The 139,372-nt window shown below is 33.3% G+C and overlaps 6 protein-coding genes across 56 annotated transcripts; 2 read left to right on the top strand and 4 right to left on the bottom strand.

The window, feature by feature from the left end:
• Positions 1–23,790: 23,790 nt before the first annotated feature.
• Positions 23,791–71,630, top strand: LOC147078887 (aminopeptidase N-like). Of its 50 annotated transcripts, none has more exons than XM_085950971.1 (19): positions 23,791–23,818; positions 25,714–25,944; positions 50,256–50,450; positions 53,334–53,530; positions 54,945–55,338; positions 57,073–57,589; positions 58,776–58,931; positions 59,272–59,589; positions 60,278–60,461; positions 62,079–62,232; positions 62,730–62,811; positions 63,786–63,969; positions 64,138–64,339; positions 65,373–65,650; positions 66,539–66,738; positions 67,934–68,101; positions 68,529–68,745; positions 69,106–69,265; positions 71,085–71,630. In XM_085950971.1, exons 3-19 carry the CDS (start codon positions 50,291–50,293, stop codon positions 71,165–71,167), a joined length of 3,654 nt encoding a protein of 1,217 aa, XP_085807097.1. In that variant the 5' UTR covers positions 23,791–23,818; positions 25,714–25,944; positions 50,256–50,290; the 3' UTR covers positions 71,168–71,630. The 50 variants fall into 50 exon arrangements, with proteins under 50 accessions (XP_085807097.1, XP_085806947.1, XP_085807081.1 ...); XM_085950821.1 differs by having other exon boundaries at positions 69,106–69,292; XM_085950955.1 differs by having other exon boundaries at positions 25,693–25,944.
• Positions 71,631–73,749: 2,119 nt separating this feature from the next.
• LOC147078886 (tetratricopeptide repeat protein 21B-like) lies at positions 73,750–89,584 on the bottom strand. The gene is made up of 13 exons (XM_085950723.1): positions 87,538–89,584; positions 85,886–86,029; positions 84,636–84,777; positions 83,955–84,148; positions 82,007–82,244; positions 80,684–80,853; positions 79,781–79,885; positions 79,386–79,554; positions 78,520–78,733; positions 77,109–77,339; positions 76,142–76,368; positions 74,930–75,059; positions 73,750–73,968 (listed from the first exon to the last, which is right to left on the bottom strand). The coding sequence occupies exons 1-13, from the start codon at positions 89,470–89,472 to the stop codon at positions 73,860–73,862; spliced, it is 4,008 nt and encodes a 1,335-aa protein (XP_085806849.1). The 5' UTR covers positions 89,473–89,584; the 3' UTR covers positions 73,750–73,859.
• A 1,873-nt stretch (positions 89,585–91,457) lies between these two features.
• Positions 91,458–97,132, top strand: LOC147078885 (juvenile hormone esterase-like). Its single transcript, XM_085950705.1, has 3 exons — positions 91,458–91,847; positions 92,744–94,038; positions 95,167–97,132. The coding sequence occupies exons 1-3, from the start codon at positions 91,713–91,715 to the stop codon at positions 95,390–95,392; spliced, it is 1,656 nt and encodes a 551-aa protein (XP_085806831.1). The 5' UTR covers positions 91,458–91,712; the 3' UTR covers positions 95,393–97,132.
• Positions 97,133–106,447: 9,315 nt separating this feature from the next.
• On the bottom strand, positions 106,448–109,633 carry LOC147078884 (uncharacterized). Its single transcript, XM_085948546.1, has 3 exons — positions 109,447–109,633; positions 109,199–109,327; positions 106,448–109,055 (listed from the first exon to the last, which is right to left on the bottom strand). Exons 1-3 carry the CDS (start codon positions 109,514–109,516, stop codon positions 107,116–107,118), a joined length of 2,139 nt encoding a protein of 712 aa, XP_085804672.1. The 5' UTR covers positions 109,517–109,633; the 3' UTR covers positions 106,448–107,115.
• A 4,115-nt stretch (positions 109,634–113,748) lies between these two features.
• Positions 113,749–123,130, bottom strand: LOC147078883 (protein FAM76A). 2 transcript variants are annotated; one of them, XM_085950686.1, is made up of 8 exons: positions 122,916–123,130; positions 122,733–122,797; positions 122,380–122,483; positions 119,549–119,658; positions 118,799–118,923; positions 116,620–116,741; positions 115,847–115,962; positions 113,749–114,887 (listed from the first exon to the last, which is right to left on the bottom strand). In XM_085950686.1, exons 1-8 carry the CDS (start codon positions 123,027–123,029, stop codon positions 114,663–114,665), a joined length of 981 nt encoding a protein of 326 aa, XP_085806812.1. In that variant the 5' UTR covers positions 123,030–123,130; the 3' UTR covers positions 113,749–114,662. The 2 variants fall into 2 exon arrangements, with proteins under 2 accessions (XP_085806812.1, XP_085806821.1); XM_085950695.1 differs by lacking the exon at positions 122,380–122,483.
• Positions 123,131–124,798: 1,668 nt separating this feature from the next.
• LOC147078882 (CRISP/Allergen/PR-1-like) lies at positions 124,799–135,587 on the bottom strand. The gene is made up of 6 exons (XM_085948537.1): positions 135,346–135,587; positions 130,913–131,031; positions 130,120–130,201; positions 128,003–128,160; positions 125,986–126,086; positions 124,799–125,016 (listed from the first exon to the last, which is right to left on the bottom strand). The coding sequence occupies exons 1-6, from the start codon at positions 135,419–135,421 to the stop codon at positions 124,917–124,919; spliced, it is 636 nt and encodes a 211-aa protein (XP_085804663.1). The 5' UTR covers positions 135,422–135,587; the 3' UTR covers positions 124,799–124,916.
• Between the last annotated feature and the right edge of the window lie 3,785 nt (positions 135,588–139,372).

The following is a 139,372-nucleotide window of genomic DNA, read 5'->3' as shown; positions in this document are numbered from 1 at the left end:
ATCAACAAGAGAATCATGTCTGCGAATAAATGCTACTTGGCCTGTTAAGACATTTTAAGTCCCGCATACTATCTCGCCGAACTAAAAGCACTCTTTACAAGACACTTGTAAAGCCAATGCTCACCTTTGCATCGGAAATTAACCTGATGGTATTTACCGATTATGTGTCATCGGCACTGGATAGAGGCCACCAGGTTGACTGTTCATGACATCCTGATGGAAAAACTCCAACATATTGGATTGTCGGATCGATTTTTGAAGCTATTCGGAAGTTATTTTAGGAACCGTCAACAATTGATACGTATCGTACGGCCTTTATCAGTCACAGACCTTTTACACATTTTCTGGTGTCCCCCAGCTCTCAAACTTAGGGCCGTTGCTGTTCACGATTTTTATAAATGACATAGCATTGGTAATAAAAAATGCTATGTTTTTGTTGTTCGCTGATTACTTGAAACTCTTTTTGGAAGTTGTCACCTTGGACGATTGTCGTCGGCTCCAACTTGATATAGATAATATATTAAATTGGGGTAGGCGTAACAAACTAGAATTCAATATTGATAAATGCAATATTTTATCGTTTACCAGAGCCTCAAAAGTGTTGTTTTTTCAATACTCGATGCATGGCAGAGTTCTGTCACGAATATCATCTGTAAGGGATCTTGGCATTACGTTTGAGAGTAAACTGACATTTATTAGCCATATAGTTACCATTTGTAACAAAGCGGTTAAAATGTTGGGCTTCGTCATGCGTACTTCCCGGGTCTTTTCAGATGTTACGGTATTAAAACTTTTATTTAATTCTTTAGTTCGAAGCAGACTTGAGAGTGGGGTCTACTGTTTGGGCACCGCATCAGTTGAAGTATGGCTTTATGGTGGAGAGGGTACAGAAGAAATTCTTGAGACTCATTTACTTGAGGTTGTATGGATACTATCCGTGGCTTTATCCAACTGACTTTCTCTTAGGCACGCTTACATACTGCAGTCTGCAATTGAAGATCTTGGCATAAAAACAGCAAATGTCACAAAACACTTTTTTTTCAGGAGAGGGTAAAAACATAATATCTTGGTTGTCAAAAAAAAATTTATTAATCTGACAATGAGAAATTATAGAGAAACCGTATATGCACTATATGAATGTAAAAAAAATATTAAATTTATTTCGGTTAAATAGATATTTAAAAAAGAATGAGTGTGACATTTGCTGTTTTTACACAATTTTTGGACATTTGTTGTTTTTATTGCAAAATTGAAATGATCGAAATGTAAATAGTATGACTAAAACTATAATTTTATTAAATAAAATAAAAAATATATATTTCTGTTAATTTTTAATCATAATACAACTTTTAATAAGGTTTGGACATATTATTTACCAATTAACAAACGACTTCAATGTTTCTAAAAAATCAAGAATTAAATATTTGAAAAAATGTTTTAATCATGTGCGGGTTTATACTGATTAGCTTCATATTATTATTGTTGATTTAATTTAATAAAACACATTTTTTAGTATCTACTTATTCCACTTTTATTAAATAAATCTGGACCGGTTTCGTCCGCCTCTGTTTTTCTGCCAACTGTTTTCAACAGTTGAAAATGTCCCTCTAAGGCGGACGAAACCTATTCAGATTTATTTATTAAAAGTAGAATAAGTACTAAAATAATGTGTTTTTTTAAATTAAATCATTAACACAATGGATTTCCACCATAAATTGATAGTTAACACGAAAAAAGAAAACCGATTAGCCTCGTCTGACACCATCACTATCAGCAAGTTAAACGATACATTTATTGGGTTTTGTAAATATTTAACTACGAGTAATTTAAAAATATTTTTTTATTTAGCTCCTTTCAATGGAACTAATCCACTATATGTTGTTTTAAATGCAATCGTGACTTGCATTTGATTTTTATTCACTACATTGAATCTATCCCACAGCCTAGAGAGAAACTGAAATGTTCGCAAAGCACTTCTCCCTTACTAGCCTGGTCTAGTTTGTACATTATAACTAGCCTACAAATTTTTACCGAAAAATGCCAAAGTTTTAACCTATATTTCATATTAAAAAAATCTTTTTCTCCGGTCTCTAGATTTTATAATGAAGGGCCCAGAATTTTCCTTATTGCATCCAACTGAACAATAATGAAAGTCACCGTTATTTGGTAAAAACGTTGCATGGTTTTGTTATTTTTTCTCTTTCGAGACCTTTCAGATATCTATGCTAGTAATATCTATGATAAAATATAAAAACAATCATTAGAAAACGTTATAAAAAGCAATGATTAAACGAATCAAGGATTATTTGACAGCTCAGACACTAAATTGTATGGAATGTATACTAACATTACTAACGCCGCCTGGTGATAAAAGTGTAGAACTACTGGACCTTTGCTGTTTTTACACAAAAATGCCTGGACTATTGCGGTTTTTAGAAAAGTGGCATATTTTTGAGAGCAGATTTGAGGGACTTATGATTTTTTTTTTAAATATATCTTTGCACAGTTGTATGTAATCATACACAGGGAATATAGAAATGCAATAAAATGAAAATGGAAAAAAGTGGACATTTGATGTTTTTATGCCAAGATCTTCAATTTAGAAGAAATCTTTATTTAGCTACGTATTTTTTTCGACTTATACGAGGTATAAATGAGAACTCTACCATTCTGGGTAGTGTTGACCTGTGTGTCCCTGATAACTATCATAGAAATAGAGACCATCAGTTGTTTATTCTCCCAAGGTGCAGAACCAACCTGCCACTGGTAATGCCAATTGGGAGGGCGATAACTATGTTCAACGAAATTGCTTCGGGTGTTGATATATTCCACCTACGTGAGAATGAGTTTAGGTGGACGTTGTTTTATAAATTCTTAAAATAGGGTCTGCTTAACTCATCCGGTGTACTTCCTTGTACATATCTAATTTAATTACTCATCTATCTCTTATTTTATGTAATACTGTTATATTTATATATCTTTGTTTCTAAATGTCATGTTGTGAACGTCTTAAACTTATAATTTGTAATGTACACAATATGTTAAAAAAAAAATTGTAAAAAAATTAAATAAATTGAATTGAATTAACTCTGCATAATGAACGAGCCCTGAACATCTTTGAAAAAAAAATTCTCCGTCGTATATGGACCAATCAAGGACGGCTCTAATTGGAAGAGAAGATATATTGCTGAGCTCTACGGGCTGTACGAAGATTTCAGCGCAGTTCAATCAATTAAGATTGGGAGACTGCGATGGCTAGGTCATGTGCACCGTGTAAATGACAATGAACCGGCAAAGAGAGTGATGTCCAGCAATCCAATAGGGCGTAGAAGAGGCAGACCAAAGATTCACTGGTTGGATGGAGCTGCCAGTGACTGCCGTATTCTAGGGGTACCGAATTGGAAAGCGGCCACACTGGATAGGGACAGGTGGAGGGAGCTGTTGGTGAAGGCCAGGACCCACACCGGGTTGTGGCGCCCCTGATGATGATGATGACTGAGAAGCATCACGATGGTATAACGTTTCATAGTTAAGTTGATAATAATAAAATCGTTGTTCTATTATGCGTTATACGCTAGAAAAACGGCTTCATTTGCCGAAAAATAGGCCCTCTCTATATATCACATGTCTCTGAGACTGGTTCACATTTTTTATGCTAAGATGCCTGACTAAAACGATCTTCGTTCAGATGACAAGAAGCGATATGACATCGGGTGAGATTTAAAAAAAGTGGAACGTTAATTTTGAATTGCCACAGTATAAGTTACAATGTGTGTTGTTAATTTTTGTTCTCAGATTGAGAACGGTCAGGAGATGAGAGGGTCGATCACAAGAATTCAGTAGGACGAGCTCACTTAGATACGTGACGACAGTAGCGTTATTTCACAATGCATTATAATAATCTAATACTCAGTATGACACTGTAGCAAACAAAAACAACATCCAACGTTTAAGAAATTTACTACAAATAATGAAGCCGGATCGGGTCCATAATAAATTACTTAATTTAAGGACAGTGGCATCTCCTGGATGTGGGCAGGCCATCCGTTACTTAGGGGCGGCAAATTATAAATGGTGACAATAATGAAGGAATTGATATGAATATTACGACGTTTGAGAGCAATGGCGGTTTTTCATTAATCTACTTCATTAAAAAGTGCTGACATCTTAGTTTTAAAAAATAACAAATGAAAGCATTAAAATCCTGCAAAGCTATTCTATACACATGGTGGCTATCGACGGTAATTTATGATATTTATGAATTGAGGTGGTTAATTGTTACAATAAGTAAACCGTCCAAGCTGTCAAAAAGTGCTATGTTTTAACAGCCCCTCTCTTGGTTGTGTTAACTTTTAGAGCGAGATAGACAGTTTATACGGCTAACTTATTGTAACAATTATAATACCTCCATACATAAATATTATAAACTACAATCGATAGCCCCCAATAGCCGTTGTGTATAGAATAGACGCACTGGTCACCTATTCTAGTTTTTAATTTTGTATTTCAATACCCAACGGTGGCTTATCGTACAGGGGAAAAAACACAATAGGGCATCAGACCTTCGCGTACCTACTTAAAGCATCACTGTTGGAAGATATGTTTGGTGGAAATGCTCTAATCTTCAGTAGGTAAACGATGGCTAATAAAATAGGTGGGTGGGTAGGTACCCAGCAAAATTGCTTACAATAATTTGAGACTGAAAATAAAAAGGATATCGCATTTCAAGTCTGCCTTTAAAGTTTGCGACATTTTAAGGACGTCATTGTTTAAGGACTGACAGAATCTTTCCTTCCAATCAAAATCAACCACAGATTATCTTATGCTGTCAATCTGGCGCCCACACAATGAGGTCGTTGCCATGTATAAAAGACTGGACATCGGGACGCAAATGACACAACCAGACACTAACGGTCCTAACAATTAAAATAGTTTAGCTAAAGATTCAAATTCGGCGAAACAAACAGTCGATAAACATATTTTTTACACTATATATATATGCAGTACACCTATCAATCGCTGTCGTATGTATTTGTCGCTAATTTTGAAAGGCTAGCTTTAAGCCAAGCACGCATGATAATCAGTTGTAGGTACATTAGGTTGGAGCGATGTATAAGTGAGCAATATACTGATGGTTATAGCTGCAGACCAGGTTTTCATCACTAGCATTGAAGTACGGAATATCTGGGTAAAGGTATTTACCTTGGAAAGTGCGAGGATCCGCGGTAGAAATGAGAGGTAGATGACAGAATAATAGCGTAAGTCAGTGACACTAGGTAGCTGTGGATATTATATTACGCTTTTTTTCAACTTGAAACTTCACAATCAGTGGGAAATTTTTATCGTTATCGTTATCTTCTGGAAAATTATGGAATAAAAACTGTAAAAGAAAAGGGAGATAAGTCTAAAGTTACTACTTTTCTGGGGAGGCAAAAAATGAGCTTTCGCCGCCCACTTTGCACGGAAAATTTACTAGTTCAGTAGAGTCGATTCCACTGGGCCACTTTTACGCATATTATAGGCAACAATGCGAATTTTCTATTGTTAACTTAATATTATTATATATTTCAGGGTATCTCCTTTTTTGTCTACGAAATGTGAAATTTTGAACAAACAATCGTACTTAAATTAGTAATATTATGTACACATACATATGCAGAGCATGAATATGCTTAAAGGCAAATCCTGGATCGATAAGAATAATTATCAATTTGAATAAAATTCGAATGCATTTTTCATCAAGTACCTACCTACCGTCAGTTAACACATGGAAATATATTATATCACAAAACTGATTTTAATTTTTTTCGTCATTTTTCCCATGTGCTCTTTATTTGTAAGAAAAGATTAACAATAATTAATAGTCGTTAATTCAATTTCCACAGATTTTTCCTAATTTTCCATTCAGCTCAATCTAGCGAGAGTTTTTTAAAGTACACAACTTTTCCGTATATCATGTAGAGTGCATTTATTTCCTACACCAGTCTGATTATAAACAACCACAAAAGATAGCGCTGTAGTACAAGAGAATATTATTTTCTCTGAAATATAGTAAAAGTGACCTGTTTTGTTTAAATATTAAAGTGTGATATATTTATCATTTAATTTGTTTAATGATATTATGAATCTAGAACTAACTATTCATAAGTTAATTAAATAATTTATATCCTGTGGTAATAAATTTCATTTACCATAACCTGCCAATGATTGAATTTTCAAAGCGATTTTAAAATATGTTGATTTCTTCATTTTAATAACCATCAAGAAATCATTAAAAATATATACAGTAATATCAATATTTTTAGTGATTTCATGACGGTTATTAGAACGCAGAAATCAAAATAATATTATTTACTATGAAGATTACAAGGCAAGGATTCGCAGAATTTAATATTGACAGTCAAAAATATTCACAAATTTTAAAAGAATTTTAAAGACCTCAATTAATAACTCAGCTATTAATATTTATTCGCATGAGTAGATCGGTAGCTTAATGGACAAGAACACTTATCCGTATAGTGAAAGATGTGAGGGTTGAAAAAGTTTTTTTCTAATAGGTGTGTTCCTAATATTTTTCAAAACTGTTTATTATATAAGAATCCAATATTGTTAAATGTTGTGCATATGTAGTATGAATAAATAAATGTAATCAAACGATCCTACGTAGGCAGTGACGTCCCTAGATAAAATGCCGCCCCTAGACTACGCCAAAATGCCGCCTCATTTTTTATCATCCTTGCATGAGTCCAATATCTAAGAAAACCGTTAAAAAAATCGGTTAGGTACATGTACAAACACGCGCGTTAACATCATTTTACTACCTACTTCAATTATGATTTGTCAATTTATGGCTACGGCTGTATGTTGTAGCTTAACCACTGGGGATTGCCAAAAGAAATGGCGTATTTCAAAAAAACACTATCTTATTCTTAGGTCAATAATTATTATAAAGCAATCATTATTCGTAGAATGTTTATCACAATTAAATAGTCAAAGACATAGCTTATAATAGTATCTTTATAATTATCTTCAAATGTGTTAATCTTGCCCATTTTTTGAATAATAAAATGCCTAATTCTTGTCAAATTTGGGATCACAAAGATTATCAATATATTTTTTTCTAGTAAATATTTCACTAAGTATAATAATGTCGATATAAATTATACTGATGGTTTTATAAATGCGTTTAAAAATTAATAAATGTAAAAAATCTTAACACCACTGCACATTTATGTACTGAAATATGACTATATTCTAAAACATTAGAGCGAGAGGTTTAAAAGAATACTATTTTATGTAACAAAAATACTTTGTGCAGTCATCAAATGTTTAAAATAAATATAAAGGATAATAAGGCTTCAAAATTATATAAATAGATTATCTACAACGTTTAAGGTATGTCCAGGAGCATGCTTTGAAAATAGAAAAAAAGCTCAATTTTGACCCACGCTGAGCACATCCGCCCTTAATGGAAAGATATTTTCGTTATTGCTAAGTTTAGGTAGCTATTTCTATATATTCTAAATGATTTTCTTCGATTTGCCGCCTTTCGAGTAACTGCCGCCCCCGAGCGACGGTCAATCTGCCTACCCCCACGGGACGTCACTGTACGTAGGTGAATTTTAGTTGAGATTAGTTCAAAAAACATTTGTCCGCATACCAACATAAATTTTGTAAAAAGTAGTAAACAATATTACAGGTAGGTATGTCCAACTTCAAGTAGGTTGTGATCTACTAGCCAGTATCAAAACTGGCAGTGATATACTACACTCTTTATTATCATTCTTCAACTGGAACAAACGCATTATATCAGGGTTGGCGAACCTTTTAACATACGCGTGCCAAAATTTGCCAAATATTTTTTTTTGACTGTGTGACGTGCCGAGCAGTTTTTCATAGGGGAAAATATTTATAAGTATTCTATTAAAAAGTTTAAAAATTAATAATTAAGTTCCAGAATATTTAAGTATTACTTAATTTGGTTCTTTGCTCCGGTCAGATGAGGCATTATCTCGCTACAATGGTATCAAACATTGTAAAATGACTGTAAATCGATCAAAATCAGCGGTTCGCGGCGCGGCTTCTCCCGCCACCTGATAAGGTCAGTGCGATGATATTATGTGACACATAAAACCTAAGGACCGACCTATATAATTTAAATTAAACATAATGCTTATTTATACGTACCCACTGCGTTTTCCAAATTGAGCTACAATTGACAAAAAATCTTGGAGTGACCTGTGACGTCTGTTAGTAGTTAAAGTAATACCTACTTTGATTTAAAAGACAAAGTAGCTCAATTTGGAAAACGCTTCAATGAGTATTAAAAGCCTTTTAATACTCCTCTAACTAATTAAAGATTACTTTAGTATAGTAGCCTAAGTGCGGTGGCGCGATACCCGAGAGATACATGTTCGATTCCTGGGGGGTATCTTACTTTTTTCAAAATGGGTTTTTCTATTGATTATAATATATTTTCTCAAAAGTGTTTTCAAAATTATGTAGATATGTTCAATAATTAGAATGTTACATTCTTAAATCTTGTGAATTATTCGTTGAATAAAAAACAATCCAACCATTTCCGATCCTAATAGGATCATATGGGCCTCCACAGGGTAGAGGTTTGTATTAACAGATTTTGTTTTTTACGAGAAATGGATGTCAGCCACTTGCTCAACCTATTAGGTCCACACCTTGACTCACACACAAATTGAAAAACATTATCTGTACTTGCCAGACCCAGGATTCGAACCTGGGACCCACGGCGTGATAGTCCAACGCTTAAGACGATACATCAGTGAAACGGCAAATAATTTTCAACTATAAGCGCGACGAAATTTTGGACTTGACGTCGAGCTGGGAACACGTAAATTTGTTTTGTGATGGCGACGGAGGTATTAATTCTTAAATCGTGTAAAGATGACTAAAAACGTTACCCATTCACTTGAAAAAGAAAACATGTCAATGAATATATTATTATTGTTACTAATAGAACAATAAACAGAACATTAAATGGACGCGTGTTGGATTTATATGACAAATAATATTTCGTTTTGCATGCGTCATTTGCACCCGCGACCCGAAATCCGCGCATCGCCTAGCCACGATCTTTTTAGACCATGCCTCAATTGAGGTATAGCCTTAAGCCGCGCGGCCACCGTGGGTGGTTAAAAAAATAGTTCATTAATAATTTTAGTCTAGATTTATCAAGTAAAGCTTAAATTTCATTTTCCCAACAATTACCAAATCAGAGTTATCTAGTTGTAGTATTGAGGTGACGTTATGTATTCGCTGAAAATAATATACAAAAACATTATTTAAAAATACGTTCATATTATGTATCTATGTATAAAAAATATTAACACTGCTGTGAAATGTTTACCAATAAAGTAAATTATTTCAATCTTCATACATAGAATAGGGTGTACTGTATAGATTGTACTCGTGTTAAAAAGTGAAAATTTAAAAACATAATAGCGTAAATTTGGTGTTGAATACGTAGTTTATTAGTGTCGCAAATTAATTTCGGGTATCCAAAATGAAAATAATGAAAGCCTGCGTAGGTACGGCGCGCTAAGAAATTTGTAAAATAAACATGTTTTTTTGATACTAAGTAATATAAAAAAATTGGGTCTTATTCTTTATTTTCATCTTCAAGGTCAATATTTCAAGTATATCGACCCATAAAAAGCGAAACACATTGTTTGAAATATTGTTTATGACGCACATATTGTATCAATCTGCCAATCACCCAGGTATAGACAGCATTATAATATGTCAATGTGCTGCATAATAATAAATCTTTGTAATGGCAAAATTACTACTTAATGTCATTATACTGTATGAAATGGAAAAAAAACACAAAGAGATTGTATTGACAGTAATTTCAGATAAAAAACTGCAATTCATTTGAAACATATAATGGTTAATGTGATCTGAAAACAAATATTTGAAGGGATCGGAAATAAACAGTGTTCTCATAATCTCAATAATAAACAATCTTATATCGAAAATCAAAAGAAAAATATGATTAAAAATATGTGGCCTGCATGACGAGATTGCTCTCACAAAACAAGCAAGAACCAAACTGGCATGGAGTGCATTTTGAACGCATGAATAGTATCATCAAAAGTGACTCGCCAATAAGTGTAAAGTTTTCAATAGGGATTGCAATACCGAATGAATATATCAATATCGGTATTTCTTATTGAATACCGGTATTAATACCGGTGTTCGTCAAAATATATTATAGAAAAAATAAGGACCTATCAATAATATTATAGCTATTAAAATCTTTTTCAAACACTATTTTATAGCAGCCTAACCTAACCTAAATACCTACCTACATTTATAATGCTGATCATTTTATTATGTATAGATCACAATATTTTAGAACTACTAATTTTTACAAATACTGTAAACCAGATGATACCGGATACAGTAAAATCTCTCTCAAATTAAACATTTGTTAAATGTACATACTATCTACATAACTATCAATATATTTGCGTTTTGGCAGCATTAATCTTATGCACTAAATTGAATATACAATATATTAGTAGTAATGAAAAAATAACATTAAATTCATTTTCGAAAAACATAAATGTGTATGCTTTCTTAATACCAAAAATACCGGTATTTTGGATTTTTTTAAACCGTTTTTTTTGTATTGATAAATAATTGAATACCGGTTTTAAAATACCGGTATTACAAACCCTAGTTTTCAATGTATATGTGTGCTGCCAATGCTCACGTAGCCGTATGAAACATTGCTTCTTAATGTAAGAGACATCCAAAAATTACGAGTAGCGCAATGTGGCATGGAAACGTGCATGTTGGTGCATAACGCGGAAAGATCGGAAAAGAAACCAATGGATAAGGAAGCAGGCAAGAGTAAACGATGTGATATAGGTCGATAAGCAGGTGAAATGGCAATGGGTTGGACATGTCGCCAAATGCCGTCATACAGTGGTGCACAATGGGCACTAAACGCCCACATGAACACCCTAAGCCCGCTAAATAGACAAATTTATAAACTTCTCCTTTTTAGCCTACCGTATTGAATACATTTTGATAGACGGAACTAAGGTTACGTGACCTGATGGTCATACAAAATGTATCTGAATTCCTAACGAAATAATTGTATAAATAAAATAGTTGAAAACAGATGGCGCTGTCGCTATTTTTTACGTAAATTAAATTCTGACGACACGTAGTTCTGTTTATTTTTTTACTTTATAATATTGTCTTTAGTCTATTTTTCTTAGAAGGTAGGCTTTAGATAATTGCCTAGTATGGAGTTTTTGCCTTTGCCTTTAATATAATATATGCCTAAAAATATTATATTGTTTTTTTTTTATATTACAGTCGAACTTGGTTATTACGAGGAAGATGGGACCGACTGAATTTGCTTGGTATAAGCATTACTCGTTATTTCGTTATATAACATTTTTCGCGCCACAAATAAAAAATCTGTAAACCATCGTAAAAATCCCCGAAACAAGCATGGCATTCATAAACCACAAAAGAAGTTGTTTATTGTAATGAAGTGCTGAGCCGCCGGCGCTGGTAGGTACCTACTGACTTGACAAAGTTTGGATTTTTACATGAAATTTCAACCATATGCGTGGATATTTTATCAATGTTGTTGGCCAAAACGCCAAAAAACCAACACGTAATCCGATCCCGGCGGCATCGGTCTAGTTAACTGCCCGGTTGGACTTTATTGCTTAGGGTCGAAAATGCTGTTTTTAAACGATGGACACATTAAGGCTATAGATACTTCACCTGAGGCATGGTCTAAAACTATCGTGACTACACGACGCGCAGATTGTGCAAACGGCGCGTGACGAACAAAACATAATTTGTCATAAAAATTCAACATGCGTCCATTTAATGTTATTATTGTTATTTAAGTAATAATAATAATACATTCATTGACGTAACGTTTTTTAGTCATCTTTACACGATTTAAGAATTATTTCCTCCGACGCCATCACAAAATAAATTGACGTGCTCACAGGTCGACTATCGCTCTCCGAATGGCAACGCGTGCAAAATTATGCCCCACCTATTGCTGAAAATTATTTGCCTTTTCACTGAAGAACGCTCTTAACAGTTTTGCTCGGTATACCCGAGAAGTAGCTCGTTATAAAAGTGAATAAATGTATGGAAAAAATCATAAACTAAAATGTCAACTAATGTTTCCTCATTACATCCGAGATCTAGCTATTTCCGTGATCGTAATAACCAAGTTCGGCTGTATATTACAATCGTTTATTTCTAATACACAGTATTCGTCATCGCTATGGCCATCTACCTGGAAACAATACTTACGTGTAAAGAAAATCAAATGAAAAATCATAAAAAAATATCTGTAGGCATTTACTTCACAATGTCTGTAAAATGTAAGTAGCCTTGCAAAATACCTACACGAGCGACCTGGAAAAGTCGTTAATTGAAAAGTTATCTGCCTACATAAATACAAACGCAAAGAATTGAAAATAAAATAGTCAATGATGCTGCAAAATGTTTACCTAGAAGTCAGTCTTCAAGATTTTGTTTTTCTTCCGGACTAGACGGAGAGACTGCCTGGCATTTTCCCGATATTTTTTTTACACTAAAAAAACTTTTCCCAACTTCTTGTTTACCCTGTCTCGCAGATAAAACTTTACTATATTAACAAAAAACAGACTACAAAAGATATTCTCTGTTGAATAACTTATCTGAAATGGCGATCTAGTCAATAGTATTTCCGACAGTGATCATCAAATTTAAGGTCAACATATTTTATTGTTTGGTACATAATATTATTATTGACATCTAACTTGTTTTTTTGTTTTTCAAACATTTCGTTGGTATAACATTTTAGAAATAATAAAAACCGTACAGTTCAACGACGTAGTTACCTCATGAGATACTGGACAACTGGACACCAGGATAATTGGACGCCGCACTGTCGTAGACACATATACAGAACGTAGACGAGTAATTTTAATCAGTTTCTATCTACTACTTAGTAGTTTTAATTCATTTTACTCTTAACATGTTTTTTTATTGCGAATTGAGAATTACCATGCCTAATAAGGCTTTATATAATATAAAAAACTCTTTTATCGTTGGAACTTAAACATATGCACGATTAAATCATTATTTACGAGTGCATATTTAAACTCTCACCAACTATTAAATCATAATATAATAATTTAAAATATAAATAATAATATTAGGTATATTTTTTAAAGTACCTATAAGTACCTAACGTCTATTTATTTTCGAATTGCGTGGCGTCCATTTGTTCCGGCGCCAAATCGTCCTAGACCCAATATTTTTATTTTTTTTTATTACTAATGAGCTATTGTTTTTGATATTGGTTTTGACGATTTATGCTTATCGAGTGTATTATGTATGTGTAAAAAAAACATTTTTTCGTTGGAACTTAAATATATGCACGATTATATCATTATTTACGTGTGCATATTTAAATTCTCACCATCTATTAAATCATAATAATATAATAATTTAAATATAAATAATAATATTAAATATATTTTTTAAAAGTACCTATAATTACCTAACGTCTATTTAATTTCGAATTGCGTGGCGTCCAGTTGTCCGGCCCCACATCGTCCTAAACCCCTCTCCGACCCTATTTAGCTGCCGTAGCGGACCGAAAGCAGTCTTGTGTATAGAATAGACTGCTAGTAATATTTGCTAGTTATGAAATAGTTGTAATATCGTGGGTAACGTGGTATGGAGATGTGCATGCTGGGTATAACGCGAAAGGACAAAAAGAGGAATGAGTGAATAAAGAGACAGACTAAGGCTTGCGATGTAATAGAGTTCGCAAAAAACCTCAAATGGAAATAGGCTGCACATATAGCTCGACGAAGGGACAATCGTTGGTTTTTTTAGTCATCCAGTGGTATCCAAGAAGTACAAAACGTCCGCAAGGTAGACCTAGTGGCCGCTGAATCGATGAAATGATAAAGTACGTGGCACTGCAACGCACAGGACCGAAAGAAGTGGAATCAGCTTGGAGAGGCCTTCATCCGGCAGTGGATAGATCCAGGCTGATGATGATGATGACAGCGAAAAATCATGTTAAGGAGTAATTGTAATATGAAAGTTTGACATTCCCTCTAAAATCAGGCATAATGCTACTTTATTTGTGCTTTACGTGCATGTTATATATCTCGGATGACCTTGAATTTTCTTTCTAGCATACATACTTCTATTATATAGACACATAATCCATTGTGAACTCTAAATACCTATATTATCGACTTGCCAACTTTTGGCAGCAACCCCACGAATTATTTACCTACCAACATAATACAACATTTTATTAATATCTATACAGATTTTTGAACTCTGAATACTTTATAATATAATAATATGAAATAATTACAAGATAAAAAGATTTTTTTATATACCCACAAAGTTCTTAAATTTTCTGTTGAATTATTATGCTCAATATGCTCAAACTTGTACCTGATATGAACTAAATAAAAAACAAACAAACAAACAAATTTAGGATACTGAAATGTCATTTTGACATTTCATTTTGATTTCCATAGTAACGCACGTATATATCAATTATTAATAATTTAGTTGCTAGGTCCACCCCCTTAGCAACCAATAATAGTCTTTTACTTTTAACAGATTTTTTCTGAAATAACTTTCCACACAAAACAGAATTAACTGAAAATTAATTCAATTCTGCTTAAAGATGGCTAAAAGTATTAAAAGAATGCATTGGCATCGTGTTCTGATATATTCTAAAAGTTTCAAATGTCTAGCTAGTCGGGAAGTTAGTTATAAATCTATTGCTGATGATTTGTACTGGACAAACAACCACCGGACAAATAAGAAAATGAGCTAATAAAACGTTGTAAAATACTATTAACAGTGTCTATCTAGAGTCATTTCCTAATTGAAACAGTGTGACCACGTACACACTTAGTTAACCTGATCCACCTTGCACATATTCGAGATAATATCAGATTTCTGCAATAACTTTACATGAGTGGACACTAATGCATACTAGCCCCCACAAATCATTTAATGAAACAATGACCTTGACAGTAGGATTGCTGAGTTCTTGAAAATCATCTGAAGATTCTTAAGTATCGTTGATTCGACGAAATATTGCGTACAACATAAACATGTTTAGTAAAAAATAAAAAAAAACTGCAATAACTGTTATTCATAATACTTCACAAGTGCGAAGAGTCAGTACTAAACTAATATTTAACGTTTATCTTTGACTTGTAAAAAAAATATTTATTTTCAAGTATTTTGTTATATTTCGTCAGAAAGGTGTATGTCAATGGTATACAGCCTGTTAACTCAAGGGTTCTCAGCATGGCTATAACAAGGGGCGGGGCTGACAGATCCCTAGCCTGGGGGCCTGGTCTAAGGGAGATCTGGCATGGCGGGTCCACCAGATAAGTGAGATAAACATACATCACAAATTTGTTCTAATAGATAATATTTTCGAGACCTACCAACCTTTGGCAGTAACCCCATGATTATTTATTTAAAACCAAAACACTGTAGAAATTTCAGAACATTCACAAGATGACGTTTCAATTTTAAAATGACCGGTTCTAATCAAACGAGTTAAATAAAAATACATATCTAATAGATAGTAATTAAATTACACTCAGAAGAGAGAAGATTTTATTATAAATATAGTCAATAAAATAAAATTTCAAAATTAAAATACACAGCACATCACTGAAAAATTATATGTATCTGGGGAGCGCATTGATTAGTATCGCACCCCTCGCCTGATATGCCTGACACGAAACTTTACGTTCTACCTACCTCATAACAAGGTTTTCTTTTACACCTTTGGTATCTTCACTTAATAATAAAAGCTAAGTATATAATTTGAAACTAGAAAAAATACGACACCCGACGGGATTTAAGCCGCTGGATTCGTGCCATAACATAATTCGAATTAATACAATAAAGTAGGTAAAATTTGTATCGTCTACATATTATTTAGTCAATAAAAAATATGTAACAAACAAATTATGAATAGTTAAAACCCCCCTACCTTATCAATAATAATACACTCGATAAGCATAAATCGTAAAAACCAATATCAAAAACAATAGCTCATTAGTAACTATAAAAAATTAAAATATTGGGTCTAGGACGATTTGGCGCCGGAACAAATGGACGCCACGCAATTCGAAAATAAATAGACGTTAGGTACTGTCACCAGATGGAAAAAACCCCCGGTCCGCAGTTTCAAATCACATATCCACAACCTAATCATACGCCCTCGAATTAGGGTTCACCACCCCTGATTTACGAAATAACATCGCCACGGGACATTTCAACAGCGGCAAAAAGGGCGAATACCTAAGCCCAGCTACTAGGAAATGGTAACTTGCCGAGAGACAAACAAAAATTTACCGTAATTTTTGTTTCATCCCTTTGCCCCTCCCTCTTGCCTCATCACCCATAGATCCGTCGTAGATAATAATTGCGGGCAGTACAAATTCTCCCGGGAGAGTGGTAGGTGTCCAGGACCACGTGCTCGGCGTGGCCTGGCCACGCTTGTCTCAATATGATAAGTTAGTGAATCTCTTTCCCCGTTATTGTGTTATCAATAATCTCTATAACCACCTCAAAACCACGCGTCGCGTCCCCGACAAAACGTTTTCGCGCTCGTTTGGCCAATGTGTTCAAACACGTGCTCCCACATAGTGACTGTGCCATAGCTAAATCTAAGACTCCTTTAAGTGTAATTAATAATGTAACCCAACCAATGTCTGGAAAGTTAATGTAATTAAACGTCCCTGCGCAGGGAAATTGTCAAATCAAAGACGTGTTTTATCTTGAATTATATGTCCTGATGTCCACACAACCCTCAATCAAGGTGATACTCGTGAAGAACGCTGCCAGCATACATGTGAGCTCGCTCCAACCCATTCTTCTCGGTATCAGTACTTATAGGTACTTTAAAAAAATATACCTAATATTATTATTTATATTTAAATTATTATATTATTATGATTTAATAGTTGGTGAGAATTTAAATATGCACACGTAAATAATGATTTAATCGTGCATATATTTAAGTTCCAACGAAAAAATGGTTTTTTTTTTATTTTTATATAAAGCAATAAAAAACATTATGTTAAGAGTAAAATGAATTTTAACTACTAAGTAGTAGATATAAACTGATTAAAATTACTCGTCTACGTTCTATATATGTGTCTACGACAGTGCGGCGTCCAATTGTCCTGGCGTTCAGTTGTCCCATTCCCAAAATATTACACTCAAAAGGTGTAAAATCGTCCATTTTGGGAACAATGGTAACGTATTGGGAATTATTGGATAAAGATAGTGTGTATATGCATGAGATGTTTTCAAATTATAAAAGCTTTAACTTATATAATTGTTATATGCATGTGTAATTTTTCTTAGATCACAGATAAGACGTTACTTTATAAACTCTCAATGCCGAAGGATACCCGATAGTAACGTAATGATCACATTTACGTGAACGACTCAAATTCGGCGTACGTAGGAACTTTTCTAGCCGGCTCATACGTTTGTACGAAGGTTAGATTAATTATTTTACTTTGCGAGATCTTCCCGCGTCGAAATACTTGTGCAGTCTGCTTAAATGTTTACAAACATCTTCACATCAATCTAGCAGAACACTACAATTTCGAATGTTTTGTTTTAAACTAGTTCTGACAATAGTTTTAACAGAAACTTTAAACCAGTGATAATAAATGTTTCAAATAAATTTCGTTGTAGTTAAGTAGTTTATGTAGTTAATTACTGAGTAAGATTTGGCATAAAGTCTACAACAGTGAGTGATTTATATTTGTGGAAAATGTATACTTAGATATTAATAATAATTAATATTGCACATAATTCATAGATAATATACTTAATATCATAGAACTTATTGTTAAACAATATTAAGGCACGGTCAAAAACGATCGTAGCTGCGCGACGCGAAGAATGTGCAAACGATGCGTGCAGAACAAAACATAATTTGTCATAAAAATTCAACATAAGTTCATTTAGTGTTATATTTATTGTTCTATTTGTAATAATAATAATATATTCATTGACATGTTTTCTTTTTCAAGTAAATGGGTAACGTTTTTTAGTCATCTTTACACGATTTAAGAATTAATTCCCCCGACGCCATCACAAAACAAATTAACGTGTTCACAACTCGATTTTCGCTCTCCGATTGGCAGTAAGTCCGAAATTTCGTCGCACCTATAGTTGAAAATTATTTGCCGTTTCACTGAAGTATGCTCTTAAAAATAGAAGTGGTTTGATTTAATAGAATAAAAGGATAGTGTATCCACCATAATAGGCAGTTGGGAAGACAACATATTGAATGTCGTGTCCTGAAACTTGTACGTATGCAGTTCACCGTATCACACTCCACCGTGAAATGTTGTATCGAAAATATATGGCCGTATATTAAAGATAGGACTGACATAAAATCCATGTCAAAGTAAAACACGGTTCTTGTCGGTTTACACTTTACATGAAACCAGCGGCAAAAAAAAATTGAAAATAGCCGACATACTGGATTCTTTGTTAGGTTAGGTTAGATTAGGTTTTCATTCTTGAATTCATGAATTTCGCCAAAATCAGCTATGAAAATTGATTTAATGTTCATATTGAATCTAATAAAATTGGAGACCGTTTGGTATAAGGTCATCTCTTTCCGTTAAGAAAGCTCAAGGCGAACTGTGCCACAGTGAAATGTTTTACGTACAATTTACATGTAACCATTGAATGTAGGTAAACAATAATTCATAACCGAAAAAACAGAGTACGAAATGCTTTTAAAATAATAATATTATCACTAACTGTCCGGTACTACTTTATACGTGAGCAAAATGTGTTGTGGTTGACGACTTGTTATTTAAAGAATCTAAATAAGTATGCAAAATGTATTTTTACTGCGTTAACGCGAATTTCATTGTATTGTAATAATATTATATAGATTATAGTAAATAATATGTCACTACTCGCGCTTTGAATCGTTTAAATACATACAAATAAATCGACCTGTATTAGTAAATTTGTAGCAGTAATTTTATACTGTGGTCAATAGATTATCAACGTAAATAATTATTCGTAATTACATAGCAATGAAAGTGTACATAATATTTATTTTTTTTGTAAATGTACAGTAAATCTATATGTAAGTATAAAAATATCGTCACTGTACAGGCCAAGTAGCGTAACCCTCACTTTTCACCAAAGTCATATTGTGATGGTAATGGACTTATTGCATACTCTGACACGAACTGGCCAAGTATCATAAATCCCAAATAAATATTTCAAATCAAAATAATTCAAAACTATTTTTAAGTCATTTGTAACTTGACAAAAAATATTCCAGCCAAATGCTGTAACCCTCTCTAAACGTAAGCTACAAGGTACGTACAGAATAAGCCACTCAATTTGTAATATAATAATATATATAAAATAATAAATAAATATTATATAAAATAATAACTAAATCCAATACCCCCAGTTTTTTCACTTCCTAAACAATTTAAGGGTTACGCTACTTGGCCTGTACAGTGACGTTATAGTGGTAAAAACGCAAGTATCTATATTTTTTTTTTTTTATCTGATAGCTCAATTATTCTTTTTTTACAATTTGACACACTTGTAAAAGAGAGTTCACCATCCTTACACTGGATCAAACACACGTTTGAACAATACTTATGAGATTTTTGACAGACACGAAATTCTTGCCGTATTCAGAGACTGGATAAAGAAATTATCGAAATTTGAAATAATGAGAAAATTTGATTCTCATTTCTCGAGCAATCAATGATAATTTCGATAATTTAAAAAATTCTTACCAGAAATATATTTAAAAAAGAGATATTCGGAATAAAAGGTAGGTACTTATCTAAAGTTTTACTAGAATAGTGGAAAATTTTCAGCGAAAACACTTTAAAAGGTCTCTCAATTCTCTAGGGATTTTATTTAATTCGTGTGTGATTTTTTTTACCGGAAGACCCAAAAAAGTTCTCGATACAAGAAACTAGAATAAAATATTTCTCGAAAAATCAAAAGCTCCAGAGAAATCCATGTTGGACATTTTGTAAGATAGCTAATTAAAATATTGAAAAAAAACATACTGTTAACTTTATACTTAACATATATAATTTAAGTAAAAGAATATTAATAACTATTGAATGAAGTGAATAATTAAATTATATATCTAATCTGTTTTTGGTCCAATTCTCGTATGGTATGGCTATTTAGTTTTTCTTTTCAGTATTTTGTGTCGCCAAAATGTATCAATCGTGGCTTATCCAATGGAGATTTGAACACAAAAGAAAACACATCCATTGAATAATATTATTATTATGTTTTGTGTGCCCGATTTTAGTTTTACATACACCGTGTCCAACATCTTTTATTGTCATGTAGTGGATAAATTACTCGCCGAATGTAGTGACATTTTAACACAAACATTCAATTTGGCACAAAAAAAATAAATGCGGGTTTTCGACGGTTTTAATTCTCGTATGTATTTGTATTTAAAATAATCTACCTATAAATGCATAAATATATATAAAACCATCATGAAATACATAATATATTGTGGGGTTGCTGCCAAAATTTGGTAAGTCGATAATTTATGTATTTAGAGTAAACAACGGATTATGTGTCTATATTTATAAATATGTATGCTAGAAAAAAAATTCAAGGTTACCCGAAATATTATAAAAGATCCACATAAAGCACAAAAAAATTAGCATAATGCCTGATCTTATGTCAAATTTAAAATTTTAATTATGTACTCCATAATATAATTTTGAGACTTACCAACTTTTGGCTATAACTCCACAAAATAATATAATGTATCAAATACGGATCTCAAAATGTTGCACTTTCTGAAAAATTGTGAATCAATTGCAAACTCCTTTAGAGTTTTACGAAATCTATTTTACCATATAAACTCATTCACTGCTGTCTAGATAATGACTTTTTAATGACCACCTTTAAAATGCACGTTAATTACATCGATCGGCCGCCTGGTCATTACTCGCCAGGTGCGTCTTCAGCGTCCAAAGTATTAATGGCATTAGTAATATATTTTATATGATAATGAAATTCTAACTGCCACAATGAGAAAAGATACAGCATTATAATGTCACATATTTCATAATCTACGAATTGTTTATGATTAACTTCCAAATACTCAATTCAACAGAAGTTATAAACTATTATGATAGTAAAGTAATGTAATCTTAAGTGTTTTCACCATACACAGAAAAATAAAAATTCGCGAATTCTCCAGAATTTCTGATAATCAAAAAGAGTGACACATTTCTCACACACTATGGCTGAATGGTAATCTGCCCATTTATAAAGTCGTGGGGTCTCGATTTCGAATCCAGGATCTGGAAAATTCACATGTTACTTTTTAACGTGCCTTGTCGATATGGCGCGATTTGACTCACGCGTAAAAACTCGCGCGCACTCCAGGTACATGTGACCTCATTGAGCCGCCCATATGTACTCGCGCCATGTCATTGGTCGCACGACAAGCGCAAGCACTCACTAGATTCTTGAGTACGCCCATATTACGGGTGAGTTGAGGTACTATAGGCGACAATAATTACCGATAGTTGCAACAATTATTTAATTATTGTTGCGTCTAATGTTGAATATTATCTATTATAGTAAACTAACCCTTATGAAACGCGTTATATGGACGCAGTACACATTTGGTTCTCGCGCGTAAAGCGCGGTGAGTCACGCGCCACATGGACAAGGCGTAAAGACATAATATGTTAAGGGGGGACATGCTCGTCGAAGGTTAAAATTGAGTTTTTATTGTATTTTCAAACCATGATCCTGGACACTCCTTAAACGTTGTAGATAATCTATTTATATAATTTTGAAGCCTTATTATCCTTTATAGTTATTTTAAACATTTGATGACTGCATAAAGTATTTTTGTTACATAAAATAGTATTCTTTTAAACCTCTCGCTCTAATGTTTTAGAATATAGTCATATTTCGGTACATAACTGTGCAGTGGTGTTAAGATTTTTTACGTTTATTAATTTTTAAACGCATTTATGAAACCATTAGTATAATTTATTACGAGATAATTTTTGTAAAATATTCACGATAAAAAATTATATTGATAATCTCTGTGATCGCAAATTTAACAAGAATTAGGCATTTTATTATTCAAAAAATCGGCAAGATTAACACATTTGAAGATAATTCTAAAGATATTTATTATAAGCTATGTCTTTGACCATTCAAGTGTGATAAACATCTTATGAATAATGATTGCTTTATAATAATTATTGACCTAAGTATAAGGTAGTGTTTTTTTGAAATACGCCATTTCTTTTGTCATTCCCCAGTGGTTAAGCTACAACATACGGCCGTAACCATAAAATGACAAACTATAATTGAAGTAGGGAGTAAAATTATATTGACGCGCGTGTTTGAACATGTACCGTTTAAAAAAAAATAAAAAAAAATTCGGTTAGGTACATGTTCAAACACGCGCGTTAGCATAATTTTACTCCCTATTTTAATTATAGTTTGTCAATTTATGGCTACGGCCGTATGTTGTAGCTTAACTACTAGGAAATGACAAAAGAAATGGCGTATTTCGAAAAAACACTACCTTATTCTTAGGTCAATAAGTATTATAAAGCAATCATTATTCATAAGATGTTTATCACACTTGAATGGTCAAAGACATAGCTTATAATAAGTATCTTTAAAATCATCTTCAAATGTGTTAATCTTGCCGATTTTTTGAATAATAAAATGCCTACTTCTTGTCAAATTTGGGATCACAGAGATTATCAATATAATTTTTTATCGTGAATATTTTACAAAAATTATCTCGTAATAAATTATACTAATGGTTTCATAAATGCGTTTAAAAATTAATAAACGTAAAAAATCTTAACACCACTGCACAGTTATGTACCGAAATATGACTATATTCTAAAACATTAGAGCGAGAGGTTTAAAAGAATACTATTTTATGTAACAAAAATACTTTATGCAGTCATCAAATGTTTAAAATAACTATAAAGGATAATAAGGCTTCAAAATTATATAAATAGATTATTTACAATGTTTAAGGAGTGTCCAGGATCATGGTTTGAAAATACAATAAAAACTCAATTTTGACCTTCGACGAGCATGTCCCCCCTTAAGTGGCTAACATCTCGTAAAAAATCGTTAAGAAACATCTTTGTGAGACGTCCAGGATTTACTTCGGATTGTAGAACTAAAGAAAAAAAATCGCATTGTACACGTAGGTTTATGGAGAAAAAAAAGATCAAATAAAAACAGTATTAATTAAGCATAATATGTTTATTTTTTATTTGTGCCTACCTTAAATTGATAATAATGGTCGAATTGTTGTGTAAAATTAAAATTGCAGAGCTGTACACTATTTTCTCATCTAGTAGCATTCTACTGCCAAATTCAATTACTTGTATCAAATATTATTATATCAATGCTTTCACTCGAATGATTTACCTGAACAAATACGTCTTTCGCTCTTAACTTGCCTGGCACATTGCCCAGAAGTTGGTATAAGTCTTCCAGGCTCTCAAATAAATCACATATATGCAACAAAGCTTCACATGATTTCTAAAACAAAGTTATAAAGTTATATATAACAGATACTGGATAGAGCCACCACGTGCCGGACACGGTGTATAGATTTCGTTTCAACGGACGTCGAATTGTAAATCGAACCAATAAAAATGTATTGCAGTCGAGATTCGCAGGTGCGCCGGTCGGTTGTTTCACTGTAATTATTCATAAGTTCGAAAATATAAATTTTACCGGTAAACTTAAACATTTGACAATCGCAAATAGACTTTTTTTAAACAGTTATATTATTATTTAACCATCAATTAATAAAAAACAAAATACTTACCAATAACTTAACTGTAATTTGCGATTACGTTAAAATAATTAACTTGCAACAAACTCAATATCTACCTATCCAACTAATTAATTTGTGTGTGATATTTTGGTAATCGATATAATATTAAAGTATCGTCATGAAAATATTTAATATTTATTATAAACTGCATTATTATACGTATATTTTAATAATACGTTATTTTAATGTTAAAATATTTATATTAAAAATAATGTTAGACAGCCACGAGGTAATTTTGTCATAGTATGGTCTACACGTCTACATCTTGTAGGAAGCCACAAATATTATTAATTATATGATTATAATTGGTCAAAGCATAAAAAGTGCATTCTATTGTTATATTATAATATAGTATACCTAATATATTTTTAATATAACTTTACAGTGTTCAAATTAGGATTTTGTTATTATATATTATTATGTTTTTAACGTAAAATAATATAAATAATCAATCTTTAATTAACTTAATCTACAGTTGTTTATTGTATTTTCTACAATACGTATTATAACTGTTATGACATATAATTTATACTGTTTTTATAATATAATATGTATGTACTCAGCTTTCTTAAAAACAGTAATTTTAACATCATATTTTTTGGTTACGATATAAATGACTCTAAAGTTTTTGACATACAAATTATCAGATAACTGCAAATATACTAAGAAAATGGTGTAATAAGATATAAATAAATATGTGTAGGTATATTAAAATAATATAATACACAATTTAGTAATGATCAGGCTCGGTTTCGTCCGCTTATAAGAAAATCGCCAACAGTTATAGTAAGTCGTGAATACGTTTTAATTAATTTTCCAACCGTAACTTAATTTTAACAAAATTTAGAGTTGTTTAAGCTTAAGTGAAACGGCAAATAATTTTCAACTATAGGTGCGACGACATTTTGGACTCGCTGGCAATCGGAGAGCGAAAGTCGAGCTGTGAACACGTAAATTTTTTTCAATGTCAATTTTTGATGGCGACGAGGGTATTAATTCTTAAATCGTGTAAAGATGACTAAAAAACGTTACCCATTTACTTGAAAAAGAAAACATGTCAATGAATATGTTATTATTGTCACTAATAGAACAATAAACAGAACATTAAATGAACGCATGTTGAATTTTTATGACAAATTATATTTCGGCACAATCCGCGCATCGCCTAGTTACGATCTTTTTAGACCATGCCTCAACTGAGGTATAGCCTTAATAATTAAAATTATCTTGCTTACCCACTACTGTAGGCTTTGAGGGAAAGATAAATACTTATTTTTTCTAAACATTTAGTTTTTAATTTTATATTGATTTTTTTTGAAAAAAATACTTAAAACTCAATATAGGTAATTAATTATTCTTCAGAATATTACTTATGCTTTTCCTTCGCCATTTATTTGCGAATCTACCACGGAATAATGACATTTTTATCGATGAATTTATCGAATATTAAGTAGTAAAACATTACCTACAATGGAAAGTAACACAAAATGTCATACACATTATTAGTTATGCTCATTCATATTGGAGTTCTTGGTTTTGTGCGATAATTTTACCATGACTGTATTTAATACAGATAAGGTTTACAAACACAATAACACAGCGTTTAAAATACAAAATTGTTTTTTATCTCGTTAAACTGTTTTTAATTTAGTTGTGTGCGCCAACTGTCTAATTAAAATATAATAAAATAACTACCATTCGCATTGTTAATATTTCATTAGTATCTATGTTTTGCAACATAGAAGGCTATGCTGATTGAGTTGCACAAATTAAAAGACGGTGCGATTAAAACAAAGCAGGTTTTGTGTGTGCTCGTTCTTTGAATATAATTACGTAAAACAAGATAACTGTGTAAAATCATCGGATTACTTATAATATATAAATATTTAAACAAACTAAAAGTGAGGTGTTTGTAAATAATTGAAGATAATTTCAGTGCAGTGACGCCAACGATTACTCAAACAAAATTACAGGTAACATTTTAATTGTTATAATAAAATTTATATTAATACCTTGTGAGTATTGCTGCTTAATATTAATATATGGGTAAATTGGATTCTTCTCTATGTTAAATAAAGAATTTATAATAAAATTTTTAACTACGTTACTAGAGTAAGTGTGTCTCAATTCCAATTTTTCTGACAATTAATGAAGTAGCTACAGATTTTGTATTAAAATTTGGTAGTAGATGAGTTGCGTGATATATCGGCTTAAAAATCAGAAGGTTACGTGTTCAGATCACGTCGGGGTCACCACTTTGGTGGTAGATTAAGTGGAGGAGATAAATTCGTTGTTGCTTGCATGTTGTGAGGAGGGCGTTTAATGCAAAAATATGAAGATGACAGCTTGAGATTATAATCGCGGGTAATGATGTCCTGGTGAGATTGGTGTGATCAAGAAATTGATTATATTAATAAATGAGAGACTTGATTCGAGTGGAATGACAGTTGATGTCGAGTGAAGGACTCGTGACATTCGTAGTGCATCTCGTGACGGACTCGATGAGTGAGTGAGGATTCATGCATTATCCTTCCAATTTATATAAATGCAGTACATATATTACAAGAGATATTATCGCAATTAACAAATCCTAAGAGTATAATGTTTGAGGCTTTCACGGTTGTTTTTTACACGGTTGTGTCGGTAGAGAGAGCATGCCGACTTAAACATTACACGATGTCGGCAATTGCCGAGCACTCGATGGATACAGGGCACAAATTTGACTTTGAGACCAAGATATTGGGTCGGAATAAAGGATATTTTGCACGATTGGTAAAGGAGGCCATTGAAATCCACAGAAACCCTGAAAATATTAATAGGGATGATGGATTACGGTTAAAAACGTCATGGCTTCCGGCACTATCAGCAAAATCTAACATTCGAGCCGGTATCCCCGGTCGTAATGATTGACAGATTACTCTGAGCAACGTTTGCTCTTAGATAATCGGATTCCTTTTGACATTCTTAGAGCAACGTTTACATTCACACACCTACACTACATTTCATCATAAAACATATCTCTTGATAATGGCCTCTGCAACGAGCCCGAAACGTCGAGTAAAGAAGGAAGAAGGAGACACGGTGAAAACCCAAATATATACTACGATAAATCCTAAGAGACCCTAACTGATCTAGTTATGATTGGGAAAATGCTGACAATCATTATCGCTTTATTGTTTTGTTGTGACAAAAAAAGACTGTCACTAATTTAATTAGTGGTAAGATTGCTATAAAAATTATTATCTTTCGTAGCCAATTCACCATTTTGGGTTTCAGCATAACGGAATTTCGTCATTCTTAAAACTATGCCATAAGTACATTAAGGACATAAAACACTTAACTTTCGTTTTCTGTATTATTTCTGTACTTATGACATAATATAATATGCTCTTAGGTATATCGATATAGTCTTACAATATGAAAGTTAGTTAAAACTTTCATAACAGGAAAACTCAGTTTTTTTCTAAAGTTTAATATTTTTTATACACAACCGGACGTGTTACCTTTTTTGGTGCCGACTTCAGTTGTCAAAAGTTAGATGAAGACCAAACCACAGTACATTTCCTTTTCCCTTTTACAAGGAACAAACACCTTGAATATTGATCCACTTATGGAGGTTGGGTAGTCAAGAGAATATCATCCTGCCGACGTCGACCTTACCCTTCATTATGAGGTGAAGTAAATTAATCGTACTTATAGTTGCTAAAATTTTGGCCCAAAACAGCCTTTCTTCGTTTGATAATAGATAAAAGTTCTCATGGCTAATTGTTTCATCTACATACCTCTTCAATGGTAATGTAAACTAATCAGTCAAGAAAAATCTCACAGTACTGCGCTTATACCAGTAGCGAAGGGTGGAGGTAGGCTGTTAAGATCCCCTCATAAATAGTGCACATTATACATTGTTAGTCATACGTATTTGTTTTGGTAAATGTGCCGCAGAGGCGGACATGAGATTTTACAACTTTCTTTTAAGATCAAACCAAACCTAACCTAACCTAATCTAACCTACTTCAACCTAATATTACCTCATATAATCTTAGTTTGTGATAATGGTGTATCAAAATGTATGAAAATTTCAAATTTTCAATTAACGATTATTGGATCGAAAAGCCGATGCGCCGACAGAAAATGGTATTTATTATAATTGTCTACATGAAATAAACTGTTTTCGTAAAAAAAAATATAAAAGCTCGTGTCCATCTCTGCGGCAAAATTACTTTTGTTTTTATTGAACTAAGACTACAATTTTATTTATTTACAGATGGTGTCGTTTTTTTTTTTAAATCATTTAAACACTGCCTAAACCAAACCATAATAGTTTTGGTATATTTCGGGCGATACGATAAAATTGTGCATACTTTCTCATTCACACTTATTTGTTTTCGTTGGATTAAGAATACATATTACCTGCACATATATCTGGTTCATATTTTTATAGATAAAAAAAAATATTATTCTATCTATAAAATATCTAAAGTTATGTATGATTTAATTGCATAATTTCAAATATTTTATAGATAGACGAGTATTTTTTTACTCTTATCTATCATGGCATGGTTTTTGCAGGGTTTAATTGAATTTTAAAAACTAACCAATACCATCCGTAAATTATAGTCTTATTTCAATGAAAACAAATACGTATGACTGACAAAGATTAATATGCACTATTTATGGCGGATCTTAACAGCCTACGTCTACCCTTTGCCAGTGGCTTATACAGCCTCATTTCTTATGCCTCCAGTTTTCTGATGGTCCGTATATGTTTTAAGGTTAAATATAAACTTCTTATTTCAAAATCGTAAAAATGTGAATTCGTTAGAGAATTGCATTAATTATCAATATAAATTTAGTTTAATAAGTTTTCTCTAATGCAGTGGTCAGTGACGTCTATAATGCTGACCCATTAGATATTTAGTTTCAAATTGTTAAAATAAAATTCATTAGGTTTCTAATTACCTGTTTTATTATATATTTTCAATACGCCAAAAATCTTTAGATTTCCATACAGACAATCTACTGAGAATTATACCATTTCGACAAAACACTTTTTCAAACAGTGATGATTTTAAATACGTGAAGGTCTGTGGCGCTGACAGGTTTCAAAGCACCCTAATAAAAAAAAATGCCTGTGCGATAAACCGCCAATAAAATATGTATTACAATGGTCAATGGGTATAACAATATAACAATTTAGATCTTTTCAGGCGTTTTATGCTTCATTTATTTTTTTTAAACTGACTTTTAATTCCCTCTAATGCAGTGACCGCGTTATAATATTTGTATTTGTTTCATCATTCACCCATCTGCTCCTACGGAACGTCACTGGCAGTGGTTTCCAAGCTTCATGTACCACGCCCCATATTTTAAAAAAAATTTGGCGCCCCTCTTATTTCAAATAAAATGTATTTTTACACGAAGCAACAAAGGATTATAGGTTAAACTTTTCGTGCGCCGTAATTTGGAAACCGTTGTTCTTGTATATTGAAAAGATTTTTTTTACTAATCCATAGTTCTAGTATATTTTATATTTCATTGAATAAACATAGATTTTTCTCAATTTTTTTTTGCATTTTTTACTACACCGATACACCTCTTTGCCTGATTACCTCTTTTAAAATTAGATCAAATGATATTCATTTGTATTAATATAATATGTAGTAGCAATTAAATAAATAGATAATATATATTGTAAATAATTACCAGATAAAAAGAACTTTTTACATACAAAATTTTTAAATTTTCTGTTGAATCATATAAACTTGACTTGACTAGCTTAAACGATCAAAAGAATTGTATTTGATAGAAATAATACTGAAATGTCATTTAGACACTCATATTGATTTCCATAGTAACGCACGTATATATTAATAATTTAGTTGTTAGGACCCTAGCAACCAATAATAGTGGATTGGATTACGGATTTCTTCCGAAATAACTTTTCATACAAAACAGAATTAACTGAAAATGAATTTAAATCTACTTAAAAATGGCTAAAAGTATTTCAAAAATGCATTGGCACCGTGTTTTGATATATTCTAAAAGTTTCAAATGTCTAGCTAGTCGGGAAGTTAGTTAAATTATCGATTGCAAGATTTGTACCGGACAAATAAGAATACGACCTAATAAAAACGTTGTAAAAGGTATTTTAAGAATAATATATTACATCATTTTAATCCTGGAGCCAGAGTGCAAAGTTATAAAGCATATATAACTTGAAATTCTTTTTATTTATATCGAAACTAGTTTTGGTATGGTTACAATAATATAAGCCAATCCGATTACTGTTATAAATTATAAATATATTTAATTTTGACAATGTCATCAGTCATTACAATAAAATCTTTTGTAATGCTACACAGAAGCTAAATTGCCATCGCATAAACTAAATTACGGAATCGTTTATTGTTTAGTTAAATAGATATTATGCCAAAGTACTTATGAATCAAATTACATAGTTCAACGTAAGCACTCATAAAGAATATTCCATTTAGATGTATTTTTCGAAATAAGTACGTATTCCGTAATTTCCCGCCTAGGTTATGATTTGCCGTTTCCGTGGGCAGGTGATATGTTAATTTTTCGAAGGATGTCGACATGCCTCTACGCATATGGCAGCAATAACTTTATTAATTAGATTTGCGTTTACGTGGAATAACTCCGTTATAATTTGAAAACATTTTTTTTTTTATTAATTCTCCGATATTCGAATTATTTACGCACGTAGTTCCGCAAAAACTCTGTACGATTAAATTAAATTTGTCCAGTGATTGTTTTCTTCGAGCTATTGATCCAGCTCATTTCTATTAAGGCTATACTTCAGTTGAGGCATGGTCTAAAAAAATCATGGCTGGGCGATGCGCGGATTGTGCAAATGACGCGTGCCGAACGAAATATAATTTGTCATAAAAACATAACATGCGTCCATTTAATGTTATGTTTATTGTTATATTACTAATAATAATAGTATATTCATTGACATGTAAGTACATACGTTAAGTTTTTTAGTCATCTTTACACGATTAAGAATATTTTCATCCGACGCCACGGCAAAACAAATCGACGTGCGCACACTTCGCCTCTTGGTCTCCGATTGGCGAGTCCAGGCGACGAGTGCGAAATTTCGTCCCACCTACTGTTACTGTACCCTCTTAAGAGCATACTTCAGTGAAACGGCAAATAATTTTCAACTATAGGTACGACGAAATTTCGGACTGGCTAGCGAAAGTCGAGTTGTGAACACGTCAATCTGTTTTGTGATGGCGACGAAGGAATTAATTCTTATATTGTGTAAAGATGACTAAAAAACGTTACCCATTTACTTGAAAAAGAAAACATGTTAATGAATATATTATTATTACTAGTAATGGAACAATAAACATAACATTAAATGGACGCATGTTGACTTTTTATGACAAATTACGTTTTGTTCTGCACGCGTCATTTGCACAATCTTCGCGTCGCGTAGTCACGATAATTTTAGACCGTGCCCTAGCTCAAGTATAGTATTAAAGGGAACTGAACTTTTAAAACATTTTATGCACAATGGTAAGATACTTTTTATTACAATTTCCTGGCGGCTAAAAGTACTATATTACAGATTTTTCTGTGAACAATTTCATCGAATATACATACATCGATCTATAGGCAATTATTTTTTCCAAATAAATGTAATTCATCGTATATTCGAGATGAGCCAGCGCCATCTTTAGATTAATAAAGCCTGAGCATATCTTTTTGCACAAGCAACGAGTGGTCCATTGTTCAGCTGTCAAAATCAGATCGCAGATTGCTTGACATATTGATTCGCCCTTTCTCGTTACAAATTGAATTATAAAAAGTTCTCAAATCAAATAGATTAACTATCAGTGTTATTCGTTTATAAATACTATACATTCCTGTTATTCATCAGTTGTTTAAGTCAGACTAGTCCTTCACACAAAACCGGTGGTAATATCGATTTCTAAAAAATATGTAGGATTGATGTATGCATTACATTATTGTAGAAGGTGTATTAATGCTAGTTTATTATTTATCATGTAACTCATCTATCCAAATCAAAACATTTCCTGTGTGAACACGACAGACGCGTCAGTATGAGCACCCTATAGAACAATGACAGGCAATGACAGGTCATTTGTAGACAGCAACGGGAGGGGCGGAAAAGGTAGGACCACTCGTTGTGAATATATCGGCTTTCTACTTGAGTCAGCAATGGCTGAGCGCAATTAATATGGAACTCTTTCTTCAATAAATCGGTATTTGTCACATTTTTACTATTAAACCTTTTTCGTTACTTACTGTAAATGCTTGCAATATAAGTTGGAGGTCTTAGAACGTGTAAGCCTAGGGGCTAGATGCATAGAATAGTTTCGTTAAATCGAAATAACGCTAATATTAAATGCATAAGCTAAACCAGTAACCAAAATACGATGACAGTTGCTAAACTTTTAATAACTGACATCACACCGCGTTAAGTACCTAATGATTGAATATATACATAATTTGAAAACATCTCATGTATATACACACTAGAAAAAATCATTGTGTAGAAAAAATACGACACCCGATGGGACTTGAACCTGCATCTGCTGGATTCGTGCCAGTATGTTTTTCCAATTAAACTACGGGCATCTTATTAAATTACGACGATTTTAACTGGTATTTATTTTGTTTCATGAAATGCTTATCGAATTGTGTTTATAATGTTGGCTATCGGTTTTGATATATTATTAAATTAAGGTAGATATCAATTAATTCCTTAATTATTAACCGATGTCGCGGATTACTCCATTACTTAGTTTTTATAACGTACTTATTCTTGCTAATAATTATTTTAATAAATTGTTTCTTTTATTCAACGAAAACGACTCGAGATTATTTTTTTTCTACAAAATGATATTTTCTAGTGTGTATATGCATGAGATGTTTTCAATTATATTCAGTATATAGAATGTTAGGTACATTCTGAAATCTTGTGTCTTATTCGTCGAATAAAAGAAATAGTTTATTAAAAATACCTAATGATTATTGTGACCATTAAAAAAAATTACATGAATGGTAAAAGTGTGCAAACGGCACAATATACATTGAAACATATTAATTAATGGTTAATATGAAACATAAAGAATGGTAATGGATCCAGTATACCTATTAAGATAAATTTATATTGGATTATTTTTTTAATATGGCAATAAAATCAGTAGATTTCTTTATTGCGTATTTCATCGATAAATATTGCAAATGGTTGCAAGGCCTTTTGGATATTTAATCGTAATGTCATCTGTCACTAGTTCTATGAGCATTTTTGTCATGCACCACGTGTATTGACATTTTTTCGTCATTCGTTAAATAACTGATCCACGGCTGAATAGCTAATAGTCATTCGTAATTCTATGGAACGGGATCGTAGATAGTAAATACTAATAAATTTTATTTAACTACTTCTTTTATTCAACGAATAATTCGCAAGATTTAAGAATGTACCATTCTAATTATTAAACATACATAATTCTGAAAAAGACTTTCTCTTTTCGAAAATCTTTTTCGAAAAAAGTAAGACACCCGGCAGGAATCGAATCTGCGTCTCTTGGGTATCGCGCCCTGTGCATTACCACTATGCTACGACTGCCATGCTTAATTGCGACAATTTTAACTATTGGCCTTTTTAATACTTGCTCGTGGGCGATCGGTTTTTGTATTCTAAATTAAAGTATATATTACTTTAATTACTAACCTACGTCACGGATCACTCCAATATTTTCGGTTGTAACTTGTAACTTACTTGACTTGCTAATAATTGAAATTAACTATTTCTTTTATTCAACGAATAATTCACAAAATTTAAGAATGTACCATTCTAAATACAAACACAAAAACCGATCGCCTACCATAACTCAATTTGGAGAGCGCTTATGTGCAGATATTAAAAAGGCCAATAATGACAACGTGTAGCAAATACGCTTGGCAGTCGTAGCATAGTGGTAATGCACAAAGTCATTGCCGACTGAAGAGGAAAGCCGATACATTTCACGACTGGTCCTACCTTTCCGCCCCTCCCGTTCTATATGGATGACCTGTCATTGTCTATAGAGTGCTCAAACTGACGCGTCTGTCGTGTTCACTTGTCGGAGTATTCTTGGTTTCAGATTTCTTTCAGATTATTTTAACGTATCTTGAAGACCTTGGAGTTCATCTGATTTAGTGGTTCTGTGTTATTAATAATTGGAAGTGACAATCAACGTAAGTAAACTTCTTCTGTGTATAATAATATCATAATGCACTAGGACGTTTGTCAATGTGACAGTCGATTCTAAGCGACAATAACTAATAACTTATTTATACTCTTCAGTCATTATAGAATACCAAACTCTGCTCACAAGTAGGTACGTTATCAATAAATAGTATGGCAGAGGACCACTCGTTGCTTGTGCAAAAAGTTATGCGCAGGCTTTATTAATCTAAAGATGGCGGTGACAGGGCGCAATACCCAAGAGACACAGGTTCGATCCTGCCGGATGTCTTACTTTTTTCGAAAAGGATTTTTTTCTATTGGCTTATATTTTCTCATGAGTGTTTTCAGAATTATGTATATTCACTAATACATTTATGTTATTCGACTGACAACGATAGTGACAAAATGTCAATAATTCACACATATTTTCCTCTCGGTTTTAGGTACCTATATATTATTTTATGTCTATGTATTTGTTGTTTGAATATATTCTAAAAGTAAAATACCTACACGTATATTAAATAATTCACTCGGCCAAGCGATAGTCAACAAACACCAGAATGTTTACTCTTTACTGATTTAAATACATCGATGCCAAAAATATACAAACGTGTGAGAAGTCTATTGAAAACACATGGGATCGCTAAGATGATAGATCGGCATAATAATTTTCTTTATAACATGTAAAATCACTTAACCACTTTTGATAAGTATGAATATTTTCTTCGTCAAAACATCACAATAAAAATAATAAACAACACAAACATTATACCTCCCAACCACACCGCCTTTCCCCAATATCAGTATTAATTATTATTACCTTTCCAGTTTTTCATACTACCAGTAGCAGGTTTAGGGACGTTGAGGCTCGACGCACTGAACAATTTCAAGGTCGCACGCGACAGAAAACAAAATAACAACCATTAAAAAAACGGTACTGTTCGGTTAAAGCGGATACAGCGGAAAACGCATTTTGAAAATAGCCGATAAACTGGATAACGAATGGGTTAGGAAGCAGACAGGAGTACGCGATGTAATAGACGTTGCCAAACATCTGAAATGGAGATGGGCGGGGCACATTGCTCGCCGAAAGGACGGCCGCTGGACAAATGCCGTCATCCAATGGTACCCAAGGGGCACGAAACGGCCACAGGGTCGCCCTAAAAGCCGCTGGATTGACGAACTGATAAAGTTCGGCGGAAATACGTGGCAGCAAACGACACAGGACCGAGAGAGTTGGAAGAAGCTTGGGGAGGCCTTCATCTAGCAGTGGATTGACCCCGGCTGATGATGATGCATGATAATTCGTCATCCTAGTTGTAACTTGTAAATGCAATTTAGCCTTGAGTTAATCTTGAAGATTGAAACCAAGATGTCGGTAGGTGTATAACTACGGTAGAAGAGAATTCCATATAGGAAACCATGCCGATTCAAAAAATGTAGCAAATCTTTTTTAATATAGACCAAAACTATAAGTCTCCCGCGAAAAGATTGCTAATGGGTGATTCTCATACTATATCTATATTATATTCATTTATATCTAGTTTTTACCTCAATTGAGTTATTGTACACAGCGTGCTTGTCTGCATCATACTTTCATGTTGTACAGATCGGTACTGTGGTGGCAAACGGTTATTATTGCTGTTTACACAATTTTACAGAAGAGTAAAAACAAAGATTTGAAATCAATCTGACAAGTAAGCTTATAAGGTACCTATGTTAAAGTAGTTTTTATCAAAATAAGCTGAATTAGCATCCCAACACAAACCTTTACTTTTTTTTGAAGACTGAAGTTTTATTGTTATCTTGCATTTAAAGCAGACATATCTTTTTGCCATATCATCTTTTTCACACTTCGTCAGATGCAGATATCTTTTAACATTACTTTGTGACGATACAGTTGCAGCACTAATATTTTTCCATATCACATAATGTATAATTTTGAACATATTATTACTTAAATATGTTCCAAATTATATTCATAATATTACTTAAAAAGTGAAAAAACTGCAGTTATAACCGTCTGCCATCACAGTACCGAAATATTGTATCTCCAAATATATTTTGTCATTTAAATACATAACTGAACATGAGAGCCAGTATATTCTAAATGTCCAAAAAGAACACTTTTAGGAAAACGTAATTTAAAATTTTTCAGCCGATCTACTTTCAGGTTACCTATTGGTTTTATAAATTTCAAATGTATAGATATTATGAATATACTATTACCTAACTCATTCACTGTAAAATCGTACATACATACGACATACTGGCTTTGAGGTACAGAATTAATATAATATGTCCATTTCACTTTCGATTTTCTATCGTTTCGATTTTATCAAAACATACAAAACTGGACACACAGCATCTATGTACTAACCTAACTAACCCAATGGTTTTTAAACTTTTTCATCTCGTAGTGCCCGTCGTTGGACGAGTTAGTCTGCTGTTCTCCATGCGGTAGCTGCTTCAAATATTGAAATCAAACAGGAAAATTGGTGAAAGTAGACTCAAAATACCTTCCATATTATTAGTCTCAATAATTACAAGATAAAAAGACTACAATTACACCACCACCAGTACTACAATATTGCGATCAATCCGTATTTTACAACGTTTTTATTAGCTCGTATTCTTGTTTGCCCGGTAGTTCTTTGTCCAGTAGAAATCTTGCAATCGATTTTTAACTAACTTCCCAACTAGCTAGACATTTGAAACTTTTAGAATATATCAGAACACGATGCCAATGCAATCTTTTAATACTTTTAGCCATATTTAAGCAGAATTGAATTCATTTTCAGTTAATTCTGTTTTGTATGGAAAGTTATTTCAGAAAAATCCGTAAAAAGTAAAATACTATTATTGGTTGATAAGGGGGTGGTCCTAGCAACTAAATTATTAATATATACGTGCGTTACTATGGAAATCAAAATAAAATGTCAAAATGACATTTCAATATTCTATATTTGTTTGTTTTTTATTTACTTCATATCAAGTACAAGTTTGAGCATATTGAGCAAAATAATTTAACAGAAAATTTTAAAACTTTGTATATAAAAAGTTCTTTTTATCTTGTAATTATTTTTAAAATATCATGAGGCGCCCCAGGTCGACTCAATGCACAGTTTGAATACCACTGCACTAACCCATCTATATTGCATAAACGTTTTTTTATCGATGGCAATGGTTATTATGTTATTAATATTACAGTTACGTTTCCAATGTGTGACCAGCTGATAATAATGTGGAATGTATCAAATAACGCAGTCCATGTTTGCAGATGGATGACAGATTCTTAATATCTTTATTTACGAAACTGAATATTATTAATTATTATTATCTGCCCAATCAATTATGTAGATACGTAAATACCTAGGAATGTGTTCATAAAAGCGAAAAGTTTGATTGACAATCTAATTAATATATTAGATAATCGCTAACTGATATATTAGCAATATTATCATACTACTATATGGAACATCTCCAAATAGTAAACCTAAAATGAAGGATACACGGGCAAAACAAGAAATTTAAGAAAATTAACAATTTAATTTTTGAACACATTAGACAGTCCTAGTTTTTGTACTGGTGGGAAAAGAATTACTTTTTTGTATCTTTCGCAATACTTGTATTGCAGTCATCGTCTATAATATCGGACATTTTAATTAGAATGAAAATATCAATTCTTGTTTTCGGTATTTCTTATTAAATACCGGTATTCGTTAAAACATAAAAAAAGAGAAGTACCTATCAATAAATATATCTATTTAAATCTCTTTTAAACATTATTTCATAGAAAAAAACCTACCTACATTTAGTATGTTGACCTTTAAATAATTACAAGATTAAAAGAACTTTTTATATACAACGTTTTTAAATTTTCTGTTGAATCATATAAACTTGACTTGACTAGCTTTAATGATCAAATACTGAAATGTCATTTTGACACTCATATTGATTTCCATAGTAACGCACGTATATATTAATAATTTAGTTGCTAGGACCCCAGACCCATAGCAACCAATAATGGTGTCGAAATAACTTTTCACACAAAACAGAATTAACTGAAAATGAATTCAATTATACTTAAAGATAGCTAAAAGTATTAAAAGAAGGCATTAGCATCGTGTTCTGATATATTCTAAAAGTTTCAAATGTCTAGCTCGTCGGGAAGTTAGTTAAAAATCAATTGCAAGATTTATACCGGACAAACAACCACCGGACAAATAAGAACACGAGCTAAGAAAAACGTTGTAAAATACCTTACTTGTCTTCTATAATATAGCAAATATTGCCCTCACAAAAGAGAAAAAAAATATATAAGTAAGTAAACAATGTTGTACAATAAAATAAAAATTCAAAAAGAAAATACACAGCACATCACTGAAAATGCATATGTCTTTGGAGAGCGCATTGACTAGTATTGCACCCTTCGCTAATGGTGCCTGGTAAGCTTGACACGAGGAAACGGTTTTGATACGGAATTGGTACGGAGTTGCATTTAAATTGAAATTCTTTAAGACGTCAGGATCGGAAATCATCCCTTGTGAGAACAGGCAAGAATGTTACAAGAGCAGAAGTGACCTACGAGATTCAAGAGAGTGAAAAGCGAGCATGCCTTGTAGAAAGCCTGTCGGAAAAGTGTCAACTCTCGTCGACAAAATTATGCCAGACACGATAACATTCACTTAAATTAAAAACAACGCATTCGCAACAATACAAGATGAGGTGCCAAGAAATTGAACAATAGCCAAGTCTACACTCGGGACTTTTCGTACGTCTCACGAATTGAACACAGGGCAGGCTTCGTCGGCCCTCAAATCGGTTTGAAAATGGCCGCCATTTTGTGATGAAAGTACTAGCGCACTTTTATCCGACCGGCTTGGATTTCTGTTCAACACCCCAGCAGCTTCGTATTTTTTCGGTAAGATTCGGGTAGTTCGTGCAGTGCTTGTCAATAAATATATTATATATACTAAATTTTAGTCTATTGGTAGTTGGATGCATATTAGTATTGAAATATTACGATTTTTTTGCAAAATGTCCACTGAAATGATGACAATGAATTTTATTGAGGAGTATAGGGCACATTGCGCATTATATGATATAACTATAAAGACTATACGAACAAACTGAAGCGCAGGTATATTATCTATGACTTCACAAAGTGAAAGCTGTGATGAACGAATGTAGACAGTAAAACGGATTCATCTCCTATGCGCATGCACAAAACTTCTCGGTGGAAAACCAGAATTTAAAAGTTGAAGAGAAAGTGGGTGATGAAGTGACTAAATGTGAACTTAGTTATTGAATAAGTAATATTAATACTATCTACCGAAGGTACTTGATGGAATTTGAATTTAAATTTTCTAATGGATTTAAGTTTTGTACAATTCCATTTGAGTAATGGAATGGAACTCAAATAGTATAAAAGTATAAATATGTCCACGTAAATATATAAAACGTCTATAAATTTGCAACATACTTTATTACCAGAGCCTCAAAAAATGGCAGAGTTCTGTCACGAATATCATCTGTAAGGGTGTCATTTGTAACAAGGCGCTTAAAATGTTGGGCTTCGTCATGCGTACTTTCCGGGTCTTTTCAGATGTTACGGTATTAAAACTTTTATTTAATTCTTTAGTTCGAAGCAGACTTGAGAGTGGGTCTATTGTTTAGGCACCGCATCAGTTTAAGTATGGCTTTATGGTGGAGAGGGTACAGAAGAAATTCTTGAGACTCATTTACTTGAGGTTGTATGGATGCTATCCGTGGCTTTATCCAACTGACTTTCTCTTATGCATGCTTACATACTGCAGTCTGCAATTTAGAAGAAATCTTTATTTAGCTACGTATTTTTTCGACTCATACGATGTATAAATGAGAACTCTGCCATTCTGGGCAGTGTTGACCTGTGTGTCCCTGATAACTATCTTAGAAATAGAGACCATCAGTTGTTTATTCTCCTAAGGTGCAGAACCAACCTGCCACTGGTAATGCCAATTGGGAGGGCGATAACTATGTTCAACGAAATTGCTTCGGGTGTTGATATATTCCACCTACGTGAGAATGAGTTTAGGTGGACGTTGTTTTATTAATTCTTAAAATAGAGTCTCCTTAACTCATCCGGTGTACTTCCTTGTATCTATCTAATTTATATACTGATCTATCTCTTTTTTATGTAATACTGTTTTATATTTCTTTGTTTATAAATGTCATGTTGTGAACGTCATGTCCACAATATGTTAAAAAATAAATAAATTGAAATTGAACATCTATATTATGTGGAACCAAGAATTTTATTCCTTTGGTTTGTTGTAATTTCTATCGATAAAGTCACTCATGAGCAAAATACTTTCAAGTTTACTAAATTACTGGCAAACGATTAAATCACGCGATTTACATTGAAAATAATAATCATTTACTGACCAATGGTAGAGTTAGGCACGATTGGACTATATTAAATGTGCAATTTACGCTTAGATCGAGCGATAGAGCTTTATGTATTTTTTATAGCGAAAATGCGATAATATATTGCATATTTTCTTCAAGATACGTGCACAAAATAAAATCTTTTATTTGTATGAAACGAAACAAGAGTGTAATATAATTATAAAATATAAAACAATTTAATGAAATACTGTGCCTTATAATTTATCATGCCATTTTAATGTAGCTTTTACCGAATTCAAAAATTTTATAGAAATAATGAGAAGGTATCTATGACAAACAACCGCTACAAATGAAAACTGTTAATTACAACGTTTTTATTAGCTCATATTCTTGTTTGTTCGGTGGTTGTTTGCCCGGTACAAATCTTGCAATCGTTTTTTAACTAACTTCCCGACTAGCTAGACATTTGAAACTTTTAGAATGTATCAGAACACGATGCCAATGCATTCTTTCAATACTTTTAGCCATCTTTAAGCAGAATTGAATTCATTTTTAGTTAATTCTGTTTTGTATGGAAAGTTATTTCAAAAAAATCCGTAAAAAGTAAAAGACTATTATTGGTTGCTAAGTGGGTGGTACTAGCAACTAAATTATCATTATATACGTGCGTTACTATGGAAATCAAAATGACATTTCAGTATTATATATTTGTTTGTTTGTTTGTTTTTTATTTACTTCTTATCAAGTACAAGTTTGAGCATATTGAGCATAATAATTTAACAGAAAATTTAAAAACGTTGTATATAAAAAGTTCTTTTTATCTTGTAATTACTTTACTCTCAATTCTCGGACACGTATATTACACTAGTCAAAAAATAGCATGGTCCATTGAATTTCAGTGAATGACATCGAATCAAATCGATCGAATTGAATACCTTGATATAATATAAAAACTTCATTAAGATACCATCATAATATGATATTATGCGCATATTATGTGACTGATAGCTCAAGAAACAAGACCGGTCACCCAGACATTGACATTGTTGTTTTAAAAAATCTTAAAATAAGGTTTATTGTAGGTCAAATGGCGTACTTCCATGTACCTACATTATAATTTTTCTATTTACTCTTTACTCTATTTTTATACTTATATTGTTTTAATACTATTTCTTTATTTTTTTATGTCATGTTGTGAAAGTCTTGAATTTTTAATATCCAAAGTTTAAAAAAAGAGGTTTGCGTCCCATTTGGTCTATTTTTTCCTGGTTTTCTGAGGTATTTATTTTTATCATGCCATCCCCTAACGAAGATCTACCACCATTAAGACGATCTTTTCTTTACGTCTACTATCCGGAAAAAGTTCAATGCAGCTGCACTCATATCAATCATGGATGCTCTTTAGCCTCGAAATATGGCGTCGTCCTCCGCTACGCTTACCGTTGATCTTTCCTTGGATGACAAGTTGGGGAATGCTGCACTTTTGTCCTCTTATAATGTGGCCGAGGTACTATGGTTTTCTGGTTTCAAAAGCCTTAACTCTCTTCTGGTTTAGCGGCCATACCTCATTCAATTATGGAATTATGGAGAGCTTACAATAGACGTATCCTCAACATTCCTTCGACTGACCGTGTAACAAAATTTGGTGAAGTTCTTAATCGAATGGGAAAGGACCGAGAAGTTCTGCGTAGTATCAAAACCAGAAAACTACATTACCTCAGCCAAATTATGAGAGTACAAAAGTAGAGCATTCCCCAACTTGCCATTCAAGAAAGATCAATGGTAAGCAAAGTAGAGGACGACGCTGCAAATTGTGGCTTAAGAACCTTCGTGATTGGTATAAGTGCCCTTATTTCAAAATGATCTAAGACGGTACTTCAGTGAAACGGCAAACAATTTTCAACTATAGGTGCGACAAAATTTTGGACTCGCTGGCAATCGGAGAGCGAAAGTCGAGCTGTGTACACGTCAATTTGTTTCGTGATGGCGACGGTGGTGTTAATTCTTAAATCGTGTAAAGATGACTAAAAAACGTTATCCATTTACTTGAAAAAGAAAACATGTCAATGAATATATTATTATTGTTACTAATAGAACAATAAACAGAACATTAAATGGACGCATGTTGGATTTATATAACAAATTATATTTCGTTCGGCACGCGTCATTTGCACAATCCGCGCATCGCCTAGTTACGATCTTTTTAGACCATGCCTCAACTGAGGTATAAGGCTTAATTTCAATAAGAATTCAACGGTCTCTGTGTCTGAATAAAAAATATCAATTTAATAATTTATGATATACTTACTTATATATTATTGAAAATATTTCGAAATATTTATAATTCGTGGATGATTTAATCAATAAATAATTGATGGTAACATAATTTTATCATTTTAATATTATATTATGGTGGAAGAAGACATTCATTTAGGCATTTATCATAAACTGAATTATTATTACCTATAGTAAATTTAATGTTTGAATTGTGTACACTGTACAGTGTCCCTGTCTGCATACAATATAATATTGTCATTTTGCTTTACCAAGGTAGACAATAATGCCCGAGCAACATATTACTGTCACAATGAAAAATTAGCTCAGACTGTTTAGTGGGATGCGTCACTTTTTTTTAAATTATCACCTGTCCAAACCGAAGCAACATTGCCAACCTGCAAGGATAAATAATATGCACAGTCACTACAATATATTGCAGGTGTTTTACAATCACCGATCGTTATAATATTAAATATGTAGGCATATTATATTTAATGGTTACATGTAAATTGTACGAATTACATTTCACCGTAGCACAGTTCGCCGTGAGCTTTCTTATCGGAAATAAATGACCGTACTATAAGAGATACCTACTATAAGGTCATCTCTATAGCACCGGGATGAAAAAAATACGCGTTGTTCGTGGAGCATTTTCATAACTGACTTTGGCAAAATTCATGAATTCAAGAATTAAATCTAACCTAACCTAACTTAACAAATAAACCAGTATATCGGCTATTTTCAAAATTTGTTTGCCGCTGATTTCCTGTAAACCGACAATAACCGTGTTTTATTTAGACACTCAGTACTATACGACCCTAAGAGGCTGGACGGTCTTTGATATATGACCATGTATTTCCGACACGACATTTCACGGTGAAGTGTGATACGGCGAACTGCATACGTGCAAATTTCTAGACACAATATATATTATTAAATTTATTATTATCCAAAACTGACGAAATTCTTCTATTAATGACGTCTCCCGTACGAACACAGAATAGATTAATAAGATAGAAGACTGAAACCAATTTTATTTGACGGTAATACCATAAAACGCAAGAAATGCAAAACCCACTGAGTGTGCTCAAATATTAGCTACATTGAATACGCGTTTAATTTACGTAATAAACTTTAATGCATGACGTCTACATGTCATGTTATTTCGATAAGTATGTTATTTACAATACTTGCGTCTGTGTCATAATATGCATTAAAGTTTATCACGTAAACATAACGCGCATTTAATATTTGAGGGCAGTCAGCACGCTTTGATTTCCTTGGTTTTATGGTATAAAATACCAAAGCGAACCCTTCTTCAAAACTGCAGCCACACCCGGTTAATTTTGTGTAGTTTATTTCGTTGATTTTCATTGATTGGCAGTCATCAAAGCGATGTTCATCTTTGACATCTAGACAATGTGAGGTTACAGATAGTAAGTCCCGTTTCACAAGAGACACTGGTGTCTGGACACCGGTGTTTTTAGATACTGCATATACATATAAATGAACGCAACACACGTGAGCATCCGTCTGAAAAGCAGCGTCTGGAGACACTGGTTTATGGACGCCGGTGTCTCGTGTGAAACGGCTCTAATGGGCAGCATTTTGAGTGCGGCTATACATGGCACTTTGAATAGATGTCACTGTTTACTGATGTACACGTATCTTTTGTAATTTACCCATTTGGATCTTAATATGACGTGTTAGTCAAGGGGTTATCCAAGATTTTACAAGGGTGTCACTGCATTATTATTAACCATGTCATTTGATTAGTGTTTCCTAAATGGGTCCATAAAGATTGCTTATTCTGACATAGGGAATAAAGATTCGCTCAAGATATTTAAACTGTACTATACGGAGCCGTCCAGATTATTAATTGTATTAAAAGTTGACCATTACAGTCGCGAAAATGCAATGTTATATTATGTGAAAATTTAATATTGGCCCTGCTTTTGCATTCAGGTTCAAGAGTTATTGACATATTTTCTGGATCATATTATTTTGATTAACAAATATTTCGTGGTTATCCAAAATTGCAAACATTACTCAAATTAAATTTGTTTTTTTTTTACACACCGTAAACATTACAAATTACAAATTTAAGGCGTTCACAACATGACATTTTAAAATGAAGAACAGTGTGAAGAAGAAATAAATATATTCAATATCACAAAAACAGTATGAAAAGTAAAGTAAAGGTACAAAATTAAAAAAAATATATATATACTTAATATAAACTATAAAGCATGGAAGCACACCGAATGAGCTAAGTGGACCCTATTTCAAAAATTTATAAAGCAACGTCCACCTATACTCATCCTCACGTAGATGGAATATATCAACATCTGAAGCGATTTGGTTTAACAGAGTAATTGCCCTCCTAATTGGCATCACCAATGGCAGGTTAGTTTTGCTCCTTCATATTTACAAAACGATGTATGTTTATCACAAAGAAAAAGGTAAACGGTTTAATGCGAACGATAACATATTATTACCACTGCCATGTAAGTTATAATTTTGAATCTTAGCGGTGAAGAAAAGAGAAGGACTCTTTTCCAACACTTACGAATTTTCTTGAAGAATCAGAACTCTAAGACAAAAATCGCAGCGAGAATGAAATTTGTCAAAAGGTTTCCGTTATTTCGTTCAAAATATAAAAGTGTTCCATGACTAAAATTAATTGAGGAACACTGCCTTAGATTCTTTAGTCATTGTTATTACTATCCACCTTGACCTATTTTCCCCTATTATCAATAACAAAATTACGTCCGATAATAAAATTTAAGATGAGTTTTTTCTTTACCTACTAAGGTACCTACTTGTTAATATATATGTATATATAAAGGGACGTGGAGGCCCGAGGCACTGATGGACTTTGAGGCCCCCATAATAAAAAATAAAATAAAAACGATAAATCCCAATACATACGTACCTAGTGAAAAATGTCAATACACCTATTTTCTAGAATCACACCCTGTAACCAAAAATAATAATTATTAAAAATGATAGGTGATATACACGACGTAATAATATTATACCGTATAAGCGGGAAGTTTTCACAGAAAATATGACGTAGCTGGAGCGACGCCGAGCGAGATAAAACGATGCAATAGGCTTCATGTAAGAGCAGTCGAAAATAATAACGGTAACAACAATTAAATTTATGCAAATTGCAATCTGCGCAATTTCAAGGTCAAATTGTTCCACTATAGTGGTTTATTTTTTGTGTACAAGTACATACTATGTAGGTACTTAACGTCTCAAACAGATATTATCTATTTGAGTTATCGTGTCAAAGGCTTTTTTTGATTTTAGTTGCATGAATTTTATTATAATTTGGGTAATATTGTATAGGTACTCAATTATTTGTAATAAATACGCAATCTTGGTTTAATTTAATAATCGTATGATTGATTTTAATTTTTTTGAGGCCCTTTTTAAATCATCTGTCGAATCGATCGCGTCACTTGCGTCAAAGAACCTAATACTGAATATAAAAAGATTATACTATTAATACGTAACTACGAGTATTATGTTGATACAAAAATAACCCTGATCATATTTCGGGGGCGTGTGTATGTGTAGACGAGCAGATAACTATCAGTATTTTGACTTTCACTGTTTTGAACATAATATTGTATTGGTTTTAGTTGTTAGATAATATAGAGTTGGTACCAATGACATTATTAATGGACTACTCACTCAGTACAGTAGCTAGCCACATTCGCACATGTATAGGTAGACGTCAAGCAATTTCCATTATGCGATATCACGCATCGGGAATTTATAGCAATATCACCTTTATTGTAATGGCGTTAGAACAGTGTTTCTAGTGTCAATGTTCATTGAGCGAACCCGTTCGAACCGAACCATTCGGCAGACCCGACAAAGAGCATCAGGAATTTACAGCAATATCACCTTTATTGTAATGGCGTTAGAACAGATTATGCCATTCGGCAGACCCGACAAAAAAGTGAGTGTCATTTTTTTGTCTAGATGCTTCGTCCATATTAATGTCATTGGTTGGTACAGAGTATAGACCTACCTAGTGCATATCTACATACATATGTACATAATAGAGGTAAGTTGGAAATACTGTCACCAGTTTGTGTACACAAATTTCGGATGAAACTACCCATACTCAGTATAATATACCCAATAAACTTGTTCCAAAAAACTTGTGATGATATCATCGCGAGTTTCGCTGGCTAGTTGATAGACTTTCAATACTATTGCCATTAAATGCGCGCGAGCAAGATAGCACTTGAATACAATTATATTTTAATTTATTAGTCTATGCATGCGAATGACATCATCTTATGTATGAAGAATAGGTCATAAATTTTCTGTAGCAGCATATTATTCCCTCGGAAATGTGGCGAGGTGATGCAGTTTACAATAAAAAAAATCATTGTTATTCATTTTATGTTAACAAGAATATTATAACATAACATAAAAACAACTCGTAAATTTAAAATGTGTTTATTAATTTAATTTTATAATAAATAGGACATTTCGAAAACCCAGCTCAGTGTATTTTTAGCGATTCTATTGAAGCCTATATTTCAAAATACTAATGTGGAGTTAAGTTTTAGTTCCAGTTTAGTATGAGACTTGTGTCGTATACGCACGCCAAACGCTCTATAAAGTATTCAAATACTTAATAAGTATTTTGGAACAAGTTTTGATACTAAGTATTTTTTTATACTGGTAGTAAGTATACTTAGTCTTCAAAATCGATCAGTTTTCCCACCTCTAGTTTGTGTACCTTCGTTTTGATAGGTATCGATATTTTTTTCAATACGTATTCCGATATGATATCTCTACACCGGCTCTCACTCGCCTGTACGGCCATAAATCAAGCCTTCAAGGAACGTCGCTCCGATGTTACATGAAGACCGCGTACTTATTCACCTAGCGACAACCACTCGAAACTTGGATATATTGGGATGCGGCAACCGACGAGCCGGTATAGGAATGACCAATTCGTATGTGTGGCAGCCAGAGACGCATGCGATTATTGTTGTTAGCGGCAATGACATTATTAATGGACAACGCACTCAATACAGCAGCTAGAAAGTAAATTCGCGCATAGCGACATTCGCACATGTATAGGTAGACGTCACGCAATTTCCATTATACGATATCATGCATCGGTAATTTATAGCAATATCACCTTTATTGTAATGGCGTTAGAATAGTGTTTCTAGTGTCAATGTTCATTTGAGCGAACCCGTTCAAACCAAACCATTCGGCAGACCCGACAAAAAGCATCGGGAATTTATAGCAATATCACCTTTATTGTAATGGCGTTAGAACAGATTATGCCATTCGGCAGACCCGACAAAAAAGTGAGGGTCATTTTTTTCCAGATGCTTCGTCCATATTAAGTCATTGGTTAGCGGCATTAGATTTTTTAAACTAAAAAATCGTATTCCAACAATGTGCGGAGCTCCATTTGACAACGTGTGTTTTGTGAATAACGATGACATGAGAAATGTACATGATATTATGTATTTGAAAGATACAATATCTTCTCAAATATCCTATTTGGACGTAAAATATTTTTACAGCATACAGCACTCAATTTTGACAAAACTGGACATACAATATACCTATCTGTACCTACATCCATAAGTCAATGACAACATCAATACAACTCAGAATCTCACATGTCCAAAAAGTTGAGTACCTCTATCGACTTTGAGTATTTAGTGAGACGTATAATATATGGCAATTTGCATTTTGTAAACAAAGGTTTTGTGACAAAAGTAAAATGCATTTTTACATATTTAGTATTTTTTCGTCTCACTTAATTTGCCAAGATCGTTAAACAGGTGAACAATCGGTTGATGTTTTTCAAAAAATCGATTCTAAAGGAACGAGAAATCGATTATAATATGCCATAATTATGTAAATATCATAATATCTCGAAAACACGAGGAAACCTAAAATACTGCAACGCAAAAAAATGCAGTTTCGAAACACTTTGTCGCGTAGAAAACGACTGAATGAATAAAACAAAACATGTCTAGAAGAGAAGTTAATTTCACCTCAGAAATATTAGTTTCCAAATAATTATGAACGTCAGTAAAGAATGCTACATTATCAAATCTTGTGATTTATTCTAACTCTACTTTCTAATTTACTAACAATTAACACAATCACTACTAACCTGTTAATTAATTTTTAATTACCATATTTAAATATCATGTTAATTATATTTATCTAATGGCCAGGTAACGCAAACGCGCCAGTCGCGGTGTCAGCACTAAATGAGTTTATAACTAACGCAGTATTGTTAACGGTAACCGGACAAAACAGAAATAACAGAGCGTGAAGAAATAGAACTGTGACAAAACAGAACACGAAGAAACAGAACAGTGACAAAATAGAACAGCCAGTGGAAAAAAAACATTCATTTTTGTCGTATCTATTTATGTATTAAATAGTTACTTATAAAACTTAAGTCTATTATAAATTATTGCATGTTGGCCGTTCGGCGTAAAAATTTCAATTTATCTGTTTGATTATGATATAAATTGATGTTTTTATGGCGTATTGAAAACATGTCTTACTAAAAATCTTTACAACATTTAGAGCAGTCTTTCTGAAAGTGGGCGATAGCGCCCCCTTGTGGGCGCTGGAGGCTTTCAGGTGGGCAGTAGAAGGCTTAAAGAAAATTAGGGGGCGTTAAGGAAATCTAAAGGGGCGACGGCAGACAAATTCTATCTATAAAAATCCGACGGAATTTAGACACGACACCACTTGAGATGCAATTTACTACTCGAATGCTTGGAGTTCCGTATATACGGTTAAATTAGAGAGACTTGTGGCTGTTTTTAAGTGAATTCAAGCCTGATATTAACAAACTCGTCGAAATGCATCAGATTCATCATTCACATTAGATAAGTTTTAAATTTAAAGTCTTCTTTTAATGATAATAAAAATACTTCTAAATATGACTAAGAATGAGTTTTATTTCCTCTCATTGAAACATTCTTTGATCTCAGAAATAGGATATGGATCACACCCTATCTCTCCAATCCATATAGTAATGCATGTTTAAAAATTATATTTGCAATAACTGTTTTTAAGATACGCAACATATGGTTATGTAAAAAGGTAAGTTAAAAAATATGGGGGACACTAGATTTTTTTAAAATCTCAAAGTGGGCGGTGGTCGAAATACGTTTGAGAACCTGTTATTTAGAGATACGATAATTTCAATATTAAATGTTATATTTTTCATGAAATGTCATAGTTCTGTCTATCGCTGTTCTGTTTTGTCACTGTTCTGTTTATTCATGGAACCGTACTTAGATCTGATGCCAATGGACTTGTATCAAATTGACAACATTTTTTTTTTGTTTTCAGGAAGAAATTAATATAATGGCTGACGGAGAATACAAATGCAGAGCGCTGTAGAGGCGGAACCAGACGGAGGCAGGTGGAAAACGCCTAGAAATTCCGTCGACCGGCCTTCTCTATACAGTAACCAATTCAGCGATCTCGAACAAACGTCCACACCAAAGAGGAAACGATCTCAACATAGAAAATTCACAGACACAGGTATATATCATTTCATTCTGATACCAGTGGGTCTATTCTATACTTATCTACAGCTAAAGTGATAAACTGATAAATACGACGGCTAACTAGAAAGTGTAGGTTTGTATCAAAGTATTAGCACTTATTGTAACAATTACTAGGTGCTACTAAGATATTTAACAGCACCTCTTTTAGCTGTGATAGAATTTAGAGCAAGATAGACAGTTTTGACTGTTTAGACAGCCAACTTATTGTAACAATTATAATACCTCAATACAAATATGTAATAAATACTATCACTTTAGCGGTCGATAGTCGCCTTGTGTATATAATAGACCCGCAGGTGTTATTGATTGATTTTATATTGAACATTGCGTATAGAGAGTTTCCCAAACTTTTTCGAACCACTATTTCGGCAAGATAAACCATGATAATATATTATTATTACAAATTGGATTTTTATAAGTAAACGATGTTTGTTCTTAAACGAGCAGAATATAAAAATGACAAACCTACTATACTAGTGAAAATGCAGGTTGTTTTTTACTTGCATGCAACCTCATGACTTAAATACACGAAATGATTCGTACGAGTGCTAAACATAAGGTTTTGATTTGTATTACTTCTCATTTTTAGAAGCCTAGCGCCCTAATTGTCTTCCAATGCCGGCTATGGGTACATTTGCTGTCCAACACTCCCTTAACTCTTTTAGAATTTCCCAAGAGGAAATTGACACCACTTTTAGAATCACTGAATCACTACACAGGCCAAGAGTAGTGTAATGAAACAGTAATGTTGGTATTTAGTAATAGTAGGTGGTGAAACAATTACAAACACCCAGACTTTGAGAAAATCACATAAATATATTGTAACCTCACCGGAATCAAACTGGGAGCCCCTGGATGAAAGGCCAGCGCCTTACGCACTTACGAGAGCCACCGTAATGTATATACTTAAGAAATACTGGAACCAAAAACTAGACTGAAGATTCATGCACTAATCGTACATTAATTATTATTATGTTAACATTAAAACGTTAACCAGTAAACACAAACTTACCATAAATAAACTTTATAATATATTAGATACCTTTTGACTTTTTACAAAGATTAGCCTTTAGCCATTAATATTTATGGTGCGGATAGAGAGGAATCAATAATGAAGCACATTTATATACCGTATCAGGCAACGTGTACATACGGTCAATACGAAGGAAACTTTAGGCCAGCGCTCGAAATGGAAAAGTTTACGAACCGGAGCGTTCGACAGCTTTCTGAAGATATTTCCATAGTTATCAAATTTTATGGGTATTTCATAAAAATAAGTGTGTTAGATTTTCTATTTTTGGCCTATCTGGTTCAAATGGTCAAATTATTTATTCCACGAGACGGAGCGATAATTTTACCGATTTCACGAACAGGAACGGCGCTCCGGTGCGCTCCTGTCCATTTCGAGCCCTGCTTTAGGCTCGATTCACAAAAGGTACGATCGAATAGTTTCTTTGTCAACGAGGTAATTTGTACTTTAAAAATAAGTGACATTTATTTGAATTACAATGTTTATTCGAGGACAATGATGTTTCGCATGGAAAATTTATATAATTGGACTTTAATTCGACACGAATTATTATTATGTTCGTATCTTATAATAAAACATCGTATACCTAGGGATTCCAATCCCGGGATCCCGAGCTATTTTCGATACCTATGAATCCCGGGATTGATTTTTTTATCAATTTTTATGGAAAATAAAATAAAGACGAAAATATAACAGAAAAAATACTTTTAATAACAGATAACTACATTAGAAATAAACTGAGTTTGAATGAAGTTTGATTTATACCCATGTGTAAGTTGCCGATTCATTTTATTTTTTCACATAGGTACATTAATAAAAATGAGAAAGATTGGAAAAAAACAATGCTTCGCACTATTAACAAAGTAATTCCACCATGATCTCATAAGTTTTACGGCAGTTTCATATTTGGCTGACTAATTAGAGTTCATAAGTCTTTACTATCAGAAACAGCAATCTTATATTAAATTCACATTATTATTTACTCCATTAAACTTATGTATTTCCAAGATTGAACGTATACAATATTAACAATAAATGTCTTAAATAGTATAATTTTATACTAGATTTATTTTTGATTGATTTTATCAATGTTATTTGTAAATATATTTTTTATATATTAACAATAGAAAAAAATGCCAATCCTGGGATCCCGGGATTGTCAAATTGTAATTCCGAAATCCCGGGATCTGAATTTTGGCTCGGGATTGGATTCCCTACCTACAACAGATCAATGTAAAGAGCTGTATTTTTATATTTTATTTAAATGACTCTTTACTTCTTACGAATCGATCTGATGTCTTTTCCCAATGGTACAACATTCGTCTTTTTCTTTAACCATATCCATTCCTCAGTTAGAGCATGTGGACATCACACGACGCCTCCAAGAATTCATGTTGCCTAAGTCGTGCCAACATCCCGTAGCTCTGTCATATACACTATGTGAATGGAATTTAGCAGTCTTCCAGGACGAGGAATCCGATAAGATTAAAGAACTCTGGCCGAACATCGCTGCTTCACTATCAGTGTGATGAGAGGCCGTATGGTCTGCTCTCTTCTCCTCGCTACTCATAAACGTTTGTAAAGCATACCCAGTATCTACCGCAAACAGAATAATATACTCTCGAAGTATACAGTTGCTCTGAACCTTCATATGGTGCAAATAACACACTACTTACCGCCTAATGCAGGCTCGAATAGGCGGAATTTGGTTTGCAGTGAGACTCATACTTTCCTCATCGAGTTTAATTTTACTCCAACCATTCCCACTCAGGACTGTGTAGTCCACAACGATGAATTTAATAGGTATTTAAAATATTGTCTTTCCAGGAATGATCCTGTCCAGCTCTCGGCAGGAGTTCTTGCCAGGTGAGCCGTCCAGCAACGGAGGCTCCAGCATTCGGTACACCAGAAAAGGAGGAGTCTTTGTAGGGAAGTGGGGATGCCTCGGCATTGTTTTGACGACACTTGTATTGGCTGCAGCCGTAGGACTATTGGTGTACTTCTTTGCACCGTGTAGAGATGAGGTTTGGTTAAACTATTAATTTTATTATTTTGATTTCCCACAATTTCAATTCATAAAACTAAAAAAATTGGCATCAATTGGCGCGTACTGACTGAGCGAGCAGCCTCGCGTGGCAGCTTCGCCATAGAGAATATATTATGTAAAAACCTCGCGAGGCAAAATGCTCAGTCAGCCAGTACGCGACTCGCCCGAGGCAAACGCACGCGCTGCCTCGCCCGAGCGTTGCCACGACCAACCCAATCGTTATCGGTTTATCGATGCTCAAAGGTGCTGCGCGCGGCTGCCTCGCGTGACGTTAATTATTACGTTAGTTAAGGCCTCTTACACACCGTCAATTAGTTTTCAGTAATCACGTGGCAAAAAATTAAATCACGGTTTACGCATGTGGTTGCGGAAACCATCCACACTTTTCGGAGACCAAAAATTGATAGTCCGTAAGAAGTCTAAAAGCTTAGCCTAGGAACTACGTAATTTATTATCACTATTGAATTTGAAGCAGAATCCGCGATTAAAAAATTCAATTAAAACTCGCGCCCGCTAGACAACCAGCCACTGCAACACGTCTCAACGGCTGGTTTATAGGCTTAACAACCAGACGTTTTCGACATACCGTGGTCTCCTCATATCACCGTGCAGCCCCATGCATACCTTACCAGACCTTTTACTTCCGTTTTAGCCCCGCATTCTCTCTCTTTATACGGACTTTATGAAGTGAAACAATCACAAACACCCATGCTTTGAGGAAATCACATAAATATATTGTGACCTCACCGCGTTGAACCCGGACGCCCCAGATGGAAGGCCAGCGACTTACTCACTGGAGTACTGAAGGGAGCAGAACGGATAAAACTTAGGAAGGCCTCCATCATTGGATGGACTATGCCTGACGCTGATGATAATAGTGATGGTGTTAATAAACATTATATTGCAATAATAAATTATTCTTCACCCATTAATTAACTTGTCATTTTTTAACTCGACAAACATGATTCAAGAGTTGATATTACAAAAATGATATAAGATTGACATACTATACAAAACTTAGTATTTTTTTTATTAGCTTTATAAAACTTTCTCCTTTACTACTTCTGTACTTCCTAATATACTGCCCTGCTAAGTAAAAAGTGAAAATAAAAACTAAGTTTTAAGCTACCTTTTCTTTTATATATTGTAAAATTATTGGATTGTTTTGACAATCCTTAAATAATCTTTAAATACACTGTCTATCTCTCATTTCCCTAAAACCAAAAACACTGTCTTTTTATATAATTTGATATAATGCCTTAGCAAGGCAGTATAAACCTCATATTGTGAAATTTTGACGAAAAATCTTATGTTTTATTAATCTAAGCGACTCTGTTTATAGAAGGTATGATATTAAGTTATTTCAAATGGGTACATTTCTTCCTTATAAGGAAAAAGCAGTGGTGGAAGACGACCTATCGTGGGACATCGGAGAAATGCACGTGAGAAATGCAGACGACAAAATCCGCCTCCTGACAAGTGTCGTGCCGAGTTACTACAGACTCAAAATCAAACCAAACTTCACGTCGTTCACCTTCGAAGGCAGTGTGGCTATCACGCTGTCCACTCACAAAGCAACTGTCAAACATATATCGCTTCACTCGAGAGATTTGGAGATATTCAATACGACAGTTTTGACAGAACAGACTTTGGTGAAGAACATCACTGGAAATAGAACTCGACGGGATACAGTTGCAGCATCAGCTAGCAATGATACATCTAAACCTATTGAAGTCGTCCCAATTTCATCTAATACTAATACAACCATCGAAAAGACTAATAATGGTAATTGCAGTGCAATTTAATCTTATCAATATTTTTTGTAAATTACTTATTAGTAGGCACATAGTGTATGCAACATAAACTATTTTAAAGTCCAAACCCATAAACGTTGTTGGGGCGTCAATTTTGAAAGTGGCATGACCACTCAACTAAAATACAATGTGATTTAATACAGCAAAACTCACTACATCTGACAGATTGGAACGGACACACTCGGTTTAATGCCGTTAGAGGTTTGGTTTAACGGCATCATCCACTTTTTTGTTATTGGTCCTATTGTTCTGAATCGATTCTTCATGACTGGATTCCAGACAAAAATTTGGAGATAATAAAATTCACTACTTTGGCACTAGATTGTGCAGTGTGATGAGTAGCTCCTTTCTGTGATTATCCAGCAATACCACGTAAGCCCCTTGCAAATTCCACACCTTGCCACAATGCCAATGGGCTTTCCGATTTGATTTTTGGGAGTTTGAATATTTCCATAATGATCGGTTTCATAAGGTTCAGTATATAAACAGTAGCATACTTTTTTATCTTTTGGTCACTCCAGACCCATGACCAAGGGCCATGAGCTCTCCATTAATCTACATTACCAAGTACTAAACGTGACAAAGAATGAACTGGATAGAAGGGGCATTCTGCTTTAACAGTATTTTTAGAATTCTTGATTAATTCTCTAACGTGTCACCAAAAATCAATTCAATCTGACAAAATACATAATATGCCACAAGTCATCTATAATTAATAATTATATTATTTATATGCTGTTTTGTTTCAACACGTTGATAAGATAAAAATATAGCATCAACCCTTTTGTTTAATATTCAGTTGAGTACGCCATCTATGAGAACCGCCTTTAAGCTATCTGTCAAAAATAAAGCTGATTTAAAAATCGGCCGATAATCGTGTACTTAATCAAAAAAATATTTCGATAAATATCTTGGGGTAAAATAGTACCATCCACATATTGGTGGAAGATGAAATTTTATAAATAAATAATGCATAGAATAATATTGATCGTTTTTAATTTAATCAGATTTGACTTGAGTATTTTTATATACACAATGAGGGTTGACAGTGTTTAATCGCAGGTTCTTCCATTGTATTAGAGAAATAGACGATCAAAATTAACAATAATTTTTACCTGTGTAAATCAATACCAAGGATTCATTCTCTTTCAAATAGTTAATATATTGACATGTTCAATGCTTCAGGCGCTCAAGCATTGCAGTAAAAGCACCTACTCAACTTGTCTTTTTTAATATTTCGTGGGATTGCTGCCAAAAGATGGTAAGTCGATAATTTAAGTAGGTATTTACAGTTAACAATGGATTGTGTCTACATATAGATATATATGCAAGAAAAAAAATTCAAGGTCATCCGATGCACATAAAGTACAAATAAATTATCATTGTGCCTGATTTTAGAGAGCATGTCAAACTTCAAACTTCAAATTTGAATTAGTCCATAAATGATTTCGAGACTTACCAATTTTTGGCAGTAATGTTATTTTTATTTTACTTATATTTTGACTATATTATACCTAATAAACTGTAATCATTATTATTGTATACTGTGGGTACTGTTTTTATTTAATAAGTTAATGTAGGTAGGTATGTCATTCTCATTGGTATCTTAAACTTTCTAAATGTCATTCTAAGGTGCATGTGCCGTTTATAAATAAATAAATAAAATTACTGTCACTTAACTCTTTTAATTTTTTTATTATTTTAGAAACATCCAAAGAAGAAGTATCAATACCCGAAGTTACAAATACAACCCAAGTTACAAATACAACGGAAGTTACAAATACAACGGAAGTTACAAATACAACTGAAGTTACAAATACAACTGAAGTTACAAATACAACTGAAGTTACAAATACAACAGAAGTTACAAATACAACTGAAGTTACAAATACAACAGAAGTTACAAATGCAACCGAAGCGCACAAGGTACCGTTAGAGCATGAAGTGCCGAAATTCAATATGACGTTCAACATGTCGCGTGATAAAAATCGAACTGCTACTAACATGACAACTCCGGTACTATCACAAATGAAAACCAAAAAGATTAAGATCGTCTCCAAAGAGTTGAATCCTTCCATCGATCGACTGATATTCACCCTGGAGTCTCATTTGAAAGCCAACACCAATTACACCCTCGAGATTTTCTTCAAGGGGAAGATTGACGATTCCCTGACAGGGTTCTACAAAAGTACCTACAGAGATTTGACTGATAACACAACAGAGTAAGTAATTATCGTTATTATATAAAAAATGCAATATTTAAAACCGCATTTAGACCAAGCGAACGAATGTTTGTTCTTCATCCACTCCAGCGAAATTCTTATGCTCGCTCAACAAAAAGCATTTACGTCAAGAGAATTTCGCTGGAGTAGGGGAAGAACAAACAATCGCTCGCTTGGTCTAAATACAACTTTACAAAGACCAGCTCCAAACGATATATTAATCAGTACCTATAGATATTCAAGAAGAAAAACACATTAGGTTTGTGAATATTTTCTGCATACTTTCACATGCTGTATGTTCGCATAGTGTTCGCAAAATCCATCAGGCTTAGTATGAATCAACCAATTAACAGATTGTTTGAAATCAACCTAAGACTTGTTTAATGTAACAATACATAATTTATAAAAAACCCTTAACATAACACTACAATAATTATTATTACACCACAATAAGAATGACAAGCACTGATACCATTTCTTTCCATGAGCATAGGTGGGGCTAATATGTATCATATCTATGGTTGCTATCAGTACTAACAGTGTTTACATTGCTTCAGTTGTATCGGTCTGTCACCCCAGGCCTTCCTCCCAAACTAGCGATCATATACCTACAGGCAACACAAAATTAATGGAAACTGAAATACCTAACAGATGTGGAGTAATAGGCAAACGATCTCGAGTATGGAAGAATATGGGATTAACTTAAACACGTGTCAAGAATACGTCATTCTAAACTTGTCTCTCATTCTGTTAGCTGCTCTCAGTTTATGCACTGACGCTCATTCAATATTGGTGTATTTGCAGTTTGCAACACACACTATTGCGCGTCTACAATGTTTGTTTCATTTTCTTAGGACACACATTAAAAACCCTGCGTCAAAATGTAGTGTATTGGGGTATAGCCTATCTGAATTCTATTTATTAATCTGTTCTGTGGTCATATAGTTATGAACTTCACTCGCCTATCCTGGATTTGGTACGATTCATAAACTATGAGAGCTGCGTGATCCAAATCCCACAATATAATACCATTGTGTGTAGTCGCCACCAAATGTCTGTAGATATATATGAGTTCAATGATTCCAGAATATTAACTGCTTCCAGTGATGAAAAAGATATACCTACAGCGGCTACAGCAATAAAATAAATTATATTTTGAATATGTTTTCGTATCACTTTGTTCCAGAGTATTAGCAGTGACCCAATTTGAACCCACGTCGGCCAGAAAAGCTTTCCCGTGCTTTGACGAGCCTCACTTTAAGGCTAGGTTTGAAATCAGCATAGCAAGAACCAAAAACATCACGGTCCTGTCAAATATGCCACTCATCGCCGAGGACCCAATGTAAGTATTTATAAGAAAAAGATAAGAACCAAAGAAATTACAGCCATGAGATCAGTTATAATTTTAGAAAAAAATTCAAAGTTTGTTGTTGATTTGCATTTTATTTATTTAAAATATGCGTTCTTCATCGAGATCAATTTGAAGTACGATATTCATTCCATGTTCGAAATGCGAAAGCACTTTTGAAAAATAATGAAAAATTAAATGTGTAACTAAGTAGTTCTTGTCATATCTCATTAAACCTGGTTAAAATTTATTTTAGTCTATTGCGTATCCACTTTATATTTTCCCATGTCGTGTTGACTTTTATACATGACAATTTTGAATAATTCAATTTCAGACCAGGCGAAGATCTAATATGGAGTCACTTTGAGAGATCACTGCCAATGTCCTCATACCTGGTGGCGTACACCATCTCAGACCTGGTCTCTATCAAAGCTAAGCCGGCTTCAGAACAACCAGATGAAGTTCCATTCCAAATCTGGACCAGGAAGGAGCTGTCAAATCAGGCGCAGTATGCCGCTGAAATTGGACCAAAGATATTGAACTTCTACGAAACATATTTCGGAGTACCTTACGCTCTCCCAAAGATAGATCTGGTCGGTATACCAGATTTTTCGGTAGGCGCTATGGAAAACTGGGGAATGCTCACATTCAGGTACCTATTAAAAACATAAAATTAGTTATATTATTTACCTGTTTAAATATTGTTTCTTTTAAAACATACCTACATTTACAATATAAACGGGCTATAACCAAGAACCATAGATAGGGGCATTGGAGCCTGAAAAATATGTTAATTACCGTAAGAATAGTCTTTTTTCAGATTGCTACTAATTAAAACCAATAACACTATTAGCTACCCATTGATCATCTTCATTTCAACCAATGTCGTGGGTTGCTGCCAAAAGTTGGTAAGTCGATAATGCAGGTATTTAGAGTTAACAACGGATTATGTGTCTAAATATAAATATGCATGCTAGAAAAAAAATGTGGGTCATCCGATATGAACATGCACATAAAGTACAAAGAAATTATTAGCATTATGCCTGATTTTAGAGGGCATTTCAAACCATAAAATTGCAATTATGTACTCCATAACATGATTTCGAGACTTACCAACTTTTGGCAGTAAAAAAATATTATTGATTATAACTGGTTTTTCGAAAATAAAGCTTTAAAAAATTACAAGCACAATATTTTAAAATAGGTATTTTGGGCCCATTTAGGAAAAAACCGGCCCTAGGAAAGCTTGTTAAATAGACAACATATTCTCTTCGATTGACTTATAGATCCTTCACATTTACTAAAGAAGATTATAACATTAAACATATATTTCTTTTCAGGGAGACGAGTCTTTTAATTGACCCCGATTCAAATTCCATACGAGCAAAAAAAGGTGTTTCAATGGTGATAGCTCACGAATTAGCACACCAGTGGTTTGGAAACCTTGTAACTATGAGATGGTGGACAGATCTCTGGCTCAATGAAGGATTTGCTACATATTTGGAGTATATTGGTGTCAATGCAGTAAGTGTGTCAAACTAACAAACTTTTCCCCCAAGCCCCAAAAATATAATGCTTTCTATTTATAAGCATACCACACAAGATGACATAAGGTTTAATAGTTTGTTTTGTCTGTCGTATAACGAGTACGACTAAATGGGGAACACGTCTGTATAACACATAGAAAATTGTTCATTTGTAAAAATTAATAAATTATATTAAATTAGTACGGTTTCCAAGTAAGTAGGTTTTATTCTTGAATAGTCCCAGGGTGAGAGAGACACATTATTATTTTGTTTTATTCTATGAGTTTTATGCTTAACCAAAGACAAATCATTTAATTTGATTTCTTGATAATGCTGTTAAAACCAAAATAGCTATCGACTTAAAAACACCTGTAGAATTTAATACTGGCTCTGGTAGTTTAATATAATTCTTCCAAGTAAATTCTGACTCAATTAATAACTATTTATAGTGGAACAACTTAACTTTGAAATAGCGCAGATTCTGATTTTGTCTACTGCGCATGAATTACAAACGGTAAATCTAATTACTGTTACCATTATTATTTTTGACTGCTCTGACATGCAATATATTACATCATTTTCTCTTGCTCAGTGTCGCTATAACTATGTCATATTTTGTGTAAAAACGACCGAACTTCACGCTTATATGGTAGGTTTATAGTAAAAAGAAATGTTTCAATATTAAAAATATCTTATTCACTCTTCGAAGGTTGTTTTGTGGCTGTATTTAGTTTCTTCAATGAAAGAATAAGGTTACATGCAGTGAAGGTTTCTTTGATAACCTTCAAAGTACTAAATAACATGTGACTTGTTGAATCTTTCGATATTATTCCTTTGTAAAACAATAGTTGTGCATACTGAGGAATGAAATGCGGATGACCTCAACACCATTGCACCTGCTAACTACTTTCCCAAGAGAAGTAGTATCCATTACAATGCCTGTACACATGCATGGATTTACTGGCACCAATAATTTGTAAATTAAACTATCGTGATAATAACTGTTTACACACAAAAGTGCTGACTGTCTCACCTATCTCATTCTTCAAGCGTAAGCGAGACGCATTGTTGTCATTGTATGGTGCTATTTGACTGGTTATGAAATTTTTTAAACGTCACAATGCTCTGCGTGGTATGGTTTGCATTTTTTTTTCTGGCAGGTTCACCACTATCATTTTACTGCGCATGTGCATATGTCATGCAAATTGCCACTATCACGTGAAAATTAAAAAGCTTCTGAACTTGCACGATATTACGTGATTACTTATTTTGTAGTTTAGTAAATGGTACATTACGGTCGCGACAATACCACCACCAGTAAATCCATGCAACTGTAAACGGGCTATTAGCACATTAACCCTGTATTTGATATTATATGGTAACACTATAGTACCACCTTCATTAATTTATTCTTATGATACTAGAATAATTAGAGGTAGACTATTAGCCTTATTACATTCTTATGCATTTACTTGTAATTATCACCTGATTTTTATTTATCACTAGATGTAGACCTCCCATCTCCATGCTGCATCTTCAGTTCTCCACATTATCAACTTTTCACTAACTTGGCATCTAATAATGTAGAAATTCTAACGTTAGGCATTGTTTTCAGATTGAACCATCGTGGGAGATGTTAGACCAGTTCTCATTGGACAGAATGGGAGTTATGTCATTGGACAGCATTCAATCAACGAGACCCGTTTCTACTCTGGTCAGTGACGAAACACAGATTAGTCAAATATTTGATGACATCTCTTACATGAAAGGTAGATATCCTAACCATTTATACATTCATTATCATAAGCATTGATATCAATCCCAGACATCTTAATTCAGGAATTAGTATTTTTCAATCCCAGGATTTGAAGTCTAGAGAAATTTTTCCCATAACAAAAATTACATAAATAATATCTAAGAAATTTCACATTTGCCTTGATTGATTATTATATTTCTATATTTTTGTAAATAAGTATGCATATTTTTCTATTCCATGATCCCGTGGAAATTATGACATGAGTGCTATGTTTCTGAAATTGCAATAAGTATTTGTTATTTATAAACTAATATAATCTATTATTTAAAATTTTACATTTTAGTTGACAAAACATGTATTTTTACTAAAAATTAATTTCAATATATTCATTCCCAGGATTTTAGTTTCAAGAAATCCCTGGATTGAAAACCCTAATCATTTGGAACACTTTTATTTATTTGTATATTTCGTATACATAGGTGCCTAATTAATGATTTTATTTTTCTACAGCTGCAAGTTTACTGCGAATGTTGAATCATATCCTTACCAAAGAAGTGTTTCATGCTGGGCTTGTGAATTACATGACAAAATGGTAAATATTTTTTTCCTAAATACTAATTGTATTAGTCCATATTAATTTTGGAAAAAACTTTGTCAATTGCATGTAAATATCAGTGGCGAATGGTGGAGGTAGGCTGTAAAGATTCGCTATAAATAGTGCACACTAAACTTTTTTAGTCATATGTATTTGTTTTTATTGAACTAAGACTACAATTTACAGATGGTGTTAGTTAGTTTTTAAAAATCAATTAAACCCTGCCTAAACGAAACCATAATAGTTTTGGTCTAATTTGGGCAATACGACAAAATTGTGCACACTTTTTCATTCATAGTTATTTGTTTTCGTTGGATTAAAAATACATATTACACATATTGTTGGTTATTTTTTTAAATTCATTAAGCCCTGCCTAAACCAAACTATAATAAATAAAAAATATTATTCTATTTATAAAATATTCAAAGTTATGTATGATTTAATTGCATAATTTTAGATATTTTATAGATACACATGTATTTTTTGACTATTATTTATTATGGCTTGGTTTCTCAGGGTTTAATTGAATTTTAAAAACTAACCAACACTATCTGTAAATTGTAGTCTTATTTCAATGAAAACAAATATGTATGTCTGAAATAGTTTAATGTGCTCTGTTTATGGCGGATCTTAACAGCCTAACTCCACCCTTCGCCACTGGTAAATATCATAATTTACTTACGTTTGTCAGATCTTACACGATGCACCAGGTTATATAACACTTTTGAACTTGACGAAAACGGATTTTTTTCTCGAGAATCACATTATAACTAATCCCGGGATTACAACATATTCAATCCCGGGAATTACAGATTAGAGGTCAAGTGAAATCCCGGGATTCGGAATACTGAGATTGCAAATTTTCATATGGGAGATGTCACTCAATTAATATCATAAAGTCAGTCAATAGAATGAAGATGTATTCACATTTTAAATGCACACTTAGGAAACGATTATAATTGATATTTCAGGCAATTCAGTAATGCTGACCAAGATGATCTGTGGCAAGCGTTCACAACAGCGGCTAGCAATGCATCAATGTTGCCAAACCACATCACTGTCAAGGATCTGATGGACTCATGGACACTCCAAGCCGGCTATCCAGTGATCAATGTCACAAGAAATTACGAAAACGGAACAGCTACTCTTACACAGGTATACTAAGCTTATGTGTTTATGTGTTATTATCAGGTTTTTATCCTAGTTGTATACTCATTTCACTACCTAGGATAGGATTACATTAGGATTACCTACATTAGGATTATGAATCATGACTTTTACATTGGTATTCCTAGATAAAAATGATTTTCTTTATTATTGCAGAATCGATTTTACCTGTCAAAGCCGGCCAATGTTGTATCAAACGAACTCTGGTACGTGCCAATAAATTATGCCATCGGAAACACCAGTCAGGACATCTGGAATACATTCCCTACAGGCTGGCTGGAGAAGCAGCAACGAATCAGCATGATGCTGCCAGATAATGCCAATAATACTTGGGCATACTTTAATGTTATGGGAATCGGTAATTATGGATATAAAAATTTTAAAATATTTCCATTGCCTATGGTGGCTAAGATCCATAGAAAAACCAATTGTACTATTTATTGAAATCAGTTAATTACTAAATTTCATTCTTTCATAACCAGATTTCATAAGCAGTGATTGGCTTCTATTATGAACTGGGCGTATCCATTTAAATAATGTAGACAGTGTGAGGTAGGAGGCGACAGTATGTTATTTTCTGTCCTAATGTATGATAAGTAACTTTTGGAAGTAAGCAGGCTATGGCGATCATAGCACATAGTGCATAGGTAGAATGGTCTCAGATTCTTGTGGCAGCACACCATTCTCCAACAAGTTTTTTAAAACGATATAATTTTTAAATACTTGCTTGGAGGTTAATTAAGAAAACCTTTGAAACATAATACATTTAAGTACAGATTATTACAGCCATTAAACACATAAATAAAATGATGCAGCATGTCTGTAGGTAGATAGAAATATTACGACTATTACATTATATTACATATCAATGCCTCTATTAGTCTGTAATATAAAATTTATTTTTGTTAACGTAGGCTCTAAATAATCACCCAGTAAAGAGTCATCGTCACAGGTAATGTGAAAACTGTTTTTTTCCACGTATAAAAATATCACTTATACCCCTATAATCCTCAGCCCCTCAACTTAGATATTATCTTAGAGCCGGCTCACAAGTCAAAACTCGTCTTGTTTGCAACGTGTCGAATACGTCGATATGACGTCATCGTTATTCACAAAACACACGTTGCCAAACGGAGCTCCGCAGATTGGTTGAATGCAACTTTTTAGTTTGAAAAAAACATCTAGTGCTGATATCAACAAATTGCATGCGTCAGACCGCATACACACACCTACGAATTGGTCATTCCTATACCGACTCGCCGGTCCGGCCCGAAATGTTATGTTTGTATTTTCCTTCATAAATATCCACACCAAGATAGACCACATAGCCACCACATATTGGCGATATCTATGGAGACGTTGACGAAAATAAAATAAATTTTATTTTATAGGCCATTACAGAGTAAACTACGATATGGAAAATTGGATTAGGATTAAACACGGCCTATATGACACACCCAATGGGTTCCCAGTCGTTACTCGGGCCCAATTGCTTGATGACGCCTTCAGCCTTGCCAGAGCCAGCCAACTGAATTACTCCGTACCACTCGATCTAACAAAATACATGATCGACACAGAAGAAGAAATGCTTCCGTGGTATGCAGCGTTGGATAATTTGGAGTTTTTGAACCTTGCTATGCAACGAAGTACTAAATACGGACTATTTCAGGTATTTATTACCAATAGAAATAGTTTTATTCGAAGTTATAAGGATTTTGATAGATTGGTTATAACATCAAGCTTCCGCCTTATTGGCTTGTAATGTATTGACATCCTTTAAATTGACTCCCCTTGGGAAGTAGGCCGGAACCAACTTCTGACAGTCTCATAATAAGGATTGGTTGCAGTGTAGCCATCTTTCTTGATGCTGATTATAGTATCAATGCATAAAAAAATAGTATTTCTGAAAAAGATATAAGTAGTACAGGAACATTTTTCGCCTTGAATCCTACAAAATTATAGTATTTTTGGCTTATTTGGCGTAAAATTATAGTATTGTACGGTTGGCAACACTGATTGGTTGCAACTTATACAAATATTAATATTATGCTTTATTTAAGTAAGTACCTAGTGTTATCAATGTCCAAAACTGGGTATAAGATGGTAACTAATATTGTACCTAAACGTTCTGCCAGTTGACCCATTACCGAGAATGTCACACGAGTGCTTGCCTTTGGAAGGGGACGTCGATTAGATATTATCGTAATTAGTGACGATATCTGACTTAAAAGATGCAATTGAAGATGTCACCACCGCTTGCCTTTGAACCGCCAAGTGACAGCACTGAAATAATTTTGCCAACTTAACAAATAAAACATAAAATCATCTAACTTTATAGTTTGACCATTTTCCGTTCTCAAGTAAATCTTGAGCACCTAAACCGAAAAAATAATTAATTTAAATGATCGTTGCAATATTTTTGCTGCCTTATTCCATGACAAACTCATTCTCAAAAACTCATTCAATATAACAAATAGTAATACATGTGGGATTCTTGGCTCCTGCATTATAACCAATGTTTCTTCAAATTATTAATTCTTTGTCCCAATACTTCTAGGAATATATTTCTCGTCTCATAACACCAACATTGAAAGTATTTGGATATACACCAGGAGAGAATGACACTTCCCAAGATTCAATTCTAAGAGATCACCTCATATATTGGGCATGCCAGATTGAAGAACCGGAATGCTTGGATTGGGCGTGGAACCACTTTAGAAATTGGAGCAGCAAGTCTAATCCTGATAAAGAAAATCCGTAAATATATTTTCTTTTATTAATTCATAACCTTTCCTTTACGGTGCAAATACATTCTGTCCATTCCGGTAATGTCACCTTGGGTTACCATACAAGAGTGGTTTCCAAACTTTATGTTATTACGCCTCCCTTTTGAAATTTTTTTATCTTGGCGCCTCCCCCCCCTTTATTTCATTAATATTAATAGACATCTTTTTAAATAGTTAAAAATGTACAAATACAAAAATGAAAGAAATATATAAAAATAAACAAGGTTGTTATAATTTAAACTAATTTGTTTTTCATGCGATGAATGTGCTGTCTGTTGGTACAAAGTGCTCTTTTTCTACTAAACGGGATCGATATTTGGATTTCATTGCAGCTAATGCAGAAAATCCCGTTTCGCATAAATATGATGTTACAATTGTCAGCAGTACTTTACTTACAACTTGCATAGCTTTTCTTGACAAAGTATTATATTATTCTTCACTTCGATTCAACCAAAATTGAACTAGGGTTTTTGTTTCAATGAATTATCGCATGATAATTCTACCAATTTTTCCTTTTCAATCCAAATTCATCATCGTTCATTGACAAATGGATTCTATCATGGGCCCCACATCCTGAAGCGGGCCCCCAGATCAGGATCTTTGGCAGGCCCACCTACCTATCGCTGAGGTTAAGGGAAGTCTGGTGCTATAAAGTAGTGTTTCCTAAATTATACACGGGAGTTATCATTTACGTATATCAATCATCATATAGATAACACATCAATTGGTTCGCACAACCACATATTTAAGCTATTAAATAGCCCTGAAATAAAGTACCGCAGGCGACTTTTTTTACTATTATAAAATTATATTACAAAATTACTGGTTAGCAAACAACCTTTTATAGGATTGTTTTTTTTATGTAATTTATAACCAGTGGCCGTTTTATAAACTATGCATTTGCAAACTGCAAACCTGTGGCTACATTAATTATGTTAAACTTTTTGCGCCTCCCTTTGCAACACTCCGCCCGCGCCTCCCAGTTTGGAAATCGCTGCCATACGAGATTGACAATATTACTGTAGGTAAAAAAGAAATGCCTATTATGTTTCATGATCATTATTTGCTATTTGTTTTATCAAGAATATGGATCTTGATGATTGCCTCTCTAAAGTAGAAGAAAAATCACCGTTTTGTTTTAGTAATGATGTCATATTCTCTTACAGGATTCCTTTCAACAGTAGAGGCACAGTATATTCAACAGTATTACGTTTGGGCAGTAAAAAAGAATTTGACTTCCTGTTTGAAAGATTTGAGAAGTCAAATGATCCAGAAGTAAGAACAGAGATAATCTCCGCACTGCCGAGCTCAAGAAATACCTGGCAACTTCATTTGTAAGAATCTTAAATATTATTATATTATTGAAGTACAATCTCAATACATACAATGTTTAAACCCTGCAGTTTTACGTATGCTTGAATAACATATAATAAGATTTAACAATAAGTATGCATTTTTTAACCAACCGCGCAGGTTTGACGCACGATTTCGTATTTATATAAAGACGACTCTTTATTTCATATACATTTTAGTGATAATTTCTATATGTATAAATTAAAAAATTGTGATACATAATGTAAAACTCTCGTTTTACTCATATTGTCACTTAGTGAGTTTTAAGCACATATTTTTTTATATACCGACATATAATTCTACAAAAACTTCTATAATCAAAATCGAAGTAATACTATGCTTCAAAATATTTCGTTGACCTTATTGAAACAACCCACAATTTAATTAACAACCAATCATTATTCGCAGGCTCTTAGAATACGCAATAACAACGATGGATCTCCAGTTGACACCGATTTTATGGGACGGTATAGACAGTGACCTGACAGGTCAGATCGCTTTCAAATTTGTGTCGGGCAACTGGGCGAGAGTGTATGCTAAATATAACCAAGTGGATGACCAGATTCTACAGCACGTCATAGATGGAGCATTCAGCCGGATAGCCACTGAACAAGAATTAAGACAGGTAATATAATATACTTAAATTGACAAAAATATTTATAAAATATATATTGTCACAACAAAGTATTGAAATCCAGGACAAAATTTAGAAATTCTGGTAAGCATCACTGGACACTGAATGTATATTATAAAGAGTTCATTATTTGATTATATCCTCAGAACAGATGTTTATATAACAAATAATTGAAGCAATATTATATTATATTGAGTTTGCAAAATAAGGCAATTCTGTTAACCTTCCAATACATATTAAGTATACATTAAAATTTACACAAATATTAATGTTTTTTCAAACACATCAGTTCGGGTAAAAAAATCGAATCTCCAGACCAAACCTGACGTGATTTAAATTGATATTTTTCAGTTCAAAAGATTCATTCGAACAAATAAGGAACAATTGAAGAGTGTGTCACAGGCAGTCCGGAAGAACGTGGAGAGGGCTGTGCTCCGTCTGCAGTGGGCCAAAACCAAGATGGAAGACGTGGAGAGGTGGCTACTGAAATTCGCCAGCAGTAAACGGAGTGGTATAGATGAATTTAGCACTCTGTACGGTAATCCCTGATTTTCGTAGCGGCTAACCATTAGTCAACAAAATTTGAAGACCTGAATGGAACAAAGTGAGCTGTTGGACTGATACAATGTCAATATTTTGAACCAACCTACATTATCAACCAATTTCATTTCAATTGACTTAATTTAAAATTTATAAATTTAGAATGTGTAGACATTAATAGTAATATTGATAAAAAATATTTGGTATTGATAATTTGGTTTTAAATCTGACGATTAGATGTTCCTCTCAGGTCTTTAAACTAACATAATGGAGATGGCAACACAGCGCGGACTTCAAAACAACATATATGATGGTATTTTTGTATTGTCAATTTTTTCTTGTTAATTAATTCACTGTGGAGTACGTGCCCAGTTTCAATATTTTTCATGGTTAGTGGGCTGCAATAAATGGCATGGTGGGTTGCGGGTTCTGTACCACTGGTTTAGATGGTTATAATTTAACTTAAACATATAATTAGAAGTTATTATTATTACATTGCTGACACATGCAATGAGCAAAAAACCATATAGCCAGTATTAGACTACTTTGACAAAGATGTTATATCAAAATATTTTAAAGCATTTTTTTGTAAGAGCATTCTTTTATAAATCACAACAGGGTAAAATATTTTATGAAAGTTAAGTTTAAAAAATGGACAACGAATGTAGGTATGTTGACTAGTACGTTTATGTTTCCAGTCCTTTAATTATATTTTGTAATCTGGGTGGTGATTATTATAATATAGTATTTCATATTTTTCATGTTAAATCAATAATTTTGTTGGTTACTGTTTTTGCCATCCACCATTTTGAAACGAGCTGTCTCAACAATTGGTGCCACAAGTGTTTCCATGTTTATTGAAATTTCAGTAGATTTACTGATATTAAGTAATGAATTAAAGGTCACATTTGTGTGATTTTTTAGAAAATACTCGTGAGATTATAACAATAACAAAGAAGAAGAAGATCATTTATTTTTAAACATTTTTTATACATCTACTGCATTTTAAAATTTCATCTGGCAGCACTGCAAAACACTCATTACCATAGACTAATCTTTGATAAAAGGTAATGTCTTGCAAAGTAATGAAATGTTATTTTGTAAAATATAGTCTATTACACTACAAAAGATCTTTGATAATCAGTCTAATACCGACCTAATTCATCAATAATGTTAGATCATGTTTAAACTGTTAATTCCAACCTCATGTTTGAATAAATTATATCTTTTAATGCCTTGATTATTAACCTGATACGTGCCACGGACGAATTAACTCGCCAAAGCATGTATGTCGCGTCAGGCCATGGACGAATATATTCGCGGGTTCTTGTAAATGTCATAACTTCTGAATAAACATTCTGTGTATATTTTCTAAGCAATATTTATCATTTTAGTGTGAAAATATTCACGATAAACTTGATAAACTTGATAAACATGTTGTGCTATTTCATATTTTTTGAAGGATTTATTTTATTCCGAAAATAGCTGGCCTACAAGTGTCCACCTAGTAAAAATTGGCTGGCAGTGATAAGGTTAAAAACTTTTTTTCACCACCCTAAAAAAATACTCATGCTTACATAATAATAATATGTCTAAACAGAGTTGAGATTATATTAAGAGACTTACAAAGAATGGTTATTAGCCGTTCGCCCAAGCATTTGGATCAAACACACATTGAAAAAACAAAATGTAATTTTTGTCAGACACAAGATTCGAAGCCGCGTCCACGGCTTCAGACAACCCAACCCAACAATAACACTTGTATTCATACACTTTTTTAAAAATTTCAGGCGCCGATAAAGAGAATGAAGTTCTACCAAACAGCACGATAGATCATAATGTTCTGCCTGTCGCGAATGTACACATGGGATGAATAATCAAAAGAAGAATAAAAGAAGAATTTCGTGCCACATACTAAACTTACCTACCTAATATTGGTAGGTAGTGAAACCATCCTTATGATTTGATTGTGATAATCTGTCATATCTAAAATAATGTAATGTTTACGGTTCTTTAGAAAAAGAGCAAAATCAAATTTAGTCATCATTAATTAAATTTAAAATACAGAGATATAACGTGACGATACTTATTAAATTAAACAAAATATTTTAGCATCGGCTATCCAATCGCAGTCCGTTCAATCGCGCAGCGGATTAATGGGCGTAGGACGCCACTGCATCCGCCCAAAAAATATCTGCATGTTCAAACCGTGTCAAAATTTTACACCACTTCCTGCAATATGATGAGTCTAACTGTTGTAATGAGTGGCAGGTCATACGTGTGTAATTAACTTACTGTGTATATAAACTCAGGTAGTTACATATACAGCATTAGATAATAAAAATAATGTAAATAATCTTTTATAATAGTTTAATCTCTTTAGAATAAAATTTGAACAGTGTTAATATGTTGTAGTTAATTTTTAATATCATAATTTAATGTATAAAGTCATTATGTACATATTAATAAACAAATAATCATGAAATTGATCAACAGGCCTGACTTCAAAAGTATTTAATTTTGCAATTAAGTGCTAATAAGAATTAATGTTGACTTTACAATTTGATTTTGCTACAAAATGTCTACCTATAATAGTAATTTAGCTAAATACATACATGGTATTTGCTTTCTAACTAAATTTGTGATTATTGTTTGTGTTGAATGATTATAATTTTGCCAAAATTAATGTTATTTTTGTTTAAATAATTATTTCAATTCATACTTTATTGTTTTTCAACAGAGAAGGGGAGACAATTATAATTTTGTTATTTTGTTTATATATGTAATATATATTTCTGAAATTGAATTTGTGTAATTTATTAAATACAAAATAATACTGTTAATTAACTATTAAATGAGTAGTATATTGAGATTAATATACAATATGAAATGCAAACATATTTTTATGCAAAAAAGTAAAAAGGTTACGATTCAAAATAAATACATATTTATTGAAATATCTTTGTAAGATGGCAAGAATGTATTGATTAGTCAAAAATCATCAATGTTCAGGTCAGAACTAATTATAAGTTTGGACATAGATTTGTTTGTGATATATTATGTACCAGTGGCGAAGGGTGAGGTAGACTTTCAAATTCCGCGCGGGATCCATTTTTTTGTGGTTAACTAGTGGATATAGAGACTAGTACAAATTGACTCCGTGAGGATCAAACCGAGCAGTTTGCATCCGCGCAGTTTGTTACAAGCTATAAGGTAGTACAAATTAACTCCATGTGGTTAAAACTGTGCGGTCCAATCCACGCGGAATCCGCCGTGTCTGAACCGACCCTTAAGATCCGACATAAATAGTGCACATTAAACGTTGTCAGTCATACGTATTTGATTTAATTGCATTAAGGCTACAATTTACAGATGGTGTTGGTTAATTTAAAAAAATCAATTAAACCCTAAACCAAACCACAATAGTTTTGGTATGCTTTGGCCGATCCGACAACATTGTGGACACTTTTTCACTCATACTTATTTGTTTATGTTAAATGAATACTTATTAAACATGTCGGTTAGTTTTGTGAAATTCATTAAACCCTGGTAAACCAAACCGTAATACATATATAGAAAATATTATTCTATCTATAAAATATCTAAAACTATGTATAATTCAATGGCATATTTTTAGATATTTTATAGACAACTATTTTTTGACTATAATTAATTATGGCTTGGTTTATGCAGGGCTTAGTATTTTTTTTAAACTAACCAAAACTATCTGCATATTGTAGAATTAGTTCAATGAAAACACATATGTATGACTGACAAAGTTTAGTGTGCACTATTTATGTCAGATCCAGTCTACCTCCACCCTTCGCCAGTGATACACATACATATAGCAAAACAAAATAAATAAAGTAAATATGAAACTTTGTGTAAAAATATTTTCTTTTAAAACGGAAGATTTTAATTTATCAATGTATTACTGCCATGGACATAATATTATGTAGAAAGATTATGAAGTTATTTGTGAAACAAATTGTTTTTTTACTTACAATTATTATTTTATTTAAATTACTGAATCACTAAAAAATAGTACAATAAAACAGTATAAATTTACCTAATTATTATTGCACCTATTTATTGCAACATTGATGTATAAAAGAATAGGTACTTATCAACAGATAACAATTATTATTAATAAAAATAACATTCTAAGAAATATTGGACTTAAATTATTTTAGTAGGTAAATATTTTGTAATTATAATAATTATTTAAACTAAGAAATGTAAGATTAAACACAAAAGAAAACTAAATTTGATATTTCATAGAGGCCGTTAATTCTAATAATGTCACTCAACAAAGCATTCCGCTAAGTAATAAAATAATTTACAAATTGCAATGATAGAGTTACTGTGCACTTTCTATATATTGACATCTACGTCATGGCACTGTATGCGATTACATCATTACGCCACGTGCTTTTTGCACGCTGGCAGTATTGCAACAGTTTTAGTTCCAGAAACAACCGCGATGACATGTATGCCTCGATATAGAAGACGCAGTCTACACATTCAATTGATCAAGTTATCCTTACCTTTATAATATTATTTATTTAAGTCCGCAAATTATTACGTGCCTTCTCCAACACATCTTTGCGTATCTTCGGACAATCCGGATGAGCGATCAGCACCTCTCGACTCACAGCTATAGCATCGGCATACCTAGGGAAATATACCAAAGTAACAAGTATTTTACTAATGAAAACAAATCATTGATAATATACGTTACATTGTGAAAAATTGACTATATTATGAAAACCACAATAGGAGAGCCCACCTTGGACAAATGGCAAAATGTCTACTTCTGAAGCTGTAGGTCACGGGTTCGAGTTGTAAATCTGACAAATTAACATTCTTTTTCTTTAAATGTGTGTTTGGATCCAAAGCATGGACGATTTGGAAGATATTGTGAATCGACATGATTCTTCCAAATGTGTTACATTTTAATAGGTTGAGAGAAATCGCCGTCCACACAATATGATGTATTTTTAATATGATCTCCAATATTGTGTTTTCAGATCCTTTTATATTTTTTGTTTACTTTAAGACGTCACATTTTCTCTGACCTCCACCCCAAATGGCTAAAATACATTTTCGTAAAAACCTGTTAAGATACCACTTTGAAAGTGGACAAAATGTACGCTGGATTGTAGTCAATTAATGCAAAACTATAATACATTCATAGTTTTGACAACTAGAAATGACAATAATTTTTAAAAAATCCAACCATAAAATACTTCTTCTAAATAATACTTTCTTGTATATCATTTATACAAAAGAGTAAGATATAAGTATTGCTTACTTCATAGTGATCAAAGGGAATATGTAATAAGAATATGTATTTTTGACATATTGCGACATTTGAAAGAAGTGTAATTGAATTCTTAAAAATAGAGCATTTAATAAAGCGTACAGTTGAACGTATATTACGGGCTCATGTAAATAAGTCGGCTTGTGTGCTATGCGTTACTTAGAATGGGAGTTATGTATTATGGAATGTTACTTAGAGTCGGATAAGCCTGCATAAACCCACTAATTTACATAAGCGTGACTGTGCATAGGAGCCTAAGAAGTAAATTAATTTAAATATAATATATTATATTATGCATGTATATGTACTGACTTTTTAGCCTTGAGCAGGCAGTAGGCGTATTTGTATCCAACTGAAGCGTTTCCATTCCCACCATAGTTCCAAGAGTTTTCATAATGAAGAGCGGCTTGCTTATAAGATTGTTCTTTCTCCGACAAAACTCCTGAAAATAAGTTAAAAATATATTAAATAAAAACAAGACATTTTTTCTAAGTCGAGAGAAACAATTAGTTTTCGAATAAATGGGATGATATGATTGCGATCACAGAGTTAGTTAAATTACTATTGATGTAAATACAATATGAAATACAAACAGATGATAAAACCAATGTAGATGAGAGTTGTATCTATTCTCGTTGCAATAGTGATCATAGCTCAAAATTCTGATACTTTTACTCTCGTATTGAAATAGTTCAGTATGTCATCCATTTAGTGATTTAAAGAGTACCTACTTAGGAATGTATATATTTATAAACCAATTTTATTGATCTATTTTTTCCCTTGAATGATAATATGCAGAAGTCAATATCTCTCAGGATGCTGCATGATGTGGCCAAAGTATGCCAACATTCTCCTCGTGGCCTCTACCCTGTATAGCAGTAGCAAAGGGTGGAGGCCACGAGGCAAATCCCCCCATAAATAGTGCACATTAAACTTTATTAGTCATACATATTTGTTTTTATTGAACTAAGACTACATTTTACAGATGGTGTCGGTTAGTTTTTAAGAATCAATTAAACATTTCCTAAACCAAACCATAATAGATTTGGTATATTTTGGGTGATATGACAAAATTGTGCACTCTTTTTCATTCATACTTATTAAGATTAAGATTAAGAGGATTAAGAATACATATTACATACACATATTGTTGGTTCATTTTTTATATTCATTAAGCCCTGACTCAACCAAACTATAATAGATAAAAAATATTATTCTATCTATAAAATATGTAAAGTTTTGTATGATTTATTTGCATAATTTTAGATATTTTATACGTAGACAACTATTTTTTGACTATTATCTATTATGGCTTGATTTTCGCAGAGTTTAATTGAATTTCAAAAACTAACCAACACCATCTGTAAATTGTAGTGTTATTTCAATAAAAACAAATACGTTTGACTAACAAAGTTTAATTTGCACTATTTATGGCAAACCTTAACAGCCTACCTCCACCCTTCGCCACTGCTGTATAGTTTTTTATGTAAGATGTTTACATTATCACATAAAATTGTCACCAACCGCAATATTCATAAGCCGAGGCGCACGACTTGTTATGTCTGAGGGCTCTGTCCAAGGCGTCTTTGGCAGCTTCGGAATTGCCTCCGCCACTCCCGGCCGCTAACAGGCAATCGGCCAGCAGCAGCCAGCACGTTTCCAGCCACTCGCCTCGCTCCGGACTCCAATTCACTCGCGACACCCGCTTCAGTTGGTTGCGGGCACGCTGCGATTGCTTCAGCACAAGATACCTGAAAACACATGACTACATCAATGAATTAAATTTAATATTCGCTGTAAAAAATCAGACTACTGTTTAGAATGATGAATTCAAAATGGCTTCATTAGCTTAAGGCATTTAGGAAATAATCATCTTTTTCTGAAACTCCAGGCCCTGAGTGATTTTATAATAATTTTGTATAAATGCAGTAAATAAACCCATATCTCCGAAATCGAAGATCGTAGTTAGTTCACCAACAGCCAACCATATTTGACCTGCAATACTCAGCATAGTGTATCGCTGTCATCACTGTGAATTGTGGTCATTATTTCTATTATCTCATAGGCAAGTGGCAGACTAGTACGAACAGGGCCTAAACAATTCAATGAGTGTTTTGATGTAAGCCAAAACACTTGCAAACATTTTAATGTATTTTACTTAGAATGTTTCTTCCTTTGCAATTATTTGCTTAGTAACAATCACTCTTAATATTTATATTATAAAAGTTTATTTTAATGTTGTACAATTTTTATTAATAATTGCATACTTAAATAAACTGTTGAAGTTATTTTGGGAATTTGCTAACTTTTGCCCCACCAGTATGTATGATCATAACTTGTCATCAAATAGATGATAAATATACATACCATTTTCTTGTATGATACCGGTTATGTTTGATATCATTACTTCTGATAATCTTATTTGGGTCCAAAACGAAACTACAAATGTGCATACTTTGGAACGTTATTATATAGCTGTAAATGAACTTACGCGGTAGCAAGCGTCACAGCCACGCCTACGTCATCGGTGTGTCCTTCTTCACCAGCCAATTGCAGTAGACCTCTAAGAGTCCCCTCGGCAGCGCTCTTCCTTCTCCCGGCCAAGACAAGACGAGCTCCCAACAACTTTAACTCCAGCGCTTCCGCCGGATCATTGTTGTTCGATGACTGAAGCTCCGTCAGCAATCGCTCCGCCATGCCCAGAGCAAAGGAACGAGTATCTCTAACGACAACAATAAAACTTTATGATTTATATCACGAAAAAAGTAGGCACGAAAGATGCTGAAGAAAACCTTCTTCTATACAGATGGAGCATAAACATATAAACGAGAACAAAAAAGAGGACACCTTGTCTCTTAATTTTCATATAAACTCAGTTTGGAAGGTTATGCCATAGAAAAATGGGACTTATCACAAACTGAAATTTGCTTTTACGATTTTAATGTGAAATATCATAGAAGGCTCTTTCTTTAGTAGGCACAACAGAATTTGAACGAATATGTAAGGAGGGAGCCTATGAAACTCTTATTACATATTTGATAGCGATTTCAGAATGTTTTTGAAATGAAACTTGTTTACGTGTGCGGTACAGGAATTTCAACAGTAGAATGAATACGGCTGATGGTAATAATAATAATAAGTTTGCACTGATGACCTAATGGAAGATGTAATCAAATTTTCAAGAGCAAGGTGACTTCTTTTATCTGAATTCATTACAGAAAATGGGGGATTTGAAAATTTTACACCATCTTATTTTGAACACTGTTCCTTGCCCAATGTTATATTGCATCCTACGTGAATTATAAACATAGATCATGATTGCATTTTAGTACTGTCAATTTCAACAAGGTAACACTAACAACCGATTTATGAAAAAAGTCATGCACTAATTGAATTCCATCACTCAAATATCCGTACTTCAAATGAACATTTCATAAACTTCACTAATTTATATATCGTCGGTGTTTTGTAAAAAGGGCGAATCAACCATTTTGGCGAAATCGAGATTTTAATGAAAATACAATATGTACCCCACTAGCTTTGTTGTGTAAAAACGGCGAATTTTTATCTCCAGAGGAAAGTACTTAAAAACGATAATGGACTAAAATTAAATTAATTAAAATTACGAAATAAAAAGCAAATGTGACATATTAGGCCTTTTAAAATATTATATAACTATTATAATGCCAGTATTCTTTCTAAGCTTTATTATAAACTTGTTAGATATTTATAACATCTACAGGTAAAAAACAAATAAATGTCAAAAGTTAAAAATCCTCCTCCTGTAAAGTAGCATTTTGGTTAATTCGCCTTTTTTACAAAACACCGACGATATATATCTCTCGTTAACACTTTGAAATAATCTAAAAAAAAACCATAACACCTAAATGTTACTCGATTACCTGTATTCAATATCTTCAGGTGTGTCAGAAGATGAGTCGTCGGCAACCGGCGGAGGGAGAGCCTCTCCCCCGGGAGCCAGGCACACCCGCACCACACCCAAAGCGGCCATACGTCCCCACTGACCTTCTGCTCTACGGGCTCGGCCCCAGAATCTCAACGCCGCATTCGGGTCACCAGAATAACGAGCGTGTAATCCGGCGCAGTATAAGTAACCTACAGATTACATACATTTAATTAGTTTATTAATAATCTTTAAAAAGCTTTTTTTCTTCGTATTATAAAAGAGAAAATATAAAATATAACTACAATGTTACATTCCAATCAGCCAATTTTATAAATTATAACATGAAATTTGATTTTGTTACAAATAGGTGAATAATCATTTAAAATGCGCGACCGGCATTTTTGCATCGAGAGGATCCACGTGACCACGCCGAGACGTGGCCCGAGGTCCCTTCTGCTTTCACCGGAGAATCTCCACTGCCCAACCATTATCTAAATCACAGATCTAAGGGATCGGCGCACTTTCTCGCTCGGAAGGCGCGGTATGCGAGAGGTGTGGGGCGGGTTATTTGTCGCAGCTTCGAACTGTAAATTCGGGCGCGAATAGGCCGGAGGCCCTTCTTAGAAATCATCGGTCAAGCGATAACACCGTCTCGCACGGCAGGGAAACCAAACCTTTGGTCGGGGCCTTCCTAGTGAGGACTTTGATTAGATTGTAGATTTGGAATTTGAAGCTGTCGCGGACCAGGGCCTCCCTTTTTCGTTTGGTAACACAATGAAAACCTACTAGAACGAGTGTTATAAATTGAATACAATATAAGTCAGATACAGTTTACAATTAATATTCAGTAGGTATTATTACCAGGCTCCTGAGCATAGCCGGCTTCTTGAGCCTTGAGCAGGAAAGGATCAACATCTTCCAGGTTCCCCAGTCTCCTCTGAACATCCACCAGTCTTTCCAAGGCCGTCCAGTAAGCGGGCTGCGTGCTAAGAAGCTGCTTCAAGTGGAACGCAGCCGTGTCAAAGTCTACCTATAAAACCAATCATTACGAAATATGTAATTCAATAATTAAAAAAAGAGAATTCAAAGAAAGATGCTAACATTTCTCCACCAAAAGTTCAATTTTCTTTACATGCCATCTTTTAAACGAAGGGTTGCTATAATTATTTTAATCTTCATCGTATTCATTATTCATATGCAGCTTTTATGACAGTGATCAATGGTATAAATATGAAATTTTAAAAATATAATTTTACCTTTCTGAAAGCAAGATCTGCCATCATGACAGATGCGGCCTCGTTCACAGGATCAGCATTCAATAAGATGGCGCACATCTGCTGACAGTGGTCTGGCTCATTCACCTGTAAACAGAAAGAGTGACAGATCATTCCTTTGATGTAACGATGAAAAACACTGACAAATGGCCGATCGAACCCATCACATTTTGACACAAGATGGTGCAATGTTTGCCCATCTACACCGATACGATACACAGATATGCTACAAGTGGATATCGGCCATTATGCATCACTTGCAATTTCATAAGACGTATTCGGCAATATTTAAATAGGTGTATGACAATGACGATGTCTCCACAATAAACAATTATTTAAAATATATCTTCTTAATAAACATAAATTTAAATAACCTAAAAACATTTCATACCTAAAAAATACCTATAGTGACCAGAGATAATATGTTTATTCTGTAAGTAACAGAGCCATCCGTCTCGAATAGGATTCACATACACATAGATATTATAGTGTATCCAAGTTACTAACTTATGCAAACAAAACCTTGGTATAATCCAAGGTTTTTTTTATAAAGTTTGATGGTGTTTGTTCTTGAGTCTCTGACAATCGTCTACTTCATTTTATGCAAGGGTAACGCTTTTACGATAAAGCCTACCTACGTTTGCGCACAGGCTGTTATTTTACGCACAGCAGGCAATTTCTGACTGGTCTACCGCACAAAAAGTCCAACTAATAAAGCTGTAACCCTGGTTCGAATCACTTTTTTGTAAAATATCTATTTTAGTGCAAGTTGTCTTCAGTTAAAAATTCATAGACATCGAGCAGCTAAAAAATCTTAAATTGCGTTTCCCTGAATGTGTTCTTTCTCAGGTATAGATAATAATATTGTGTAGTTGTGTTTTTTACCTGCATATGAAGCTTAGCCAATGCAAGAAGTACAGGAGGCGATTGCGGGGTATATCGAAGTGCTTCCTTGTAAGTCTGAATGGCTTGGTCAGTTGACTTTCCGGCAGCATATTGAGAGGCCAGCATCGAACAGATTCCAGACAGTACCTGCTTCTCTTCATCTAAATCGCCTGTCAAGATATCGTTGAATATTTTTCATTAACCCAATGTTTACGGGCTCTTTTAATTAATTTTGTAATTAACGTGTTAATTTGCATTTGAAAAGCAATTAGCAAAAACACAATTTTGTGTGGCCCGTGAGCATTGGGTTAAGTACACTGACGTAAGATGAAAAATTTTCTTTAACAATACTTAGAGCCTCATTGGCAAATCGAATAGTCCAATGGAAGGTGACGTAGAGCTTGTAAGAGACAATCCACATAATAAACTAAAATGGTTAATGTACCGTTAGTTTTTTTACATTTTTTTATAGTTTACGTAGGTACTATGAATTATTATTTTTTAAACATGTAAGGCTACTTAATAGATACTGAATCAAAATTCTAATTTATGAGAGTTATGTACTATTTTATTGAAATCAGTTTTAGTGTTGCGAGTTTCACCTTTCAGAATCTTCAAGCTCTATGTATATTGTATACATACCATAAAAAGAAATGCATAAAACCTGAATATGCCAAAAGACAAAGCCCCCCCTTAATAATGCTGCTAAAAAATAGTATAATATATCAGTGGCGAAGGGTGAAGGTAGGCTGTTAAAATCCGCCATAAACAGTGCACATTAAACTTTTTCAAACATACATATTTGTTTTCATTGAAATAAGACTACAATTTACAGATAGTGTTGGTTAGTTTTTAAAATTCAATTAAACCCTGAGAAACCAAGCCATAATAGATACTAGTCAAAAAATACATGTCTATCTATAATATATCTAAAATTATGCAATTAAATCATACATAACTTTGAATATTTTATAAATAGAATAATATTTTTTATTTATTATAGTTTGGTTTAGTCAGGGCTTAATGAATTTAAAAAATTAACCAACAATATGTGTAATATGTATTTTTAATCCAACAAAAACAAATAACTATGAATGAAAAAGTGTACACAATTTTGACGTATTGTCCAAATTAGACCAAAACTATCATGGTTTCGTTTAGGCATAGTTTAATTGATTTTTAAAAACTAACTAACACCATCTCTAAATTGTAGTCTTAGTTCAATAAAAACAAATACATACGACTAAAAAAGTTTAGCGCGCACTATTTATAGCGAATCTTAACAGCCTACCTCCACCCTTCGCCACTGTAATATATACTGACTATGAGACTCTAGCTGTGCTCTTTTGACCAGCCTGGATTGGTTTTCCCTGGCATCCTTGAGAATGCCGAGAGCTCCTCGATGATCAGCCTCTGCCGCACCACGCTTCTCCTTCACTCTAGCCTGCATCATAAGCACCTTCGTCTTGAACTTCATCGAGACAAAGTCCATTGCGTTGACTATCACAGGATCGCTCAGTTCAGTGTTCAACACCTCTTCAGCGTTATCATATTGCTTCAGCTAAAAGTCAACAAAACCATATATTATATAGTTTATAATGTTACCATTTATAGTGAAATCAAAACGAAATAAATATATTCATCAATGCCTCAGCAATACTTAACTTAATCCTAGAGTTTACTGTTAAAATCGCAGTACCTTTGGCTCATACCTCGCAAAGTACATGTATACCCACTGAATAAAAATACAAATAATCATGCATATTTATTGCCCTTCTGTCATAAACAATAAGTATTCTTCCAAGTATAATAAATATTATATATATACATTACAGTGGTGAAGGGTGGAGGTAGGCTGTTAAGATCCGCCATAAATAGCGCACATTAAACTTTTTCAGACATACATATTTGTTTTCATTGAAATAAGATTACAATTTACAGATAGTGTTGGTTAGATTTTAAAATTCAATTAAACCCTGAGAAACCAAGCCATAATAGATAATAGTCAAAAAATACGTGTCTATCTACAAAATATCTAAAATTATGCAATTAAATCATACATAACTTTGAGTATTTTATAGATAGAAAAATATTTTTTATTTATTATAGTTTGGTTTACGCAGGACTTAATGAATTAAAAAAATGAACCAACAACATGTGTAATATGTATTCTTAATCCAACGAAAAGTATGAATGAAAAAGGGTGCACAATTTTGTCGTATCGCCCAAAATATACCAAAACTACTATGGCTTGGTTTAGGCAGAGTTAAATTGATTTTTACAAACTAACCAATACCATCTGTAAAGTGTAGTCTTAGTTAAATAAAAACAAATACATATCGCACCGTGAGTGTAAAACCAACGCATATGCAAATTTTTCAATTTCGAGATTAAATGCAAAACAACTGCAAAAGTCGTAAACCTAATAATATAAAAGTGAAGTAATTGAAAGAACATGCAATATAATGTAGATATAAACCAAATATTATGTTTTTTTTTTAGAAACTCTATTTCTCCTAACAAAACGAAGACTTTAAAGCCTAATATATCCAAAATATGTTTTTTGCAGATACTTTGGTTTTACACTCACGGTGCGATATGTCTATCAAAGTTTAGTGTGCACTATTTATAGCGAATCTTAACAGCCTACCTCCACCCTTCGCCACTGATACATTATAGAGGTTCTGCAAAAGGTCTATGAAACGAAATAGCAAGCAATAATGCTGGTTTGGAAATAAAATCGTTTTTCTACATAATTTACAAGTCGTTACAAGAATAAATAAATACAATGATAAAGATGACACTGATGTTATAATCGCGGGTACAGATGTACTGATAAGACTAACTATATTATTTAACTGATGATGATCGCGATGTACAGAGATGTTAATATTACCAAGAGACTGGACTCGAGTGGAATGACGGTTGACTGTGTCAAGTGACCGGACTTGATGTGAGTAGTGAGCCAAGTGATGGACTCGAGTCGAGTGACGATTTATGGACTGTCCTTGCTATTTATACAAATACAGTTCATACAATACAAGAGACATTGTTGCAATTAAACAAATCATAATACACCCTACTGATCGAGTTATGATTGAGGAAATGCTGACAATCACTTAGTCACTTTGTTTTGTTTTGACAACAAAACATACGTCATATTAAAGTGTGTCACCCTTGTAATACTGAGTGGAATGATTGCTAAAAGTCAATTTGAAATCCATAGTAATCGTTATGTTAAATTTTACGGTTATACACTAATAAAATTAACCTTAATGTAAAGATCAGCCAGATCTAGCTTCAAATCCGGATTGTTAAGAGACTTCACAGCTTCTTTGAAGCACTTTACAGCCCTGTCATAAAAATGCATCTTCACCAAGGCCGTTCCCATCTTTCTTGCAAGTGCTGCATCCTGGGGGTTCTGATGGAAAGCTTTCTCATAAGCTTCAAGTGCATGACTCGGTTCTGCAATAAAATAGATAACAATATTTGATTACGCACACTAAAGTTTCTCATAGTGGATAACTTGGAAAAGTGACAGAAAAATGCTCTATAAGAAAAAATCTTGGACCGAGCCTGGACTTGGATCAAACACACATCTTTCGATTGCAGTGTGAGGGCTCTTACTACTAAGCCACCGATCTTAGTCCTAACGCTGCAGATATTACCTAATAATTATGATGTGTTTCTGAAGATGGCAAACATCTTTTTTATTGCAAATATCATTTTATTTGGTCTTGCAATCTGACAAATTAGCACATCAAACATTTGTCACTATTTACACTTTTTTACATGTTTTCAACAATAAATCACTTGAGTTAAAATTCAGGTTGCATCGTTGAATTCATTGCATTTGCTCTACTGTAAAGTTAGCGATAGCCACTTGTGTGGTTGTACCTTTCAAAAGTCGATATAATCTATCTGTAGAGATTGATGCAAAACTGTTACAAACCATGTATTGACATGTAGGCATCCCCAAGCATTGTATGTCCATCGGATCCAGGATGGTTAGCGACTACTTCTTTGAAACAAGACGCAAACATTGCACGGTCATTCTTTTCCTTAAGGTAGATGTGCGCTAACTTCGTATGAGCCTGTAGAAAGTTTTAAAACAAATTATTACATTTTGAAAGTCTCATTGTCCTCATTTTTTTACTAGACACATACAACTATAACATGATGCGCAGCCTTCGTTTAGTGTCGTAATGTGATTATTACAAACTATTACTTCTTCAAAATGCCGCACCTCCAGTTATTGTTGTTGATCTCTATACTGCCCTCCTAAGGAAGAAGGCAGTAACCGACTCTCACACACTTTCGAGATAAATGACACAATGTGGTTTTTTTCCAACCTTAGTACTCTGAATTAATAAAAAAACGGTGATAATTTTTATAAGTAGGATGTTAAAATACAAATAAAGTAATAATAAACAAGCAGTAACTGCAATAAATAGGTGCAATTACTGGCTTTTTGCTAAGAAATTTGTATTATTTAAGCAGATGTCCATTTTTTCATTATGGATTTTAACGGTATTTTAGTAATAATTCTGATTTTAAAGTGAACAGAATATATAGCTTTTAAAATTACCTAACGGATGGCATTCATAACTCAATTTCACAAATTTTGCGAGTTACTGCCTTGTTCCTTGGAAGGGCAGTATATATGTATGTATGTAAGTAATAAAGAAGAACTACAAAGATTATAAAAATAGTCAACATAATGCAATTTGATAAGCATTGTATGTAAGAACTTTTAGTTAAATTCGTCAAAATTAAGTAGGATATCCGTAGCTTAATTGGTTAAAACACATTGACACGAATCCAGTAGTTACAGGTTCGAGACCCATCGGCTGCCGTATTTCCTTCAAAAAAGTATATATCTGAGGTGTATATTATTATTAAATATGAAAATGACCTGCCATACAAAATGATTGCAGATCATTTAACCATTAGCATTAGTAACAAATTTTTTTTACACACTTTTACATATAAATGATAGATCTTCATAGATTTTTTTTAGATTTAAGCTGACAGCACATTCCATTCAGCTCCAAGGCTGACTGCATAACTTATCATTCACCAGGCATGTATCTATACTAAGCTCCCGCTCTCTCTTTCCAGTCACTAATATTCGGCGTCTCTGTGTTCCTCTTAGATAGATGCAACGTTTTCTTAGCAAATAGGTAACTGTGTATAACTTACCTGTAGATAATAAGACTGTCCGGGTTTTATTTCAGATAGCAGTTCAATTGCTCGATCCACGTCAAACTTTGTAAGAGCAAGATCAGCATTCACTATTGTTAACCGAGGTTCCTCAGTCGTGTATGAAAACTCCTCAATGGCATCCTGAAACATGCACGAGAAAGATAAATGAAGATACATCAATTAAAGGACTTCGACTGGGATATGACACAATTTGAAACACCTTATACAGTGCAGTTATTAGGAATTATTTGCAAAGACAGTTGGATCGTCAGCTTAATTAGTTAATAGCACTCACCCAGCAAGTGAACGATTGTAATCTTACTCGATCCAAGATTTTTCCAATGAGAATGCTACATTCTTTAATCTTGTATAACTTCTAACTAAGACTCAAATAAAAAAATATTAATTGATTATAAAAAAATTATACCTATACCTACTCAATAGGCTTCAAGTGCAGTGCTATTCAGATAGTGGAGACTTGCTCAAGTGTTACATAGAATGTTAACCAAACAACACCTGCTCTAGTGTAAAACAGAATGTTCAAAAAGCAAAATCGAACTACGAATAATACTAAGGCGAGGTAGAGAAGGACATATTTTTCTTACATTGAAGGCAAGATGAATTCACTTTGGAACAGTGTTAGTGTCATTCGAAAGTAACGATGCCAACACCTAAATGAGTCGCCCGCTATAAGACCATTAACACCATTCTATAATCTATTATACACATCAGTGGCGAAGGGTGGAGGTAGACTGTTAAGATCCGCCATAAACAGTGCACATTAAACTTTTTGAGACATACATATTTGTTTTCATTGAATTAAGACTACAATTTACAGATAGCGTTGGTTAGTTTTTAAAATTCAATTAAACCCTGAGAAACCAAGCCATAATAGATAATAATCAAAAAATACATGTCTATCTATAAAATATCTAAAATTATGCAATTAAATCATACATAACTTTGAATATTAATAAATAGAATCATATTTTTTATTTATTATAGTTTGGTTTAGTCAGGGCTTAATGAATTAAAAAAATTAACCAACAATATGTGTAATATGTATTTTTAATCCAACGAAAACAAATAACTATGCATGAAAAAGTGTGCACAATTTTGTCGTATTGCCCAAATTAGACCAAAACAATTATGGTTTCGCTTAGGCAGGGTTTAATTGATTTTTAAAAACTAACTAACACCATCTGTAAATTGTAGTCTTAGTTCAATAAAAACAAATACATATGACTAAAAAATTTTAGTGTGCACTATTTATAGCGAATCTTTACAGCCTACCTCCACCCTTCGCCACTGATACACATGCCATGAATACAAGTGTACAGTAAAAACAAAACAATGATTCGGTTCGTGGTTTGTATGCGTACGAATACGCGCCCATCGGCTGCCAGGTATTTAGTACTGCTCCCCACCCGCACGCACACCATCGACCAACCGAATCATTGTTTTGTTTTTACTGTACATAACAAGTTTAAGTTTGAGCACAACGTCCTGTCTTCAGGAGCAGTCTCCGCACCCTATTTCCTTGTGGTCACAATTAAACCCCCATTCTATACAGTCCACTTGCTCATTTCGAACAAATTGCAACTAATTATTGAATTGAAAATTGAAGGATTGATTGAATATTTGGTCACCTGCATAATTTTCGCAGCATCAGAATGCTGACCTAAAGCGGTGTAGGTGTTGACGAGTTCCAAGAACAATGTTGCTTTATCTGGTAAGTTTAGTTCTGTTCCGGTGTTTGGTTTTTTTGAAGCCGTATGCTTACTTCCAATCAAGCTGAACGCCGACAAAAAACAGGACAAAGCCTCGGAAAGTTTCTTCTGATGCTTCAATATTATTCCATTTAGGAGATGATACATTGGATTGTCTCTGACTTTAAAATTGTAACTGAGGCAGACTTCCAAACTTTGTTCGGCTCTATCGAAAAGATTTTGCTGAATATAAATTTGAGATAGCAGCAAATGAGCATTGGCATAAGTCTGATCGATATTTTCAATTATCTGCAAGACATTCTTCTGGGCAAGATTGACTTTCCCATAAAGAAACTGAATCTTCGATAGCTGATAAATCGCCGGCACCAATCCTGGACAAGCCTTTGTTACATTCTCAAGCAAAGACAGACTTCTTGTCACCGGTACTGGAAGTATTTCTTCAAAGTTAAATATCAGCGACTCCATTACTACAGACGGTTTCTTGGGGGCGTACTGAAGGTATTCTTCATTGATTTCCAACACCAGATCTGGATTTAGTACCTTGAGGTATTCTACTCCATAAGGTGTGGAGCGGCAGGAAGTAAACAAAATATCAGATGCCTCATTTAGAATGCTGACTGCTTTATCAGGGTATTTTCGTTCTAGCTTTGCAGACATTAAAAGAATTAGCGGAAGTCTGTTGCTGCTACCCATGAGTTCATTTAACAATTCAATTTGTTCTTCAATCTGTTGAGACGGTCCCGTCTCATTCATTTGACATAACGTAAGGCCGCACAAGGCGTTAATTGAATTGTCGTCTACTTTAGTAGCTGACTTAAAAAAATGGACAGCATCTTTGATTTTTCCTTGCATGTAACATTGATGTCCTAGCTCTGTGAGGTAGTCAGGGTTGGACGGATGCAGCTCAGCCGCTTGCTTGGCAAACCTATAAGCTTGAATGAGTATTGAATTCGCTCTGCCGCAAGTTCGAGAAAACAATTGCGCCGTTTCATAAAACAAATGAGCGTTTTTCCCTTCTTTTAATTCCAAAATGTTAAAATATTTATCCAACAGGTCAGCCGATTCTATATAATCTCCTTTCTTGCAAATCGTTACAAGTATTCTGTACTTCATTGCGGCGACATTCTGCGAGTCCGCGTTCGATATGTGATCTGAAATCTCAATGACTTGGTCCCAGTTATGAAGAGCAAGCTCGTTTTTCATCTGCTCAATTAGAGGTATGTCCAAATTTGGATGTTGCACCTTCAGCGTTTCTAAAACTATGATAGCCCCAGAGAAATCTTTCTGCAGATACTTCAACGTTGCCAAGCCGAGAACTGCCTCGAAGCTTTTACTAATATGCGGAGATTCAAAACCGTCAGCTATTTTTTGACTTAAACTATTAATGTTTTTAAACATATCTACCCAGCATTTCAATATTAACCCTTGCGGAGAAGAGCTGTCCAATTTTAAAGATTTCACAATGAAGTCTTGAGCTTTGTCCAATCTGTCGGAAAGGAATAGAAAAAGAGCACCGTAATACAATGATAGACTTGAAGCGTTTTTCCTTTCTTCTTTCAAGCGACTTTCCAGCAGTTGAATGGCTTCGCGGTCTACAGTCGGACATCTTTTGTGAGCATGAATAAGGCACATTATTACAGCTAAAACAATATCTTCATGAGATTGGAGGGAATTTAATTCCCTGATACCCTCTTGGTTCCTTCCGCTGAAAACTAATCCAAATCCACTATACATCAAGTATAATCCATCACTGGGGAATTTTATGAGACATTCTTTGATAAAATCGTGCAATTTGCCGAAATACTTTTCCCTACAAAAGTAAAAGAGCTTTCCGCTCGAAACTTCTGTATCCATAGTGCCAAATTATCTGCAATCTGAATTAAGCTTTCGTATTCTTAAATTAATCTTTCATCCTCGCAATATTATAATTTATTAGAACAAGGGTATACTTATATTAAATTTAACGGTGTTTATAGATTTAGAATTCATTTGTTTGATGATGTTGATAAAGTTTGTTTACATTTTTCGTTGTCATGGAAAATCATAGACAATATACAACACAATGGAAAATCTATGGAAGTATCAATGATGAATGCTGCCATCTTTTTATATATCGATGACAGACAAAATCGGTTCTTGTTAAAAAGGCTAGCGCATTATAGCCGCTGCAATCATACACGATACGGACTCGTGCAAAACGATCTGTCCTCAATCTAGGAAAAACTGTTGACTCACTATAGTTACGTAATTTGAATGGCACAAAACAGTGCCACAGGTGATGCATACAGTTATCAATTAGGTATACAATAACAAAGTTTATTTAGTATTCTTCTGCAACATCTTCTTGGCTACGCTTCTATGTGCTGTGGTCTACTAAATGGGAGGAGCTTGTTAGTTTATAATGGAAGTGCGGTTAAAAATAGGCGGAGCATGTTAGTTCAGAGTTTTGACCGTAGCCAAGAAGATGTGCTAATGAGTAGGTAGATATATTTATTGACATTTCGCATTAGCTAATTTTATTAAAAACACATTACCTAGTTCTATTGTTTTAATTTAATGCGCTTACTTACTAAATATATTAATAGTGAGTACATAGATTTTTGCCTTTTTTATTATGTAAGCAAGAATTAACTATATTCGTCGTCAGTGTGCATTTATTGTGTCTGAAGATACCGGAAGGCAAAAACCAGGTCGCAAGAAACGACTCAAATGGAATAGTTAGTGCAAAACTTAAATCAATATTAAAAGTTGAATGTAGACTGCATCCTTTTCTGCATGACACCAGCCAGTTTAGATGTGATCAATGATTGATCATTTCATCATTTTTGTTATTATAGGTATGAAGGGAATTATTAAACAAGATAGATACCTACTTGTTTGACTAATTCCATGACACCTACATCTTTTAAATTTATTTGTTCCATTATTACTCAAAAAGTACTACCTAAGTCCTATGACCTAGAGTCTAGACGATACTGATAAAAGTGATAAAACTTGCGCTGATTATGGTTGTTTGTAGCAATTTAATTTAGTAGATCATATCGTAATCGTTGAACACCAAACTAACGTCAAATGCAATGCAACCAATGGATTAGGCGCGAAAGCTGTACCTACACACCGTCACGTAGCCAAGTCACAGCGCATGCGTGTTAGGATTATTCGGTATATAATTACAGCGGCTCGCTGCATGTCGCTTTGCCCGTGCTGTAGTGATTTAACAAGTACCACAAAATCTACTGTCAAACGGGGTGACTTTCATCCATACAATAGAATTGAGATAGTCGATAGATACAAAGATTAGAAGCTCAAAGAAAATACTAAAAAAAAAAATTGTCCGCTATAAGAAGTTATTTGTGTGAAATACCGTCGATAGTGGCAACTTTACCCGAAAGCGTCGAAAGATGAAAAAAAATAGTGATACTACTCTTTTCGTGCTCTTTGCAGTGTTGCCAACCGTACTATAATTATAGTATTTGTACTATAATTTTGGTCCGCGTACTATGTACGATATAAAATAGGTATAGTACGGCCAAAATACTATAATTTTGAAAATCGTACTATAATTTTATATAAAAGTACTATAATTCTGCATTTGCCATTTCGCAATCGAGTGGTCTTCGAAAATTTGGAAATCTGCGGCCCGCGACGAAATATCTTTCTTAAAAAAAACGAGCCGACCATGAAAAATTGGGAACCTGCGGCCCGCGAAGAAATATTTTTTCTAAAAAAAACGAGCCGACTATGAAAAATTGGGAAAATTTTCATTTTCAAGAGATGACAACGCGTACTATATTTTATCCCCAAATACTATAATTTTGGAGGCTCTGTACTATAATTCCACTTTCAAAATATGGCAACACTGGCTCTTTGGTAAATTGATAATGTTTTGACAGCTGAGTTGACCATAGATAATATGAGCTGAAAATCTGACTTTCAAAAGTCAATTATCTATAACTTAGTTCAATTTCTCAGCTGCGTGGAGATTTGAAAAAGATAATGCATGCAATTTGGAATTAAGCATGCACACATTTTTTAAATAGTTACAACATAGGAACAAGTGTTTTTGTTGAATTATTACCGTTTCTACAATCACAATGAATAATCTCTTAGTAGAGACTTCCAACGGATTTGTTCGTGGAATAGATGTTTCTGTCAACAAAAACTTTAAATATACTAGTTTTTTGGGAATTCCATACGCCAAGCCTCCCGTGGGACAATTGCGATTTCAAGTAAGTACCTATGTTTTATATTTTTATAAATATGTTTATTTGATATAATTTTCCTCATTGACATTAACATGTTACCCATTAATAGGGTCTTGTGACTGGTACTCCGCCGTCGCGCGCTGCCATCTGTCAGTGAACGCAGTGCTGCCAACCAAACTATAATTATAGTACATTTTGGTCCGCGTACTATTAAAAAAGTATAGTACGTTAAAAATACCACAATTTTGAAAAATGGAATTAATTGAATTCGCCGGTTAGCATATTTTTACATTTTCAACATGTCCGATAATTTTTGCCGAAATACTATAATGTCTTGGACCGCGTAGGTACTATAATTCGATGACAAAAAGATAGCTGAATTCAACAATGGCGACTGGCAGTCAAAGACGGCAGACGACCAGTCACAAGCACCCATTAATACCCTGCCTATTCTAATTAATTGTAAAAATGTATCTAATATACCTACTCAAAAGCGAGTTTTACCGTCTGCAATGTACAAATTATTAATTTAATTAGAGATACCTAAGTACTGAAAAGTTCCTAAGTCAATTAATTGTGCCGTGGACTGAATGCACTCTTAAAGGAGCATAATGCAATTTAAAAAATATATACTTACATTATTTTGAAAACACTTCTGAGAAAATATATTATAACCAATAGAAATTTTTTTTTAAAAAAAGTAAAACACCCCGCAGGTATCGAACCTGCATCTCTCTGGTATCGCGCCCATGCACATTGACCACAATGCTAAAGGAGTCACACATAATTACGACAAATTTTAACTAATGGCTTTTAATACTAATAAATATAATAAATCTTTCAAATGAATAAATTTAATATTTAATGTAAGGGTTCATTAAGAATAATTTTAATTTGATATTTTTCATTCATATTTTTAGCCACCGCAACCAATCGAACCATGGGAAGGAATACGAGATGCTTTCGAAGCGGGACCCGACTGTTGTCAGACACGGTTTCCATCAAATGAATTCTTTGGGACAGAAGACTGTCTTTACCTCAATGTGTTCACTCCACTACTAAAAAATCAAATATACCTTCCCGTTATAGTTGCCATAAATGGTTCTGGCCTCGCCAGAGGCTCTGGAAGTCCAGTTTTCTTTAAGCCAGACTTTTTTATGAAAGAAAATACTCTTGTGGTCACTTTTAATTTCCGACTCGGACCATTTGGATTTTTGTCCACCTCTGAACCGTCCGCTCCCGGTAATGTCGGACTCAAAGATGTCCTCATAGCGCTACGATGGATAAAAATAAATATTAGAAAGTTTGGTGGTGATCCGGATAATGTTACCATAATGGGAAGCGGCGGTGGATCATTAATCGTGAACTATTTGTTGTTTTCCACAATATGTAAGGATTTATTTCACAAATGTATAATGCAAAGTGGGACAGCTCTAAGTCCGTACGCATTTACTGCCGAGCCATTGAATACAACCAAAGCATTTGCGAAAATTTTAGGATACACAGGAAAAGATACATCAGAAATGATAGACTACTTAAAAACTGTTCCGGCTGATAAATTAGTAGAGAAGTATCAAGTGATGAAAGAGAAAAGAATAGACAAATATTTTATAGACCCGTTCATGCCATGTGTTGAAAATGAATTCGAAGGTCAAGAAGCATTTTTGACAAAAAGTCCTGAGAAAATCGTCCGAAACAATGAATACTTAGATGTACCGATCATCACTGGTTTTAACCAAGACGAAGGAGTGAAATTTTTGCTATTGCACGAATTCGGTCTGAGCAAAACGGAAATATACGAATCGATCCGGAAGTTTGTAGTCAAAGCTTTAGCAATTAAACCAGACGCTCCAGGGAATATTACGGAAAAGTTTTCAACGTTTTATTTCAACGATTGTTTGCCTCGCGATGAAAACCTCAAAAACTTTGCCGATTTGTTGTCAGATTTCATTGTGATTGAAAGTGTTAGTAGATTTGTCAAATTGCACGCTTCAAGAAACAGAAACAGCCCTTTGTACTATTATAAATTTAACTACGTTGGACCGTTTACTTGGTGGAAAAAGTCTTTTCTTTACAGCAACAATGCTGTGGGCCACCACGATGAGTTGCCATATTTATTCAAATGCTTTTGGGCTACCGATATTAATGAAACAGACGAATCAAAAATTGTGAGAAAAAGAATGGTCAGGATGTGGACTAATTTTGCAAAATATGGGTGAGTGGGATCTACTAGTTTTAATAATTATCAAACCTTCCGTCGATTTGCTCCTAAATAACTAAATATCACATGAATATTACCTCAATAGATAAATATGATAATCTACCGTCGATAGCCGCCGATAGCAGTCTTTTGTATAGAATAGATCCACAGATATTCATAACAGCCCCACGATTGCCGAGCTGCTTCCGCTTCGGTTTATAATGTTGTCGGTCCCAGGTTCGAATAATGGGTCTGGCAAGTACTCATATTGTTTTTCAATTTGTGTGACTCAGGGTATGGACCTAATAGGTTGAGCAAGTGGCTGACATCCATTTTTCTCTTAAAAAAAAAAATCTGTTAATACAAACCTCTACTCTGTGGAGGCCCATATGATCCTATTAGGATCAGACATGGTCGAAAAAAAAAAATTAATGTACAGGTGCAGTTTTATCTCCATGGAATAAATTTATAGATCATCGTTTCAAATATAGAAAAACCTTTTATAGTTGTTTTGAAATGTGAATTTAAAAAAGATTATTAATACTGCCTTTACACATACGTAGATATGAAATTTACACATTGATAATAACAAAATACAGTGATATCAGTAGCGAAGGTTGGAGGTAGGCTGTTAAGATCCGCCATAAATGGTGCATATTAAACTTTGTTAGTCATGCGTATTTGTTTTCATTGAACTAAGACTACAATTTACAGATAGTGTTGGTTAGTTTTTAAAAATCAATTGAACCCTGCCTAACCAATCCACAATAGTTTTGGTACATTTTTGGCGATTCGATAAAATTGTGCACACTTTTTCATTCATACGTTTTCATACATTCGTACGTACACATATTGTTAATAATTTAATTTTGTTGATGACCGGAAATAATGTACGTGTTATTTTAGTTCTTGTGTGTGGTACAATATTATATTTACCTATTGGTTAAGAAAATAACCAGATTAAGGGTGGAGTTATATCAAGCGGCTCGTCTTGCTTTGTCAATATCTATTTGCATCAAACCATTGGTATAACCACTTGATATAATTCAGCAAAGATTCACTTGCCAAGAAAATAATATGTTAATTATTTTCTATATTATAGTTTCTATATATAGTGACTTTATATTATTTTGTATGTTTCAGGGATCCAACGCCGTCTGAAGATGAATTAATATCTATCAAATGGTCACCCGTTGCAGATGTGGACAATATGAAGTATCTTGACATCACTTCTGCGCTTACAATGGACACGAATCCGTTCCATGAAAGGATGCTTTTCTGGGAAATTATAAGAAAAGAAATAGTTGTTGCCAAAGGCCAAAAATATCTCGATTACTTACTACATTTTGATACACTCGATGACTTTTGATGATAAGGATAAAAGAAGAAAACTGATTACATGTCACTCTCGCTTAAAGGATGCCCGTTGTATGGAATTTCGCTGTAAAAAAATGTAAAAATTCTATGTATGAAATAAAAATTCAATTTATGAACGTTTTTAATACAAAAATTGGGTGATTTGTGAGAGAACAGCGAATCAGACATGCCTGTACAGTGAAACCCTGATTTGTCATTTTTGAAGGAACTGTTAAAAAATGTAAATATAGGGAAACATAAATTTTTTTTTTATTAAAATCATTTTGGAGTAAGTACAGTCGAACTCGGTTATTACGATCACGGATATAGCGAGATCTCGGATGTAGCGAGGAAACATTTGTTGACATTTTAGTTTATGATTTTCTCCATACATTTATTTACTTTTATAACGAGCTATCTATTGGGTATACCGAGCTAAAATATCGTCAAAAATTTTCTTAAAACTGTTAATGTGTCGATTGCTTAAAACATTTCGACCCTAAGCAATAAAATCCGACCGGACAGGATGCTGCCGGGATCGGATTACGTTTATGACACTAATTAAGTGCCAAAGTACCTATCTAATTGGTGTTTTCGCCGACAATATTGAAAAAGTATCCACGCATATGGTTGAAATTGCATGTAAAAAATCCGAGGTTTGTGAAGTCAGTCGGTACCTTCCAGTGTATTACAATAAACAACTTCTTTTGTAGTTTGAGTGCCATGCTTGTTTCGGGGAAAAATTCTAATTGTGTGTTTTTGTTTGAATTGCGACTTGTGTTATGTTACCGCTCATTTAAAAATACCTATTCTCTGATATAACTAGTAACGCTTATAACGAGCAAATTCAGTCGGTCCCGTCTTCCTTGTAATAACCAAGTTTGACTGTACTTATATATTATGTAAACGTGTTCGAGAATGTTCCCTTTCTCTTGAACTGACAATGCTTTTCTTTGCATTGTTTAGATAGGTAGGTATAAACAATGAAAATTATAAGATAAAACCAAAAAAATTATATAATACTTGTGTAAATTTGGTCTTGGCCACTGCATGTGTCATGTCAAACATGTCTGTAAATAGAAACGTATACATGCGTCTGAAATTCATTAATCAATGATTGCCTAGCATTGAATTAAATGTGTTAAAATAATTTTGATTTTTAATTGAATTTAGAATTTTTTTGACATAAATTGTGGGAAATATAAACATAAAACTGGCAATTTAATGTACTAAAATAAAGACTGCAGAAATTACACGAAAATAGGAAGAAAAATATGAATTCCGGGCATGTAAAATTGGGGTTCCACTGTATATGGAATTTTAAATTTACAGATACTTCAGAAATCAGTAGGTCTATCCTATACTTATCGACCGTTAAGTTGATAAAGTGATAAATATTATCAAATTTAGGGTAGGTTTGTATCAAAGTATTAGCACTTATTGTAACAGTTACAATAAGTTGGTTGTAATTGTTGCAATAAGTGCTATATTTTAACAGCACCTCTCATGGCGGTGATAAAATTTAGAGCGAAATAGACAGTTTTGACTGTTTAGACGGCTAACTTATTGTAACAATTATAACACCTCAATACAAATATGTAATAAATACTATCACTTTATCACTTTAGCGGTCTATAGTTGCCTTGTGTATAGAATAGACCCGCAGGAATGAAGATTTTCTGTTAAATGAGGTTAGGTGTTGATGTATTGAATTATTCCAAATAAATTTACATAAAATGTAGGTATTCCTTCCAAAAAATTTACTTATAATATTTTAATAGTTGCCAATGATCAAAGATTGATAAATGATTTTTATTAATTATTCTAAAATTTTGTATGTTTACTATATAATTGTGTGGTTCCTGGGCACAAGTCCTTATGCCATGTTTTGACGAAAATGAGCTTTTAATTCTACTGTGTTGTGATGATGTAGGAAATGTTGCTTATTTTGGTGTATACATGATTTGGAGAACATGTCAATGCAATTTACTAGTTTAATATTATGTTTACACGTGTGTGGATTTACTGCTGACAGTACGTATTATCGTGGCCATAACAAGAAAGTGCACCTGTTTATAATTAACATGAATTATCATGCATTGCATCATCATCAAAGTATCATCAAAAAAATCAGCAGCTTCGGAATTTTCATGCGATAGTTAGAACTGCGTAGTAGAACGATAGTGGTGAACCTGCCAGAAGTACAAACGACACCGTGTAAAACATTTTGATGTTAACCAATATTTACAACCTATCGAATAGCACCATACAATGACAACAACGCATCTCATTTACGCTTGAAGAATGAGATTGGCGAGACAGTCAGCACTTTTGTGTGTAAACAGTTATTACCGCGATATTTTAATTTACACACTATTTGTACTAGTAAATCCATTCATGTGTACAGGCGCTATTACGCTTTATAACTTTAAATATTATACGATTTCAGGAATTTAATCAAACTTAATTAAAATATAATAAAAAACATCAGTGAACAAGCTATAGCATTAAATTTTAACAATTCCAAAAATACACTTGGAATTTTTTTTTTACAAATAAGCTGCACTTTGAATTAATACTATTTTAGCTTCCCTTTTATTTATATAGTATAATTATATAAAGAGCGGAGTTGTTCCATTTACGATATTGGAAATTTAGCACCTGCAGTTGGTTGTTTTGTTTGAAGAACGATAACGCATTTATTTATAGGTTTAGGAGCTCGAAATTTTGTGCGAGCATAGAAAACATTCTTTATAACAAAGTGCCTTCAAAACCTCATTTTTGGTCAAAAGTGTTCAGATCAAGCAGTCGAATTGTGATTAACTTATCTGTAACAAAACTGGCATATGTACATGGCAACTTTTACCCCGGAACAACAGAATTTGTAATTGGACAGTGGAAATTACTAAGATAAGTATTAGAATAGACAACTTAGTGATTAATCTTTGGCTAAAATTTTACGCCCACGGTGGCCGCGCGGCATAAGCGTTGGACTACAAAGCCGTGGGTCCCAGGTTCGAATCCTGGGTCTGGCAAGTACAAAAATTGTTTTTTCAATTTGTGTGTGTCAGGGTATGGACCTAATAGGTTGAGCAAGTGGCTGACATCCATTTCTCGTAAAAAACAAAATCTGTCAATACAAACCTCCACTCTGTGGAGGCCCATATGATCCTATCAGGATCGGACATGGTCGAAAAAAAAAAAAAAAAAAATTATATTGTCAATATGAATTCAAAAAATATGTACATTCCTAGATTATATAAATTTATTTTCTCATTTTTACATTAATTAATAATCAATTTACTGAGCTCATTTTAATGAAGAGTGCCTTTAATTATGATCAATTAATTTATCAATATTTAAATGTGACTGAGCAATGTGAATGTTTATTAGATCATTATTGCCTTTTGTTTCTGTTTGGCAAAAAGTCCAGTTTTAGCGAAATTGATTTTTTTTAAATGCTTTATTAAAATACATATCCTATCAAAATGTTGAAAGTGTAAAAAATATATTTCGTATGATATAAGGGCATTTTCGCCAAAGTTTGTACATGTTTGAAATTTGGGTAATATTATTTTTTCACTCAAATTAACCATTTTTATATAGCTAGCAGATTCCTTGTTCTATTACTGAATTGGTGATAGCAATTTTTCAGCAAAATATTGATTAATACAATATTTATATCATTTTTATTATGAAATTGGGCATAATAAGTTTCCGTTCCGTGACTACGAAACTTAGCTTTTAAAACATGAATGAAACACTTTTTATCACTTAAAAGAGCTCTATTAGATTAAAAAAACCATACACTTCAAAATAAAACTACAAATAGTCAAAAAATATTATTGAATTTTAATTCTTGGGCACATTTCGTTCCCCTCCGTTACCCTATGTCTATAATGGCAGAGCATTTTTCCTTTAGTATTTGAAAAAACCAATCAATGTTCGTTCTGCTATTTTTTTAAAGACAATAATCACTTTTACTAAATTTTATTGGAAAAATAAATAAGTTTCGTTATTTAATAATCAAATGAAAAATAGTTAACGTTCAACTTTTTTGGGGACATTTTCGGAATGGAACGAAATGGTAACGGAGTGTAATTTGTAAAGCTTAAGTTACATGTTACCATAAAAACAAATTTTTGTTTTATGAAATTTATTTGAATTTTTTGATAGACAGATAAATATTCAACGTGCGTCAAAATAACAAAACAAATCAAACTTAATCACTAAAATAGATATATTTTATAATAAATTTCACAATACTTGTAAAATAAGGTAGGTAATAATTTTGACACACTATACATTACCATAACTTTATTTGGCATTTATATTATTTGTAACTCAGATAAAAAATATTTTTAAGCAAATTAACAATATATGAAAAAAAAATCAGCAAGGGATTCAGACGCGAGTTCCTAGCGCGGCACGGAGTATATAACTTTTACGAAAATAATTATAGTCAAACTCGGTTATTACGATCTCGGACATAGCGAGATCTCGGATGTAATAACGAAACATTTGTTGACAATTGGTTTATGATTTTCGCCATACATTTAATTTTTTCACTGTTATAACGAGCAACTTATCGGATATACCGAGCTAAAATACTGTTAATGTGTCGACCGTTTTAAAACATTTCGACCCTAAGCAATAAAATCCGATTGGACAGGATGCCGCCGGGGTCGGATTACGTTTATGACACTAGTAAAGTGTCTAAGTACCTACCTTATTGGTGTTTCACCGACAATAATAAAAAAGTATCCACGCATATGGTTGAAAAATCCAAGGTTTGTGAAGTCCGTAGGTACCTACCAGCGTTAATTACAATAAACAACTTCTTTTGTAGTTTATGAATGCCATGCTCGTTTCGGGGATTTTTACGATGGTTTCCAAATTTTTTATTTTCGACTTTTTGTGTAATGTGACATGCTCATTTAAAAATACCTATTCTCTGATATAACGAGTAACGCTTATAACAAGCAAATTCAGTCGGTCCCATCTTCCTCGTAATAACCAAGTTCGACTGTATGTTGTCTTGAAATTTAATTGTATTCATCAACATAAAATGTAGCTATACAGGTTGATTGTAATCAAGACGTACTTTTCTGACATTTCGTGAATACCTACAGTTCTAGGTATTAAATCTAATCGAGTACACATTTCTGTTAAACGTGACAAAAAAATACTTTTTCATACATTTTTATAAATTTCTATGCCTAAAATGTATGGAGAAGTTTTAAAATTTTGGTGGCGTATAACAGAAAGAGTATGACAGAGCCAGTGCCTGTCTCGCAATTATTTCAGTCTGGTGTTTTTTCTTTTCCTTCTGTTGTTTTTTTTTATCTCCATACTTTTATGTGCGCTATTTTTGCGTATTCAGATATATCACATACTTTTTTAATCTTTATTATATTATTATATTATAGTCAGGTTATTTTCTATATTTTTTAATGAAAATATTTTTGTTTTTCATACGAACAGACAAAATAAAATTTTTATAATCTATGAAGAACTAAACACACACTGTAAACCCAACTTTATGCATGCCATTTCGTTACTTTTACATTCCACATATACGTTACCACCAATATAGTTTCGGAATGGAAGTAACGGATTCTGTTTCAGAAGTGTTTGAAGCCAAAATTTAGCTTAGTTTTATTGTTAAACCTGCGATATGTTTTATTATATCTGTAGTATGAAAGATAAGCTCAATATGTGTAGTATGTGAAATAGAAATATGTGTTTTCTTACCTTATAAATCGTGGTAACAGTAGTGGAACTTCTTAAATGACCAACCCAGAAAGCAACCTGTTCCGATAGCGATACCGACACACACCAACAATTTAAAGTGTACATGGCGATCAGTGTTATACAAAAATGTTGCTACATTAAAAAAAAACATATTTATAGTGAAAATTTTTCGCCTTCATGCTAAAATCGTGGTAACGGAATGTGGAGTTCCACTTTTTCAAATATCCTGGGACACACTTTAAACGTGATTTTTTTTCAATATTGGTACAAATTTACGAAAAAACTATATATTTTCCAAAAATATATAATGTAAGCTGTTGAAAACACTACGAATTTAATTTTACACACTCAAAATTAATGACGAAATTAGACTTTGTTTATTTGAATTTATGGGTGGGACATGGTAAAAACGCACTACCTTTCGATCTAAATAATCAATTAAAAATATATACAGGTCAGATAGTTGTATTTAACTGATTGAATAGAGTAAATTAATAAATTTGCATGTTAAAAGTACATAACTTTCCAACATTTTATAATATAATAACTATGAAAAAATCAATCAAAGTCATGGGACATGCCAAAAACGCAATGTACAAACTTTGGCGAAAATGCCCACAAACAAAATTAATTGCAAATCTGGGTGAATATATATTTTTCCCCAATTGAAAAGTTGTAATAACAGTAGATTTGCCAAAATATGGACAGTGTAGTATTGTACCTGTATTGTTTTAATTTTAAGATACCTAATATTAATTTTATATTTGCTCAACTTGGGTATCCGGGATCAATTATTTTTATCAAGATCTGATAGTTAAGATTTACCATTTTGTGTCATAATATTTTTAGAAAACAATGCTTACATATACATAGTAAATTATTTTATCTATGGAAAGATATTATTTATTTGAATACTGTAGTACAAAATTAATTGAAGGCCTCCCCCGAAAAGGGGTCTATATGCAAAAGCAAAATTGTTCAGGAGAGGAAAAAAACGTTTTATTCAATCATGCGGACTTTTGGAGTATATCTGTCATAATAATTATGTTCACAAAAGCAATCTTTATAATTGACAATTTATTATTTTATTTTGGATAATAAAATAAATCATAATATAGACCCCTCTCCTATGGTAAGCATTTTAGTATCGCTAATATCTCAAAAACTGTGGCAGATAAAATAATAAAACTTTCCAATAACGTGAGCAATGCTATATTATAGACCCGTTTTAGTTAATAAAATCCTTTTTGACATGGTGTATTATATAGACCCCTTTTTCAGGGGACGCTTTCAATTATGGATGTCTATATCTTCAAGCATTTAGGATCGATTCCACTATATTAGATCTGATTTTAAGAATATCGTGTACATAGACCAGTGTTTTCCAAATGGTTCTATGAAAAAAATAAATTTACACATTAAAAGATAGAAATATTGTAGAACGCTTATAATTATTATTATGTATGTACCTGATAAACAAAATAATATTTTGGTCTTGTCGCTTTTACTGCACAGTTTGTGTACTAAACTGCCTTTGTGATTGGAATTTAGAATCTGCACATTACATGGACTCGTATACTACCATATCTACCTAAATACTATGTAACAACGTGCAAATGGCTGTGATTGGTTGTGCTGAACTTCTTCACATCAGTAAATGTTGTAGTAGTCCCAACATGATTACGTGCACTTATATAAACTAGGTCAATATTTTTATCAATTTGTGCATTATGATCATCTATTTTGTATTTATTTCTGGGACATGTAAGTGTACATCAGAAAAAATGCAATTTAAATTACAGATACTTAACCTTTAACCAATATTATTTTTCACCTGTGGCTAATTTTTTTTAGTGCGCCACCAATATCAAGCTTCGGTTTTCAGTGACGTCCCTAGGCTAGGCAATGTCACCCATAACCCATTCGCTGCGGACCTTTTAATTAATGTTTAATTACCACAACACAATCACTGCCGACCTGTTAATTAATATTTAATTACCACATTTAAATATCATGTTGATTATATCTAATGGCCAACTAATGCAAACGCGTCAGTCGCGCTGCCACAGACAAATTCACCATCAATCTTTAAATTATCGTATATACCTTTTATTGCGAATTACAACATTTCCATGAAATCTACTATCAAACAACGGTTATTTTATGTAGGTCTGTGACGCTCATAGGTTTGTAGGCATCATAGTAAAATTTTTCAATAAACTGCCATTACAATAGTTTATTTTTTAACAAGATGTTGATACTTTTTAATGAAGTGATCGATCATATTGTCTGCTTCATTGAAAACTGTCACTGCTCTCAAAAGTTGTAATATTTGTGTTCATTCGCCGCCCCTATGCAACACATGACCTGCTTACCCCACGGGACGTCACTGTCAGTTTTGTTGGGCAAAGGATTTAATTGGAAAACACTGACAGACTAAATATACCAATTTTTATATATCCACCATTCTGTAAGAATTTGTTAATTTTATAGAAGTTTAATAATGTGTTGTCTACCACTGATTAACTTGTTAGATATTTTGTTAATTTTATAATCTATGTAGTTTATATTGTTTAGGCATATTATATTATTTATTACGCAGTTATCAAGTTGTTTTATTATCGAAATCAATTAAATTTATAATAAAAATTAATCCCTTTGTTTTATTAAATTTTTGTACAATTTTATGGTTATGGATAATTTTGTAATATTAAACAAGTCCAAATGTTGTGTGATTTTGCTTTTATCAACCATGACCATGGACTCGGCAAGGAATACAAGTCATCCAAACTAATAACTGAAATTTATAGTTTTTGTGTTAAATATAAAGTTAGTGGTAATTATTTTTAGTTAATTCAGTAGAAAAGATGGTTAACTATGTTGTATTTAAATGTGCTAGTCGTACTGAACAGCAATAAGATGGTATTACATTTCATAGGTAAGTTCCACCAACCACAAGTAACAAGGAAACATACGGAAACGGTTTTACTTAGCAAAACAATACAAGGAGTCCATACAAATTGTAGTATACAGTATATTACTATAATATAGTGTAAGAGGTAAAGTTAATTTTTGAAATACAAGTGGAACCTTGCTTTTACATGGCCGGAATTTATGTTTTCTCGCTTGTTGCTTGTAGTTTCTGCAGTCTTGTTTATATATATATATCGTCACTGTTCTGGCAGAAGACACTAATTCGAAAAAATTACATATTGAGTTAGTTATACCAAAATGATCCTTATTTCAAACTTTAGCGTCTGGAAACCTTCTTAATAAATAAACAGTCTTTATTTTAAAGTCATCCTTTTTATGATTACTTAATAAACTCACATGAGAGACCATTTCAAACATTTTAACAACGTAAAAGTCAAATTACTCAAAACTAGTATTCTCCAGTTAGTGTGTTCTGCCAGAACAGAGACGGTATACAAAATTCATCTCAAATTAAAAATCTAATTTTATTTATTTTAACACATTCTATCATAATTACATGTTAATTAATAATATGTAATTATTAATTAACAATAATGATTAATAATATGAATCCGCTTTCGGGAGGTTTTACTGGGCGTCTTACGAGGCCTGAGCGGCTCACGCAACTCAGACGTATAAACCGTGTGTGAAAATGTTCGTAGACAGTCTTTTTTTGGTTATACGGTTCGAGTATGGAACGCGCCTTGGCGACATTGAGTGGCGCTCGAAGAAGTATTGCTATCTCACGCTAACACCTACAGACGAATATAATTGCTGTCGCACTCATTCTCATTACAAGGCATGATTGCTTGTGCGATCGAGGAACTCGCTCCCGAATAGCATTGCATTTGGCAAAGCGAAACCACACGGACGATGCCAGCGCGACGCGTGAATTATTGTATATTATATTTAAAATAGCCGGTTAAAAACACATACTTATTACAATTTGTTTTTGTATATGAATTAATGACTACGGTAATAGATCAGAACACTTTTAATAAATAAAATACTTATTTTAAAAAAAAAATCTTTTCGCATAAATTGAGTGGGTAGGTGTTCACCGCTCCAGCGCTCTCAAAGGCGCATCGCCACTGCATGTACATAATAGATGCACAGCAATTATTCAAATCTTAAATTGCAAATGCAGAAGCACATTTCTTTTTATAAATACATATGCCTCTCATGTCCAAGTGTGGTTATGGACATTCCTTTTTTATAGAAACGGCTGCAGTGTACAAGGTCAAGTTTATTCTTCTTATTGTGCCATCCCCTAGCGGAGGTCGGCCACCATCAAGGCGATCTTATCTTTGTCGTCTGCTACCCGGAACAGTTCGGTGGAGCTGCACACGTACCAATCACGAAGGTTCTTAAGCCACGAAATGCGGCGCCGTCCTCTGCTACGCTTCCCATTGATCTTTCCTTGAATGACAAGTTGGGGAATGCTGTATTTTTGTCCTCTCATAATGTGGCCGAAGTATTGTAGTTTCCTGGTTTTGATACTACGTAGAACTTCTCGGTCCTTCCCCATTCGATTGAGAACTTCAACATTTGTCACCCGATCAGTCCAAGGAATTTTGAGGATGCGTCTATACAGCCACATTTCGAAAGCTTCAAGTCTCCGTGACATCTCTTGGCTTAGCGTCCATACTTCCATACCATAGAAAAGAATTGAAAGCACATAACAACGTACCATACGCAGTCTCAGACCTAGGTTAAGATCTGGATTGCTAAGGAGGCGTCTTATTTTGAGAAAGGTGCTCCTTGCTATCTCATTTCTAGTTTTTATTTCCTGAGACTGGTCCCATTTCTCATTGATCCATGCACCTAAATATTAATAATGGGTCACACGTTCGATTGGTTCGCTGTTAATGACAAAATTTGTGTTGGTGTCTGATGTCGTTGTTTTTGATACTAGTAATAGTTTTGTTTTCTTGAGGTTCATTTTTAAACCATAAGAATAAAATTACTGACCTCATTAACCTTTTCTACCAGTTGATGTAAACTCTTTAAACTATCAGCAATCAGCACAGTATCATCGGCATATCGTATATTGTTAATATGTTTGCCATTAACCATAATACCCACCGATTCACCTTGTAAGGCTTCCTTGAAAATAGCTTCTGAGTACATGTTAAATAGCAAAGGTGACAATATACACCCCTGTCTTACACCGCAACGAATTTTTACCTCTCCACTGATTTCGTTTTCAATCCTAATATCGTCGCCGTAGATGTCAAGGGAGCCAGTCCACAAAATCATAATGCTGAGAAATCGGCGCGCAAAGATTTTGTGTGACAAAAAAAGGAACAGTTTTTGTTGTAACTTTTTTATTTTTAAAGATAGAATTGTGAAACTTTGAACGTAGATACTTTGTGATATTATCTTTTTATTATTTTGAATGAATAACTAAAAAAAATTGTATTTTAAAAGTAATGTGTGTTATATCTCTTGACCACTGAATATTGACATGTACAGTTGGCATACTTGTGCGGTAGTCAAAAGAGTTAGGCCTCTTATGCCTGTTGAACACTGAGAATTTGTGGACAAAGCACTAACATTTTGTGGATATACTCTAAAGAAAAGTCTATTATTGACCTTTTATGGTGCCCACCTTAACCTAGAATCTACCTGATTTCATTCAGTATGTGAACATAGTCGTCTCTAAACAAAAAGTTAGCTTTTCAAAAATATAATTACATTGTTGTTTTAATTTAATCAAACGCTTTTTTTGTAGTACTTATTCCATTTTTAATCAATAAATTAGGACCGGTTTCATCCGCCTCAGAGGGACATTTTCAACTTGTTCATTTCAGTTGAAAATGTCCCTATGAGGCGGACGAAACCGGTCCTAATTTATTGATTAAAAGTGGAATAAGTACTACAAAAAAATTGCGTTTTATTAAATTAAAACAACAATACAATGCAGTTACACCATGAATTGACAGTTAACAAAATAAAAGAAAAAAATATATAATTACAATTAAGTTACAATAAAACTAGACACACATTTTAATCATCTCCATCGCTCTCTGAGCTGCTGTTTTTCTGAGTTGGACGATCTTCAGGCTCCAAATTTTTATAGAAGTCGTGATAGGTTGACGGAATGCTACCTTTTTGGCATAGTTTTGACAGATCTTTTAGTTTACCTTGGTCAATTCTAGGTTTGGAACTGTACAGCCTTGGTACTTCTAGGGTAGGTACGTTTCGATGCCGTCTTCGCTGGATTTGTAGTGACTCAAAGTTATTCTGGCTCAATTGGTATTTATAAAAGATAGTCGTGGGTTCACCTTTGCGATATTGGAACCACTTTACCTTTAGCCACTTCATTTTGTCTCCATTTTCCGACAGAGTTTTATTGGTCATCACTTGACTGCAATATTTCTTGTAATCGAAGAAGTCGGAATATTCCATTTCCACAACCTTATGGTAGGGGTTACTAGTTTTCGCGGTACGGGCGACCATATACCATCCTTCTGGTGTGAATACGTCCACTTTCCTTCCTCGGGCCTCTATTGTGGAGTGCACAGAATCGCACTCCATTTCGGAGTGCCCTGATTCCATAAATTTTTGGTTTATTGTGTTGATGGGCAGCTGTTCCACGGCACGTAATAACATTGTAGATACAACTGAGTTGCGATTTTGACCTGAAGCTGTATCCGAATACAGAGTTACTTCTTTTTTGGGGCCTACTGAAACCAAGAGCTTCCACAGGCACGTGGCGACCTCCGAAGCACCCTTTGTACCTGCACCTTCATGCCACATGTAGTTCGTCGCTTGTCTAGTAGCCAGGTCATACACTGTGAAATTGTAGGTTTTCAGCTTTTTGGTATAATACAACTGTCCTACTTGCAAACTTGGAGTCAACAATATTTTTTCCAGATCCATGGTAAAGCAACTAATTGTTGGATCACACATAGCTTGGGCCTTGTCGATTTTTTTGTGTTCTCTCGCTTCCTCTTTTCGAGTCAAGTGCAGTTTGTATTCCTCCTCGTCTTTTGCCTTCTCTTCGTCTGACTTGTTCTTGTACTGAGTACAAAAGTCACACTGATCCTTTTTAGGAGTGTGAAAGCCGTAGTTAAATTCTGTGACAAAGATCGATTTGTAGAAGCCGTGCTTTTCTGGTTCAACATTATGCTCCTTGCAATACTCTACATAGTCCATGTAGATACGAGTCTCGCTCAAACCAGAAGGCAAGTATTTTCTCTTACTGCTGCTCCGGCAGTAATGGGAAGCAACTACGGGCAACGATTTGATGTGGTCCCTGATTATGTTCCTCACTTCCTCTGGTTTTTTGTTGGGCGGTTCTTTGTGACCTCTCCGATCTATATCAGTGACACCTGAAGGAGTCAACTTTTTCATTGCATTTTCAACTTTTTTGCTCGAGATGTCATATGTCGCCAAAAAGAACTGTTTGCACACTTGGGCTCTCAATTCATTACACATCACAGAGTATTGCAAGGTATACTCTCGTTTGGTGCAGTCTCCATGGTACCTTCGTTTCACTGGGATACGATTTATACTGTTACCAATGAAGGCCCATCTTGCTCTTTCGGAATCCAGACTCAGATAGTCGGCCAACATTTGCTCCCGCTGTGATTTTCCTATTTTGGATGTGCATTTATAATGGCACTTACAGTTAACTTCTCTTATCGCCCTTGCTCGAATTTTTTTTCCGGATCTGCTTTGATATTCGCTGCCTGCCATTCTCAATATCTTTTGTGAATTCCGCTTCCACATTTTTGGGTTTCGCTTGCGTTTCCTACTTAAATCATCTGTAGTCTGATCTGTAGAAGTGGGGATGGATGATACAGGATTGTTACTATGGTTGCTCTCGGTTATTTCAGAAGTATAAGTTCCTGAAACATTAATGTTGTGTTGATAATATGCAGGTTCCTGCTGGCATGACTCATTTGAATCTAGTAGTGTTGGTGCCAGGTTGACGTTCCAATCTGTAAAACAAAACAAAGTAGTTTATTTCTTTGAAACTACCAAGGTAAATATTAATAATTTGTTATTAGCAAATGACTCTCTGATGGTCACAGGTTTTAATCAAACCAACAATTATTGATAACCAACAAATTAAAATATTGACCTCCCACGTGTGTGCTTGGAGAGACATTTTGGAGCTCTGTATATATGGCTGGACCAGCAATCTTGTCCGGAGCTTGCATATTCAGCTCGAGGTCTGCACATCCAGCTTGTACGGCATTCCCGTGAGAGTCTGTAAAAGAAATAAAACTAATACAGCTTGCGCACACATTACTCATTGCTGTCAAAGCAGCCTAAATCAACATTTTTAACTAGTAAGTGTTTTTAGCTCAATATTTCATCGACACTTACCTTTACGGGTATGTTGATTAGTAGAATTTAAAACGGCTGCAACCATTAGTCTCCCACGTGAATAGTTCATTATTTAGCACCTTTTCTCACTGAATCACAACTGAATACAACAATCACACTAAATACACTGAATAAAAATGCTTACAGTCGCAAACCCAAAGAAAAAAGATCACCAAATAAACCAACCGCAATGTAAGTATGAATAATATGACACGATACAGGTGCTGGCGTGAATAACCCGACTCGCTAAACTCAGTTTTCTCTGTTTCTTATGCTGAGTTAGAGCAAGACAACACTATAAATCTTTGTCGAATGTGAGCCGAGGCGTGCGTACCGGGCCACAGATTGAGCGGGAAGTCCCAGTGGTCAACAGCGTTAAGTCACATAATCATGTGAAATTATTCGGAAGTCAAAAGACTTATGCGGCTTGTCGTCATTGACTACTTTAATGTATGTGTGCTAGGTCTATTGGCAATTTACAAAATACTCATACATAGGGCTTTTTGTGGCTCAAATCCATTGACCACGGCATCTTTGATGGTTTTAAAATGCTTTTGTGTACTTAACTCATTTTCGCCAAATGTGTGGCTTGACTCCCTTGACATCTACGGCGACGATATTCCCTGTTTGATTCCAATATAAGTTAGCTATCAGTTGAATGTCTTGCATCAATGCCTTTCTCCTGTAAGAGTTCGAGAAGTTTAGGATGCCTAACAGAATCGAATGCTTTCTCGTAATCGATGAAACACATAATATAAACATTAACATCTAGGCATCTTTGCACTAGAACATTCAAGCTGAAAAGTGCTTCGCGAGTGCTCAAACCACTTCTGAAGCCAAATTTTGTGTCATCCATGTCTTCTTCGCATTTTCGAAAAATCCTATTATCGATGATTTTTAATAAAACTTTTAACATGTCGCTCATCAAACTTATTGTTCTAAACTCGCTGCACTCCTTTGCATTCGCCTTTTTTGGTAGAGTGATGAATGTCGATTTCAACCAATCATCGGAAATTATGCCTGTTTCGTAAATTTTATTAATCAAATCAACGAGAATTTCTAATTGATCTTCTTCTAATAATTTTATCATTTCGTTGTAAATATTATCAGGGCCGACAGCTTTACCATTTTTAGAATTTCGTATTGCGTTTATTATTTCTGCCCTATTTATGCATGGGGCTTGTTCATGTTCATTAAAAGTATAACCAATAGGTCCCCTATCATCATCAAACAGATTTTCAATATATGTCTTCCAACGAGTCAGTTTCTTTTCTATATCTAATATAATACGCCCATCTTCGTCTTTCAAGATAGTTGATGAGGTTCCTTTCGTAATTCCCAATGTTTCCTTTATCTTCTTGTGCATATTAAAGGAATCGTATTTTCGTTGGAGATTTTCAATTTCTTTGCATTGGTCGGACATCCATTCTTCTTTAGCTGTACGAATTTTACTTTTTATGGTATTATGAATTCTCCTATATTGAGTTTCATTTTTATTTTTCCATTTTTTTCTTTCGTCCATTAAAGATAGAATCTCATCTGTCATCCATTTTTGCTTCTTAGCTGTTCTTTTATATTATTCTAATTGATTATTAGATATGGAGGAGCACACATCTTTTATCCTGTCCCACTTGTCTGTTATGTCAGAGGATGTAATGACTGAAGTTTTTATTTGTTCTATTTTTGTGTTCAGTGCACTTTTTACTTGTTGTTTGACTTCGGGATCCTTCAGTTGATTAATGTCAACACGTTGGGTTGCGCATGGTTCCCTCAGTAATCTTTTTAATCTAATTTTTACTGTAGCTACAACAGGATTGTGGTCAGATGAGATGTCAGTACCTGGATAAGTTTTAGTAGATGTTACGCTATTTCTGTAATGATTGCGAATTAATATACAGTCTATTTGATTTCTTACAATGTTATTGCCATCATCTTGTGGGGATTTCCTGTATACAATCGCCTTGCTGGAAGTTTGAATAATGTGTTACAAACAACCATACTCTGTTCCTGGCAAAATTGTAGTAATCTTTCTCCTCGATCATTTCTTTGTCCTAGACCAAATTCTTCTACTTACTCTCCACTTTTACCTATCTTTGCGAGTTTATACAACTTTGTCAAGTTTATACAACGCAGTTATTCACCAGTTTTTTTAGTTCATTCGTTTCTACTGTGTCATTTACACACCATTCAATATATCAATGGGTTTATAGTACACATGGCCCCCACAAGGGGGGGGGGGCTGACAGGGCTCTGGCCTGGGGCCCCCACATGGCGCCACTACCTTTTAAATGAGATAAACACACATCACAAATTTGCTCTAATGGTCAAAGTCGCCTGCGGCGCTGTTTTACTCTAAAAATATTAACATTTAAAATATATGATTGTGTGATGCAAATTTTGATTATTGTATCTCGATATTCGAAAATTTGTGTGAAAATTCTAGTGGATTTATCGAAAAATACAAAAAATACACTGAATATGTACCCATAATTTTACCTGGAACACCATTTGGAAAAAGTTTTTGTAGAGCATCACACTGCTTTTAACCCTACCGATAGGTAGGGAGGCCCGCTTCAGAATATGGGGGCCATGATAGTACCTGTACACGTGCATGGATTTACTGTTACCAATAGTGTGTAAATTAAATTATCACGATAATGACTGTCTACATCTGAAAGTGCTGACTGTCTCGCCAATCTCATTCTTCAAGCGTAAGTGATACACGTTGTCAATGAATGGTGCTGTTTGACTGGTTGAGAAAATTGGTAAACGTCAAAATGGCCTACTTTGTATTTTTCCCCGGCATGTTTACCACTATCGTTCTACATGCAAGTTGCAACTATCTCGTGAAAATTCAGAAGCTGCTAAACTTTTTTGATCCATGCATGCAGTCTTGCAACTTATAAGATAATTGTGTCGCTAAATTTCAAAACCCGTGATAACACTTTTTTGAAATAATTAAAATATACATATCGTTGTGATACACCCCTGTTACAGGCGGGCTTCTCCCGGTGTAAAATAATCATTTAGTAGTCATAAGTCGAAAGAAAGACGTCTAGAAACGGCTTCATAAAACATCTAATCTGATTCCTTGCTCAGCTACGTAATTTTATTTTTTTTATTCATGAGTAAAGGCCTTCGTCCGGTGCATGAAAATCACTTACTGGGCGGAGGTGTAATTAAGATAGATTTTAAAGTATAAATGATGATGGATGAAAGAGATAATTTTAAGACTAAATATAAGTATTCATATATAATAAATTTTGCCGCGCTTGCCGGCAACGTTAAAGTCTACACGCGCCTGCGCCGGGGTGGTCCTCGTGATTCGTCAAATCAAAAGCATCACGCGATAAAATTTGGCCAATCACGAGTCCTTTTTGCTGGACGGCGTGGGTACGGGAATTTGAAAAAACAAAAGAAAGCGAGTAAGCGTCCTTTGTAAACCGTGTACGGACCTGCGTGACTAATTGTAAAAACAAAATATGTAATGGACTATAAAGTAACGTTGTCCAACCAAATATTAAAATATATAACGCTAAGACTGCACGAGGAAGACTTAGTGTTTTATTTAATTTTACCAACATATATAAATCCTTTTTTTTATCTTTTTTGTGAATCCGGGGTTCGATGGACACCTGAGCTAGCCGCTGGAACCCCGGGCATCTCAGTTGAATTCGCTATTAAAATCTCTACATGAAAATTTTATCGCCTCTTTCAAAAGTTGCTATGATTAATTGTTATTTATGAAACAAAATCAATGTGTCTATCAAATCCAGCTATAACACTACTGAAACATTCAAAAACCTTTTTAGTTCAAAAAGTTTTTATTGCTTTTTTCAACATAATGAAAAAGTGTTATAGCGGGTTTTGAAACTGAGCGACACAATTCGTGTTTACATTTGCATTCTATCATTATGGTCGTGACAATATGTACTGCCGCCAGTAAATCCATGCACGTGTAAAACGGGCCATTAGGTAACAAAAAAACTACACATTTTGGCAAAATAAAGATTTTATTATAACTTTTTTGTACTAAAATAATGATCATATTACAATATTTTCACTATTATAAGTAAATCACAATCATAAAAATAATAATTAAGCGGAATAAAACGATGATCGCTTTCAAAATTCACATATTTTTTTTTGGAAACCTTTAAAATCTATTATCATTTGAAACAAATTGGTTACCCATAAATCGATTACATATTATTATTAATTACTTTCTATCATTTAAATGTTAAAATAATATAACATTACACAAAAATAAAAAAAAAAAACAGCTTCAAGTAGAGCCATGAGAAAATAAAATAATATGTACATCCATTCACTATAATTAGCTGATGTTACTTTTCTACAGAAAAAACGATGTATGTAAATATTTATTTCTTTTACAAAAAATGTTTTTGTACATGTAAGCACGAGGTAACAGGCACATGACAATTCTGAGGTTCAATTATTAACAGTTAGAACATTTCTTGTAATAAAAAATCTACAATGAACGTGAGATATATATTTATAGGCTACACTAAAGGCGATTGCTTGTAAATAGGTACATATTTTTAACAAGTCTACGAAATAACTATAATAAAGTGGAAATAATTTCACTTTTATAATATTATATCGTTACGAAACAAAATGAACATTTCTTATATAGTATAATACTTCACCTGAAAGACTCGAGGTAACAGAATTAAAATCAAAACTAAAAATTATGTCATTGATAACTCACTGTAAAACAGCTCATTTATATTAAGGTACCTATCGTAAAATCATTCTGTAGTCTTGGAAGTGTCAACGATTCTGGTTGAAACAAGTAACGTTGATTCGGTTAAAACTAGAGTAGTGGGTATGACAACGGTGTGCCGCTGACCACAGTTAATAATAGTTCTTTACTCTATGACATATACATAAACACTAAACTTGCTTCAAAACTAACTCAGTTAAAAACCACAGTATTTTTTTTTATAATCACATTTTAAAATGCATCATTATTCCTCATTATTTTGTACGAATTTCTTTTAGAAATTACACAGTAGGTACGTTTACTGCTTTCTGAACAATTTCACGCAACATGAGATCTTAAAAACTATTTCAAATCGGTTCAAGAGACGATTTGATTTTTTTTGTTGTTTAAATATAAGTCCGCAATCGATTAAGTCGCTTCAAAAACAATATAAAAATAAAATTGATTAATTGGCTAATTGTAAATAATGTCAATTGGCGCTAGGACTGTCGGTTCCGCTGCCGCTGTTCTCCGTTCCCTTTTTGCTGAACTTGAGTTTGTTGGCAGTCCTACTGAGAGTGGCCACTTCCTTGAGAAGGGCCTGAATCTTCACCTGCATGTTTGTGCATTTCATTTCGTATACTTTCTCAGTCGATTTCATCTGGTTACGAAGTTCATTCTCCAGAGTAAAATGTTGCGCCTTCAACTCGGTAATCTGAAAACAATACAATTCATTATCGTATTAGGTTTTTCCTCGTTTCAGCCTCATTTTCCCTACATCTGCCATCTCCTCGGTGTTAACGGTGAACTGACCTATTCTAAATTTGAATATTAAAGAGATAATGAGAGAGAACACTGTAATTATATTTTAATGTCAACAATAATTAGGAATTTCGGTTTTAGATTCCTACTAACGATTCATTATGAAATATTAATATTCAATATATTCATTCTGATTATTTCGGTTTTAGATTCCTACTAACGATTCATTATGAAATATTAATATTCAATATATTCATTCTGATTACCTAATGTGATTGTAATAATATTGCTGATAAGTCAGTTAAATGTATTTATTTTATTTGTGACTGTTTTTGTCTCTATTTAAATTGATTATTATAATAATTGTTTGTTGTATATTCTTTACTAGTTGAAAATGTACCTGAGGCGGACGAAACCGGTCCAGTTATATTTAACAAAAGTGGAATTACATAATAGTATAAAATTGTGTTTTATTTAAATTATTAATACAATGCATTTCCACCTTGAATTGACAGTTGACACCATAATAAAAAAAAATGTTATATAATATGTATGTGAGCAATAATTTTCAAAGATGAATCATGTCAAAAATTCGTTAACAAGACAAATTACATGCTACATACCAGACATAAAGAAATGAGAAGTCTTTAATTTTTTTAGTTGTATTCAAGAAGATATTATATTCTCTACTTGATATAAAAAAAAATTGTAACTAGAGATCAACTCAATAATAAACAATTTATGGCCCTTGACAAGCTCTAAATTGTTGATACTCATATTTCACCATTCTCAGTAAAAAGTCTGTCAACTGGGACTGTTCTACACTACTATTACAAATTACCAAGTTTCCAGTCAATCAATAATGTGTAGAAGCAAAATATTGAATAATTACAATAAGAAAAAAATTATTACAGCTTTGTCCTTGGTAAGCAGCATGGAGTCTTTCTGGTTGATGCGCTTCTGAAGACTCGCTATAGTCTCTTTGAGTTGTGTTAGGGCCACCACGTGATCGGAGCTGTTCGGGTCGACTTCACCATGGAAAGAAAGGCCACATTTCAACATCCGTATCAAGTACATATTATTGTGTAAATTTTCAATCAATTTTACCATTAATAGTTTTAACAATATTTTTTGCTTAGCATACAAATGTATTAATGGAATCATGATCAATCCATTCCTCTCGGTCTTATGCCTTTCATAACCGTGTACTTTTGCATAATGTAACTATTTCGTCGATTCAGCTTCCAGCTTCTCAGGTAACAGTAGATGACTAAAATTGTCCAGCGATTGTCCATATAATCTTCAATATTTATGCATTGACTAATTTTTATTATTTTCCATTTGGTTTATGCATATTATAAATGTAATATAAAGCAGCTGACTATACAGTAAAACCTCAGTAATTATTCTAAATAGACAGGACAAAAAGTCGAAAACAAATTCGAATTATGAAATACAAAATGTATCACAAAAAATGTAAAACTAAAAAAAAAACACCTATTTTTGTTGTAATTTAACATCAGTTCTATTTCCGATACAATTTCCTACAGATCCAATATAAGGGGTCAGTATTATAGTTCATTCAATGTCGCTATAAATAGATTTTATGAACTTTACTGAATATTTCGATTTACGGTGAATTTTGAATTAACCGAGTATGTATTAACAGCGTTTTACTGTAGTACCTGGCATAGGGTTGGGTTTGGATTTCTTCTCAGATGGTGGTGCGTCAAGGGGTTGATCAGCTGGATTCAATCCTGTTTTGGATAGATCTGGACGATTTGGGCGTTTGTTGTGAGATTTTAATCTGAGGATTAAAAAAACAATATTAATACAGCTAAATAATTATGTACAGCAGAAATGGTTAGAATACATATTATACTGATCCATTCAATTCAACGCGCCAGCATCGGAGTATAAGGCAAGGAGAATGTCGGGTGACTTCCCTCTGTCCATACATTATCGTGTCTCGTGTATCCTGCTATGTGAGACCTGCAGGTCATTGAATATAGTCTCTATGGTCAAAATGATGTATTAACAAGTAACTATGGTACAAAATGAAGGAGTGTATTGGGTACACACAGTGGAAGTGGAACTTAAAAAGACGAACAAAGGTAGTGTATACAGTGTCCACTATATTGGTTTTATTTATTGTTATTCTACATATTGTACACACTGAAAATGTATGGAAATTATTTGTTTCAATGGTTTTTTTGGTTGGTGTTTGTATAGATAATTGGTATTTTTTAAAACTCCCAGAAAATTATGCCCATTATATGTGAAAACTCCTAAGCATTTTTGCAAAAGAATCGTCGATCAGATTTAAAAAATAAAACATTTTGTACAATATCATGTTTAGAAAATTTGAATTATTTGTGTGTAGTCTCAATGACGTGTATATTAATAAAGTGTTCTTAAATGTTTATTGCTATAATATAGTTAAAATACAATTACATATTGTACTTTTCCACATACTGCACACAGCAGAACCTCAATTATTCAGATTTACTATTATCGGGACTATCTTCATCTCCATGAGGTTTTATTGTCTTTTTAATATTTATTACTGCATATTTTAGTAATGTCGTAAAGCATTAGATTCAATATCAAAATGAATCTTATTTCACATCCTTCATAAGGCACCTTTCCTAACATTTGTTCAGCAAAAATCACAATTTTACTTTTAGATAATGTATGTATGTACAAAACAATCAGAAATCTGACACATAAAATGGTATATTACGGGTATTATGTTACAATACTTGAGAGTGACATAAGTATTTTAAAATAATCAGCATAATATGGACACAAAAAAGGTCTGTTCTTAATTTAAATTAGTCATGCATCGTATTTAGCCAAGGCGCATGGATCAAAAAAAAAAATGAAAAAGTATAGAATTGATTTTAAAGTCTTGGGTCGATATATAGGCCCGTAGAAGATTTCGCATGGATACGTCAGGCCGATTATATTAGCCCTGTGGGAGTGAAAGAATAATACAATTCCGATCTGTCCGAAATGCAGAAAGTGTTCACGAATGCAAGGAAAATAAAAAAATTATGAATACACACGGAAAGACCACAAAAGAAACCACGGGATACGGAGGCAGACACATGATGTGATAGAGGTTGCTAAGCAGATGAAATTGCAATTTTTTACGAGAAACGGTGTTAGCCACTTGTTCAACCTATTAGGTCCATACTCTCGACTCAAATACATATTGAAAAATAAAATGTGAATTTGCCAGACCCAGGATTTAAACCCGAGTCCGTTGGCATTATAAGCTGACGCGTAAGCCGCCCGGCCATCGTGAGTACTAAAACTATAATCTATTTTTGTCACATATTGATCAGAATTGTACAATCAGCTACGTGCGCACTTGCTAATCAATAGGTTTATGAATGATTTCATCCACTCGGTGGCTTAGTTTTTTATGACTTAACATTTAAACGGTCATTAAGATATTGAGGTTTTGATTAGTTCTAAAATGCATTCTGTCAGCAAATATAGTCAATTGAGCAACCATTTATGGATAAAAATTAAATGCAATTAAAAGAAGATTGATCAGCGGTCAGCAAAGAATGTCATATTAGGCAACTCTCAAGTTATTTCTATAGCTAATTAAATATATTTGTAGTACATTCTCAACTACTCAATTTTATAATCCTGCTGACCAAAGATGTGTTTTTTACTTGTTGAAATTTACTTTGTTTGTTAAACACGTGTTGCGACTGAAATATACTGTGATGTCTAAATGATTAAACTGCTGATTTTTAACGCTAACCAAAAAGTTAAATTGGAATCATTCTAATAGTTCCTGTTTTTATTTAGTATGTCAAGTAAAGCATTTGAAAAATGAAATCTTACGTTTTATGATGTGCCCGTGGCTTCATGGAGTGCGTCGTCCGCCTATCCGACTCAGCTTGTTTGGTTCTCGCCAGCGTCCGTTTCAAGGATAATGTACACAACCAACATAACAATTTACCATCAATCTGAAAAACCAATCAAGACAATTAAAAATAATATTCATAACACAATACGATTTTAGTAATGGTCTAGATAAGCATAGGTTAGCCCGTTTAGACATCGTGAAAGTCTGTTGAACGAATGACATTGACTCAAAGGAAAAGTGTGCTCTCACTTTAATGTGCATGCCATTTTATTGGAACAAATTCAATGAAAAACCTTATCTATTTCAAATAAGTCATCATAAAATTTATATTTGTATGACTCAATGTGCTGTCCGTCTGTTGTGTTTTAATTCAAAAACTACTGGACTAATATTGATGAAACTTGCACAGCTTATATGCCATATTGTTGGTAAAAATTTAAGTAGTAGACTTTCATCCGGATTCCCGATATCACATAAGAAGCTTTGAAAGAAAGAATTGAATGAAAATAAGTCTACCAATAGCAGTTTTGTTTTTCTTGTCGGTTCTGACACAATCAGCCACGTTTTGTAGTTTGTATGCCGCTCGCTGTTAGATGCCCATTCGACTAGACAAAATTCGTAATTTAAATGTAGCCAAATAATTTATGACATACGATTTCGTAATGTTTTATTAATTCATAATATAAAAGTGAAATTCGCAGCGGCAAACTGGTAGCTGACATTACCTTTTTGTCATCGTCTTGCCGATCGAAGGCGCAACGTTGTTTGCACTGTTCACAGGTCACCGCCGGACCATACCGCCGCTCTGAATTGGTGCAACGCTGGCATTTGTTACCTACAAATGAATATATATATTTTTTTACTAATTGCAAAAAGAGTCAATATTGTGTACAAATGTATTGTATTATTCATTAAAACAGGAATACGACAAGATTTTCAAAATATACTTTTTCCAAATAATTTCACTGATTTTATAAATGGAATGCTCCGAACGATTTCATGAACGTCATCATAATATCTATTTACTCAATGAGTTATCGAACCATCTTGCGGCTCTATTGCCACGATCCCACATGTCGATTTTTGTTGCTTAAGTTTATGTTGAAAGTTGAAAAAGAAAATTAATAGGAATGTTACCCACATTTCGAATTATGTTCGACTGATGGTCATAATCAAGATGGCACCAAGTTAGTTCATTAACATCATTTCTACCGACCGTGTCAAAACTAGAAACTAAAACAACGACTCTTGTGATACACGGCAGCCAATTAAACGCAATAAATCAAAGTAAATTGTTTCCGTGTGATGATGAATTGTTGACTCAAATGATGATCAACAGTTAAATCGATTAAATGTAGGAAGGAGGCTAACCTCGTTCAAATCAACTTACAAGTTGATCAACTTTGTTCCTACCTATCAATTCAGTTTCAATTGCCAGTCAACAGGCAGTTGAATGACAAATATCGACATGTGGGAATGGGGCATTGTAATAGTCAAATAGTTTTAAATATCCTTTGGATTCACTGTTGACTGTTTTTCAACATATTTCAAAATTTTTACCAGGTAATTATAATTATAAAATAAACATTTTTGCAACACTTATGTAAACAAAATAAAACATTGAAAACTGATTGCCATAAATCATACGTTCATTCTGTTATTTCAGTTGCCATTTATTGTTCATAGAGACAGTTTTAATGCAGAACGAAAAGTGTTTTAAATTAAGTACTACATCGTAGAAACAAAGTTCAATGATTGAGTAAGCATTTGATAAATTATATTACAGTGGTTCGAACACTAAAAAATAAATCAATTAATGAGTAGTTTAAAGCTATCTAAAAATATTATTGGCATTGAAGTGTCTTTCCTTGCTAAGATGCCAATTATTATTTTTAAAATTTGACAAACATTATTGAGTAGGTACTAAATATTTACATAACAAATAGTTTCACTATTGAGAAGCACTGGACGATGGCAGTTAAGTTCCAACAAGGCAATCCATTTAGCCGCACACTTCTTTTGCTTCGCGGTTTAAAAATAATGATTACTAATATTTTGGTTAGATACCATTCTAATTACATTGTTACAATATTATATATTTAAATCTTTAAGGTTTCCAATTCATTCTGGTATTCTAATGCGAGGATCCGCTAACTTCAAGAGAAATGGGTATTAACCCAACGGGTCAATTACATTATGAAAGAATGTTAAGCAAGGTGTCTAAAGTACCTATGGTAAAATTCAATACATTATAGAGGGTCAACATAGTGGTATTGCTTAACAAGGAAGTCTTCCCATGTACGAGAAGTAATCGGAACTTATGTGTTTACTACTGATTATGGTAGTTATCACCGACAATTTGTACATTGCGCCTGTTGTATCGCCTTGTCACGCTCGGTGCCCCTCCCACTCTTTCATATTTCCTGCCAAAACTATTGAACCTTACGTATTATAATGCTGTTCATTTATAATAATAGTACTGCATATTATGTGACTTAGATTGAATTCAATTGATTAGTTGTATAAATAAAAACTAGTTAAGAGCCGTTTTTACATCACCATATACATATTTATAAGAGAAACAGGATTAAAACAAATAAGGCCCCTTTCACTCGAGACACCTGTGTCTCAGCCACCGGTGTGTCGAGATGCCGCATTTACATATAAATGAGCAACACTTGTGTCTCCATCTGAACGTGCCCATTCAGTTATGTGTAAATGCAGCCGCTCGACACACCGTTGGCTTGACACAGGTCCCGTGTGAAACGGCTTTAACTGCTCTGTGTGAAAAGTTATAGGTATGCATTTCAGTCCTAACATAAATTATAATTTATGGACACCAGTTGTATACAGAATATTATTATGTTCTTAGCTATGTATACAATTTGAATGTTTTGGCATTGTCTTTAAAACACTAAAAAAACATAAATAAAAAAATATCAAAGCTTTGTATTCGAATAGATATAATCGCTATTATAGATATAATAAGTCGATTTACGTGACTTGGTTACAAATGCACTTTTATTTCTTCGATCCTTTGGCTTGACAGGATTACTATAATATCATTATGGAGCTACTAGCATCAACCATAACATTGCTCCTTCTCGTATCAGGTTGTCTCGCTAACACCCCCTTCCTAATCCACTCACACAATGTCACCTGTAAAATTATAGTTGTCGAGACCCAATATAGTAATGTTCAGTTGAGAGACTAATATTAGTTCATTTAAAGCATTGAATCACCATATTAAAAATAATATTATTAATGTATATTTAGTTAATTTCATAAGATACCTAATTGAATCTTTGGTTACTTAAGTATGACAGGGAAATAAATCAAGCAGTCACGATAATTAGGTTATGTGAAAATTTTTAAATGCAACGGAAATTACCTAATGTAACAGGTCAGTATGCAGAAAGCTAAGAGACCCGTGCTGACCTGTAGACAATTTTGCATTATTTGGAGGGCTGCAACTAGCTTTGGGAAAAACGCCATCCTGGACATGTCTGGTGCCTTTCAATAGTGTTACCAATGGTAGATGTTTCAAAATACAGACCTATAAATGCTGCAATAATATTGCAGTATTCGCAAGCGGTTGGTTTTCCGTGAGCCTTTACATTTTGCTCACACTTCCTGCAAATGGCTGATGCGTTGGATTTGCTGTTGATCAGAGAAGTCAATTTTTATTTATAGATTTGTCAATTCCGGAAATTTTCATAAGGTCAGATTATTATGACGTAGAAAATGTCAATAATATTTATTAAGTAACAGTGAAAATACATTAATTTACAAATAAGGAACGGAATGATCAATTTTAGGATAAATTAATACAAATTGAGTCGCCAATGAACTATGACTAATGGGATATTTGCGATAAACTAAAACATCAATGGAGGTTAATTATTTTACCTTGTCTGCTGAAATTCTGATCTGCAGTAAGTACACTTCGCAACGGGAAAAGCACCTCGGCAATCCTAAAATATTCAATATTTTTTACAGTCGTTATACAATCCACAGGAACAGGGGCGAATGTTGTAATTTGAACGTAAGAAAATTCACGAAAATGACATGTAAAATGTCAAACCAAATCACCTTGCACAACTGTTGACCGGGGGATAGTTCTTCGAAGGGGTGGCGAGAGAAACAACGCGAACAGGCGAAAAGGGCAGTGGCATTGTTATTACTCATTATTGCTGGATGAGACATGGGCTAAGGGATGATTTCAGACAGAATGCCTACTTCAAAACGGGAATTTTACGGTACGTAGGGACGCGTTCAAACACCTGGTACTTTGCATATGGCGGACTAGCGAGTTGCCAATGCTGCCATCTTTTGCACTTTCTGTTCTCCGAAATTATTTATGGGCAACACTCATTAATCATTTTTATAAATAAAAATATATTATAATGAAATAAATGTAAGGAAACACTTTATGACTCGAAATTTTAAAAAATAGTGATGACAAACCCGTTGCATTAATATGAGATAATATTATTACTAAAGGGTGAACGGTGGTACGGTTTTTTGGTTTTGAAGTTTAATTAAACCTGTATGTGGGGTCAGATAATGCCACAACGATTTTTTCATATTTTTTTTCAGATTTCAGATCCATATGAGAACGAAACAGTCCTTTCGTTTTTAATTTTTTTAGGGAAATTTCCTGATAGTATTTCATTAACGTACCTAGGGACAAAAATAGTTATTTTACTACCTAAATAAAAAAAAAACTACTTTTGTCGGAGTTTTGTAATTAAAATTTATTTGTAACAATATTTGAGTGAAAATAAAATTATACTTACCTACTATCTTATTAATACTTTCTTCGCAATTAAAAAAATCGCATGACGCTGACGCAATCATAAATCACAAGAAGTAGTGGTCTGGTGTATATTTCAGAAATGGTAGGAATATGGCGATGAAGATGGAAATATAGGGTTTAGGGAGGTTTTATCATAGAGATTGATATCATTTGATTGAGACCATTGATAGATAGTTTAAAAGCATTATAGTAACATTTTTCCTTACCTATCTTCTAGTATTGTGAGGATGGGTTCACAGCCGAAACGGCTATCAATATCTCAATACAGGGGGCCCTCAACCTTTCGCACGTAATTGGTTCCTGAAACTGTGTTTGACTGTTAAATGTTCGAAAGTAGAAGGATGTAAAAAAGAAAGAACTTTAAAATATTTATATATGAATGCGTATAATAAAGTTAACGAGGCGTATTAGCAATCAGGTGTTTTATTTATAAACTTGTCAAGAGATAGTTGAATACCACCTTTTAAATATTTGCAACAAATATTTACAACTTTCTTTATGTGGTTAACTATGGTTAATAAAATTCTACAATACAGGCGGCCCTCAACTTTCAAACATTCTAATTTCGCACAAATCGACGAACGGTAGTATAGTGGACTGACAATATGAGGCTGTTAGTTTCAAAGTCGATTAACTCCATATTCTGTCATTTTGAAAAAACGTCAAGCACAGTTCTAATAGAATATTTTATTTATGAAAACATTTCAGTAAACAATTAGAGAAAGAGAATAAAATGTTTTTAACGCCATTCAAATTACAAAAAAAACCATGTATAAAGATAATCATAAAACAAAAAAATGCTGACTGATTAATATAAACGACTTTGCAATCAACCTCTGGTTTAATTCTATTTAACTAACATAAATTACAGTGCAGTATTCGATATTTTTATGAATATACACCGACTACAAAGAATTTATAGACTCAGAATGAAGAAAAATATCAAAAAAGTAAAAATGGAGTATACCAACTTTGAAACAATAACGGAATGGAGGTGGCTGATGATGGAACCGAGTGAAGGATACTGGGAGAAGTCTACAGAAACAGATCAATAAGAAGAAAAAAATAGAATATTCCCATATCTTAGCTAGTTTGCTATTCTCGAATGTGCATATTTAGGGTATTTAGGTACTGTTACAAATAAATAAGGCGCCATGGGATTAATTTTTTTTATTATACATAATAATATCAGTTTAATATAAGATAATATAAGTGTTTTTATTATACATGTCAGGAGTATTCTAATACAATTTATACAATAATTAAAAATACTATTAACACTTGTTTCCATAAAGTTTTTTACATTGGGTTTTGCAGCATAGATTTTCACACCCATTTCCAGTGGTGTAAGGAAATTGTCCAAGGTAATTTCCCCTGTTGAAAGAAAAATAATGAAAAATGAGTCAACCAAATGAAGACTTACACTGTAATAGGTAGGTAGTTATTTTCAAAATGAATTAACCTTTTCTATGCCTCACGATATTACTATGGCAGTATCTGACAGGACATAGATTTTTAACGACACACTTTGAATAGAGAGCGAAGCTCTAACTACAATAATTGCTGTAATACAGATAATTTTTCGCTTAGTATTTCATAATTATTCAAACAGATGTCGCTATGTGTTTAATTTTTAGAATATGCAAATTAATCGATAGTGGCTAGTAATTTGAGTTTAAAGTAGGACGAGATAACTCGCGATATTTGTATGTGCGGCCTGTCGATGACGGCCTCATAGAGCAAGAAAACTTGCTCAAGGCATAGAACTGGATAATAAAAACAATTCAAAAAATACAAGAAATACCTATTTATGGTAGGTACCTATGCACAAGTATAAATTGAGAATTCAAACAATGAATATTATTACATATGCCTGCAGTTAAAAAATCTATTTTTTTTAATTAAAAATTTTATACACTAGAATATTTAGGGTCAAAAGAATCAATATATCAATTTATTTTATTTCCAAACCTGCTATTAATTTATAACTGTACTAATGGTTCCATAATCTGTAAGAGTGTCATTTCAAAAACAGTTTTGTGGTCATGATGTACATCTATCATAGTATTTTTAATTTATCATATTTTAGGATAAAATTATTGTAAATTTACAGGGTTTTACAAATCGCAATTTCCAATTATTTATTTCAGTATGTGACATACCTAGGCTGCCTTTAAAAAAAACATTTTTGAGTTATCAACATACAAATATCATACAGAAATATAAGGAAAGCATTACGATATGACCGATATATCCTTAGAATAGAGTAATTAATCCTATGTATCTGCAATAAGAATATGAAGGATAGTAAATAATTAGTGTAGAATATTAGTTTATACTTACGCTGGTCCATAGTTACAAACATATAATTTATTTTTCAATCCATTGTTTCCATTATAATGAGCAGCTCCGCAGCCAACATATAACGTTTCAGCCCAAGCAATCTGTAGAAAAATATGAAAGAGTTTGTAATAATAGGATTTCTTCCAAGGCCTGAACAAAAACGATGCATAAGTGCGAGTGAGAAAGTATTCAGCACCATTATAATCTCTGCGACACGCACTAGAGTAAGATAAAAGGTTTACAGATGTGTGAGATGTTTTGGTGTGGTGTCGCCGCCAAATCTTAGTTTGTTGCATAGCTAAGCGTCGATAACCTGCGAGCGCGTGTTGCTAAAATTGATATTTTTTGTGTTAAACATATAAAGTCAGTGGTAAATATTTTTAGTTAATTACGTAGAAACAATGGTTCTGTGTGTTGTATTAAAATGTGGTAACCGTACTGATAAGCAAGAAGATGGTATTACGTTTCATAGGTAAGTTGATACATGTTCGTGATAATTTATTTGTATATTATTATATATTTTAATATCAGTGACCTAGTGTTTCTTTAAATTATTTAAATTATGGATATCTTTACCTAATGGTTGCATTTTGACCGCTTAAAAATACTATATGACGTAAAAAAATAGATTATATTTTAATTCTGAGCGTCTAGTAGAGCACTTTGGGCGAGCACTAGCAAAATGGTCTATGGTCTCAAACATTTGTGTACGAATGCGTTCGCTCGCCCACAAACCAAAGGCACGGAATGCAGCTTTATTTAGCAATGCAATGGGTAGCATCTAGATGTATCTATAGTCTAAGATTTCTTCTGAAAGTAGAATGTACGTTTTATAACTTTGCACTTTTTTGCACTCTTTACTATACCGATATGCCTTGAGAGTGGTAGCTTGCAATCTTCTAAAAATAATATTTACTTAATATCATCATCGTCATCAGCTGGGGTCGATCCACTGCTAGATGAAGGCTCCCCTAGATCTCTCCACTCTCGGTCCCTAGTTTTTTGCTGCCACGTACATCCACCGAACTTTATGAGTTAATCTATCCAGCAGGGTTTAGGGCGTTCCTGTGAGTGTTTAGTGCCCTTTGGGTACAACTATATGATGGCATTTTCCCAGCGGTTGTCATTCGCCTAACAACATGTCATTGCCATTTCATCTACTTAGCGACCGCTATCACATCACATAATCTTGTCGGGTTCCTTATTCATTGATTTCTTTTGTAATCTTTAAGCATTATGCCCAACATGCATTTTTCCATCCCACGTTACGCTACTCGTAATTTTTTGATTTTTCTTACTTTAAGAGTCCATTTACTTAATATATTATGTAACTGTATAATATAACCTTTAGAAGAAATAAAGTTAATTAAAATTTACTATAGGTACGTAATATTATTACATAGGAAGGTACCTCCACAAGCCACTGCTATAAGTATTATTAGGCAACTTTATGTTACCATCTTGTTGATACAATATTAGTAGCTAGCTGATATTTGAGGCCTTGAAGCAGGGAACTCAGAAATAATGGGAACTGAAATACCTAACGGGTAAGGAGAAGCAGGCAACCGATTTTGAGTAAAGAAGAATATGGGATAAATTTAAACACGTGTCAAGAATACATTGTACGTTGAATACTGACAACTGCTCTCGGCTTATGCATTGATGCTCATTTAATATTGGTTTATTACACACACTATTGCACGTCTATAATGCGTGGTTCATTTTCGTAGGACACTCAAACATTCAAAACCCTGCGTCAAAATTTGCTGTGTTGGTATATTATTTATAGCCTATCGGAATTCTATTTATTATCTGTTCTGTGTCTTGAAGCCATTATTTTGTGCACAACATGTAATGTATTTATATAAATTAATCTTTACAGCGCGAACGCCACAGCTGTTGTGTCCTGATTAGGGGGCCATTAGATATAATTAGCATGAATTAAATGCTCTGCAGTGAATCGATGAATAACATCAACGAACAACAAAATAATGATCAAAATAAATAAACTTTTAACCTGCGTATAATGTCCTGTAGCTGGGTCCATTTCTGTTGGTTTGAAGGTGTATAGTTTGTATTCATCAAACCATGCGTTTATTGCTTGTTTCCAGTCAAAGTCTTTGTCGTTACTTGTGCTGTATGAAATGAATAGATTTTCACCGACAGAGAAACGTGCTATGGGAAATGAAGAAAATATTACAAATTTATTGAATTGGTCAGAAAAACTCTACAAACACAATTCAATTGTGAACGCGAAATTTGTCTGTTCCCTGATAATTTTGCTTAGATTTTCTAATTAAGGAGAATACGTTTTTAAAAGAATTGACACTTATGCTGTCAGCGAACATAAACTATCAAACGCAGAGTTCGACCCCTCTCTCGCCTGTAGACCCTTATGTCGTAGGAAATTTACATGCCAGTTGGCACAGTATGCACACGCAGGGAATAGAAGGTGCATAAATACATAAAAACATAACCATGAGACGGCATAATGGATATAATGTTTGAGGCTTTCACGGTTGTTTTTTATCGTAGTAGATTTTTGGGTTTCCACCGTGTGTACTTCTTCCTTCTTTACTCGACGTTTTGGGCTCGTTGCAGAGGCCATTATCAAGAGATGATATGTTGATAAGTTTTATGATGAAAATGTAGTGTAGGTATGTGAATGTAAACGTTGCTCTAAGAATGTCAAACGGAATCCGATTAGCTAAGAGCAAACGTTGCTCTGAGTAATCTGTCAATCGTTACGACCAGGGATACCGGCTCGAATATTGGATTTTGCTGATAGTGCCGGAAGCCATGACGTTTTTAACCGTAATCCATCATCCCTATTAATATTTTCAGGGTTTCTATGGATTTCAATGGCCTCCTTTACCAATCGTGCGAAAAATCCTTTTTTCCGACCCAATATCTAGGTTTCAAAGTAAAATTTGTGTCCTGTATCCATCGAGTGCTCGGCAATTGCCGACATCGTGTAATGTTTAAGTCGGTATGCCCTCTCATGTTCACTCACATGCTTCTTTACTGTTCTGGAAGTTTGGCCTGTATACTTTCTTGGGCATCCGCGACAGCTTAACTGGTATACACCTGCCGAGTCCAAAGGTTGCGAGTCTTTTACTGGTCTTAACATATTTTGGACCTTTGCCGATGTTGAGAATATTGTTTCGATTTCATGTTTCCGAAGTATCCTGGAAATAGTATCGGTGGTGTTTTTGATATAACTGCCGGCCTTTGAACTGTATCTCTTCCTCCTGACTAACCGGGTTAAGGTTGATTTTGCTTTTGGTGGCTTTGTGGATCATCTTGTTGGAGTATCCGTTTGCTTGAAAAGCCTTTGTTACTTGAGATGTCTCGGATTTTAAATACGATGATTCGCAGATTCGCCGAGCTCTTGTCATCAATATCGAAATCAAACCCATTTTTTGAGCAGGGTGATGATGAAATGAAGCATGTAAATAACGATTGGTATGGGTTGGTTTTTGGTAGACTCTGTGTCCTAGAGAACCATCCAATTTTTTGATAAATTCCACGTCAAGAAATGGTAATGGCGTAATGGATGTCAAGCATTTAAAATTCAGTCAGACTTTGGACTGCGAGTATGAATATGTGTTTGTTATCCAAACCACAGTGTTTTAATTTTAATTATTAAATAAATTTATCTAAAAACATTGAAACAAAATGAATTCGTTTAAGGACCCTATGATGTTTATTATTAAAATTTTGTTTCTTAAGTTTTCTCTAATCTACAGAAAATATTTATGATACATTCATAGTTTTAAGGTTTTTTTTTTAAATTTATTTAAAAAAAACATTGGTTATAATAAAAAATAATAATGTGTAGGTACCTACCTATAATATTAAATCCTTTTAAATATTGGAAATTTATCAAATAACTACTATCTGCAGTATTTTACCTCTTTTTGTAGTCTTGTGAAATAAGGTTGTTTTAGGATTACCTTTATATAATTATTATTATAATAAATTACGTATAGTGACATCTAGTTACGATGCTTTGAAGATAATTCATGATAAGAGGTATATGTTTATAATCCAATAAAATATAAATATGTCACTATGAAATTGCAACTTTTGATTTGATCACTCTTCATTAAGAAAAATAAACTTTTAACTTACAATCTTTAACTTTAGTATTATGTTGGAAGACCATTTTGTTTGCCCAACTCTGAGCTACTTGTTCCAATGTGTCATCCCATACCTGAAAATAATGACACATCGACTTAGCAAAAAGCAAACACTGACCTATTAAATATTTCAGAGGAGATTGTAATAGTATTTTGCAAGTAGGTAACTATTATTATTGTAAATATATTTTACATAAGTCATCAATATCGAAATGAAAATATAACAGTCAATATGCAAACTGTACAGTGACGTCCCGTGGGGGTAGGCATATTGAGCGTCGGTTGGGGGCGGCAGTTACTCGAAAGGCGGCAAATCGAGGAGAATCATTTGGTATATATATCGATACAGCTACCTAAACTTAGTAACAACGAAAATATCTTTCAATTAAAAAAATCAGCCCACTGATATTAAACAAAATGTATTAAGTAGGTACATAAAAGTTTAAACAGGACTGTAATTTTTTTTCTGATTCGCGATGTCTAGTTTACTTCCGTTGGCCTTCGATGTCCTTGGTGACACTTGAAGATTTGCGAATTATAGGCTTATTAGGCCGTCCAAACTAAAGATGCAAGAATATCGATAGTGTTGTAGAGACTGGTGGCGGTTTTAGATATTATATAGAGGTCCGAGGCTCTGACAGCTTTGGAGCCCCCCTAGGAAAAATATTACCTATTTGATTAACCGTCATTGGCTTTTAAACATAATATAGCAATAGTTATATTGAAATGATTTTGAATATGATAGATTTGTTTATTGATTTAGAAAATAATGAAAAAACACTTACAATTTTTTGCATATTGGATGCTTTGGGTTGGCGGCTTACTGCGCCGTTAGAAAGTTTCTTTCTAAGTTCATTGTGATAATCTACTATTGTTTTTTTGTCTGCACATGATACTCCACTAGCTAAAAAAATAATCAATATAATATAATATTATAATAAGAATAAGGAATATCATTTTTACTAACCATGAGCTGATGTTTCCAATTTTCCTTGGAAAGTTTTTAAGCCACTGAGCCACACACCCACGATAGCCGCGTGGCTTAAATGCCGGTATATAGTGTCGAGGGTCCCAGGTTCGAATCCTGGGTCTGGCAAGTACACGACATATTGTTTTTCGATTTGTGTATGTGTCAGAGTATGGACCTAATAGGTTGAGCAAGTGGCTGACATCCATTTCTCGTAAAAATAAAATCTGTTAATACAAACCTCCACTCTGTGGGGGCCCATATGATCCCATTAGAATCGGACATGGTCGAAAGGAGTAAACATTTTACAATAATATGACCAAAATATTATATTGGCGACTTATCATAGAAAAGCTGTTTTAAAAATGGAATATCATTGCTTGTATGCTATATAGGCATTATCTATAAATATTTATCTTTTTTGATGTAGTTTTCCTACTTAGCCCCAACTGACATCTACACATACCTATACAAAGTTTGTCTGTTCGATTTACAAAAATTATTGTTCCAAATAATTTATTATCTACCAATATTATTAATTTGGCAAGTGAGAGAAGTGATTAGTCAGTCCAATTCCGAAATGACTTGTTGAAAATGTGTTGCCCTTTTTACTGGGAGCTGTGAAATTCAACGGTAGATAGGTACCTTAATAACATTGACATATTGAAAATGTGTGTTGTTTGGATTGGAAGGGCGGGGGAGGGGTTGGTGTTTAACAATTTTAAATACCCAGCGACCTGAAACGATAATTTTTATTTAGCACTGCACTAGTTCTGACTAGGGAATTCAATCCCGAGCCAAAATTCTGAATCCGGGATTACAATTTGACAATCCCGGGATCCCGGGACTGGTCCCGGGATTGGCATTTTTTTCCATTGTTAATATAAAATTTTCATATTTAAAAATAACATTGATAAAATCGGTCAAAAATAAATCTAGTATAATTTATACTATTTAAGACATTTATTGTTAATATTGTATACGTTCAATCTTGGAAATACATAAGTTTAATGGAGTAAATAATATTGTAATATAAATAATAATGTGAATTTAATATGAGATTGCTGTTTCTGATAGTAAAGACTTAACGAATGGGTTAGCGAGATTTAAAACAGTAAAGCAAATCATGGTGTACTTATGGCCTTTCCGCTTCATAAATCTAATTAGTCAGCCAAATATGAAACTGCCGTAAAACGTATCAGATCATGGTGGAATTACTTTGTTAATAGTGCGAAGCATTGTTTTTTTCCAATCTTTCTCATTTTTATCAATTTATGTGAAACAATAAAATGAATCGGCAACTCACACATGGGTATAAATCAAACTTCATTCAAACTCAGTTTAGTTCTATGTTATTAAAAGTTTTTTTTTTCTGTTATATTTTCGTTTTTATTTTATTTTCCATAAAAATTGACATCAATCCCCAGCGCTCGAAATGGAAAAGTTTACGAACCGGAGCGCTACCTATTTGCGAACCTATTTTATAAAAATAAGTGTATTAGATGTTTTGTTATAATATGGCCCATCTATCTCAGACGGTCAAATTATTATTTCCACGAGACGGAGCGATAATTTTAACGTTTTCACGAATCGGAACGGCGCTCTGATGCGCTCCGGTCTATTTCGAGCCCTGTCAATCCCGGGATTCATAGGTATCGAAAATAGCTCGGGATCCCGGGATTGGAATCCCTAGTTCTGACAATGTTATAGGTAATAGATAATTATTATCCATTTATGATCAATATTGATTTTAATATATAATTATGGTGTACACAATAATAACAGGGATATTATTGTTTTCAGAAAATTATCGAGCGGTCCGGTTGGATAAACTTTCTATTTCGTGAATATTTCTGGAATATAGAGAATTATGTCGATATTTTAAACTTGACAATATAACCGGTAAACTAAGTAAAAGAGTGAGAGAAGAGGTTATTCAGTCCAATTCCGAAGCAATGAAAAGGTTTTGCCCTTTATATTGATTTTCGGTAGGTGTCTTAATAACATTGAAATATTGAAATGTGATTTTGGACTTCGGTAATTAGGATTTTTATTACCCAGTGACACCGCGGCACTGTTTTATTTAGAAGGTACCTACTAGGTACACAGTGTTTCAAAAATAGTGTTAATTTTTAATTATTTTTTATATAGGTAAACTACTAGAATCAATCACAGAAGATAAGTATATTTATAATATAGAGAAAAATTATATGTGACGGTCCCAATAACAGGCGGACACAAAAAGCATAATAAATCAAATGTTAGGTACAGCTGCAATGAATATAATTTGAGAGTTATTGAAAATTGTTAAAAAATAAAACACATTAAATCATAAGAAATAATTACAAGATAAAAAGAACTTTTTATATACAAAGTTTTTAAATTTTCTGTTAAATCATATAAACTTGACTTGACTTGACTAGCTTAAACGATAAAAAATGTATTTGATATAAATAATACTGAAATGTCATTTTGACACTCATTGATTTCCAAAGTAACGCGCGTAAGTATATCAGGGCTCGGAATGGACCGGAACGCACCGGAGCGACGTTCCGGTTCATAAAATCTCCAACATTATCGCTCAGTCTCGTAGAAATATTAATTTGACCGCCTGAGCTAGATATGTCATATAAAAAAAAACAGACTTATTCATATAAAATACATATACAATTATATAACAACGTTAATATTTTCATAAAATTATCGAGCGCTTCGTTTCGTAAAATATTCCATTTCGAGCGCTGAAGTATATATTAATAATTTAGTTGTTAGGACCATAGCAACCAATAATAGTGGATTGGATTGCGGATTTCTTCCGAAATAACTTTTCATACAAAACAGAATTAACTGAAAATGAATTTAATTCTACCTAAAAATGGCTAAAAGTATTAAAAAAATGCATTGGCATCGTGTTCTGATATATTCTAAAAGTTTCAAATGTCTAGCTAGTCGGGAAGTTAGTTAAAAATCGATTGCAAGATTTGTACCGGACAAATACGACCTAATAAAAATGTTGTAAAATAGAGAAAAAACAGAAAAAAAGTATAGATCGATGTATCTATAGTCTATGTATAGATCTCTCAGCCAGAGTTGGTGCGACACAGATACGAAAGATTGTGTGTATTGGTGAATTTCCGAAGAATACGGTATCTATTCTTTTACAGTCTGTTCCTTTTTTTAATGCGTCTGTGTGAGTATTCGGCCGCCTCAACTCTGGTTGTGCGATCTATACTTATATAATAATGTATAGATAAGACAGGAATAATAAGAAAAAAAATACATTTTTTAAAAAATACAATAAAAACAAGCAGTCGTCCAGATACAATTATTATTAGTCGTTGATTTTGGAGCAACTTGTATTAAGTTGTATTGTATTACTGAAGTGCATAGTAATTGAGTTACCTAGAGTCATAACTAGGGAGCGGATTTATATGCAACAAAAAACATGATTATATGCATGCACATGTGCACTTAAAATCATTGAAATATGCATTAAAACCAAAGAAATATGCAGTTAAAAATCGACATTTTTATGGAAAAATATTGTAAATACCAACTTCACCCAATATTACCGATAAAAATTGAATAACAAATTAATATCAATTACTATTTTCAAAATAGTTTGTTTACAAGTAGGTACAAATAATTGAACAATAAATGCAAACTGTAAATGTAAACTATGGAAACTAAACACAACTTAAAAAAACAAAAACGACACACTTAACTATTCCTAAATACTATTTGCTGTTTTTTTGTCCGAAAAAATAAGTTACAATATTTTTTCAATATTATCTGGCACTAAATTTTCCGCATATCTGTCAGTATTTTGTTTATATGCGGAAAATGATCTCTCAACGTCCACAGAGGTGATAGAGCAAATTTAAATAAAGGCCCGAGTTGACTTCACTTTTAATGAAATGCTCGGGGATGCCATTAAAAATACAAATGCATCTACCTGATTTAGCACACTATGAGAAAATAGAGCTCTCTGTTTGGTTAGGTTAGGTTAGGTATTATTCATTGAAAAATGTAAGTTATGACACCAACAGTCAAGTTTGTCAATGATTTTCACATGGTTGAAGTTTAAAGTGACTTTTGACACCGAACTATTTTTCTTTATATAGATTAATGCCTTTTGAATCACTTGTTATAGGTATTTAACTAAAAAAAATGCAAAATGTGAGTTATGACTGTAGGCGACTCAAATAATTATTATACTTCTAAGTTGAATATTAATTTTATTTTACTCACCAATAATCTGCGATTTTGACACTTCAATCAAACTAGCACATACAATAATAATAAATGAAAATATTCCGCGATTCATTTTAAGATAGGTAATTAATTCTTATTGATAACAAAAATGCAGTGAGTTGGGCCGACTTTTAGTTATCATTTGAAATGAAATTGAAAAAAACCAACGATTTATATATTGGCAAATGGGTACTGAAATTAACGCACAGTGTTATGATAGATACTTCATAATTAATTACGCTGTAACTAATACTACTGCATTTTTGTAGGCAAAATAAAATGCTAATGCAGGTAAATATTTTTACAAAGGACGTGTTTTTAAACAATTTCACGGTGATAACACGTTACGTATGCACAGGAAGTTAGCAATGAATTTGTACACAGTGTTTTCTCTAGAATTAGCATTATAATAAAATTGTATCAAATAAAAAAAAACATTCCTAGTAATTAAATATTAGTCAGAGGTTCATTCTGCAGGTGTTTTTTTTACAATAATTTGCATTTTTTTTTCAATATACATGCAGTTAATAATATCATTACACTTCGACCATACGTATAATGTACGCTAATCTCAAGGATGTGACCTTTTTCGTAATAATTATTATGAATTATGACGGAGAACATGCTTTTGTATTATTTGGCATTAGGGATTGCAATACCGGTATTTCAAAACCGGTATCCCAGTATTTTTCGATACCGAAATACCGGTTTTAAAAATCAGACAATACCGATATATTCGGTATGACAGTGGAAATAAAATGTATTAATTAACGTAAAATGTTTAAAGGCCCACATGCTAAGCGTACGTCAAAATGGAGCTTTTATGCTATTTTCAAAGCACGATCCTGGACATTCCTTAAACGTTGTAGATAATCTATTTATATAATTTTGAAGCCATATTATCCTTTATATTTATTTTAAACATTTGATGACAGCATGAAGTATTTTTATTACATAAAATAGTATTCTTTTAAACCTCTCGCTCTAATGTTTTAGAATGTAGTCATATTTCTGTACGTCCATGTGAAGTGGTGTTAAGATTTTTTATATTTATTAATTTTTATAAGCATTTATAAATCCATTAGTAAAATTTATGTTGAGATTATTATAGTGAAATATTTACAATAAAATATTATATTGATAATCTCTGTGATCCCAAATTTGACAAGAATTAGGCATTTTATTATTCAAAAAATGTGCAAGATTTACACATTTAAAGATAATTTTAAAGATACTGATTATAAGCTATGTCTTTGACTTGTTGAAAAATGTTTGCTTTATAATAATTATTGACCTAAGAATAAGGTAGTATTTTTTTGAAATACGCCATTTCTATTGGCATTTCCCAGTGGCTAAGCTACAACATACGGCCGTAGTCATAAATTGACAAACGATAAATGAAGTAGGGAGTAAGATCATGTTAACGCGCGTGCTTAAACTTTTTATGTAATTTTGTTTAATTATGTAAATAGATTATCTACAACGTTTAACGAATGTCCAGGATCATGCTTTGAAAATAGCATAAAAGCTCCATTTTGACGTTCGCTGAGCATGTCGCCCCTTAACATGACTGTATTTTTTTACCGGGTTACGCGATGTCTGGCTTACTTCCGGAGCCCTTTTTCATTCTATACAAATGCAATGACACATGCTATAAAATATTAATATTTTAAAGATATTTTTACATTTAAATAATATTTATTGGTAACTAGATACCTACTTCTGTTTTATTACTCTACCAATATTATTTCCACAATTAATAATTAAATAAATCATCCAAATGGTCAGGATGTCTTTTAAGAGTTTCTAATATTATTATCTTCTTGTGCTTTACAAAATATTCCCTATTGTAAAGAACCAATGCAAAATATAGTAAATATTCACATATATTATAATTTATTTAATAACTATATTTCAGTGCGGAATGATAGCAACGCTATTTTCATTTGTTTTATTTGTCATAATTTTACTTCAAAATATATATTTTTTAAAAGGAACTGCTCAGAAGACCCGTGTGTATTTCATCTCGGAAAATTAAAATTATATACCTAATATACTTATAATATCATAATTATATTAAAAAAGAGTACTTTTATTTCTATAAACAGTGTCAGGCCTAATAACTAGTCATAGTTCAGTTCAAGTATTGCTCATCACGGGAGATGGCATTTTACAGAAAGAGCTCGCTATCCGAATGGGAATGGCTGGAGCAACATTCAACTCGATGCGGAATGTCTGGGACTCACGATTGTACTCTGTCAAAACCAAATGCCGCCTATTCGACGCTTGCATTCTGACGGTGCTGCTTTACGGTAGCGAATCATGGCACCTTACAAAGGCTCAGAGCAACCGTATACTAAGCTTCGAAAACAGATGTTTGCGACGAATACTGGGTGTGCGGTGGTATGACTTTAGGAGCAACGAGGAGATAAGAGAACGCACCAAGCACCCTCTCATCACGCTGAAAGTGAAGATGCGACGTTGGACCTGGCTCGGCCACATGCTGCGGATGCCAGAAGAGAACTTCAACCTGGCTTGCCTGTTCTTCAAGCCGACCGGATTCCGGCGTCCTGGAAGGCCGCTAAATACAATCTACAGAGTGTATACGGCGGAGCTACGGGATGCTGGTTTGACCTGGAACGAAGCAAGAAGACTGGCGAGCGACAGGGATTCTTGGAGGCGCAGCGTGGTGTCCATATGCTCCAGTTAAGGGGCGGATATGGCAAAAGAAGAAAGAAGAATTGCTCATCATATTAGAACTATACTCTAAACACACATTGTGTAATAACTTGTGTATTTACCGGACCCAGGATTAGAACCCGGGATCCACGACATCTTAAACCGACGCGTTATCCGCTCAGCCAGAAGCACAGAGTGTATTACAATTACTAAGTAACTTATTAAATTTTCTTGTCTAATTGTTGAACGAAATTGTATCATACGAGGGCTCATGAATACATACCCATTAGAATAAAAATATGAAACGAACTTCAAAGTACCTATTCACCTGTATAAAATAATATTAAGTATACAAAATATCATCTCTTCTTTAATAAGTATAGGTACAACCAACGGTTAAATCGTTTGGGTCACGATCCTCAGTCATGAAGTCCTAACGAAGAAACAGAATATTGTCTTCACTTCAGCGGAAAACATAAAAATCTGACAAAATATTCTGACAAAAATTATTCAATATTTTGACGTAAATACTACATACCTATTGAGTTTTATTGAATTTAAAACAATGTCTTTCCACCATAAATTGATATTTAACATTTTTATCACCAATAAAAAAATTAATATGCCGATATTATTATAAAATTATACCTAGATACCTACTTTACATATTAAATGAATTATATTTACATGTTGATAATTAATCAAGCCACTGATGCATTAAAAGTATGTACAATATACTTACTATTCGTAATTTAATAATATTTAGTTTTATTTTTCTGTATAGAACTCTACTTATGTTTATTATTATTATAATATCGTCACTGTTCTGGCAGAAGACACTAATTCGAAAAAATGACATATTGAGTTAGTTATACCAAAATGTTCCTTATTTAAAACCGTCTGGAAATCTTCTTAATAAATAAACAGTCTTTATTTTAAAGTCATCCTTTTTACGATTATTTAATAAACTCACACGATAGACCGTTTCAAACATTTTAACAACTTCAAAGTCAAATTACTCAAAACTAGTATTCTCCAGTTAGTGTGTTCTACCAGAACAGAGACGATTTATATTATATTATATTCTCTTCTTCTCTCTTGTGAGGGTAATATTATTTGTTATAATGTAAATCTCATCATGTGAACGTCTTGAAATTAGATTTTTTATGTCCACAATGTTCTATTTTCTTAAATAAATAAATATTATATTAAAGATACTTTTATACCTTACTTAACTTACTTAATATTTTGTTTGTAATTTCATAATATCTTAAAATACATATTTATGCATAATAATATACACGTTAAAGCATTATTATAATAATTATTAAGTCGAGAAAACGCT

Source organism: Rhyacophila brunnea, unplaced genomic scaffold, assembly GCF_057557595.1.
Source record: "Rhyacophila brunnea isolate RB1 unplaced genomic scaffold, BYU_Rbru_1.0 scaffold_10, whole genome shotgun sequence".
Lineage (NCBI taxonomy): Eukaryota > Metazoa > Arthropoda > Insecta > Trichoptera > Rhyacophilidae > Rhyacophila > Rhyacophila brunnea.
The sequence above is the reverse complement of the archived record's forward strand: the minus strand, read 5'-3'. Positions and strand labels throughout refer to the sequence as shown.

Bases quoted from the DNA above. Each gene is read 5' to 3' on its own strand.
- LOC147078882 (XM_085948537.1), bottom strand. From the start codon at position 135,421: ATGAATCGCGGAATATTTTCATTTATTATTATTGTATGTGCTAGTTTG. The intron at 130,202-130,912 runs GTAAGTGTTTTT...CATTATTTTCAG, and splicing joins CATCCAATATGCAAAAAATT to GTATGGGATGACACATTGGA. The intron at 125,017-125,985 runs GTAAGTATAAAC...TTCTTTCAACAG, and splicing joins GTTTGTAACTATGGACCAGC to GGGAAATTACCTTGGACAAT.
- LOC147078885 (XM_085950705.1), top strand. From the start codon at position 91,713: ATGAATAATCTCTTAGTAGAGACTTCCAACGGATTTGTTCGTGGAATA. The intron at 91,848-92,743 runs GTAAGTACCTAT...TCATATTTTTAG, and splicing joins TGGGACAATTGCGATTTCAA to CCACCGCAACCAATCGAACC. The intron at 94,039-95,166 runs GTGAGTGGGATC...TGTATGTTTCAG, and splicing joins ACTAATTTTGCAAAATATGG to GGATCCAACGCCGTCTGAAG.
- LOC147078887 (XM_085950821.1), top strand. From the start codon at position 50,291: ATGCAGAGCGCTGTAGAGGCGGAACCAGACGGAGGCAGGTGGAAAACG. The intron at 64,340-65,372 runs GTAATTATGGAT...TTTATTTTATAG, and splicing joins CTTTAATGTTATGGGAATCG to GCCATTACAGAGTAAACTAC. The intron at 68,102-68,528 runs GTAAGAATCTTA...CATTATTCGCAG, and splicing joins AATACCTGGCAACTTCATTT to GCTCTTAGAATACGCAATAA.
- LOC147078884 (XM_085948546.1), bottom strand. From the start codon at position 109,516: ATGAACTATTCACGTGGGAGACTAATGGTTGCAGCCGTTTTAAATTCT. The intron at 109,328-109,446 runs GTAAGTGTCGAT...TTTCTTTTACAG, and splicing joins TAATCAACATACCCGTAAAG to ACTCTCACGGGAATGCCGTA. The intron at 109,056-109,198 runs GTCAATATTTTA...TTTGTTTTACAG, and splicing joins TCCAAGCACACACGTGGGAG to ATTGGAACGTCAACCTGGCA.
- LOC147078883 (XM_085950686.1), bottom strand. From the start codon at position 123,029: ATGTCTCATCCAGCAATAATGAGTAATAACAATGCCACTGCCCTTTTC. The intron at 119,659-122,379 runs GTCTGTATTTTG...ATTCATTTGTAG, and splicing joins TATTATTGCAGCATTTATAG to GTAACAAATGCCAGCGTTGC. The intron at 114,888-115,846 runs GTAATAATTTTT...TATTGTTTTCAG, and splicing joins TGCTTACCAAGGACAAAGCT to ATTACCGAGTTGAAGGCGCA.
- LOC147078886 (XM_085950723.1), bottom strand. From the start codon at position 89,472: ATGGATACAGAAGTTTCGAGCGGAAAGCTCTTTTACTTTTGTAGGGAA. The intron at 86,030-87,537 runs GTGACCAAATAT...TGCATGTTTCAG, and splicing joins ATGCTGCGAAAATTATGCAG to GATGCCATTGAGGAGTTTTC. The intron at 82,245-83,954 runs GTTAATTTTATT...GTTGACTTTTAG, and splicing joins TGGCTGATCTTTACATTAAG to CTGAAGCAATATGATAACGC.